The sequence below is a fragment of the Buteo buteo genome, chromosome 2, assembly GCF_964188355.1.
Source record: "Buteo buteo chromosome 2, bButBut1.hap1.1, whole genome shotgun sequence".
NCBI classification, from domain to species: Eukaryota; Metazoa; Chordata; class Aves; order Accipitriformes; family Accipitridae; genus Buteo; species Buteo buteo.
The window spans coordinates 76,666,528-76,799,443 of NC_134172.1; the positions used below are offsets into that span (position 1 = coordinate 76,666,528).

Here is a 132,916-nt window from a genome sequence, read left to right on the forward strand (position 1 = left end):
CCTCCTACCTCATCCTTTCATTTACAGGATCCTTTCCTCTTGTAATAATAAACGCAGCTCACAGTGCTGAGCAGGATGGATTCTGACGCTCCAGTTTGCAAAACCAACAGGGTCTTACAGAGGTAGGATAACACAAAGTCTGGTAAAAATCCCAGGGGGGATTTTCAGGAGTGCATTTCCCACTGCAAGCCAGCACTAGCCACCGCTCTTGAAAAATCCCACCTTTACGCGTTATTTATTATATGTTTCCTGTGAATTAATTTCTGGCTCAAATTAGAGTTATAATAAAAGTCTAAAAAAAGTCTTCTCTTAGGAAAAAAATCCAGTTCTGTACTTCCTTCCCCAAGATTTGTTGCTTGTTCTGCAACAGGAGATGTGAATCATGGCAGTATTTATAACAGCGATATTAGGAAATGATCATTCAGGCACCAGAAATCTGTATTAGACATTATGTCTTTAAATAAATTGTTTATTACTATGTTAACCTAATCTTGTAAATACATGTACACTTAACTATATTAAAAATTTAAACGTTCCCAGAACTGGACTTTACATGACGAATATACAACAACTCCCCTTCTTTCCTAGTCAGCTCTGTGGATCTTGGAAAAATGAGGATAGTTTCATTTGATGGGCATTAATAAGGTTTATGTCTGCAGAGATTTAGCCCAAAGATTGTCATGATCATCTCAGGTCCCACGTGGCTTACAGGACTGAACTTGAAGAAACATCTTTCAACAGCTGCTGGTGTCGGAGCGATTCCAGCTCTGGGAGCGCCTCCAGCCAACTAACTTCCCTTCTGTGGCACTAAATTTGCATTCATTAAAACCAGAGTTTTAATGATTTATGGAGATTTATAAAAAACGGCAGCCCAGAGCTCCTGACACTCTCAAAGCTTGTGACAGAGGTACAACACATCATAAATCCATCCCGGTGTGAAATACTGAATGAAAATCATTGCAGGTATATCTGCAGGTGTTAACATGACCCATAAAATCAGGCTTCCAGTCAAACTAAAATGCTCAGAGCCTCCCAAACCCAAGGAGATAGTAACCCATACAATAACAACAATATAATGATTATAATGTTAGTAAAAATACTACTAATACGATTACCAGTCTCCTTGTCATTGTTTATTACCGTCACAGGCCTGATAATTCTCAGCTCTAATGACAGATGGGGGCAGAGATGGCCCCATCCTTTCAGAAACAACCTTTGTGCCCACCACCAAGCCCCAGCCAAGGAAAAACCTTGTCCCCTTCGATTTTAAAAGAAAAGCCACCAGCAGCATCAGCCACTAGCAGAGCTCCATATCCAGTCTGGCTGAGCTTGACAGGCGAGGGAGCAAAAGGAGACGGTCCCAAGATTAACTCCAGCTTCTCCTATCCCTTAAAACAGCTACAAAGATCCTTAGGATAAGCCCAGTTCTGGGAAGATGCCGGGCTCTGGAAGAGCCTTCTGCCACTCATACAGCAAGGTGTGCACTGGCCCACGCAGGATGAGCCCCGGGGGTGCTTTAAAACTGAGTTTAAACCAAACTTGCCCCCGGGACAGACTCCTTTTCATTTACAAGCGAATCAGCAGAGATGGCAAGACTGATTTGCAATGCCACTGCCTAGCATCTTTTAAAGATTTTTGTAGGAGACATATCTTCCAGGTGACCTCTGTCCTTCCCTGCCACACCATCTCCCTTGGACATGTTATCGTAGTTACTGTTAGCTCATGCAAATCCATAGGACAAGCTCTGTATCTTGACATCTCCCTCACCCAAGAGGTAACATAGTTTGAGGTGCTGTACAAAAAAAAAAAATCACCAAAAATTAAGAGGACAACCTCACAAAAGGCAGGATGGACCAAAATCTATGTGGAAAAGTGAGCAGAGCTGAGGAGCAGGGATGCATCACCCTGAAGCTGGAGCCAGTGATGAATGCAGCTTGGCATGGTTGAACGGGAAACGGGGGGGGCTTCCCCAGCTCAGATGCTTTTGACGCACCACTTCACCTTCACACATCTGTCGTCCTTTCCACCCTGTTTATTTAAAGTATAAATGGTTTGAAACAGGGCCTTACACATCAGTCCTTGTACAGCACCAGCCAAAACAATGCCCTAACTTCAGCACACAGGAAACGATTCATATATAATAAACCAACATCAGCGTGTGCCCATGGAGCAAAAGCTTCCTGGTTTTCCTAACCGCAGCATGTCGCAAACGGCAGACTCTCCCGCATTTAGTTTTGCTTTAAAAGCTTATTCAACAGCTCCCAATTTAGCCCAGTAAGCGAAAGCAAAACCTGCAAGATGCCCATCCACCTCCAAGGGGCACGGCAAAGATGTCAGACCTCTGGCCAAATTTTTGCCTTCCTCGCCGCCTTGCACGGCGTTAGCTGGGGTTTTCCATTACCCAGGTTATCCCGCGCGCTCTGGATAATGGAGAACTGATTGCACTTTGAAGAGCTAAACATACAGCGCCTGAATTATTTATCTTTGAACATGCAGAAACAGGCCAAATTCCCAAGTGATGTGAAACAGCTCTCGTAAGAAACGGGGCTGCAAAAGCTGCCGTGGTAGGCACGCCAGAGCTGCGTGGTTAGACCCTCACACACGCAGGGGTCACATCTGCTGAGATTTTTTTCCCACCCAGGTGATTTATGTCCTGCAGGGTGCTGGGTGCCGGTCCGGAGACTCATCAGTGTAATGACACAAGGACCCCCCCTTTCTGCGCCTATAAACCAACTGCAGCAACAGCAAGTCCCCAAAGAGCTGAGAAAAAGGCCCGAAGAAAAGTATTAACGCCAACTGAGGGGTTTCAGCCTAATTCCACCGCTTTTCCACCCAGATCCTTCGGTTCTGGAGCCGAGCTGTTCTTCCTCCTCCAACCATTAAACCCGCCGTGCCCGGCCTGGCACTGCACCCCTAAAAATAATGCCACGACACCCGCCTTTGTGGCCCAGATTAAAACAACCCCCGTGCCCCTGCTCTCGCGCTTTTTCTGCCTTTTACGCGAGGTCAGCTCGTTGCGATGGCTGGAGGTAAAAAAAAAACATTAAATTCCCTCCCATCGCTCTCCGCCACCACAGCCACCTGCCACCACAGTTTTTCCTCATAACCCAAATTTCTCCCTGAGCATCCCGGGGGTTCAAGAAGGCTGGGATACCCCGGGGGGGGGGGGGGCGGGGGGTTAACCCCAACCCTACCTGGGGGGCTGCGAGCCCCCAGGTGCGCAGCAGGGCGGGAAATTGGGCATTTTTCACCAGATGCACCTGCCCCCCCCCCTACTCTCTCCTCACCCCGTTCCTTCTCGCTCCCCCATCCCTCTCCCCCTTTTCTCCCCCCCCCCCAAACACCGGTTCCTCCCGTCCATCCCTCTCCCCCCCGCCACCGCCCGCCTTATCTCCCCCCCCACCCACTTTCGCTTTAGCCTCACTTTTCCCCGCCATTGGCCAGCCCGCTTGCACCATCCACCGCCGATTGGACGAAACACCCGTCCGTCAGCGCCTAGGCGCCCGCCCCCTTGGCGGGGGCTGTGGAGCGGGGAGGGGGGGCGGAGGCGAGAGGGCAGCGGCGGCGCCCGGCGGCAGGTAACGGCGGCGGGACCAAGGTGGGGGGGGGGGGAAGGATGGAGGGGCGCGGGGCGGGCACCGCAGGGGAGGGGTGGGCGAACCCCGACCCCCCCCTATAACCCCCAGCGTGGTAGGACCTACCGGGCGGTGCCGCACGTGTCTGTGGGGAGCCCCGAGGAGGCGGGAATGGGCGCGGATCAGCCGGCGCTCCCCCCCCACCTCAGCGGGGTGAAAAGCCCCGAAATGGGGCTGCCGGGGGTCCCCCGGGGAGGGAACGAGGGTTTGAGGTAAAGCGTTTGGTGGCCGGTCCCAGGGCAGCGCTCCAGCCGCGGGCTTTTGTGTGGGGAGCGGTGGTTTGATGGGGAAAAACCCGGCTTGTGTCAAGGAAGGGGGGAAAAAGTTACCGAAATAGCGAAACTCGAGAGATTTTCCGTCTGCAAGCGATGGCCGGTGATGCTTCAAAACCTTGTCACTGAAATTCGTTAGAACTGATTCACTGGGGTAGGTTGGTTGGCTGGTTTTTTTCCCCTTTTATCAAAACCTTGCCTTTCTGTGGGAAGAAGATGCGGAGAAAAGGCGGAAAATAAGAAAAACTAGTAAAGTGGCAGGGCAAAACGATCCTTACGGCAAGTAAAATCTGTGTTAATGACAAAACGAGCCCTATTTCAAGAGGGTAGTAACTTAAGTTAGAGAAGGAAGTAGCAGGCGGCATGCTGAAACGAAATGGAGCGTTTTCGTCACCTGATCTATATTACTTTTACTAACCTATTTGTCCAGGTGATATAAATCAAAAGCATTGTTATAATAAAACCCTGTTTTTCGGCTCTGAGAGCTCCAAAGGCACAAGTGGGCATTAATCGCATCGGTTTGTTGCGTTATTGTTTTATTACCATTTTATAGGCTGTTTGGTTTTACCAGGCAACACGCTACAAACGTGAAGTTATCCCAGTCTGGCACCTTTTTTTTTTTTATTTCTGGGCTCCTACTTTCTATAGTGCCGCTTGGTTGTAAAAACACACGTCAAAACAGCATTTGAGGGGGAACGAACGCAAAAGAGATCTTTAGAGAAGGATGCTTTGAGCCGTTGTAAATGTGAGAAAAAGGATGAAATGTGGGGAGAGAGGGTTAGTCAAAAAATGAAAAGACCAAAAAAAAAAAAAGTTGCTATTTATATGCAAAGAGGTCTAGCCTGCAGGCTACCGAAAATGATCAGAAACTGAAGCAGCAGCCCTCTGTGCTGGGCGGGCTGTGAGGGACAGACCACAGCCACCTGCCCTGCCACGACTCGGCCGAAACCGTGCTGGCGTGCGACAAGCGTGTGCTGGCGTGCGACAAGCGTGTCCAGGCGTGACGGCGTTGTCTGAAGCCCTGTGAAATAGCCGCTCCGCTGATATTGCCTTAATTTGCCCCGCACGTGTGCATCCAACCCACAAAGTGACAGTGGCAAAAACATTAAACGTGGCCCTGGGATGACAAGCGAGGTGGGAAGGAGCAATTCCTGGGAGGGTTAGGCGTTCTTCGCCAGCAAAACCAGAACTACCTGAGCAAATACTTACTAGAAATCTTTACAAAGATTAGAGATTTGCAGGCAAGGGGGAAGATGGGATCAGCCACTAACAAAAGAAATATCCACCGGCTTAGGGAGATCAGCATCCAGCTGCTCTGTGCCTCATGATTTCCGATTGCAAACTCCTCGAGGCAGCTTTAATCTTTTTTTGTGTGTGCCTTTACAGCATGGAGCATGCTGGGGAGGATCCTGCTCGCTGATTTGGGGCTTTACACCCTGCAGTAGCACAAAAAGTGAATCATGGCTCTGCTTTACGCTGCTTGTTTTGCTCAGTCCACCCCAAAAAGCATCACTGAGCACTTGTTTTGCTTTATTTTAATTGAGTGTACCAAGCCCAGAAACCTGCCTTTGCCTACGGGCTTGGTCACAACGCACAGGTGAAGGCACTCGTTATGCCAGATTGCCAAATATTCTGCTTTACCATTTGGGTTTCTTGTCTTCCTCACCTGGTTCCTTGAGCTGCTGCCTGTAAGTTGATTATTCAGAGCCTGGGACATTTGCGTTCGGCAGAATCCCATTAATGCAACGGTGAACAGTGGAAAAGCCTTGCAAGACTCTGCAACCACTTAGCAGAGCTGATAGCTTGTTGCTAGTGGGTCAGTGAGATGCTGAGTACGATTTCAGGGGAAAGGTTCCCTGTTTGGATTTTATGCATAATAAACCGAGGTCCCTGTGTTAAAGCAGTGTGCGGGAGTTGTTAACTATGCACAGGCTGGTTGGGACGTGGGCTGTCCTGAAATGCATTGGCGTTCTGGTCTTGATTTCGGTGGCCACCCCCAAAGCATGTTGTGCTTCCCTAGTAACTTTAAAAAAATGCGTTATCTTGGCCCCATGGGGGCTGATCCTTGTGCAGAGAAGCAGAATTTGGGAGCAGTAGTAGCCCAGACCACACCACTGGCAGGATCAGGGGCTTTGCCCACGGGGTCGGTGGCAGCACGGCTCTCCCTGTGCTTTGGCAGGTTCCCTGGCTCTCCCAGCCCTCTCGATGCAAGGGCTGCTTCTATCCTGGAGTTGCTTTCCTTTCCCTTTTCAAAACTGATTTATTGCTAGACTTCCCCATGATTATAGTTATTTTTGTTCCGTCTTGGCCTTGAGCGACCTCCCAGCGTACGAGTGGTGATGCTGAACTGGGGGATTTGAGAACAAAGAGTTTCTGCAAACGCTTTCTGGGAAAAAAATGCTCTGAGAGAGGTCAAGGACTTCATCTGGTTTATGAATCCCGGACAAAAGCATCCATCCTACTTTGGGAGCTGTGATGAGTGATTGTAGACAAGCACTCAGAGAGGGCCACTAACTTTAATAGATTTTGCATCAGACGTCTCGTTAGTACAGTGGAGAGCATGAGATGAGGCAGTGAAGTGTTTAATATTAACAGAGTAATGTTATTCTAACCTTAAATCTCTCTTTAGGCAGAAGTGCCCCTGAATCTGGGGTACTACTGTGTTGCTGCTGTCAAAAATAATGTCATTCCACTTCTAGACTGTAAATGAGCTTGAGCAATGGGAATATGTTAGCGGTGGGAAATACTCTGTTTATTCTTGTTCGCCTTGTTCAGCAAAGTGCTGAGCCTTTCCAGCAGGTTTTGAAATGCCTGGAGCAGTGGAGACACTAGTCCCATTTCTTCTCTTGTGCTATTCCACTGACATATGTATAATTACACTAAAACTGAATTTGATTGCTATTGTTAATGGATAAAGTATATTGCTCTATGGCATCAATAATCTTCAGTCATTTGAATTCTCAGAGCTTGGCTTGGTGGCTTCAAAAAAGAAAATGAAATGCTGACAAGCTTTGTTTAACTGTCGTCCAGTGGTTTGAAGGAGTTAGAGAGTCATTTTCATGTTGAAAAAGCAAGGCCAAACACTTTTTTTTCCCCAAAATACTTTGACTTTGCAATGTTCTGGCTGAAAAAAATCCAAGAAAAAGTACTTTTTGGCATTTTTATAGCTATGGCTTTATATTTGTGAATTCAAGTGCTTTGGGTATGCCATGAGATAGGAGTTTATTTTTCGAGATGGCATTAGGAGTTAAAAAAATAAGTTTAGATTCTAGAGTTCTGATAAATGATACCAACCCATGACACAGAAATAGGTCTGCAAAACTTCTGAAGGACACGAGCTCTTTAGATTTTCTGTTCCCTCATAGTCTCTCCTTGGAAAACTGCACCAATCTTTTTAGCTTACCATACTCCAAAGAAATTGGATTTGAAAGTTTAATTCAAGATTTCCTTTGCTTTAAAAGCCCTGTGGAAAACAGAAGCTCAGCCCTTGTCCTGGCCGCAAGTCGGAGCAGCTGCAAGGCTGCTCTACCTTGCCTTAGCTGGAAGGACTTGCTAACGCCTTCCCTCCGATCTGATCCTGCACCGCTTCGGCATAATCAAGGACAGGGCAGATGCCATGGAGCTTTATGTTAGCATAAGAATTTCCCCAAAAAAGGGATTTCCTCACAGTGCTTTCAAAGCAACTTTACGGTCTTCTTTGTATTGCTGGAGCAGATTCAGTCTCGAGGAGGATTTAGGTCCTTCGAGCCAGATGTGAGTCTTGGTTACAACAGTATCAGCCTTTTCTGGAGTCCCCCTGTAACCTGATCAACGTGGTCCCTTTAGTGTTGAGTATTTTCTTCTTATTTGGCAGAAAACTTTGAAAAGAGTATTTTAAGATGCTGAAGAAACTGAATTAAAAGGAGTGAAAAGTAGGTATCCAGCCTGTGGTACACTGATTATCTGTCTCCAATATTCTTGTTTTAAAATAATTTAAAATTTAAAATATTGCCTTTTTTCAAGAGGCAATAAAAAGACTTCCTTGCCTACTGCCACAAACCAGCTGATTTTTATTCCCTTGAATTCCCTTTTACTTTCTGTGAGTGATGTCGGGAACCCCACTTGAATGACTTATGTGAGCAAACACTGCTCACGGGTAAACAGCAATGGCAGGATCAGGCCCATTGTTTCTTAGGGAACACTGATCAAAAATCAGTCCTCAGTGACCTCATTCAAGGTAATAACCAAGAACAAGGTTATCCTGCTGTGGCCGATTCTTGTAGCACCTTGGTGGGGGCTGTAGGATGTGAGCAGGTCCTAACCGAGGAAAATTACAAAGTTCCTGAGCCAGAAATGGAAATGCCACTATGCTGCTACGTGGAAGGCAGTTTTCAGATTTCCAAGTAAATCTGTCCTCCAACAGCTGCTGTCTAACGCTGCAATTCCTTATGTGTGAGAAAAGGGAGGGTACAAAGTAGAAGCCGTCTCCACATTGCACACGGACAGCAAACCCCTCTGAATTCCAGCAGATGTTTTGGGTTGACAATGGGAACATTATATGCCTGTTTATTCCTTTATCTCAGGAAGAAACACCATTTGGCAGTAATTTGCTCCCTGGCAGTAAGAATGAATTACTGACCTGATTGAGCGTTGTCAGATGAAAGACATGCCAGCCCGCGAGAGGGGCAGCTTGCAAACCGCGTGGTGCTTGCAGAGAGCGTGTGCTCACCTGTGTACGCATCTTTCTCTATACCTTAGTACGTATATTGATGTGTGTGTCTGTGGGATTGCTGTTTCATACTGAGCTGGGTTTCTTGGAGAGGCCTGTTAATGCAGAACAGTATTGCTCAGCATTTTTCCACCAGCATCTCTCGAAGGAATCAGTGGAGTCTCACCTCTTCCGATCAGCGGGGATTTTTATTTATTGAGATGCAGCCAGACGTGGAAGAAGCAGGCAGCCGAGGACAGCACAGCCAAGGTATACCTACCCGTTTGCAACCTGTTGTGCTTTGTGGCCATCCTTGAGATTCTCGGTGCTTTCTACATTAGACGTTTGCTGTAGCTGCTGTAGGAACCTGCAGCACGAGGACTTGCCGTTGAAACGGATCTGAGGTTTCTAAGGAAGGTGTCATTTCAGGTTGGCTGCTTCTGCCCATCCTTGGTGGCAGTGGTCAGCAGCCCTGCACGCTGCCAGCGTGCTGATCTCGTGTTTTGTCCCATTCCCCTTTGGGTCTGGGTTCCTACCCTTCAACTTGTAGTTGTTGTAGCTGTAGTTTGTGGTTATGGTACTGGTTTGGAATTTTGAGTCAGAGAATAAAGAGAAGTCATCCCTTCGGAAGTGGTCATCGTTTCCTCTCGATTACATAATAGGGATGTGCCCTTTTCAAAAAAATCCCCAAGTACACCATAGTGTGTCAAGATCTAGGGTTTTGCATGATCAAATGCAAATTAACTGCAAGCTGACATTGTGTTTATTCTAGGTGGATAAAATACGATGAAGTATGGTGCTTTTGTTTAGCTCCTCTTTGGACGGCAGGTGGGGAGTACTTGGTGTCAGGAAACTTAGAGGCTGCATGCACCAAGTCAGAAGTCCTACTGCTACATAAGCCTGCGTGCTGATCTTGTCCAAACTCCCTTGTGCCACATCAGGTTTGTGCTGAAAGGGTTAATTTTGCACCATCTGGCTTTGTGCTAGATCAAATATTGTTTGTGTTGTGGTAGCCAACATGAGGCCAGAATAAACTCGGGGTAATATGCTTGGCTAATCCAACAGAAATATGATTATGTGCCTGTTCCTGCTCCAGATCGTATCTGCAGTAATGGGTGATTTAGTAATGCACAAAATAGTGATTGTGGAGACGTGGCTTGAGGGCTGTAGATAACCTGAATGGGATCATCTCCTTGCAGTGGGCAACAGCGAGACAATAGGAATGCCTAACTCAAATTAGGTACTTAACTTTAAACAAGTAATTAAGAGAGAGAAATCCCAGTCTTAATGCAGAACAACTTCCTAGGGAGTCACCTGAGACGCAGAAATTGGGGTTATTTAACTTTGCATTTTGCATGCCGTAGTGACTTCCTAGGTGCTAATCTGAGGTTAACCAAAAATGAACAGCTGGAGTCACCCATTTCAAGCAGTGAGTTCATTTAAGTGCTGTCTGGGAGGCTGTGCTGTTCCCGTGCTTGGCAGGAATCTCAAGACTAATACCTAAGAGGATTAGAGAGCATCGCTGAATGTTAAACAAGATCCAGGCTAAGCGGTGTGCACCAGTGAGCTTGTGCTCCGGGGGCTGTTTGGGGAAGCTGTTACTTGCTGATCTGGAAAAAACGTGGGCTTGTGTGGGAAATACTTTTCCCTCAGCTGAATCCTTCCTGTAGTTTCTGTCTCTCTCGTGCTCCCACTTGACGCAGGGTTTCCACCCTCTGCCCGTCTCGTGGACTCGCGTACTCTTGCGCTCGCCGAGGATGGCGACTGTTGCAGGGGGTGCTGACGATCAGCATCAGAAAATTTCTTTTTCTGTGATGCATTGGCTCTTCTAATGTGGTCCCTTTCAGCTCTGTGTTGTCTGGTTTGAGAGAGGAACGGGTGGGCATCCAGCCCACCAACATGGGGTTGAGCTGGAGAACTTGTTGTGGAAAGCTCAAACTAAAGACTGTCATTGGCTGGTAGAGCAATATGACCTCAGGGTAGATGATTTTCCCCAGAAAGTCCACTTAACTATGGAGAAGAGGGGTTGGAAGGCCATCTTGTCTCAGGAAAAAGGGAAGTACTAGGTAATTTGGAAGTTGACCTCCAATCCCCTTTGTCCAGGGACAGCATGGAGACTGTGCCCCATGCCAGACCTTTCCCTTTTCCAGCACTGCATAACGCCCCAGCGTTTCACACAGATTTCTTCCCATGCTGCAGTGGAAATCAGGGATGTAAGATTTGTATTTCACCTCCAATTTTTGATCTATTTGATCCATTTGAAAGGAAAAAGGCGTTAAGATTCCATGAAGGAATGGTTCTTCAACAGCGAGGGTTCATGTGAAACCCACTTCTAATAGCTCCTCGCTCACAGTCCGCAGTAGCGCAGGCATGGCGGGTGTTCTGAGGAAAAAAAGCAGTTGTGGAAATGTGCAAATTTATCTAGGTTTTTTGAATAGTTGACAGTGGAAAGGAGGGTAGTGGTCTGAGTTAGGGTATAAATAGTTCTGGCCCCAAGCATGATTGTATTTCTCCTTTTGCTTTTACGATCAAGCCAAAAATAGATTCCCGATACCCTGCAAGAGGCGTGCAGCTTGGTATAATACATGAATTGATCATTCAGTGGAAAAAAAAAAGCCAGATGAAGGAGACAGCTCAATGAAAAGGCTGTTATCCAGCAGCGATGTAAGAAAAAAGCCTATGGAAAGACTTTGATACTCTAGCAATGACTGTTGCCCTCTGTTTAGGAGGAGGATGCAGTAATTCTGTACAATATTATGGTATGGCTTCCACAAAGTTTCACGGTATGATTTCCTCTGGTTTTCTCTTTTTGTTTTTGCCTTCATACTGATTAAACCAGGGGGATGAAAAAGAGTAGATGTCAGCATTATTCTATTATATTTATGCTGTACTCAGCATCCTTGCACTGCGTAATACAGGATGTTTTATTTTTTGCATTTTTATTGCAAATATTATATCTATTTTATTTTTAGAAGCAGCAAAGAATCGTGTTTCACGTTCTTCATTTGGGTTTTGCTCATTTTGTTTCAATTCTTATATCTTAAAGAGTTTGCTTGAATCTGCGTCTTCTGTATGGAAACAAAGAAGGGATACCTATGGGAACTAACTGGTAATCATTGGGAAAAGCTGACTAACGGCTCATGCAGAAACATTATCCTGAATATTGATCATCCTTAAATGGGTCGTAAGAATCCAAATGATGGAAAACAATGCCCTGCTGTGGGCAGGGCTAGATATTGGGAAAATGCTGGTGGTGTGTGTGTGTTGGAGGAGCCAGGGAGACACCCGGCTCTGTGGGCAGTGACGATGGCTGGAGAGCACAGTACTGTGCCAGCATGAAAACTTTCTCATTGTTGACTGAACTCATGGGTAGGAAAAAGATATTAAAGCAAGAGTGATATTAGGGAGAGGGAGTTAGGTATTACAGCATAAAAGAATCTTTTGTCCAGCTAATCTTTGCTATCGCAAAATATAGCGGCCCGGTTAAATGTGCTTTGTGCATTGGCACTGCAAGTTTTTAAAGATGGTCTAAGGCAGCTGCAGCCGATTGTGTTTGCACAGATAAGCTGGAACAAGTAAGTAAGGTCAGAGAATCTGGCTAGATTTATCTTCAAAGCATTTTCAAGCAGCTAATTGAAAATTATCCAAGCCACCTTCCTCGTTTCTTGCATATTATTGTATTAATTTGCCAGTGAATGGAAGGTGCTTGGAAAACATACAAAGGATTTGTGAGTGCTAAGCTTTACTATTTGGAATGTATTTAATTATAAATGTGTCCTTGCTCATGTGATAATTTAAAGCCAGTTTCTACTGCTCCCTTCCATTCTTCAGACTCCAGTGGGACTAATATGTAAAAACAAATCTCTGACATGAGGGATGGGCCAGGGTATCCCTATCGCCCTCCGCTTCTAGATTCCTCCTCCCCTGCACTTCAGCTGTCCCTGCAGCACTGACGGTGGGCACAGCGTTGGATATATGGTCAGCTGCCTGCCCTTTAGGTGTGTTTCTCATTCCTGAAATGTTTCTGGGTGTGCAGGACGATGCTGTTCCTGTAGGAATTGCTTACGAAAGGCTCCAGGCTGGTCCCAATGCCGCTCCCGGCAATAGCAGCATCCTCTGTATCGCTGAACCAAAGGGTTGCTTTTTAAAAGCGTGCTAAAAAATGCAAGGCTCACACTTTGTGTGAGCTGGGTGAAGTTCCTCAGCTGCCAGGAAAACGGTTCAGTGTTGCACATGAACAACCCGATCGCTCCATGCTTTCTTTTATCTCCTTTTAACTGAACCAGCGCTCTGAGGGCAAGCCCCGTTCACAGGACTGGGACGTGGATTTATTTCGCTTCTGGGAGGCTTCCCCGTTCCTAAACCAGTGAGTGGATTATGCTTGATCCATATGGTGTTTATCAGCCATGACAGAAGTAATACTGATAATCCTCTGAAGCCGAACTATCTGAGAAAAATTCAGTGTGTGTTACCAAGAGAAATTAAATGTACAAACCCGGATGAATTTGTCCCTTTCTGGAGCAACGTGAGCTTGGTACTTGGATGTGGACTTTCCCAAGTCAAAGTATCTGTTTAGCAAGGTCAGGCTCACTCGCACGTTGGGGAAAATAACTGAGACCGCCCGGCGCAGCCACCGAGCGTTGCCTGGGGCTGCTTCTCCCTGGTTTACAGTACATTTTCTGATCATTTTTTAATCCCCCATTCCTCTTCCTTAGCAAATATCTCCATGTATGCCATAGAATTGAAAAAATGATTAAGTCTGCTCATAAACCGTAAACTGTGCTCAGCTATGGAAAGCAGAAGTTATGAATAGATGTTATTTGCCACAATAATACCCTATAAAAGTCAAAAACCATAGAGTGAAAGGGAAGATTAACTATTATTGGGCATGCTTCAGCAAATGGGATTATTTTGCATGTCAGTTATGAGTTAATTTGTTACATTAATCTAATCGCAGTCCTCGGCAGAGACACAAAATGTTTTTAATTGGTCCTGTGACTTTTTCAATGATCACCTGATGAAAAGCTTGTAAGTTTTACTATTGATTTAATGCTAAATATTAGCAGAGGAAGTCTTTACAGATTTCATCACGAAATACAAATCATATACTTTCATTGCCTTGCTACTTTTGTTGTGTTGACTTGGTAATGTGGGCAGTCTGGAACCAGCTGTACAGCTGAAAAAAAACGAGTTAAAATCTTGCAGCAAAATGAGTAAATCTATAGCTGCGAGATAATAGCATTGGGACTGATTCAATGTAAGCAAGAAATCACCAGCTGCGTCATTAAAAACAGAGATGAATGGGAAGCAATAAATGGATGGCTGAGATGAATAAGAATGATTAGGAAGTGCGTGAAGTTGGTTGGGATTTTTTTCCCCTCAAGATTATATTTTGTCCTCTAAAGTGGCATATGGCTCCTATGAAAGCTAATATTCCCAGTGAATATGTCACTGCCAGTTTATAAATACTTTAAGGGATAAAAAGCAGCTTGGTGGACAGCACCGAGCAGGAACGGGCTTCTTGCCCACAGCACCTGGGTACAAGTCATTAGCCCAGGTCCCTCGGGAGATGGCCAGGATGGGGGCTTTGGGGGCAGAGAAGGCTTCTGGGGCAGGGGAAACATCTGCTGCTTGGAGGAAAGACTGGTTCCTTCCCTGGAAATGTTTCACCCTGTGTTTACTGTTAATTAGAACTAAGGGTAACCAGAGTTGAAGGGGAGGGTGATGTGGTCACCTGGGGCTGGTGGCCCAGACTCCTGCTACTTCAAGGAAAAGGAAACTTTAATGAAAGGCTGTAATCTCTTTCCTGACTCACGAAATATCAAAATGTCAATATATATTCATGAAGTGTCAAAGGAGATAGGCCAGTGCTGGTAGAGAGGCAGTAGGAGTGTTTTCTCCAGGATGAAGGTGTGCCAGTTTGGGAGCGCTTGGCATCAGCCGGCTAACAGAGGTGGGCTTTTTCTATGTACTGAAACCAGTGGTAGCAAAATCAAGCCCTAGCCAAACAACCTGCTTCACAAGTGCAGTCAAATGTAATGTCAGACTTATGTTTGAGATGGGAAGCGTGCAGCTGAAGTCAGCCGGCTGCAGGAGGCATGTTTGATTTACACCGGGGTAACAGGACCAGTTCTGCCCCTTAGAGCCTGATGCAGTACCCAATAATCACTTCTGGCTTTAATAAAGTTAGAGTGCTAAAGCACTCTTATTTATTGTTTCCAATATTGCATCCAAAGATGAGAAAACAGATTTAGAGCTGTAAAAGTCATAAGAACGTTGGAGGGACGAAAAGGTGAAAAAATATAGCCTTGCATCCAAGGCATTATCTTTTTGTGCCAACACATTAAAACAGTCTGTCTCTGCAGCAAAAATTTCAATGCCTGCAGTTAGTTGTTTGCATGTACACATTCCACGTCAAAGTTATCCTGCACTGCACTCAGCCAGCTAAAGTAGAAGTTACCCTGAGGAGTCTAGCGTGGACCTGAAAAGCAGTGCCCTTCTGGCTGCCAAGCTCACCCTGCCCCTGTGCTATCATCAAATTCCTACTGAAATCTGGACCCCAAAATATTCTGTGCATTCTGCTCCCCAGACAGGGTAATTAAGATGGAATTATTTGCCAATGAAAGGCGGATCTCGTTTGTTTAAGTTACCTTAAGGACCAGACCTGTTGTAGCACTACTGACCTGGATGTTTAAAATTTGGTTGCCTATGTGGTCTATCCTCTGCCCTTCTGGGGTGGGAGCAGGACCTTGATGCTGCTCCAAGCATCACACTCTGCCGAGTCCTCCTGCCCCGGTGCCTGCAAGAACTGCCAGTACAGGCAACCACATCGGTGCTCGTGCACGCCGTGATCTACCTAGCAAATGTCAGTAAGTTTTTCCAGCAACACGCAGATGAGTGTTAATTCCTTCATCAAAGTCTGCGATGTTCCCAGGTTACCGCGATCTGAACGTGGTTCATTTTATTGGGGAAACAAATGCCCTTTTTCCCTGTTCCCTGCTGATGAGGCTGATTGCCATCTCAAGAGGAACATTTTTATAGGAACCTCTCGAACACATATTGGCAAAAAATATTGGGAAATACTGGATGCTTTGAAGATTCTCTCTATGAACAAAACTGTTCTTGCCTAGCATTTGTCGAGCACTTAAGGCCAGTATTCAGGGGAGAACCTTATTGTTTTCATCATTTACAGTTCAGCCAAGGCATTTAAGAAAAAATACTCTTGGTCGCTGGCATGATCAGGTGCTGCGATGCACAGGAACCGGTTGAAAGAAGGCAGTCTGCATCGGTAATCAGGTTAGAGTCAGCTGCCTCTGCCCTCCAGCTCTCTCTGAAATGGCATGTAGTCTAATTAGTTATAGAAAGGATTTTACTGAATAGTTGTAAACAGATCTGAGGGCTTGGAATAAAATCAGTCTGACTGTGGAAACTTTTCAGGATAATTATAAACTGTTATTGGCAGAGTGTGAAAGAGAGACCAAAGGACTTTTAACAGTGGGAAACTTGTAGCTGTGCACACCGTTCTCCGCAGGGGGAAGGAGAGGGACAGAGGTTGTGAGGGTCCGGTGTCTAAGCAGGATCTTTTTGGGAGGAGGGTTAAGGGGCTTCAGCCGGTGAGAAGACTGCCTTTAAAGGTGCTTTTTTTTTTAATGCTCTTGAATGTTTTGTTCTTTTCTGTAATGTTGATGGTGCCCCGATACCTGAGGTACTAGCAAACCCCGTGGTGGAGGGCACACATCCAGCTGAACTGCCCAGTGAAACGCTAATACTTATTAAAAAAAAAAAAAAAAAAGGAACAATATTTGAGGGTTTTGAGCATGGTTTTGTATAAAGGTGTGTGTAAAAATTCTCTCTTCACAGATCAGAATGGTCTTGGCTCAGACCTTCGCCATCTCCCTACCGAAGTAAGTGCCAAAAAATTGCACCTCCCGGATAGGCAAGTCCTCGCCGCCCTGCGAAGCCACCCCGGCCACCAGGCCCACCTTGACCTGCCGCTTGATCCTGCGTTCCCATTCATGGCAATGCCCCAGAACTCGACCGGAGAAAATGGCTTTTGTTTTGCTCAGACGCTCGACTTCTCTCGCCCCTCTCCTCCTCCTGGCGAGGCCGGACGGACCTTCGATGCCCCGAGCGGGCGAGAGACGTGCGGGACCCCGCTGAGCAACGGCACGGCATCCTCCGACTCGTGCGCCGAGCCCCTCTGCTCCACCACCCCTGGAGAGGAGGACACACAATTTGGCAAAGGGATTAAATACGTGTCGGCCGACGGGGAGGAACTGGCATGCGGCTGGGGGGGGTTCACCCCCGGGTGCTTGCAGCTCTTTAACACGTCCAAGGGTGTCTTGTTCTTCCTCTGCGTGGCCTCCTTCTTGCAAGGCATGACGGTGAACGGCTTCATCAACACGGTCATCACCTCCATCGAGCGGCGCTTTGACCTCCGCAGCTACCAGAGCGGGCTGATCGCCAGCTCCTACGACATTGCGGCGTGCGTCTGCTTGACCTTCGTCAGCTATTTTGGGGGGAACGGCCACAAACCGCGATGGCTGGGTTGGGGCGTGCTGGTCATGGGCTTGGGTTCCCTGCTCTTCGCCTTGCCCCACTTCACCACGGGACGGTACGAGACGCGTTCGGCGGCCGAGGTGGGCGTCTGCGGGGGGAACCAGAGCCTGCCCTGTGCCCAGGTTGCCTCCAGCCTCTCCGGCTACAGGTTCGTCTTCATGCTGGGGCAGTTCCTGCACGGGATGGGAGCCACGCCGCTCTACACGCTTGGCGTCACCTATTTAGATGAAAACGTCAAGACTAACTACTCCCCTGTGTACATTGGTGAGTAGAGCCGGAGGAGCAGCCCAGACCCACCAGTCGGGTGATGGGAGGGAGAACCGGTCCATCAACCTTGGCACCCAACGGGCCACATTGGGCAGTTTCACAAGAGGTGCTCCCGGTCTTTTGTTCCCGATAACGGGCGAGGTGGTAATCAGAGAGAAGTGGCAGCTGATGGGGCGGGTTTGATTATTTACAGGCAGGAACTGTAAGTGCAACTGGGTATTTTTGCTCCTGCAATGCATGCCCTGCAGATCAGGAGGTGGCTCCTGCTCCCGGCACAGGGCCAGCTGGGGAGATCTTCCAGCGTGCCCCGGTGCCTGTGTGGCATTAGCATCTCTGGCAAACAACCATGGGGCCATACCCTGTCCGTGCAAGGGGACATCACCCCTTTAGTGCTGTAGGACAGCAGAGACGGTCGCTGGGCTGCTCAGATACCGCTGGTGCAAAGCAGAGCCAAGAGGCTCAGCTCGCTCTGCTCTCGATTGCTGATCACTCGGCAATTGCCAAATACTTCCAGTCCCATTTGGTGAAACTGCTAAAAGGGACGACCTTTTAGCCATTTCAAAATGTAGCAGTCTGCCTGTACTGTTGTATCAGAAGGCTGTGCAGGGAGAGAAGGAGATCACAAGGAGATCATCAGTAAGTTGGTGGTCTTTCCACGGCAGCAAACCAAATTAAGTGTCGCTGGTGCCGCATTTAGCGTAGACATTGGGTATTGTCAGTGGGGAGACAATACCACTGCTCATCACACCGTTGGGAGTTGGGATGTGGCAGGGGGTTCAACTACATCCCTACTAAATATGGTTTTCCACTGAACCAATTTTGCCTGCCCCATGCTATAAAAATTCCCAGGATGGATGCAAAAGTTGCCCTGGGACATAAGATGAAAGCGTATTAAAACTGGCTTTGTTTCTCAGTGGCTTAGGGAGAGGGGTACGAGGTGGCAGGAGGCTGAGCATTCCAGATCCCAGAGGGAATTGGGCTGCTGCGGTGGGGCAGGGGATGCTGAGCACCCCAGCATCCCTGGCTGGAATGCTGCTATTTGTCTAACACGGATTGTTTTACCTTTCAGCTGTTTTCTACACTGCTGCAATCCTTGGGCCTGCAGCGGGTTATCTGGTAGGAGGAATGTTTCTAAATATTTATACTGAAATTGGCAGAGAGTAAGTCGCTAAAAAATAATCTTGTTCCTTTTCCTTTATGCTATGTGTTTCCTTTGGGGTAAAAAAAATAATAATAATCTGGAGAAATGACCTGGTGGCTGGGTGGAAACGTGCCCATGGTGTTCAGCAGTGTTTCTGCGGGGGGGCCAAAGCTGGAGGGGTGGCTTGCATTAGTGCTGTCGCTGGAAGAAAATTGCTGACAAACCTGTCAGCTTAAATCCTTCCTCACGCTGCACTGCCTGCGCTAATGAGGCTACGAGCAGCAGGTGAATTTTTTGAATGAGTTCCCTGATGAGGCAATGCTACCAGCAGTGCTGCTCGTCCTCCTGGTCACCCAGCCAGGATGCTTACTCCCTCCTTGCTTCCCAGTATTTGTAACTTATTCTTATCTCCTTACAGGCTCTTTGGCAGATGAATAGGTTAAAAAGGGGGAACGGGTTTCTAGGGGATGGAATGGAGTATTTCCACCCGTTTTCTTGTAAAGGGTGGCTCTGGGGTGGAACAAGGATCGTAGCAACCCCCAAAGTGCAAATGAAATGGGGAGAAGCAAATATGCAAGCCAGAGAAGGAGAGAATTAAATGGTAGTTTCCAGGGCTCGTTAAGCATCGTGCTCTCCGGTAAGGCAGGCAGCACTGTGGTGTGGCAAGAGGGATGGTGGATGTGGCATCCCCAGCAGATTGCCATGGGAGAGGCCAGAGCTTGGTTTCCTTCGCTGGCGACCCCCTTGCCATGTCCCCCCGAGAGGCACGCCGAGCCGTCCCGCTCCGTTTCAAACCACCGCCTCTCTCCCTTGTGTCCTTTCGGCTTCGTTTCTTACAGGGTCGACATCACGCCAGAGAACACGCTGTGGGTAGGGGCATGGTGGATCGGCTTCCTTGGGGCCGGAGCAGCCTCTCTCCTCATCTCCATCCCCATCCTGGGGTACCCCCAGCGCCTCCCAGGTATGTGGAACCCTCCCCTCAGCTCGAGGGAATTGGGGCTGGTACTGCACAGGACTCAACGCTCACCTTGGGGCTTACATCCTTATGCATGCATGTAGTTGGGGGCACCGGGACAGAGGAAGAGCTTCCAGTGTTTAAATTGTAATTCCTACATGGATTTTGCCTTTGCAACTTTCTAGCTGCCTGTTTTCCTGCTCCTCCCTTGCAGGCGTTGGCGGAGGGAGGATGTCACATTGCATTTTCCCCCCTGCAAATCCACCGCTTCGGTAGCATCCGCATCCCATGTCTCACATGCTCCTTGTTCCCATTTGCTTCTCGTTTTCAGGATCCCAGCGGTATATCGTTATGAGGGTGTCAGAGGCTCATCAGCTAAAGGACGGCAGCCACAAAAAAGCATCGGATCCGGACTTTGGGAAAACAGTTAAAGATCTGCCTCGGTGAGAAAACTACCCCATGCCTGAGGTTCAGGGAGCCCCAGAAGCAGGAACAACGGGCCCAAACTGAGCTTGCTTTCTCCGATGCTAGCTCAAAGGTTTTGCCCATCTCCAAACGTAGCAATGACATGTTCTCGCAGAGGAAATTGCAAAGCGCCGGGTCCTGTCAGCAGCTGGGGGGTCTCAGCAAATGGGCTGAACTAGAAATTGTGCTGAGGATCACGTGGGAGAGCAGGGGACAAGCGGCTGGTCCTGTCTGTGGTTTTCAGAAGCTCATGTCCGTGTGTGAAGATCCACCTGTAGTCATATGCAACGCGCCGAGTTTCACCGAGAGTGGCTTGGTGCCAACCTTTAGGTGATGGGAGATGCACAGGCATTGCCATCTCATTCCCTCTGCCCAGCGGCATTATTTCCTCCCGTCTGCTGGTGTCTGGTCTCACCTGGCCCAATTGGGTGTCATCCGATGTCTCCTCCTCTCCATCCCCTCGGGGCTTTTCTTCCTTTCCTCTGTTTTTGCTTGTGTTAGATCCCTGTTTTTTTCCTTTTAATGAGAAAAGAGAGGAAACAAAACCCCTGACTCTTACAGCTCCATTCCAGATCCAGGGAACAAGATATCCTGTACTGTAGCTTTCAGTTCCCTTTCTCTTTTATTCTTAGTTTCCTGGGTTTTTTTTCCTTTTGCCTTTGCATCTTCCAGCCACCTTTTATGTGTTACTACTTCTTACGTCTCCCGCAAAGCAGTGACAGAGCAGCGCGCCGAATCACAGGGCTGCTGCTTGGCTCTGTGGTGTGGGCAAGCACGCTTGCACCAAAGGAGGTTTGGTAGGAAATGTTTTAAAGGGATCCTGGGTGGGAACAAGCGAGTGGCCAAAATAAAATGTGGTCTTTTAACCTGGAAACATTTGCTATGGATCTTTGAGATCTTTCAGGATTTTTTTTTTTTTTGAGCTGTATTTAAATGGAGGACAGGGGGAGAGGTGCTGCTTTTTTCACAGCTTGGCTTTAGCTGGTGTGCAGGCTCTCAATGTTGCAGAGATACCTGGGTATCAATTCCTTTCGGAGCTTGCAGTCAATAAGCAGGTTTTTCTTTTTTGTGTTTCTCCCAGGACCGTTCTTAGGGAGGAGTTTGCATCCATGTGTGACAGCTGCCCCATGCAAAGGCAAACGTTCAATGTTGCCAAACGCCGTGCCGCTGTTAGCAATTACTTCTGAACTTTAGTTGTGGTATTTGCCTTTGTGCTGGCAGAGGAGGATCGAAGCAGGTGCTCAGTACGGGAGTTTTCAGCAGCAGTCAATCTGTGTTGTGTCAACGCAACTACTTGCATAGGTCTGAAGTTCTTGGAGACTTCGTAGGAAGTTTACCAGGGGTTAAGGCAGTTTTATGAAGAATATTACATTGAACAGATTTCAATACTGTTATTAAATGGCATTCTTGACTGGGTGCCATTTTCCGAGGTCATGGCTTACTCTCTGCACGGAAATTAAATTCAAAACCTGCATTTAAATAATGATAAGGTTATGACTAAAACCAACACAAACAGGGTAGCAGAGAGGGATGAAATTCAGTGGTTGATGCTTTTCTTGCTTATCTGGAACAAAGCTCCCACTGTTTCTCAGTGAAGGCTGTCTGACAGCAGGTATGGAGGCAGTCCTCCTCCGGGAGCATCTTCTTTCACCCCTCGTTGCTGAAGAACAAATGCCCAAAGGTGGGCAACTCATATCAAACAATTCAGATCAGTCCAGACCTTAGTGTGGTTTTTGTTTGAAAACAAAAACCCAACTGACTTTTGTGTTCCCTGCTTTTGATTAATAAAAGGGAAGTGCCTTAAAGGCTTGCTATTCTGGAAACTTGCATTAAAGAGGAGATCACATCTGTACGTGCAGCTCTTGGGGACACATGGACCAGGCTGGAGAGTGAGGCCAAAGGACACTGTTGCTTTTGTTTTAGTAAGGGATCGGGTGCTACGCAGTTTCTCACAGTATGGACAGTAAGAGTCTCACAAAGATAAGCAGAAATACTGATGAAATAAAATACTATTCCATGCCATCAGGTCCTTTCTAAGCGTTAATGAATTGCTGTATTCACAGTGCTGCCTAAGAGCAGGAGCTTACAGGAATGCAGCCCGTGCAGCTTAATCCTCTGCCCTGAAGAGACTTCTGTTGTAATTCTTGGGTTGAAAAGGCCTGATAAAATAGCATTTTCCTTTCTCTGGTTCCATATGATTGCTCTCATGAAATAACCCCTGCTGTCAGCGTAGAGGGATTCAAACAGAAGACACGCAGAGCTGTGCCAGGAGAGGAGGCTTTTCCAAGTGAGCTATGGGATGGAGTTTGTGAGGATCACTCAGTGGTCTGTCAAGGCCTGATCTTCAATATGAGAAGCTACCGTCTATATTTCACTCATCCCTCTTGGACTAGTTGTCAGGGGAGTGCTTTGGTTTGTCTCATGGCTTTACTGCATCTTCTGTGCATTGTAAAGGGAGGTTGGTTTACGTTCCTGCGGGACGTACGTGCTGCCCTCTGTCCCCTCGGTGGTCATGACAGTCGGTGTCGTTTTGTGCTGGAAAAGTCCCCATTGACACGCTCTAAGATTGCATAAATATCTCTCTATCCTTAATGGCTCATTAGCTTGTGGCTGGACTCTTACAGTCTGGGGTGTCCTGGGCATGCAAGTGTTCCTCAGAGGAGCAGGTTCTGATTGTACAGGTGGTTCAGACTACTCAGCAGGACCATTACATAGGGAAAGAGTACTTATATGTGCCCATCTCAGTAAAGACTTACAGGATCAGGCTTTTATAGATGGTGGGATTCTTCTCTTGGCTGTGCTGAGCATCCTGAAATCCCCTTGGCTGCAAGAACTGAGGACAGTCGAGACTATTCAAGAGTTAGGTCGTTTCTGGGTGTGTTTAAAATCCTACTGATAGTAATGAAAAGGTCTGCGTTGAATTTGGTAAGGTTTTATATGCCGTAGCTTCTCACAACTACATCTACTGTCTACAGACAGATTAAGTTATGTGAGTAAATCCTTACTCTTAGCACTGAAAGGAGTTCCTCTGCATTTTCCTGTCTGCAAGTCTAGCCTGTAACCTTTGGCCAACAGACACGAAGTCACATTACTGCCAGGGGACAACTTCTCTCTTTTCTCTTGAATTGTAAAAAGGTGAAGGGATCATACCATTTCTACATCAGCCACAAGGTCCACAAGAAGTGTTTTCTTGCTGAGAGATTAGGCTTTGTGCTTCCAAATAAAGCACAATTGAAAAGATCATTCCTGGGAAATAGTTTAGTAAATTAAACTAATCCCAACAACTAGACAATGGTTGGTATAAAGCCCCCTGTAATCAAGGTGTAGGAATGTGTGGTATTTCTGTCTTTCAGCTTCTTTGTTCTTCTGGTATAATGAAATTCTCCACTTTATGTGGATAAAGTTGCATAAATCTGATGCTGAGCCTCAGCATGTCTCTCACTCGGTTGTACTACAGTAGGTTTTCTCTGATTTCACATTTCCTCCAGAGCAGTAGGTGGTAAGTGACTGTGCCTTTCAATTCAGTGAGCATCCCACAGTATCCCTGTCACTGCCATTGCTGTGGGATGATGGAGTTGTGCCTGTCTCGGAAAAGAGATGATCTGTGGTACTGGTCCGGGCTAGGCTTGGGGAAAGTCATGCGGCAGAATTTCAAGTGTGTTGCAAAACGCTCCCTGCAAAGCAGTGTCAACCCTCTTAGTCCAATATCCGAGATAGCGAGAGATAATTGAGACCATCCCATGTGCCTGAGGGCGTTTCTGTGTCTCCAAGATGGAATCATTGCTGGATCATCTTTCTGCATATAAATGACACGTGGCAATTTTTCAGGCATATCTATGGCTCTCTACTAAATCCCAGTGGGTTGAAAAGAAAATGTATTTGCTCAACTTATACACTAAGCTTAAAGTAAAACTGTGCTTAGATTGTGGGGGAAAGATTGCTTTCTATTTCCCAGTGGGATATAAGGTGTCTCGGAGGTGCTTCCTCCATATAGAAAGGCTTGCTTGGTATTTCCCCCGAGCTGCAAAACGTCTATGGTTATCAGAGATTGTTAATCTCATGAGGACGTGGGTGCCCATGAGTAGCATGTGCGTATGGGAGGATGTAACACAACTTTGTTCCCTGCTTTTGGTTGTTTGAGTCGGGAGTAACTGCCATCAGGGACTAATAAAACCTTGAAATGATTGACCATTGAAATGATCTCCATTTTGAACATGCACATGAGATAAATAGACCCAGCTGGTGCCCTCATGAGGTCCACAGAGAAGAGTCCCAGATTATTCCCTCCTGCTTTAGGTGTTTGGCTGATGTTCCTCAGATTTCCTTGGTGGTTGGCTGTAGCCAACGGGGCTATAAAAGATGGCCAGCTGTTAGTTCAGTTGCTTACCCAGCACATCTGTTAGGTGCCTAAAGATAGTCAGGACAACACCCAGTAGGGACAAGAGCCAGAGCAAGTTGGTGCATGAGAGACTTTATATATAAAAGCAGATTTTAAGGACAAACTGTCGATCCTCACCTGCAATGGAGACTTATCTCCCCCAGAGCACCAGTGTCTACTCTGTGCCGGTACATAGGGAGAAGCGAGGGTGTCCTCAGCATCCTTCCTTGGCTAGTAGGACTCGATAAGTGTGAGTGGAGAAACTCGCTGCTCTTTCAAACTCCAATTAGCTCCCTTTTGTTTTTTTCTTTCAAAGACATGCAGCATGGTGGGATGCTGCCTCATCTTACATGTGGTCCTTCTGACTTGAAGTTAGGGGACAGACCTAAAATCAAAATGTGCCACAGTGATTCAATTCCAGTATATTTGTCCTTCCCAGGTCAGTACTGCTGCTTCTGAAGAATCCCACCTTCATCTTCCTCTGCTTAGCAGGAGCGACCGAAGCCACCCTTATTGCTGGGATGTCCACGTTTGGACCCAAGTTCTTGGAGTCTCAGTTTAGTTTAAGTGCCTCTGAAGCTGCTACCTTTTTTGGTAAGAAAACCAGGTTTTTGCAATGTTTTCCCATTTTGCTTACAAATATAAGAGCACTGTAGCTCATTTAGAATGGAGACAAACGCTCTTTGCAGTTCATTTACAGAGCAGTTATCGTCTTCAGCTATTAGATAGGATCGTTTCCCATCAGCACATCTGTACCAAGTGCATTTTCAGAGCTCTATCTACTGACATCAGGAAGAAACGTGTCACTTCTGTAGCCATCTGTTACCCTCTAGAGGAAGGCAAAATAACTGTAGTCTGTTCCTTCTAGTGCATTACTAGAAAACATTAATTAAATGTTGCCTCTAACGAGGACTGTCTGAATTGGGGGACTTATTTTGTCAGCATTCTGAAACTGGGAAGATCCTCACTTAGCTGCCGTATCGTAGACTGAGGAAGTGATGTCCAACAAGCATCAATGCACATGGTGTGCTCCTCAAAGGGTCTGTTTTAAGATCTCTGGCCAGGAAAAGCTGCCTTACCAAGCTCATGTCACATTACCTGAGCTGTTACGGAGGACCACCTACTGTAGCGAAGTCCGCTGAACTCCCACCAAGAAGCCACACAGCAACCAAGGGGTTATTCTCATGCAGACACACTGCAGTTAATCTATTCAGACGTGAAAACTCCTGCCTGAAATTTCTAAACTTGCTTGGGTGTTGGGGTGTCCCTTTTTTTTTATTTTTCAGGTTATCTGGTTGTGCCAGCCGGAGGGGGAGGCACGTTCCTGGGAGGATTCCTTGTGAATAAATTTAAACTCCGCTGTTCAGGAATCATCAAGTTGTGTTTACTTTGCACGGTGTCAAGTCTGCTGGCTATATTCATTTTTTTTATTCACTGCCCTAACATGCCAATGGCAGGAGTAACCCAGATGTACGATGGAAGGTAATAGCAATTATCCCATCTGCCTTGTGCTGCGTGGCCCTGGTCAGAATAGAAGGATAATTCCAAATACATGGGGCTGGTGGTAGCTGTGTGTGAATGTGTTGGTGATGCAAGATGATGTCCTGTCAGTCTTGCAGGCAGATACTGAGGGTGAGACCCAGAATATAGATGTCCTAATTTTTGCATCTGGTTGGAGTTTATGGAAGAGGCTTCCTCTTTAGTGAGGGAGGGGAGATCAGCAGTGCCAGAGTGTGAGATACTCTGCTCTTCAGTTGCCTTCACAGGGCATCACATCTCTAGCCAGTGGGCTAAACTGGACTAAAAGGGGGAATCTCCTCTCCAAATGGAGGTGTCTCCCTGTAAGTGGGTCACTTAAACTCCCTTGGTAGCTGTGGGAAAGAGACAACTCCAGGGCACGATTGATTCCTGTTCGTGGTTAAAATTGGGTGAGATGAAACCCTTCCCAAGCCTGGCTTTATGCTACTTGGGGATCCACCGCATTTCCTACTGTCCCACTTTCTCCTTCTCTTGCTCTACCCATTTCCTCCTGGAAAATACTGTTCAGTGTCTCCCCACTGACTGCTCCCTTGTTTCCCTTAGTGCTTTGCCTGGTGGCCACCTAAACCTGACAGCAGCCTGCAACGCTGAGTGTGGCTGTCTACAGGAGACCTACAGCCCTGTCTGCGGGAGTGATGGCATTATGTATTACTCTCCCTGCCACGCTGGGTGCAAAAAAGTGTCTGAAAACCTCAGGAATGGCAAGAAGGTATGTCTGAAAGCGCTGTGTGTTAACAAGGTGGTGGCACATCTTTGGAGTGATTTCGCTGGCCCTGCAAAAGCGTCGACAGGTTTGAACTTCGCTGCAAATCAACATAAAAGTGCAATGAAGGATGGATGCTCTCGGGTACCACCTGGGATGAAGGCAGAAGGTACCCTGAGGCCACCCTGCTTTGCTTCCCTCAATGTGTCCAACCGTTTTTGCCTCACTCCGGGTCAAACTCACTGTAGTAAATCACCCAGGCAGGCAGGGAGATCAGTAGGCACCTAATTCCTGCCCCAATCCTTAGTTTGGGTCTTCAGTGAACATGATGCATCTCCTCATCCTTCCAGTGTGTTGGTCGTAGAGAGTGACAAAGGCTTAAGAAGGGTAATGATGACATTCAGCGTTCAAGGGCTGCCTGGCAAAGTTAATGTCTTTTATTTAATAACCTGTTTTGAAACAGAGGTGTGTCAAGAATGTAGTTTGCTTTCTGCTTCACTCTGCTTTGGGAGTGAAACCGGCTGGTTTCTGCCCTCCCTGAATGTCTTTCTTTTTAGAGGTTTGTCTATCACTGTGCTCTCCTTGGCAAAGCGCCCACCAGCCTTTCTTTCCCAGGTCTATCACGAGTGTAGCTGTGTTGAGAAAACCTTCCTGCCCAGCCCTGGCAACGCAGAGGCAGGGAAATGCACCTCCTCTTGTGCAAAAAGGCCCCTGCTCCTCCTCTTCATGTTTGTGGTGATCCTCTTCACCTTCCTGAGCAGCATTCCTGCCCTGACTGCCACTCTGCGGTAAGCACAGGATCTCCTCATCCTCCGCCAGTGCTGCAAGAAGCCCCGATATCCACCTCTCCGCTTTATCCTGCTGGCTCAAGCCGTGGGGAGGTGCCGTGCAGCCTGGCAGCGTTTTTAAACAGTCCCCTTTTGTTCCCCAGGTGTGTCTCCGACAGGCAAAGGTCATTCGCACTCGGGATCCAGTGGATTGTGGTACGAACACTAGGTATGGAACAGAGTGAATTTGGGCATCGGTGTGGTCCGTTGACTTTGTGGAGCGTGCGCCAAGCTGTTGCCTAAGAGTAAAACACGTTGGGTTGGACAAGAAGAAAGGGGGTAGGACACATGCTGTTGAAAGGAGGATGTTTTCTTTTGTTTGCTGTCATTCAGAAAAACCTAATTCCCTTTGCGTAGGGTTTGCAAACTGAATGAAGGATTCTGTAACGTATTGCAGGTGGAGTCGAAGAGCAACATTTGGGCAACATGTCCTTATTTGAAGAAAAAAGGAGCAGAGGCATTGAAGCTCCTGTGTTTGTCTCTTGTCTCTTGTGCAACGTGTAGGTTGGCATGGTCAAAGGACATGCTGGACTCTCAGATCTTAAAATTCAGTGTATTTTGGGTATCTTGTGGCTCTGGGCACAGATGTTGCAGGATGAGTTTGCTTAATCATGGTAGCAGCAGAGCCTGATGCTTTTCTGCAAGCACCTTGAGTCTTGCAAGGCTGGTGCATATGTGCTGCCCAAACTGAAGGTCCACTCTCTCTTCCCGCAGGAGGCATCCCTGGCCCCATTGCCTTTGGGTCCATGATTGATAAATCCTGCCTGCTCTGGCAGGACCAGTGCGGCGAGCAAGGTTCTTGCTACGTTTACCAGAACTCGGCCATGAGCCGGTACACCCTCATCGCTGGACTGGTCTACAAGGTGATGCTGCCTGTTAACTTCACTCTCTGATAAAGTGAGGAGGTCTTTAGCAGACAGCGTTTTGCTCTGGGAGAGAATTTTACAAAATTGGGTTGTCCTGATCTGCTTCTCACCCCAGCCCAAATTAGACCTTCACACAAGAAATGTTCTCAGGGAAGGCAAAAGCTCCATTTGCTTCTTGCCAGGTAATGGAGCTCCAGGCACCATCATTCTCTTAAATTCCCATTACTTTCTAGGCTTACAGCTTCTGTTGCGCTATTTGAAATATCTCCTTTTCTCCCAACAGTTACCAAAGTGGTTTTTTTTTCTAGAAATGGAGTAAAATATACAACTGCGGTGTGTTAGTGAGAGTGAGGGATGGCATTGTAGACAGGCTGTAAATAACCATTCCCTGATCACTGCTAGAAAATAAGAGAGCTTAGCTCTATATTTCTTATTTATTAGCTGAAAACCATCATTTTAACTGCTCCCTAACAAACACTTGCCCTAGATAGCAGTGTTTAGCAGTTGCTGTGATAAAGAGGCTTTCAAAAACCTTCCAGCAAATGGCTCAGGCGGTGTCGGTCTGCACAGCGCTGTGCTCCAAGTATCTGGGGGCAGCGGATCAGCTTTCTAAATTCTCACTGTCCCATTGCTATGGGGCTGGCTAAATTCAGATTTTTGCCCTCTCCGACTCGGTGCCGCTGGCCTGCTGCCCAGGCTGGCCTTCCGCATTATCTCTTCCCCAAAACTTAGTCAGCAAATCTCAGCCCAAATGAGGGCTAGGTGCCTGGTTTTGCAGGGGTAGCAGAGAGTAATGGAATGTCTTCATGGCTGCAGGTGCTTGGGACAACCTTCTTTATAGTCGCCTGTCTACTCTACAAACCCCCACCACCAGAGTCGGCTCCGGGCAGCTCAGATGCATCTGAAAATGGCAACTGCGACCTCCAGGAACACAAACCTTCGCTGCCAGCTGAAGAGGATATATAGTGCTGTATGCGTGCAAGTGACTTTCTCAGTCTCAAAAATATGATGAGAAGGTGTTATGCGGTCCCTAGGGGTTTTTAAATTAATAGTAGTATCACTTTTTTTAGTTCAAGATAAATAATTTAATTAACCACTGGTGTGCTTGCTATTTTCCTAACAGCAGAAGCACATTTAAAATTGTGCGCTGATGCCATATGCAGTTATTTAATTTTATTTAAGAAAGGGCTACCATAGCTTTATTCTCTGTCTGTGACAAGCAAGGACCGCATTCTCCACTCGTGGAAATAAGCACCAGTAACTCCAATGGAGCATGTGGGGTTTAAACCACCAGAGGATCTGGGCCCTAATATCTCAGTTGTAAAGCCAACTGTAGCAAAACTTCTGTTGAGACTTCCTAAGCCTGAAAAGAGCCCTGCTATCCTGCAGTCTGCATTGCAGAGAGGATGACTGGCCCTTAAACTACTGTATGCAAAGCAGATGGCCCCAACAGTGTCCTCCTCCTTCCTGTGACACACAGCATCGCTCCTTTTGTTCAGGAGCAGGTTATCTAATTATGCAAATTCATATTACTGTGCAATGGGAGATAAGTTTGAGAGGAGATTTGTCTAGCAAATTCATCAGTACACTACAGGCAGCCATCCCCGAGAGTTGCCGAGCACTGTACGTTCACTGCCTCATTTCATTGCAGAGTTTACACCATGGTGACACTTCATTTTTTTTTTTCTTGCATTGTTTAAAGCTGATGCCTTTTGTAATGTATTTTGCAAAACTTGAACTTACTTCTTGCTGTTTGTTGGGTGCGGGAAGACGTGAGATACAGATCTATGCAATGCTTCTCTTTGGTTACTCTGTAAAGACATTGAGTTTGGGTAGATGAGAAAAGTCAGAATGAATTTAATTCGTCTCTTAAGCTTAAGGGATAGCTTGCCCTAACAACAGACTGCCTTGTGGAAAGGGGATGCTGACTTGTAACTGGCCTGCTTGCAAGTAGAGAGGGCAGTGTTCCCAAAATGACCTTTGAATGTGCACTTGCAATATTGACCAGGGGAGGAAAAAGTGGAATTTGGGCGGGCGTGTGTTTGGTTTCCCTCTTAACCCAGATCAGGCGAGGTTAGTGCTTAGTCTGCCCGTATTTGCACAGTCACACGATCCAGGTACAGCTCCGGGGGAGGGCTGTGGCCGGCCCCTGGAGTCCTACACTGTATAAACCACGCTCACGGGCATGGGACCCGCATTACTGAGCTGCAACGCTGGCGCTTCTTTTGGGCCAGCTGCTACTTGGAATTACTTCGTAGATGTTTTTGTATATTTTGTGTATGCTTTCCTAAATGGGCACGGGCTGGGCCTTTGTTTCCTTCGTTAGCAAAGACTCTCAGAGCAGATGTGAAGCCGTTCCTGTTGCAGACAGGGATGGCAGCGCTGGGAGCGTTCTCGATCTTCAGGTCGACGGCGGTCAAGAAAGCAGCTTCTTCCATTCACAGATCCCCTTCCACCAAAGCCAGGTAGTGACCTTCCCGCTTCCAAAGCCCTGCTTTCCCAGCCTCTGTCAAGCACTGGGAGAGACTTGAGTATCTCCAGTAACTGCTAGAAAAACTAGAAGTGCTAAGGGTTGAGACGGAGCGTGGATTTTTGGCTGCTAAAACATGGGCAGCTGGTGCAGCTTTGATAGGGCGCAGCATGCAGGAGAGCCCTGTTTCTGCAGGGAGGCAGGATTAGACCCACTGATGCAGGAGTTAACCCCAACACCACCCAGACACCAAAGGCTTCTTCACAACCTCCACCTGGGTTTGGAGCCCCCTGCAAACAGGAGCCTGTCTCCAGGCCTTGCCCAGCGATTGCCCTTCCCAGCTTACAGACACTTTGGGTACAAGCAGGGATCTTAGATGGAGAAAATGCATGAATGTATTTTGGGAACATATTTTATGTATGATGTATTTATGAAAGGTAGAAGTTTTTCTTAATATATATATGGATATTGCAATGCAATTCTAGTGTTTATAAAATGAGCTTTATCTGAGTGTGTTGTTTCCAGAGCGAAAGAAAAGCTCGTGGGATTCTGGGCATTTATTATGTTGCTGTGGGACTGGTAAGTCATGGATTAAGTAAGCAGCAACAAGGTGTTCCTGTTCCATAAATAGGTTATGTAGGTGTACAGGTGACTTAAAATGTTTGACAGTATGTTTCCCAGTCTCATATGAAGTATTATATTGCTATAAAAGCATAGAAATATAATCAGTATTTCACATGTACTTGTGTGCGTGTTTTTCATCAGTTGTCACCCTTTTCCAGCTGCTGTTCTTGGCAGGGGTGGGCTGGATCCGTGCTGCCTGCAGAGCCCGTGCCACAGAACCTCCAGCTAACAGGGTCAGGGCCACCCCAAGGGGTCCAGGCTTCACCTCAGGTCATCGTGGTGCCTCCAAGGAGGAGAGTTTGGGTTTAGCTTTGTGCTTAAACTATAGTGGTAGGAAAGCCCCTCGCGGATACGGGGGCTGCAGGCAGCATTGTCTGACTGGTGGGACAGCAGGTGACACTGAGACCCTGTGGGATGGTGTCTCCTGCTGACTTACCCTCTCCTCTTGAGACGGAGGATAATTGCTTTTGAAGGCAAAATGAGGTTTTTCGTTGCTGGGGAAGAAGAATGAAATGGGCAAGGTAAGACTTTTGCTCCCCTCCTTCATCCACAGACCAACCCCGTTAAAGCCATGGAGTTTCTCCCAGACATACAGTATGTAAACAAGGTCCAAGTCCCAGGTCACCTATGGTTTTCTTAAGGGGTGATTCATGCTGTTAAAGAATACAAACAGTGGCTGATATCGAGGAAAAGCCATAGGGAAGTAAAACAAATGAGCACCCAGAAGGGAGTCCAAGCAGGAAGAACTGAACATTATTTATTGTAGACAAAACCCCAGGCAGTCAATGAGCCGTTTTTCTCTAGTGAAGTTTGTTTGGAAGCTTCCTGGAGGTTTTTAAAATTACAGCAAATAAAAGCTTTGAATGTGATTCAGTTTAAAGCCATTACCCCTTGCCCTATCACTATGTGCCCTTGTAAAAAGTCCCTCTCCAGCTTTCCTATAGGTCCCCTTTAGGTACTGGCAGGCTGCTGGAAGGTCTCCCCGGAGCCTTCTCTTCTCCAGGCTGAACAACCCCAACTCTCTCAGCCTGCCTTCACAGGAGAGGTGCTCCAGCCCTCTGGTCATCCTGGTGTGCCTCCTCTGGACTCGCTCCAACAGGTCCATGTCCTTCTCATGGTGGGGGCCCCAGCACTGAACGCAGTACTGCAACAAGAGTGGAGTAGAGGGGGAGAATCACCTCCCTCACCTGCTGGTCACGCTTCTCTTGATGCAGCCCAGGATACGGTTGGCTTTCTGGGCTGCAAGCGCACATTGCCGGGTCACGTTGAGCTTCTCGTCAACCAACACCCCCAAGTCCTTCTCCTCAGGGCTGCTCTCAATCCATTCTTCACCCAGCCTGTATTTGTGCCTGGGATTGCCTTGTGAGGGTGGTGAGGCGCTGGAAGAGGTTTCCCAGAGAGGCTGTGGCTGCCCCATCCCTGGAATTGTTCCAGGCCAGGCTGGATGGGGCTTTGAGCAACCTGGTCTAGTGGAAGGTGTCCCTGCCCAGGGCAGGGAAGGTGGAAGCAGATGATCTTTCAGGTCCCTTCCAACCCAAACCAGTCTACGATACGCAGATGATTTTGTGGAGGTTCCTACCCTTTTCCTGATGCTCTGGCCTCTCTTCTATGCCCCGGTGTGCAGAAGAGCCTCGATACCTCCGTGTCCCTCCCCACTTTGGCTTCCCATGCTCCCTGCCCTGCAGCCCAGCCTTCCTTCTTGCCATTAACAGGACCAAACACTGACAATTCACTTTTTATGCTTAGATTAACATAATTCAGGAAGGAGAAAAAAAAAAAAAACAACTGACTGGCACGTTTTGATCGCATCAAAAGAAAGAAAACTCTTTTTTTTTTTTTTTTTTTTTTTCCAGACCCTTTTCCTGCCGGCAGCTGTGGGTGCGGGTTTTGCGTGGGTACCACTAGATGGCGATGGAGACGGCAGGACGGCGGAGCGGGGCTGGCTCCAGCACCGGCTGCGGTTTGGCTCAGCATCATTCTGTGCTGGTCGAGAGCAAGTTCTGGTTCCTTTAGAGGAAGGAGAAAGGCAAAACCGGTGCACTGGGTCTCGGATTTGCACCAGTGAATATGTTTTGTAAGATCCAAATAAGGTCCAAGGTAAAGTTTTAGTATCTAGAAGCAGATCTTTCCAGGGAAAATGGGTATCGTTCGTCATCAGAAAGTGAGGCGGCAGGTGAGCGTCCAAACAGAGCAGCTGTGTTATTTTTATGAAAGTTGATAAATTCTTATTCGAAGCCTTCACTTCCCAAGCAGGGATGGAGAGCTCTGAACTGTCAATCAAAAGGCAGAGCAGAAGGCTTTTTATATTTTGCCTTCTTGATTTTCTTCTTCCCCCAGATGTGATCGTTGCGGTCACTATTAGCCTGAGCCTCTCGCCTCGCTCTGGGTGAGGTGAAGAGAAAATCCTCAACGCTCCCCGAAATAGCACCGTCCCTTCTCTGGGGTGCTTGGCTCCACCATCCAGACTCTCCCATTTGCATTTAACCCTAAAAGATTCCCTACCTCAGTTTGGAGGGTGACCTATGCTAATCCCCCTTTACCTTCACACACCGTTGTTGCTGTGTTGTCACTAAACTGGAAGTCAAATTAAATTGACCGAAGTCAACTAAGTGACACAGAGTGAGGAACAGAGGAGAGCAAAATATTTACGTCCCCAGGAGAGCCTTGTTTGTTTTTGTTGTGTAGAAAAAACCACCCGTGTTTTCCTGTGGTTACTAAGGAAATTTGTTTTGGAGCACAGCAATAATCCCAGGGTACTCTGGTCCAGCTGAACTCAGTAGTAAACCTTTTATTGAGTCCAGTGGGCTCTGGATCAGGCTCATAATTAATAACTTCTCTGGCTTGCTTTAAAACCAAATAGCAATAAAGAAGAGTGGCAGATTAAAGGAAATGTGTGTGTTTTACCAGCCTGGGCAGATTCAACCCAGCAAACGTGGTGGTGGCCAGGAGGTGCATGGGGTGGCTGTGGCTCCGCTGTGGGAACGGCACTGGATTTCTATCGAACGGTTCGAGGGGATTCAAAGGAGCAGAATGCACTGGCATTTTCTGTCATCAAAATAATTTCCTCTGGAACAGAATAAATGCCAAAATTTTCTCATGTTCCCTGCAAGTTTTCATATTGACCTGCACAAAGCAATTTTAGAATATGAAAATGAGACAATTCTGCTCCATCTAATGAGGCGCTGTGTTTCTTCTCCAGCCGGGGACCCTCCGTCCAATTTCCTAGAGACACATAGAAGACTAAATCTCACATGAAATTAAAATTTTCAGTTGTTTTACATCTTGCCTGCTTCATTACCAAGTAACAGTCTGTCAGTTAATAGAGGGTCCTGAGAAACCTCCTACAAGTATATAGAATGGGATGAGTCCACCAAAAACTCTCATTACAGACCTTCCCTTCTAGTAAGGGGGAAGCAGAGCTACTATAAAATTAATATTGCAGTAGTTCAGTGAAACACTAATGCACTAGTAACTATAGAAACTGTAGCTCTAGACATGAATGTTCAACATACTAATGTGCCCTGGATCAAACTAATACAAAAAATGTGATCTCTTACTGTTCTAGCAATCTGGTTTAAGGATACAAAATCTGTTCCAAGTGGAGCAATGCTTTGAAAGTGGATGAAATCACAGATAAAGCCTTCTGCCTCAGCAGAAGTAAGAATTAAAGATCATGAGGTATCTGAGCCTTTATGGCATTACAGATAAAATCTGCCCAGTAGCTGTTACCTAAGCAAAATCTATGAAAAACATTTTTAACAGGAAAAGTAAATTACCCATCATCTTTGCACGCCTTCATTCCTAAGGATGAATTGGTGGTGGATTTGCCTTGGAAAACGCAGACGCTAATTTTTGTTTTACTCTGGGGAAAAAAGAAGCAATAGGGTCGAGTTCAATGTAGCAAAAAAGGTGGATTATTAACTTAACTAGGGTGGGCAATTAACTTCCTTCACTGAGCAACGAGTCTGCAGCAGCTCAAGTGCAGGTCGTGGCACTCCCCGTGCTGAAGGCAGCAGTCAAGTGGGGCAGGTTAAATTGTGCCCCTTTGCCACTGGTAGCGGAGAGCTGGCATGGCATGGAAATGCGGTGAATTACGCTGGAACATTTAGACTTGGAGCAAAAGGTTGTTGGACACTGTTAAGCTTGTGGGTTTTTATATTGGTTAGGATCAATTCGGGGTTGTCCAGCTAACTCGCTTTTTAAAGACTTGCTGCTCCCTGTGCAGAAGAGTGGCTTCTCATGAGAAACAGCCCAAGCTGCTAAAGAAACCGAATCTGGGATTTTCTGATGCACGGTAAATTTTTCTTTAATAACACGTTAAAACTTTATTTTCCTCTTTTTTTTTTTTTTTTTAACATGATAATCCACAATTCCCAACCAGCGAGCTGGGAAGATTATTTGGTTTTGTGCAATCCTTTTAACACTTCATTTGTGTCTGCTCTAAGAATATTCTCTCGCTAAAATGTTGCAGTGTATTTCTTTCGTTTTCTCTCTACTCTGAGGAGCCAGTTACTAAGCAGTATGTTACCTGCATCTGTGTAAATCAGATAACCAGGAAGAAAACTGATGAAGCCTTGGGACAGTTTATCAGTGTTTTTCAGGGATCCCACACTTTGTAGGTCAGTATTATTCTGGACTTGTGAGCATTTCTGGCATCTTATCTGCTTCTTGTCTTGCTCTGAATCAAATGATGCTGCTCTTTTAGAGATAAGCCTTGTCTCATTCTTTTCATAGCCCTGTTATTACCGTTATCGTGGAGATCTTGGTAGCTCTGCCTGGGATGGCTCACGGGAATGCCCAGTTGGGTTTTTACATTCCTTGTGTATCCTGCGAATGCTCGAGAAGCAGGAGAGCATCTGGTCCTCACCCAGATTGACCTGAACAGGGTGCTCCAGCTCTGGGTGCTGGGGCTCGGGGGACTCCCCGCTGCAGCCCAGAACAGACTGGCGAACTGCTAAACCTCTGCCTTCAGCCTCAAAAATTTAAAAGCTGTAGGGAGACCTAGAAATCTTCCCACATCACTCCTGCAATGTTCTCCTGCCCGTCCCCAGGGTGGGCACAGGGGGCTCTGGGTACAGGCACGACCCAGCTGCTCTCCCTTGGGGGGTGCCTGGGGGAACATCTCCCTCTGGAGCATCCCGGAGCCAGATGGGTGATGTTCCTTGGGAGGCACAACCTGAAGAACTGGAAGGAAAAAAAAAAAAAAAAAGTGGCTGTACTCATGTTTTGCTAATCTAATTAGGCAAAAGAAACATCATTAATGCTCTGTGTGTCTAATTGATTTACATTCCCACTAAGCACAAGGTTGCTCTCATTAGCGGAGCTTCGTAGCTGCGAATGCCTCTTTGCCTGCAGTTGCAAATATATTGCATATCTAGAAGGTGCATCTCATTTCTGTCTTTGTAAAATACTTAGCATTTTTATGTGACTATTACTGATAGGGGAAAGGGAGGAGATAGGAGAAAAGCCCTAAGTGCAGAATAAGCAGAGGGTCTTGGAAAGTGAGGGTTTGTTATTTTTTATGCCTTATTAGCAGTGAAAAGGAGCAAGATATTTTTTTTTCCTATCCCATAACAATTGCAAAGATTTTCCATTCTGCCTGGGAAAATAATATTAATCTTTGGGGCTTCAGCGAGCTGAAAACCTGGAACTACACAACTCATTTTCACCAAAATCAATCAGATTTCTAAATTTTCATTTTGCTTTCCTTTTTTTTTTCAGTTTCATAAATATTTAAACAAAAATTTACTTCGTGCCTAGACCAGGAATTTGCAGCTCATAAAGGGATAAATGTGGGAAGATATCTGTCTCTTGCTGAAGTCTAAGACAGAGGTGCCTGCAGCGCCAGTCTGCCCTCCTCAGTGCTGGCAGAGCAGTGGGTATTCCGGGGGCATGACTCATCTCAGGCAAAGGCTGGCATCAAAATGAATTTCTACCATAGGATGAGATGACTGGTGTCCTAGGAATGCCTTTTTTTTTCCCCGCTAACTACGGAGATGACTGGTCCACATGCAGATTTCTACATTGCAGAGATCTAATTTTGATGGGAAATAACCCCAGCCATTTCACAGTGTCATCAGGTGCCTTTTCTACCTTGGAATGGAAAGGACTGATGTTATGCCATCCCATCCCATCCCATCCCATGGTTTATTTGGACTCTGTGCCAGCAGACGGCAGAAGCAGCAGCCGCAGCCATCCCCGTTTTGCACATTTTCTTGTCCCCGACCACAGCAGAGCCCCTCTACCCAGGCACACTGTTATTAGACAGCAGATTAATCAGACTGATACCACTGCTATTTGATAATAACCCCAGCTTTTCCTCCCTGATGTCTTTTCCACCACCATTTTCACGGATGCCAAATTCACAGGCGATGGAGGAATTCGCAGCCGGTTTCCCGAACGCTCCTCTCTACCACCAGCGGGCTCTGCCCTGCCTGTCCCGGGGCTCCGTTATCCCGTGAAACCTTTGCCGTACCCAGCTGCCCCTCACAGGGTCTGACACGCACCGGCCAGAGGGATTTCCCAGGCTTCAGCAGCTGCTCTTAGGGTAGGAATATAAATAAATTTATCTCATCAAATTATTCTTCTCGCAAGCGACAAAATGCAAATTCTGGTCGCGTTTTCCCTTTTCCTTGTGCTACCAGAGGGATGAAAGGGGTTATAAAAGTATTAAGAGCTCCAGACTTTCTTAGGCAGCTTACCTATAAATAAGTTTAATATGAGATGGGTCTAAACTTGCAGGTGGGCAGCTTGAGAGGCTGTTTTTTCTGACTGCTTTGCCCTGTTACCCCCAGAACTGTAGCCGTATCTACCTGGCCCAGTTTCCCCAGCAGCAGAAAAGAGCCTACAAGTTACACATGGCCCATCTGAGCCCAGTCAGGGCAAATAAAAGCCCAGGGCAAGGCCAGCGATACAAAATGCTCCATAATTGTGGCACAGGCATTGCCTTCCCAGGTTGTGTTTGGTCTCATCCCCGGGAACGGTGACAAATCCTGTGTGAATCTGGGTCACGCCGGGACAGTGACAAACGAGCGGCACGGACTGCGTGTGCTTCGGCTTTTGCTCACGGCCAGCCCCTCTTCAGGTTGTGAAAAATGGTTTTATTCTTCAGGAATGCACGTTAAAAAAAATTGCAAAGTGGATTAATGCAACCCATTGAGTTTTATGCTCACTTCCTATGTAATCATTATTGGATTTTGTTTCTATTTCTTTGAGGGGGGAAAAAAAGTTACTTCCAAGAAGCATTTGCAAATAATTGTATTTATAGAACTATTTTTGTATCCATTTGGGCTCTCAGGGGAAGCAGTGGGAAAGGCACCAGAACTGGTGTGTTGTGATCTGACTCACAGATAAACTGCTCAATAGATCCACTTCCCAGACTGCTGCTATTTTAGCTTGGCATTTGTTTATTTTTTTTTTTTCCTTTCATTTTGCACATTTCCTCTTGAACGCCTGCCTTCCTGGCATCGCCCGCATTTTTCATTTCAGCGGGACAGAGAAACCAAAGGCTCAAGAGGTCAAAGACAGATCCCATCGCAAATGTTGCCCCTTGCCGGGAGGCAGCTGCACGTTATTAAAGTTTTTTTTCTTTATTTTTTTTTTCTGGCTCCTCATTCTCAAAGTGATGGAGCTCACCGCAGTGAAACCCAGAGCTGGGAAAACAGTTTTCCTACCTGGATGGGGAGCATAGTTAGGAGATGGGGACAGACGGATTTCAAGCAGCAGTTTTGGGAGGTGCTTTATTAACACTCCTCTTCCAAGCAGCTGTCCTGGGGGTCTCTCCCATCCCCGTCCCCTCCTGCCACCTCTCCCTAGCCGCGAGGCTCAGCCTGCGATGGAGCAATCCCCAGTGCTGTATTAAAACAGTCAAATTCCCTTCATGTCTGTGCAACTCAGGAAAAAAGCACCCATCCCATACCTGGAGTCCCGGTTCTTTTAAAACGCATCTTTTTGTGTGTTTTCAGCCTAAAACAGAGCTTCTGTGGATTTGGGGCTTCCTGCCTGCATCTATGCCAGCTTTAATTTTTAAAGAAATACCATCTTAGCTTATCCCGCCGAGGATCACAGCAAATCCTCTACCTCTTGAGAGCTTTAGTTACCAGCTTTCATGGAATTCTTATACAAATCCTGTTGGTAGATTAAACCCGGGGCTGAGCAGCTTATACCCCCCAGGCTGTGGGACCAGCCCCCCTGGTCCCTGGCTATAGAGCAGCCCCCGTGTAGCCCAAGGTGGGGAACGACCCTCCCCAGGCATCTGCCCCTCTCACACCGTAAAGGAGGCCTCTAGCTCTCGCCTTCACCTTCCCGAAATCCCTGGAATAAGACAGACAGGAGGTTTTCATCAGCCCCTGGATGTGCTCAACATCAGGAATAATTGCCATGACAACGTGATTTTCTGTGTGCTCTATTAAGCCGACCTTGGGGACCCCGGTCCTCAGGAGGACTTGGGTGTCCTAAAGGTTTTCCGTCATGTCTTCCAGCCCTTCTGCGGGTCTCTCAGATACCACGGGGGGTCCAAAGTAGCAAACGTTATATGGTCAGGCACTTGAATCCTTCCTCAAATGTCAGCCTCTTTCGGAAATTTCACGCTGCAAAAATCCACCTTGCTTTCCCTCTGGCATTGGGTTTTTGCTTTATATCGCGTATTGCAAGAACCGTGAGCAGGAATATACATACACATGTCTAGAGGAAGAAAGAATCACTTTAAATGAAAGATCAAGTTATGAATTAAAGATAAAGGAAATGTAATTACTGTAGAAACCAACTGAGAGCATGCAAATGCTGAAATGGATTAAGGAGGAAGCACTCACCGAGCATTGCCACATTCGCTTCCGTAATATCCCGTTTAGAGTCATAAATCTAAACAAAATACATAGTTTCAAAAGAGCAACATTTAACCTCCCCCATACCAAGTGTTTTGATTTAGGCTTCTCTTAATGTGCCAGATGTAATTAAAAATCCTAAACAGCTGTTAGAAGTGGTGCAAATATATCCTTTCCTACCTGCAGCTGATCGAAGGGTATAACTGGAAGCAGGCAATTAATAAAACACCAGAGAGAGATCATTCATCTTAACCTTTTCTCTGTGCGCTGCTCTGACAACGCTAACGTTACGGGTTTTCCTTACCTTTCTCTGCTCTGCAGCATTCCCCATCTCACTGCCTGAAGCTAAATTTTGCCTCAATATAACATGAAGACCAGGTAGATTAATGTAAAACTCTGTATCAGACCCAAATGCTGCCAAACCTTGACAGGCTCAGTTTTGAATTCCGATCATACAATGCAAACATTTGTGCATTTGCTTAATTTTAGGAGCGTTAGGTCTGAATTAAAACACGAGGAGGGGTAGATGTTACATCTCATTGCTCAGCACCTGAGCAATCCTGCCTGCGCGTATGGGCTCTGCTGGGGCTGGGTCTCAGTGCTCAGGTCCATCTCTCACCCCTTCCTAAATTGCAGCGTCTGCACAAATCTCCTGGGAACTGAAAAGTTTTCCTCATCTTTCAAAAAGTTAACATGAGAGAGACAGAGTTAACACAAGTCATTCCTCCAGGCCAGTAACACATATTTGGAAAATGGGCTTCATTTTGCTGACTTTGTTATTTTAAGCACTATCCCTGCTGAAGAAGTTGCCAGAAACCAGAAAACACACGGTGAAACCAGTAGCTGAGAAAGAAATGCTCTTGTCTCATTCTTACTCATTCATACCCTTAGTTCCTATCAACCCGATGTTCATCAGCTGCTTTTCTCCTAATTAATCCCCTTTGGGGAGTAAACCTTCCTCCCACTGTCTTCCCTACACATGGGGTCTTCAGAGGTGCTCTGAATTCCAAGCAGCAGTTAGATAATGGCCCACAAAGAATAAAGAAACAAAGAATAACATATTTCAGGGATCCCACAGCTGCAGGCGACAGAGGAGATTCCCCAAATCCCCTTTGTTTTGTCCTCCTGGCTGTGACAGCACCTTACCGGTTCTTGGTGGCACTTGTCTCGCTGCCATCGCACCTGATCCTGCAAAGGTTTTCCCGTATGTTTGCCTACGGTGTTGTAAAATGTGTTCTCAGCTGCTAATTTGGGTAATATCATCACTGTAATTAGAAGGGGGAAAAAACCACAGAAAGAAAAGAAGTCCTGGGGTGTGCAGGGAAAATGATGAGGCTTTGTGATCTCTCATTGCTTTTTTGATCTGATCAGTGGTCGCAGTAAACAAACACACGCGTACATAAATTCGCATCGTCTAGCTTTTTCCAAAGCATACTCTCCATAGACAGAATATAAAAACCATCATCATTTGATACTATAAGTGGCATAAAACTACTTGACATTTTTCATTGTGAATATCAAGATTGTTTTCTTGCCACCGCAAATCCCGGAGGATACATTATGCCTGGTTATCTCCGTTCAACACATTTCACAAGGGGACATGTTATAAGAGAGGCAAGATTGACAAAAATAAAAATTCACTTGAATGTAGAAGGCAAATCTATTTCTTGTTTGGCAGGCTCTGGCAACTGATACTTAAACAGCTCTTCATGCATATCGGATACACACACGGCACTTCAGCTGAGAAAATAGCTGCCTTCCAGTCTGGAGGAGAAACAGGCACTTTGCATTACCCGTCTGATCATGGATCATCAGAGCTAAACTTGCACAAAAGCTGCTTAAGTGCATTTCAGTCTGGGGAATTCAGAGCTGCCTTTGTGAACCGGTTACGCAGTTTGTATCAAAGCGAATTGGTTTAAACATCCCACCCTTGCTGGGCTTGTACATTTTTGCGCCATTTCTGGGCAGATTTGCTGTCTTCCTCCACCAGGCATGGGAGCTGGAAGAGCTAAAACCCACTGTAGGACTCAAAATATTTTAAATTATCTTGCCCAGTGCTTCATTCTGGTGGAGACTTGCCTTCAGCAGAAAAGGAAAACCTAATAAACACTGGGTAAGAGGAAATAGCTGGTGGGACAGGCTGAATGCTTCCAGGGTGGCTGGTGGGCTTTCATTTTTGTATTCTCCCTGGGGACTTCATCGGTCACCCCATCCCCGGAGCTGGCTGCGATGTTCAGCGCTGCGGGAGCCGGGGCGATGGTTGGGGTCCCCTCACCCACAGCCCCGGGTAGCTCGAAGCCAGTTGAAGGGCACAGGGGTGGCAGCTACAGACACTCACCGACCAGTATCCGAATTTATGGAAGATGGGCAGCAGACCTGGCTGACTCCCCTGGGTCTGGTGAGCAGTAATCCCAATGCTTTGCACCGAGTGAATCACAGGAACAGACTGTGCTTCATTATTAGACCTCCTCATAAGTTATTAATTATTATTTAGACTCAATACCAGACAGCAAAATTTAATCAGCCAGCATTGTGAAATAGCAGTGAGGAAAAACTCTAGCGAGCAGCAACAAATTACCAGAGGCATTATGAAGTTGTCCCTGTGGCTTTAACTACTCGTTTTGCCATGTTTGTTAGTAGTCCTGCGCTACCTGTTTTATTTCTGCTCAGGAGGGGCTGTAAGCATCCCGCTTCTCCATCATCCCCCTGTTGCAGCAGGAAAGGCTCCCTGGTGACCTGCTGCGCCTCGGGCCAGCACTTCACGGATGAGACCTCATGGGTGGTGGCACATGGGGAGGAGAAGGGTAACCGAGATTTTTTTGATGAAGGATCTATGGACTACGTTGTGTTCACTCACAAAGCCAGCTCACCTGCTCCCTGAACATTTCAAAAGAGAGTGGCTTTCAAAGTGACCCCAAAACACTGTTACATGGATTATAATGCAAGAAGAATATTCCCAGTCCTTCCTCCTTTTGATCATGCCAGTTCAAACGGGCAGCAGAATCTGACTGCCGTGAAGAAGATGTAGCTTTCCTCTCTTTCCATTTTTTTTTTCTGTTTGTGTTTCAAGTCTGTTAACTTGTTCTCAAGGTTTCATTGACTTGACAATAATGTTGTTGTATTAAGACCATCACTCACAGTTCCTCAGGTTTTTTTCTTTTCCTCACTGCTGCTGTCATGGGTGAACGAGAGAGTCCTTTAAAGTGAAACGGCGATTAATTACCATCGTTGCTGAGAGATGCTGAAGTTCCCAGTCATGACTTCATGGCTAATTTGTTTTGTGAGAACAGCAGAAAGGACCACCGGGCTCCTCTCACTTGCATTTAGAAGGTGACCTTTTAATTAAAGTTAAAGGCACCAAAAGAGGATTACCCCATCCGAGATGCCTGCTCTGAGGGGTAAGCACAGCAGATGTACAGGCAAGGGGATAAAGAGAAGATCACCGCTAAGCTGGCGGCAGAGAGCAGAGAGCACCGAGGGGTCTGCAGGGAGGGAGAGACCCAACCTGCCCGGCAAGGGAAGGCTTTGCAGCCAGACATTGCTTGCTGCAATCCTAACTCAAGCAAAACTAGGAGAAATGATGGGATAACCTCAGCTTCTGGATCTCCCGTGGTGCTCACGGGGGTTGCAATTGCTTGGGCAAAGCTTGTCCTTTCTGATGCGTTCAGCAAAAGTGAAGCCCTGAGAACCGGGTTCGAACTTCCCATGCTATTAATGCAAATAGAAGTCATTGCTGGTGCGGCCGGGATGCAACTGAATCCCCGAAAAGAAGGAAAGGGAAAATGTTCTAGTAAGTTTACCAGCTTGTGGCTATTCACAGCACTTTCTGAGGCAACATGCAGTGTCTACAAGCTTTGTGATCCTTTATCTGAGTTCTCTCTTCAGTTAAAATTGGAGATATTCCTTTCTCATTTGGCTGATCTCCTGGGCAGACGGCAAAACCATATACTTTTTAATACCTGTTGGTAATCCTGATAACAGAAGTCCCAAGCCCCCCAGAAGTCTGGTATTTTCATTTGTCTTTTTAAAATGGAGGGACACCTTAATTACTCCCAGGACTCAGGAGAAGCTTCTTGCACACAGTATCAGGTTTGGTTCTCAATATCCATGTCAATCCACGTTGCAGCTCTGTGATATAAGGAAAAGGAGGGTAGTAAATCCCCCCAAGCCTGAAAGGCTAATGCGTTAGCTTATTGCCTCCCCTACCCTCACTAACACCATAATCTGATGGAATTAGGAGAGATGGTCCAAAAACCAGGAGAGTGGAATTTTTTCCTCCAAAGCCATGGATACCCATGTTCTGCTACTGCCCATCTCCATCTTTGCTGAGGATCTTGCGTGAGAACTCCTGCTACCGTATCCGAGCAGATGTATAGGAGCAGAGCCATATGTTTTAATGCGTTATGGTCCCCGGGGGGGTTACTGCAACCACTGTCCTATGGACAGCAGCTCTTGTTAGGAAAGATAATATAGAGGCTGAGGCAAAGCATGTGTCTTGACAGGAGCTGGTTTCACAGTTGTGAGAAAGGAGTGTTTCAGGTCTCTGTGACTGCCTGGAAGAGGTGCCAGGGTTTTCTCACCGGCTTGGCCCCTCTTCCTTTCTCCTATCAGCACTTGGAGGGGCTCCATCCCGCAGCTTCATCTGCTTGGCTTCCTTCGGTGAGAGCTCCACCGCGCTAGCGCTCGTTCACAGACAGCCTTCTGCTCTGCTTGCTGCTAATTAAGTAATACAGCTTCTTTGCCAGCCACCTGGTGCCTTTGTTAAAAGAGGAGTAAGCTTCAAACTGTTCTCATTTCGTTTCGAAGGGTAAAAATCGACAACTTTTCTCGTGTGTAGTCATGAATATGTAGGAAATTCAAAGACCCCATCAGAGCCTGATCCTAACTGAAACCTGACCGTCAAAGAAAGGCTCATCCGCTCAGAAATCACTTGTCCTGGGCCTTAAATATTGTGCAGTCCATGCCCTCTCCCGTGATCTTTACCGTGTACTCCAGTTCTCGCTTGAGTTCTCACTAAATGAATGAAATCGTAGCTGTTACTGCAAGCTGGGTAGGGCACCCTGTACCAAGTGGGGGAGAGATTTTGTGAATATTTCATCACATGCTGGCTGAGGCCCATCAGAGGAATAATGAAAAATCACAAAGTATGTCATGTTTCAAGCAGGAGGTGATGGAAAGCAGGCGCGAGAGGCTCTGCTGGTGGCTGGACTTGTGTTGCGGCAAGGGAGTGTTGCAGCTCTGGATACCCCAATGGGCCATCTGCGATGTGATGGTCCTTGGGGGGAAAGAAGAGGTGGAGAACCGAGCTGAATCACCCCATCCATCAGGACGCAGAGGCAGTTTATATGTACCACGAGTCTCATGCGTGCTCGTGTTTGTATCCCACATGTCTTGTATTATTCATGGCTTGAAGCTATAGCTATTTGGCTGAGGAAGAGACTGCGGATGGATCCTGATTCGCTTCACACCCTGCAGATTGTGCTTTTGCTCCGTCATCTTCACCTGAGTAAGAGAGATCTGAATGTGGCCAATGCGTTTTGCATGCTGGAGCGACAATATGCATATGCTTACGGTGACTGTCGAAGGACACATAGTGGTGGAATTGGGAAATTATACAGCCACTGGAGAAACATTAGAGGATATCATGTCTCCAGGGCCACAGGACTCTTAAAGTGCTACCCCAAGCCATGACAGTACTGATTGTGCTTTGTGATTTGTTGGCTTTTGGGGAAAATATTATATTTAAAAACCTGCAGGACCTCTTGAACCACAAGGACTTTCATTAACATATGAAGGGGTTCCAGTATTATCATACCCTTCCTCCTTCTCCATTTCAGAAGCTTTTTCAGAGTCACAGTTGATATTTGTAGGTCTTGTTGGAATCTGGAAACTAATGAATAAGGAAGAAGAAACAAAAAGGAAATTAGTTGTTAGCCACATTACATACACACACAGACTCAGGCTAGCTCCTTGTGCAAGCCATGTGGAGAAAATGGGTATGTACAGATTAATTAGATTTGATCTTCTGGTTGCCAAAGAAATATAAATTTCCCATGCCATAGATTTGCCACTTTTTCTTTTTTCTCTTGGTTTTTATTTTCATTTGCTGTTAACAGAGTTTTAAATACTGATTCCAATGTAATATGCTTCCTAAGTAGCATTAGTGCTGAGTCTAAACCAAACATTATCTGATTAAATCTTGACCCAAATGAGTTTGTCTACTTTCTGTGTTTCTAAATACATATTTACCATATGTTGCCTCATATGCTGCTTTTCTTTTTTACTGATACTTTGGTCCAAATGTTGTAGTAATCATATGTTGCTTTTAGTCATGAGTCAAACAAAGTTTCAAGTTTGTAACTCTTACAAGTCTGAAAATTAAACAGCGTCAACATCCTCATCAATCCTGATGCTGTCACATCTTCCCTTCTGCAGAAACAGCCAAACCCTTGGTGGACACGTGTCTTTCCCTGTGCCGAATCTGCCCGAGCACACAGCACCGTGCAGCCACCCCAGGACCCCTTTTTATGGTGCAATATCATGGATGGGTTAAATGCATCCAATTCTCAAATAAATCAGAGCACAAACGCATTTTTGCTTTCTCGGAGTTATCACGCACACCTGCCCCAGGCTGGGGATGATGCCTGCTCCTGCCCTGGCTATCTCGCCCTCCGGTTTCACCTCCTTTCAGCCATGGGAAGAGCAGGGAGAAAGCCGAGCAGGTCCTGGGGGCTGCAGCCCCTAGGTCAGGAGAACCCCATGGGCAGCTCTCAACACCCTCCAGCTCGGGCACTCACAACATCACAAGCCTTTTAGCAGCTCCTCTGCCTCCAGCCCCGGGGTCGCACTTGAATTCTCAAACGAATCAACACAGAAACGTGTCAGACTGGAGTGAGGGCTTTGGCCAAACAGAAACAGCCTGGCTGGTCCTGGGCTCCTCTTCTCCAGCCTCCTGCAAGGAAAAGGTGTCTTGTCTGCTGGGGAAGGCTGTGTTCTCTCACCGCTACCTCATCACAGGTTATAACCCCGGCAAATTCCCATACAGCTTCTCATCATCGCGCAGCAAACTCAACCTCTGCTTCCGAAACAGGCTGTTCTCCTCCTGCCCTTCTCTACATGTAGCAGGCAATGCCCAGTAGCAAGGGGCAGCTGAGATGGCAGTGGAGAGCTGGGAAAGCCCGGCCAGATCCTGCAACAGACCTGCAGAGTTCCCAAACACGAAGCTGCAGTAGCTGTATTTCCACCAGTGCCCGACCCCACAGTGCCCAGTCCTCCGGGCTGCTGTGGAGATGGGCTAAAGCATCCCAGCCACTGGGAGCTGCAGAAGCCAGAAGATGACCCAGGGCCATGTTCCTGGGTGCTGAGGCCGGTTCTGGCTGTGCGTTGGGTCCGGACCGGGGTGGGAAGGAGCACGGGGAGGTGTTTTGCAGGTATTCGTCAAGCCGACCCCTTCTCTTGCTCAGCCATTGTCTCTGTTCTCTTCTTCGAGGCTGATTACAAAATCTTCATGTTACCTTCAACTAAGTGTCAGTCGGCAGACACAGCAGCAAAGCAAGAGATTTTGTGAGCTTGGGGGTATTTTTGTGCATTTACGAATGGCGAGCAGAGGGACACCATCTGTTATGCAGATATTTTTTTTTTTTCCCCTTCCTACCAATTGTTTCTGTGTTCGCAGCATGGACAGTCCCATGAATCTGTCTTCCTATTGTTCATGAATTTTATAAAAAAGGCCTAATAACATTAGAAGCATCTAAGCAGGGGCTCTGGCTGCGTTATCTGCATCTTCCTGAGGTGTTAGCAGTAAGTTACAGTCATCTGTGGGTCTAGACATGGTATGTTTCTTCCCAGCTTTGTGGTTACCTATCTGAGATGCACAAAATGAGAATTTATTTCAATGTTATTGGGGGGCAATGAGTGTAAATCAACAGGCACAAACACACAGACAAGTGGTGATGTTAGAGATCATGTTTCCAGGTTAAAGAAAAATATTTCGGGGTTCCACCTCTGTTTTAATTTACACCAGATGTGTGCATCTGTGGCTGAGGCTGTATCTCCTCATTGTAAGCCTTTTTTGCTCCTATCTGAAGATTTTCAGGCTGGTTTTTATTCCCAAAGCAAAGCCCTTATCCCACAAGCAAATTCCTCACGTGGACATGGAGTTGCTTCAGCCATCCGCCCCTTCCTTGGTCAGATGTATCAGTCAGGTCAAATCCTTCCCGAGGTTCCTGAGAAACCTCTTTTTGTTCAAATTTCCAGAGCAAACATGAGAAGATTGTATGGCTCCCGTTTCTAGTCTGCTGCTTAAAAACGTCTTGCTTTTTAGGTTGGACACAAGGCTTACTAAGTTGCATAGGTATACATAATATTCGAAATTGTTCATCGACTTCAGTCAAATTTGGCAGTGCCTACAGATCTAAATCTTTTTTAATATGCTTAAGTATTTGCACTGTCAAAGTGAAAGTGAACATAAATGCAAGTTTAATATATATCCCAGTTTGTTCATGGATTTTATTTTCAGGATTCTCCCTTCTGTGAGGGTAACATGAATGTAAATTATTGGTGATAAATATTCACACTTAATTCCTCTCACACTAGCTGCTCTTGAGCTCTTCCTTTTTTCCCCTGTTTCCTAGCAAATTGTAGTTACAGGTGAAGCATTTTCTAGTTCAAGCCAATTTCTAGAATTATTCAAGCATTTAATTTAAAAAGAAGCATGTAATTATAGCAAAGTACTTCAGAAAATTTTAATCCCTATACCATGGAGCTGCCTTGGAGTTTCTGGGAATGGATACACATTACCTCACCACAGGCTGAACTGGGACCCCAAAAAAACCTGTGAGCTAACACGCTTCAGCTTCAGCTCCACGGTTGTGTCGTAGCAGACTCAGCATTGCTTTTGGCTGCTACAAAGATGGTCCCATTAAACACACCTACGGAAAAGCATCTCAAGAGAGTGGGTTTCTGTCTGAATAGCAGAAGTTACTGTGTTTAGTTTAAATATATAACATTCACTCACGCCACGCTCAGAGCTGATTATAAATGTAGGGATTTATGTCTTCTCTCTGTGGAAGAAAATCTTCAGTGGGCAAAAATGGGAAAGGAAAAGAAAGTCTACTGTTCCTCTCATGGACCCAAATTCACATGTGCTGGCCAAACCATATTACGTGTAGTATTTACATATATTACGCATACCATCCATAATTATATGCCTTATTGCACCGCTGGTGCTGAGCCCAACACCGGTAACGGCAGCTCTGAGCGGTAATAGCAGGTTACCTGCGGGTTCATTGCAAACTGAGCCGCCAGCTCTCTCCTTGCTTTATTCCAAAGCAAGAGCACTTCTTTGCGTACCGTCACACAAAATTTACTTCACTCGTCTGTGCCAGGGTAGAAATTGCACTCCAGAATGGGGGTTGCTGTTGGAGCCGTGGGAAAGCCATCATAAAATCACTTAACACCTTTTAAGGCATGTAGGACCAAATATCACTGCCCTGATGTTAGCAAACCCAAGGGCTGCAGGAACCGGACCGTTTCAAGGGAGGTTGTGTTTGAGGTGTTTGCTCAAAGCCAAAACCAAGCATGACGATTCGCTGCTATTTTCTAGGTTGGCAAAAAAACACATAAACACAAGCTGTAATAATTAGCTCAAGATAGTAAGATACGTGTACATTGAGTTAGAGGAAGGGGATGGGTTTTGGCCCTGCTATTTCTCCACTCATTTTGATTTAGGTGGTGGCATGGGAAGGTTGAACCACATTGGTGGTGACATTCAAACCCAGCCTGGGTTAGTTAGCTCCCAGTCAGCTGGGATAAAGCAAAAATCAGATACTTCTGAGTTCTGGAGCAGGTCTGGGCAGTCAGGGAGGCAGCACGGGACTCAGCTGTGGAGCCCTGCCACTGATGCTGGGTACTATGGAGACAAGGCGCTCAGGGAGGCTGCGTCTCCATCCCTTCTCCATGAACCGGCAATATTCAAATCTAATTTGCCTTGTAATGAGTTTCATGTAATGTCTTTCAGGAACAACAGCAAAATTTGTGATCTTACAAGGAGAAAAATCAAAGATGCTGACAGGGGGCTCCTGTTATTATTGGCGTGTTTTGGATTCTGCGTGATCAAATAAGATAATGAGAATGGTGATGATTATTGTCATCATTAGCAGTTCCTCTCCAGCACAATCTAATAATCATCAATACCAGTGTTTCTGGACAACTGTGCTTCTGGTGAGCCCAGGGCAGCTCATCAACTGGGACAGAAGGACAGGGCATTGCAGCAGGTCTGGATCTGCTCCTCTTTTCTCCTCCTGATGAGATGCAATAGAGGTGAAACACTGCATATTGCTGTGCATTGAGTTTTGCATTGTTGTGCATTGATTTTGTTAGAGAGTGGAGGACAGGAGCTCTGCATTCATCAGATGCTGGAGGGAAGTCCCTATTTTGGGGGAATACCCTCCTGCTCCAGCTGGAGCTGGCTAAGGCAAAAGGGGGACACTTCTACTCGTGGGGAAAACTTCATCTTCATAACCCAGAACCACCACTTCAGATCCCCCTGCATGTCCTGGACAGTGCAGTTCCAGGAATTTGGGGGCACTTTTCTTTGTTTCCAGCTTTATCCACTCCTTGGAGCCAGCAGGACCTTTCCCCATGGCTCTCTGATGTGGGAACAGTTGAAGCCCCATCCATGAGGATACCCTGGCTGCACCAAGGTCTGGAAGGGACATCTCCATCGGCAGCTGCTGTTTGCTGTGGAGCAGCTCCCTACCAGATAGGAGAGGAAGAAAAGGATTGTCACTGTGAGATAAGTGGTCCCTGGAGGAGTTATAATAGCAGGCTATCACATGGTGAAGCTGGTGGGAAGGTGGGCAGAGGCTTGTCAGTGAAGAGTGATTCACTGGATAACTGTTTTACAGGAGAACTCGCAGCACTAATCACAACTTCTCAGTTGCTAATGGCTTAGAAGATTTAAATGAAGAGTGAAAATAGCTTCTTGCCTTCTGAGTCCTCCAAGAGCATCGAACTTGTGAGGAAGTCAGCAATTAGGCAAATTAAGAATCTGTAGAGAAATCTTTCAACCTCTCTAGTTGACTTTTAGCACTAAAAGAAGAAACTCAACCCATCAGGAACTGAACATGCGACTATTGCACCTCTCCTGGCGTAGGAATATCACTTTCTCCCAAATCCTCCGTGACTGAATTCAGAAGCCAGAACAGGATTAGGATTCATCCCTCAAGCAAAAGTACCCACTTGGACTCCTCATCTTCATCTCTCTTCTTCCACCATTCTTTGAGGTTGGACAAAGCCAAGATTTGCACACCTGCTGTCTCTATCGACTGTCCAAAATCTGCTCTAAACCAGCTTTGCTTAAATATGCAAAATTGCTTCTTAACATAATCCCTTTTAAATCTTGAAGTAAGAATTCATTTGATCAAAATGATTCTTTTTATACTACCTAGAGCTCGGCCTGAGACATGTCATGCAGCTAACTCAATACCTACAAAAGCCCTTTTATTCCAGTAAAAGATGAACGGATAAAGTGGTCTCCTCATATTGCAACAGGATGTGTATTTTATTTCTCATAAGCCTGCCCTTTTTCAAACATATTCTCAAATCTCTTTATATGGCAAATTATCAATTTCTTATTCTATCATCTGGTACATTAGGCTTGTAATAAAATGTGTTTGCATTCTTATCAAGGAAAGCAGACAGCCTAGCGGAGGGCAGGGACATATTTCTAAGCTCCTTGGAGGGGCTTCTGGAAAGTGAAAACCTCTATTAAGACACAGATACAAGCAGGTGGGAACTACATAGCTTCCTAATGCATCCAAACATAAGTCCTCACAACGATCCATTTAGGTTTTGCTGCTTGCTCAGCTCATTTGCCCGTTGTTTCAGAGGCTCAGCAAATGCTGTTAGTTTGTTATTCTCCCGGTTGTGATCCACCACTGGAGTATCTCAGGTGCCTCTCTTTCTCTAGCAAGACACCCAAATGAGACACCCCTCGAGACAAGCTGTTTGGAGACAACAGATTAAGAACTCCTAAAATCTCCAAAAATAGCTCCTGACATTTATGGTCAACCCCCCCCCCCCCTTCTGTTATATGCCACATATTATTATATACCCCAAACGCTGGAGCAGCATTTCCAAGTGTTGGCCTTGCTTTACAAATTAAACTGTAGAGGTGAAAGAAAGTGTCGCATGTGTACTTCTGCCTTCTAAACTTATAACTTGTGCAAACAAAATGGGGACAGATTCTGCCACTCTGACTTCAGCTTGGCTTTTGGATTTTAATTCTTGAATTTCCTAAGTTCTGTTTCTCCTTGTTCCTCACTGGCAGAGGAACATTTATCCTTACACTGAGGTCAAGCCGCTCGTCTTGTCGGCATAGCTCCAGGAAAGACGAAGACTGTGAGTGTCTCTCTGCACCATCACCTTACACAACATCTGGGCCAAGCCGACCGGTGGCTGCAAAATTTGCTGAAGAATTGGCTGAAGGATCAGAGGAAATTCTGGAGAATCAAATCATTTAAAGAAATCTTTTTTTGTTAATTGAACTCTGTTCAGCTGTCTGCCCGTTCATCTTACAGCTACTTTTGTGGCAGTTATTGTCATTATTACTTTTGTGTTTATGACATAGGGAAATATGACTTTCTTTAATGAAATGATCATTACTGAGGAAGAAGGACTCCATCTAGTTTTTCTAACCTATTTCGCATCCTTTTCATCAGTGTGGCTTTGCCGATGTTTAGCAATTTCTTGTATGAATGCACCCTTCTACCCAAACCATTTTCTAGACTTTTTCCTCCAGCATTCAGCCTTGGATTCAAGGCTGAGTGGGCAACTTTTTCTAGTTTGCTGTAAAGTCATTGTATTGCACTAAAAGAGAACTGGTTTAAGTTTCAACATCTGTACATGGGGTTTGTGAGCAAAAGAGAAAAACCGCAGCCTATGTTCTTGCATAGATACATGAGTCAGGAATATGCCTTGTGTATACATCTATTGGGTGTCTCACTTTAATACCCACTCAAGATTTCCTTGGTTATAACCCTACTGCTCCGCTATGCTTCCCGTTAAATTTTCTCCCAGTATGTATGAGATCTCCATATTTCCATGTGTTTGAAGAAATATAAACACAGTTATTAATTACTGTTAAGGGAGTACATTTGGGGATTAAATATGTTCATGCATTTCCCTTCCTCCCCAAGTAAGCCTGTGACCTGCATTAAGCCTAAGCCATCCCTGTGGCTTTTCAGTGGTATTAAACTACATGAGACCACAGGTTGGATAAGGCTCCTCAAGAAGAGTCTGCAAAGTCTGAGCTAGAAACAAGCTGTTATTTTAAATGGCCTTTGCACCAGCGAAGGACTCTTTATTTCAAGACGAGAGGTGGATTGTCTTCTTTAGAAGGCATTCTAGAGGAACCTGAGAAAAAGCTTGTACCATATTTTTTTGCACCTGCTAGAGTCTTCCACAAGAGAAGCCTTCCCTCATCTCACACAGCAGCGTGCTCTGAGGAGCAAATTCTCAATTCTAGCAAAGATACCATAGGTTCACCCCTTTGCTTTGGCATTAGGTTTTTCAAAGATATTTGCACTTTAGACAGGACAAGAAGCAGATGGGGGAACTATCTAGAAGGAAAAAGGAGAACATGCTGCAAAAGCAGACATTGTTTTTTGTAAGATGCAAAAAATCACTTATTTTTTAACAATGAAACAGTTGGAAATACTTGTCCTTGGAATCAGAACAGTTTGTTTGTGATTTAAGAGAAAGTTTAGAAAGGTAGGTATTGTCCAGAGAGCTCCCTTCTCGGTAAACATCTTTCCACTAAATCAACCAAAGATTTATTTCACACAAGCTATGCTTTTTTCCCCCAAATTTCTTCAATACCTGCAGTTTCCCAAACAGCTCTGATCAGAACTTACACAAAAATCTTGGGCACTGAATGCAACCACAATCAAGCCCCGTTATCACACTGAAAGGCACTGAAGGAGCTCCCGCTCTAACACAGGCTGAGCTGAATTAGCCTCCCTGACCATTTCTTGTAGATTTTTTTTTTTCTTTTTTCATCTCTTGCCTCCTTTGGCTGTTTTCCTACTGTTTAATTTAGAGCAGTCCCAGGGCTGTTCTATGTTGCAGCCTGGGGTAGGGGCTGTTACCTAAGCGTGGGAGCCCTTTCCCTTGGGGTGGCTGCAACAACCACTGAGCCATAACAGAAGAAGGAAAAGAAAATCTTTCTCCAGGGTTAAAACGATTTTTCTTCTTGGCCCAAGATGTTCTAACTGAGGAATCATCTGGGTAAGTCTGGCCAAGAGGAGGAAGAAAATCAGCAAAGCTTGAGGTGTGAGACTGCGGAGCCGGTGCCTCTGCAAATCTGCTGGGGTCTGCGGGACAACCCAGCGAGTGCATTAGGAAAGAAATGTCCCCAGGTGAGCCCATGGAGACCTGTTCCCGACAGTTCCCTGGCCACAGGGATGGGAATAAACTCATCCTCTTAGGCTCACATTCGCCTTGGGAGCAGCAGGTCCTGCAGCAATGTTACAGAGGGAGCAGGAGGACAGAAATGGGATTTTTCTGTGCTGAGGTCAGGCTGTGCCCGGGCGGCTGAGCGATGCTTTTGCCTCTAACGGCAGGGATGCAGCTCAGGACCCTCTGCCGCCTTTTCTTCCTCTTCCTCCTAGTAGTAATCAGGAGGGACCTCCTCATCCCTCTCGGAGGCTGCAGACCAGTGTTAGCATCTTCTCTTTGCACAGTGAGAGGGATGCCAGCGTGGGCTGGGAAGCAGCCCAGGCTCAGGCGAAGCCAGGGTGCTGTGAAAAATGGGAGGATGTGGGCTCTTCAAGGGAAGAATAGCAGGAACGAGCCAGATTGCGGAGTACAAATAACATGTATTTACAGCAGGTCACAGTGTGCTTTGGAAGACACGAAGTGCCAAGTTTTCAAGTCCGCTGAAGCGGCACAGAGTGACTCGAAGCCAGTGTAGGGCATCCTAGGAAAATTTCCACTGGGAACGTCTCTGGGGCTGATCCTGCTGCCTCCTGCAGCCCCAGTCTCCCCAGCATAAGGAAAGGGCCCTTCTGGGTGTAAGGAACCAAGGCAGAGAGGGGTATCTGAACAAATGTCATGTTTTTTGGTGACATATGGCCAAGGAGAAAGCCCTACCAGCCCGTGCTATTTCCAGCATTTAATAAAAAGACTCACAATAGGAAAGAGCACAAAGCATGCCTGGCGTTTTTTGTGTGTTTCCTGAAATCCAAGGCATTTAATAAGGATTTGGGAGCATTTCAAACGTGTGGGAAGGTCACTGGGAAAAGGCAGTAAGGAGTGTTTGGCTGCCAGGGAGTTTTTACTGAGCTGCTTTTTCATTTGCATTTCAAAATTGCCAGGCAGGCTGAAATTGTGAAAAAAAACCCCAACAAAACAGGAATTATTTGGGGGGGTTGGGGGTGAGAAAATGAGGCTAACGTGTGCCTCCTGGGATTAGATTTCCTGAAAAATGTTGGTGGGGTGTATGGGGAGAAGGGATGGTGCTGAGCTGGGACCTGGAGCTGGAGTATTCCCCAGCACCGAGGGCTGTGCTCCGAGCCGGCACCGCTGAGCGGAGCTGTTGGAAGCGCCGCTGGCAGAGCCGCTGCGGCTCTGGAGATCCAGGGCTGCAAAAGCAGATTAAATCCTTTAGAAATAGAGTAACCGCCTGACTGAATGTGCACTGAGGGTGCCAGCACCGTGCGCGGGGCTGCGGCGGAGGCTCCCGGCTGCAGCAAGTGTAAACTCTCCCTTTGGACTCTTCAGTCCCTTTTCTTTGTATTTGTTTCTGGAATAAACCAGAGGATTTCTGAAGGGAAACCCTGTGTGCGGTGTGTGAGCACGACTGCCTATGTCTTGAACACTTACATTGCATATATGAAGATAAAAGTGTCGTTACTACCATGAGAAATCTGATTTGAGCTTGCTGCAGTAACAACTCAGGGGACCCAAAACCTACTTTTATCTCTGAACTAAATCAGTTGATATCTCCTGTGTGTGTGTCCAGTTAATATATCAGCCTGTGTCTGTTTGAGACAAATATTACAGTGTCTATCAGCCACTACAACCGTTAACTTTAAAGGAGTTTTGCCAAAGCAAAGGACAGAATTTGACCATGAAGCACACAGAAGACAGGACCTGTAAAAGGTATCTGGACACCTCATTTCACAGCTGTCCCTTCCCAGAGATTGATCCTTCTTCAGGGTGCTTCTCTTACCAACATCCTCATACACATCACGGTGTGTTCTGCATTTCATATTGCCTTTTTTTCTTTTTTTTTAAACCTGCCCAGGGACACAAATGCTGGGCTATGTGATCATTGCTCTGCTCTGGGTATGGTCTGTCCACATTGCCAACCCACACACTAACGTGCTCACGCTGTGGAGTCTCAGCAGGTTCCTCTGCTATGAAAATCAGAGGCAATAAATATGCCATGTATCAACAGTTTTGATTTAAAATACTCTCCTGGAATCAGTTCAGCCAGAGGCAGTAAATAACACGCAGCCACTGGGAATCTTTTATTGCTCATCCAAACTAGCAATACTTTATTTTGCAATATGTTGAGTGTAGGAAGGGATGCACTTCCATGCCTGTAAGTAACAATACAGTCAATATGGTCATCAACAAAGCTGATACAAGAGGTCCCTTTTTTTATCACCCCTTTCTCCTTCACTTCCTTGTTTTTCAAGCACAGCGTCCTTAAAAAAAAGCCCTGTACACCCGAGGATTTTACCTTCCTTCCCCACCTTAGACAGTCCTGACTTTTAGGGAAAGTCTGTCTATAGTGAGTCCACTGGGAACTGATTTTAAAGGCTTGAATCAACCCAGTGTCGCCTGACTTGGGAACCTGCTCTAACAGGTAATTGGGGCTGGGTGCTCAGACTTCAGTGGGAAAAAGGCTGATGCTGTCTTTTAGCACTCACCCCTTGCAGAGCTTTCCCTCTGCTGCTTTCCCTGCCATTCAGAAAAATCCCACCTGGAGAAATCAGACAGGAAGAGGATTAATATGAAAAATTCCTAGTGGTCCCCGATTGCAGCTGGAAAAAGCAAAGATGAAAACCACTTGGGTCAACATAAAAGGGAGTGAGGCAACCTGTGGGCCTCACATCTTGGTCACTGTGGGACCCTCAGCTCAAAGTCCAGGCAGTTTTAATAGATGAGGTCTTTGGGTGACATTTTCCTGCAAGATTTTAAGTAAATGCCTTGCTGTAACATTTGAGATCAGGTGCCTCTTGGTTTCCATGATTCTCTTCCTTTTTAAGCCACAGACACACACATACAAAATATATTAAAACAAGCCCAGCTTAGCTAAAAGGTCGGCTAGTTCAGAAACAAACAGCGGGGATTTAGGCTGGAGGCTTTGGCGCACAAGAAGAGAGTGATGCATCTCCGGCTCTGCTTTTGCTTGAAGGGGAATATAGATTAAAACCTTGCAGGGAGCAGAATCGAAGGCAAGAAGAGATACATTTGTCACTCATTTCATTATCCCACACCAGGAAAGGGACTTCACACATCCCCCAGGCCACGTACTAGCAGTGGGAAGAGGAAAGAGGTGCTGGATGGATGTGCTACACGGCGAGGTGGGAATGGGGTCGATCTTCCTTTGGCAGGGCTAAACCTCTGCCTGCTCTGAGACCAGGGCTGGCAGGGGCCAGGCGTGGACCAGCAGTAGGTGTCCAGCTCTGTAAAAGTGATGTGAGGACAGAAGGTAGAACCTGCCTGGACCAAAAGCTTTCTAAAAAAAAGAGGGGAGAGGTTAACCCCATTCCTTATGGAGAGAGGCAAGAATTTCTTTTACTTTCTCCTTTATAAGAAGTGACCCGCACTTCTGCATGGGGAATGGCAAGGCTGCATCCCAGGAGACAAGCTCTTTGCTCAAACCCAGGTCTAAGAGAAATGGAACAGAGCAGAGCTATCTGCCCATGACAGTGAGAATGCTTCACACGCCAAGGAATTAATGGAATTTATTAAATTAATTGGCTCATAGAAATATGCTGCTGAGGCCTTTACTGATGGGAGCACCCAGCCCATTTGTTGGGCAGTGGGTACCCTTCTAATACACTTTTACAAAAGGAGAGATTTGGCTGGTACAAACTGCACCAATCTGTTAAAGCGTTGCTTGTAAATCAACAGCCACATTGATTCCAGGTACCTGATATTTCGTTGTGTAATTAGAATTATGTTTTAACTATATCTCTTGATATTCCCTGCCAGTACTTGGCATGGATGGAAAGTGGAGGAGGCAGCACACGGAGCACTCGGGAACAGCTGCTGGGACAGAGCAGAGAGACGCAAAATTCCCCTTGTTAGCAGCCGTGCTGGTGCATTGCCTGTGTGCAGAAACATGAGGCAACAGATTCCAGCACAGAGCATTTCTAGAGACAGCTATTGATATAAACGTGCACATCCACACTGTAAAATTAGACCAGCAGATGGGTATCTTGCTTGTGGGGATAGCAATTGCTTTGCACAAGGCCAAAATGAAGTTACAGGACCAGGAAGGGACAATAACTCTTCATTATAGACAAAGATCCCAGAGGAACTCACTTGCTGCCACTGTGGGAAAAGTGCTTTAATCCAGGAGCATGGGTTCGTGCTCGGACCACGGGGCCATAAGCTTCCCGCAACTTGGAGGCTGAGGAATAGGGACACCGAGCACCCAGGAAAAGGTTTGCATCCCAGCTGCCACTCTCCTTCAGACACCAGTACAACCCACCGCTTATCTCGTGTTCCATTTTCCTTTGTTGGGATAAATATTCTTGATCCAGCCCAAGAACTCATCCAAGGACGAGGAGCAACGGGTGAGACCAGCTGGGAACACCAACCCTGACAAACTCCTCTCGGCTAATAGAAATTTGATAACAGAAGCTTTTAAATGAAAGGAACATTGGTGTTAAAAGATTATTAGTCATTCTTTAAACTAGTGTGGGATGAGTGCCGGAAAACATTTCTCTCCAAATTTGTATGAATAATATGACTAAATAAATCTGATTTTGGTTAGTCTTCCATGGTGATCCTATCAGATGGATTTAAGAGGAGGAAAGTTTGGGGGAATATTGACTCTTGGTAGATGGCTGTTGAAAGTTCACTATTTGCATGCAGAGGTCATTTGATTGACTGCAGGATTAGACATCATCTTGCATCAAATGGATAAGCAGACTGCAGGACCTCGGTGAATACAAAGCCCGCTGGCTGTTGGGAACCAGGTACCCAGCATCTGCTAATGAATAAATGGGACAAATTATGTCTGTCTTCTTTGGATAAATCAGTGATTCCCCAAAGGGGATTTTTCTAGGTGTACTTTATGCATTTGTAAAGTATTTTATCATGAAGACAGCTAAGTGGACAAACAGCTCACTAGTTTTACAGGGCAGCTGGCTGGCTTGGTGCCCCAGACCTGAAAGGGTAACCCCACCACAGACCGCTCATCCACGGGGGGCCCTTTCCTGCGGGGGATCCCCTTGTCACCTTCAACACCACCACGGCACCCCCGCAGCCCCTGCAACAGGGCAGCTCAGAGAGGACCCCCCCAAATCTGAGGATATGGGGATAAAAGGGAAAAAGTCACCGATGGGGACCAAAGCAAAGCAGCTCATTGCCATCGCTGCTGTGCCACGGCGCTGGAGGTGCCCCAGCCAGATCGGAGCAGAGGTAGATATTTTTAGGTGGTTTTTTTCCCCTCTTTTAAATGCATTTCTCCTAGCAGCAGCAGCAGATGGGTGGGTATTTGGAGCCTAGCGGGACATGTGGCTGTCCAAGGGGGATGGAGCATCCCTGGGTACCTCTCCTCTCCCCGGGGGAATGTGTCCAAGGGGGATGGAGCATCCCTGGGTACCTCTCCTCTCCCCGGGGGAATGTGTCCAAGGGGGATGGAGCATCCCTGGGTACCTCTCCTCTCCCTGGGGGAATGTGTCCAAGGGGGATGGAGCATCCCTCCCCGGGGGAAAGGAGGTGTGTGGGGGGGGTGGTAGTGCTCGGCCCCCCCCCCCACCAACCCTCAGCTTCCAGCCGTGCCTCTGTGTCTGACTTTTTACAAGGGATGGAGAAGGAGGGGGGGTCCCCAGCGGGGAGGGGCTCTGCAGCCCAGCCCGGGACCGGCTCCCTCCCTCTCTGGGCTGTACGAGGCGGGCAGGGGGTGGGTGTCTGGGGGTGGGTGGGTGGGTGGGAGTGGGTGTGAGTGTGCAGGGAGATTCCTGCCCCTACCAGGACACATCTGGGAGCCGGGGGGAGCTGCAGGGAGGAGGGAGCGGGAGCTGCGGGCTGCTCACAGCCAAGGCTGCTCCGGCGGGGGGGGGGGTGTGTGTGTCTGTGTGTCTGTGTGTCTGTGCGTGTGTTTTTCCGTCTGACACGCACACGCACGGCAACCCGGGAGCGGCAGGCGCCTCCTCCCCGCCGCATTAAAACGAGCCAAGTTTCCACGCCGCGGGGCGGGGGGTCGGGGAGTGGGGGGTGGAAAAGCGGCGGGTCCGGGCTTGGAGCCGGGTCCGGGCGGTGCAGCGGCTCCGGTGGGATCGCTCCGGTACCGGGGATGCACCTGAACGGCACGGCCCCGGCTTTACCGGGCGGCCCCCCCCGCCCGCAGCCCGGGTACGCCAACGCTTCCAACCGCTCGGACCTGCTCCCCAAAGGACCCGACGAGGAGGACCTGGACGTCAACACCGACATCTACTCCAAAGTGATGGTGACCGTCATCTACCTGGCTCTCTTCTTGGTGGGGACCGTGGGGAACTCCATCACGGCGTACACGCTGGTGCGCAAGAAGTCGCTGCAGAACCTGCAGAGCACCGTGCACTACCACCTGGCCAGCCTCGCCTTCTCCGACCTCCTCATCTTCCTCCTCTGCATGCCCATCGAGCTCTACAACTTCATCTGGGTCCACCACCCCTGGGCTTTCGGGGGGGTCGTCTGTAAGGGCTACTATTTCCTCCGGGACGCCTGCACCTACGCCACGGCGCTCAACATCGCCAGCCTCAGCGTGGAGCGCTACATGGCCATCTGCCACCCCTTCAAAGCCAAGAGCATCATGTCCCGCAGCCGCACCAAGAAGTTCATCAGCTGCATCTGGATCGCCTCCTTCCTCCTCGCCATCCCCATGATCTTCACCATGGGGGAGATCTACGGCAAAGACCGCGATCCCGATTCCCTCATCTGCACCACCATCGTGGACGCCTCCACGCTGAAGACGGTTATCCAGGTGAGAATCCCGGTGGGTAGCCCCCCCCTCCTTCCCCGGGCTCGGATGGCCAAACTTTGCGGAGACGGACGGGGCAGGAGGGGGAGGCTGGCATGGGGGTCCACCTGGGGAAGTGGGGTGTCCCGGGCAGCCCTGATGGAATGGACAGGACCAGGGTGCAGGCAGGCAAGATGTTTTTGGGGAGAGGGGGGAGTGGTGTGTCTCGGCTTTGCTCACTGTCCCCCATCCCGCACCCCTTCCAGCCCCACAGGCTGAGACCCTGCACCAGGATAAATCCGTGCAGCCCCCCCAGGAGCTCCTCTCCCAGCGTGACCGGTGCCCAGAGCCCACGCTGTCCCGGACCGGGAGCCCCATGTGCCGCAGACCCCAGGGCAGCCGGACCCCGCTCTGCTGTGCGGCCACTGTCTCGGACCAGGGATGCTCGGGTCCTCCCCAAATGTGGCAGTTTGTTGCCAGAAAACTCACAAATCTCCCCCCTTTCTCTGCATCTTCTGCGTCTCCTTTCCTGCTGCTGGAAAGCAGCCAGCAAGATCGAGGGAAAGAAAAGCATCTCCCTCTCCCAGTTCCTTGGATTGATCCAGAGCCCATCTCCTCTGTGTAGTGACAGATCCTAATTTCAGAAAGTTTGGGGAACGAGGTGTAGCAAAGGCATCCAAAAAGGAACTGCATCTTCAAAGCCAGAGGCTGGTATTTTTGCCGGTTTGGGAAAAATCCGTAGCTGGTTTAACTAGCAGACCCCTCCTGACTTCTGAAATGCTTTGCTGGGCTCCACACACGGCTTACCCTAACACGCCCATGCGTGGAAAGGATTTCAGCATCAACACTTGCTGCGCTCCGGTGCTCTGAGGGGTTGAGGCATTTGTTTACTGGAGCATTAGGCTTGAAAAATGTAAGTGACATGGAAGGCGAGACAGAAAGAGCAAGACACCAATCTCCACAGTCCCTTTGCTGCCAGGCTCGCATGTGATAGCGTCTTAATCTTTTATTTTGAACATGAATTTCAGGTGGGTTTAATCAGCAACCAATTAGAACTTCAAACGGCATGTGTACTAAAGCCTTTGAAGTGTTCCTGCACTTAAAGGGAGGGAACTTAAACGGAAACAAATCAGAACCATTTCTCCCACTAAAAGCGGATGAGGGTACATGCAGTTAGATTTAAGCCCGGGGCCTGTAGATGTTTAGACATGTCTCTCCAAGTTTCCCTCTCTACTGCTCCAGTAAACCAAAATCCAGCCCCCCCAGAAGCCGTGGGTTCCCTCTGCATTTTGTCTTGATACCTAACTTTCATCTTGAGATGGTGGGGGCTGTATTTCTCCTGCAGGTGCTTTGTAAATGTTGTCAGTGGCAGCCCAGTGTACTTAAGCCAAATTCTCTAGGGAGACGTGAGCCATCTGATTTGAGAACAATGTGGCTGAAATGCATTATTTCCAGTCATCTTCCTCTTAGGATTAAATTGATGCTCATTGTTACCATGATAGGGCTAAAACCAGAGGATTATTTCCTAGCCATGTCTTTGGAGATTACAGTTTAAACAATTCTCAACGTATTTTACAGTCTTGCTATTATTCAGGCTATACCTTATCCTGTTAGCCAAGTAAGGAGTAGGCAGGCGTGAATATGCCGTATGTGAAGTTCACCTGTGGGCTTTTCCTCATGTATTCTTTTTATTTCGCTTGTGAATTAATTTAAAAGTAAAAAGAAACAGACAGCTGTTGGGGGAAAAAAAAAACCAACACAACCCTACCATACTGTTCCTTCTCAGGGGAACTGGCTACAACAGTAGATTTGCTAAGATAGGAAGGTTTTTTAATGGCTTCGGTCCATTCCTCTGAGCACAGGGAAGCAGCAGAAAACGTGATGCAGGGCCCTGGACCGGGGGAAGCTCCAGAGCAAATAAGCAAAGCAGCTGCAAGTCAAGTTTGAAGTGCATTAATGGAAACCGTTGCACAGTGTGTGAGCAGGCACTCTCATGTCATAAGCTGTGCAGAGGTTTGAAAAAAGACAAATAATGGAAGACCTGTGAAAGAAAGGGCAGTGGTAATGTGGAGAGTGACGTGCAGAGGTCTTGCTGGTTGGAAAACTGGAGCCCTGGTCTTTCACAGTGGATTCAAGCTGCTTTAGAGCAAGTCTTTGCATCCCTTTGCATTCATTTTCTGTCTTTAAACTACGTAAAGCGACGATGCACTTGCTCAAACTGGCAAATAACTTGTAATAAATCACTCAACATATTTCACTCCTCTTCCTGTTTGGCAAACTGTCTAAAGCAAATTGGGATTTTTTTTGGAAGCCATTAGTTTTCCAAGAGGTTTTATTTGTTGACTGATTGAAAGCCAGTCCCAGAACAGAGCAATTGTAACCATTTATAGACTCAGAGCCCAGCGTGAGCTGCGGTTCTGCTGGGATCGTCGCATGACAACGCTCTTCCCTGGGCTGGAACAAGCTTCCCAGGATGAATGTTTGAGTGTATTAACTTAACATCTCTCATTTTGGAAAAGTTCCTCTGTATTTGCTTGGAATATTTAAGTTTCAGCTGGCGCTCCTGAGTGAAACTAGACTGTGTGGGAACAACCAGGTTCCCTTACACCAAGAAAAAAAAAAAGTAACTATTCAAACAACACTCCGCATATTTGATTCTCGCTCCTATTACTTAACTGGCACCACTTAAGCTCCACAACAACTGTAAGAAGTAATTACTGGTATTCTTCTAGTAATTACAGATTGCTCAGTGCAGCACAGACGGATGAGCACAAAGAGCAGTAAGTGAGATGTTCTGCGGGGTGTCACTGTGTGTCACCACCATCACTACGGCCAGGCACTGCACATCTCTCCTCGTGCCATCGAAATGTAAGCTCTGGGTGGCCTCTGACACTTAATTCTTTAGAACAGTACTGTTTCCTAACTTTGTTTATCGCTATCCTTGCAGCTGCTTAAGTCAGCCTGTGAATCTGGTTTATTATATATTCTTCATTGCCAAGCTTGCCTGTTACTTCTGTCAGTCAGGGACATCTGGTTTGAATATTGGCATCAGCATGGGATCTGGTAGCAGGAAAAAGTCCATTATAGCCACGTTATTTAGGTCTAGTTAACACTTCAACTGGCAGACATCCTCTAAAACACACTGCAGCCAATTTTTGGGGTTTTTTCCACATAAATTAAGCACCTCTTAAAGCCATCCCCATACAAGTAAATTCATGTTTTCATGCCACTTCAGCTGGAGGAGGTTTTAAAAGCTACTCATTGTGGCAGCAACAGATAAGAGAGCGCCGAGGCAGAATGAGGTGTTTCCACCGTTCCCTTGCGGGTCGGGACCTGTGGGTCTGGCTACTTCACAGCCTTGCAGCCCCGCGTGCCGTTAGTATCATACGCTCCCAGCCCTGTTTTTCAAAAAAGCCTGAATTTTAATGGCCAGGTGGCGGTGCACATCAGTTCTCCTTTATTGCTTCTTACTTTCTTACCTTCCTACCTCTTTTCTGGAGAGGTCCTCGGTGGACCTGGGGAAAGAGGGGAAGTTGAAAGAAATACCTACAGTCCTGACCATCAGTCCCAGCACACAGAGTCAGGCAACCCTTCAATCTAAAATCTCATGTGTGCGAGGGGAGGGTGGGTGTGGGCAGCTCTCTGGCACCCCATAATTCACGGGAGAGAGAAAAACGTGTTTTCCCGTTGGCATGGCACAGTCTGCGCTTGGATGGCTCTGCTGCAAAATGTCCCCTAAGCTATGGCAAGTGCCTGGGTAGATAGTGTCTGACACATGCTAATGTTTTATTTGCACGGACAGCTGGTGTGAACCCATTTATTAAAACACATGGCAGCAGGCCCTGCGCCTCCATAAACTGTCACAGCTCCATCAGCTCCAAGTTGCTCATTTGATGGGGCAACTTCTCGGGAAGCACACTGGGAACTTCTCTGGATCTCCTCACGGATGCGGGCGGACAGCTGTTTTGCTGCCGTTCGGTTCTGCATCAGCCCACCCTTGTGTGGCTGCAGCTCGCCTATCCCTCCAGATCCCTTGTTTATTATGTTTTATGAAGTCTGCTCATAGTTTAGATGATTCGTAGAGTAAATAACTCTGCACATGAAACAACCGCTTGCCCAAGGAGGTCCTCTGCTTTATTTCTTCCTACATTTCTTCTTGCAATGCCTTTGAAGGAATGTGCCTAATAGCTTCAGGTCTGAAGGGGACAGGAATGAGGGACCAGGTATTGGAGCTGGGAGACGCATGGTGCAGCCTGGCCTCTCTGCATCCAACACCACACTCTCTACACACTCTTCCGAGGCCATCTATTCAATTCCCGTTTGTCCAAAAGGCCCGCAAAGTCATTAAATCTATGCATGATGTTGCAAGCACTCTCTTCCACTTTTGTCCGGTGAGGAGCACCTCGGCAGGGTGGTGCGATGAGCTTTCTGCTGCGACGGCAGAAAATAAACATGACAAGCATCTCTCCGTAGTACGTGAAAATACCAACCCGTAAAACCAAATGGCTGAATTCTCTCCAGGTTTGCTGGCAAATCATATCCAGGATTAGTCAATGGCTTCAGTTCAGGAATCCTGCATTTATACTGATGTTAACTAGAGGAATTGAAGTTGGTTTCTTTTCCTTAGGTCACAGCCAAATTCCTAATATGGCTTTTAATAATAGTACTGTTTTAAATCACTCACTACTGCTCCATACAGTGATAATCCCACCCGTCGGGCCTGGCTGATAAAACTATTTTGGCTACACACACAAGATCTCTGCCCACCAGAGAAGTCCACGCCTGGGTGCCGCTAACCCCCCTGGCGGCACAACAAATCGGCACCTTTGTGGCAGGACTGTGTCCCACGAAAAGTTGTTCCGTCAGGTCACGGTGCTGCCAGCCCCTTGGGTAGACAAGAAAACGAAGGTGTTGGTGTTTAAATGTGCCTGGATCCGTCCCCACAGTGATGGAGAGACACCTGCCCCAGTGGGGATGCCCATCGGTGGTGTGAGCATCCCTAAAAAGCTGCCTTTTTTCCATGGACTACACCGGGAATCCAGGGCTTTAATTCAGCATACGCACGACAGCCCAGCCTGCCTAATCCCAGCCCGTTTACACTGTGGTCCGTCTTGCGGCTAGATCTAAATTAAATAAGCTCTTGTGTTCATTGCTTTACATAACCACTTGGCCTGCTGTGTTTTGCCAGTTCTTACATAATTTCTCCTCTTTTTTTCCCCCAAATGATTTTAATTCAGTTGATTCTTTTTCCCTCCCCCTTCCTGAGATGTCAGCTGGAGGGATAATAAAAGAACAAGGAAATGTGGCCGATCAATTTAGCTCTTAGGTTTTCCTATTAATAGCAGTTTGTAAAGGCAGAAGAGGCAAAGGTAATCTAGTAGTTCCTCTTCCCAGAGAAAAAAAAAACCAAACCCAAAAAACCTGCAGCTGCCTTTAATCTTCTTCCAGATCATTTAAAACAGCTATTTAATTGTCTTCTCCCTATTTCACCCCTCCTCTCCCTTAAAAGGCTTTTACTATCGTCTCTGTGCAGCATCTGCTTGAGACTCACAGATGGCACTTTTGCTTCCCGACGTTTAGAAACGCTTCTGTGTCCTGCCCGAGGCGCGCGTGATGGGCAGCATCCCACCGCGGGACACGCGGGGGTCTGGGTGGGGGACAGAGTGGCTTTTGGGCTTCGACTGTGTCACCCTCGTGTTTTCCCTACTGTGCAATTACTCCTTGCTGAGGGGCACGGGACAGCGGGTGAGCAAAGGTATTTGGAGAGGCTGGGGAGCGTGGTGGGGTCCAGGGTGGACAACGTGGGAAAGGCTGAGTGTTGTGGCCATCTAGCCCTAAAGTAGATAATGTTAGATGCCAAAACCAACAGTCCCAGTGCTGTCAACCCTCCTTTCCCTTGCATTAAGCAGATGGAGCTGGGTTATTACATTCCCAATCTGTCTGATTGCTCTCCGGTATAAGCCACTCATGCCGTGTGAAGCTGGAGATGCTTCCAGTGCCCATCCTCCCCGTATTTCCGAACCCCACGTCCCTCTCACAGGTGTCAGCACCTTCAGTCTGGCATGGTAGAGAAAAGCGGATTATAAATTCTGAGCTTTCCCAGCCTTTTCCCTACTTCTGCACACACAGAAGCACCCTGCAGTCGCTTGTCTGGGGTGACCATCTGAGACCAGTCCAGTCTCAGCTGCTGGTCCCCATCACCCTCTGAAGGATACATCTGAGCAGGGGACCTGGCCAAGCCCATCTCCTGGTTTCATGAAGAGCTGCCTTTCTCTGAGTGATAAATTTTGCTGCCTTTATTATGGAATTTGAGTTGATATTTTAAAAATTCCCTTACAAAATGGCAAGTGTCCTTGCTAGTCCCAGACCCCTTTGAAATGCAAGCCAAGAGCACTTTGCATCATAATTAATGCTGGTCTGGCATCACGATAGCTGGTGGTCCGGCAGCTCCTCTCCCCGTGGCGGAGGGAGCATGGAGCATCTCGAGCATGGGCATCGCTTCCACCTCGCTTCCCAGGGTGCAGATGGCACCAAGCACAGGGGCTGCTCTTCAGCAGTGAATTAAAAGTGAATCCTGCAAGGCTGCAGCCCAGAGGGTGGTAGGACGTGCCTTGGAGGACAAGGGACAGAAGAACCACACTTGCATGAGCCCTGCCATGGACAGGGACCTGCGTGAGACACGGGCACGGGGCAACACGCTGCTTCCCTGCCTGGCTCCGGGCACCAAGCTCTCGTGCCATCCCCTGCCCAGGCTGGGCTGACTAGCTCTGTTCTGTAATTTTGTGTAAAGCTGTGATCTCTTGGAAAGGTTTGGGGTTTTTTCCCTTAAATGAAGCTCTCAGGGAGAGGGCCAGCTAACTCATCATGCTCCAATAACATCAGCCCCCACGTTTTGCCTCCCATGGATGCCATTTCTTCTATCCAATTTCAAAGCATTTTACGTGTGGGATTAAAAAGAAAAAGCTGATGATAAATCAGTTGAGCTGATGAGTTATTCAGGAAACAAGTACTTGGGGCTGGTTTAGAAAAGGTGGTGGTGATGGAGTACTAACCCTGACTTGGTAGCAGAAATTTCTGAGCTGCCAGTTCATTCCCAATATTTTCCTGCATTCAAAGTATCGGTTGTTATGTATTCCATGTATGGGAGGGAAATAGGAGTGAGACAATTTGATATCCCTATCCCCAAGTGCCTTCCTGGTGCAGCTGGGTGTGAAGGTCCATCCTCCTCCTCCCTCCCTGGGGTATCAGAAACCTGTCATCACCCCTGCTCCTGCCAGGACAGAGGATGCTGTGGGACGGGGCTGTACCTCGCCGGGGAGCGCTGCTCTCGTCCTCATCCTTCGGAGAAGATGCATCTGGCAGGCTGGTGGAGCTGGTCACCCGCAGGTGGTTTGAGCATGTGAGATTTGTTTCTCGTCTCCCGTGGCTTTTTCACTTCAATAATTCTCAGTGCTGAGAGTGCACTGTCGGGCACGGCTTCATGGGGGCTTTTTTTCTCCTATGGAAAAAAATATAATAGAATGAACAAGGTCTTTTTAACTGAACTTTTTTTTTTGAGAGAAAGTTCACTGAGGTTTCTTTGAAGTTTTCAAGTTCTCAGGGACTAGAGGCAATTGTCAGTTGAAGACAGAAATCAGAGAGATGAGATTTTTCCTAGTGGAAATGAAAAAAAAAAAAAAAGGAAAAAATGTAAACTTTCACAAAGACTTCAGCATCTGAAAGGGGGGAAAAAAGCATTTCTTTTATGAGAAGTGCTCATAAAAAAGTTGGGAGTACTTCTAAACTATAAAGCCATGCACATAGCGAAAAGCATATTCAGTATCAGTAAATCAGAGCGGCATCAGAGTGACAGCTAAGCTGGAGGACGTGCCGTGGGTTTGGTGGCGTTGCTCGTGGCCATGTTGCCGGCTCCGGCAGAGCAGTCTCCCTGCCCGACAGCTCCTTCCATGATTTACACCAGCCTACGGATTTACGTCTCCCCAGATGCTGAACCCTGTGCAGTAAATCTCCCTTTATAAAACCTTCCAGGTGTCTCTTTGCCAAGCAAATTCCTAAATATATAAAAGAGGAACAGGCAGCCTAGACAGGACTGGGCATTAAGCCTGATTTCAGCAACATTTTCCCCTCTCTTTGCAAATACGCCCTGGTACTTGCCTGCCAATTATTACTCCCTCTAGATAATAAAGAATAAACTTTGGGCCACTGCTGGTAGAGCCAACTTGCATTCTTGAAGCGAATGGTTTACCTTGCTTCAAGAGATCTGTTCCTCCTACAGAGGAAACGAAGGAGATTAGCAAACACTCCCTTAGCACGTGGTATGCCCATCAAGAGACTCCTGGGATCCTGGAAGCTGCCTGAGGATCTTCGTTTCGGGGACTCAAGGTGGACCTGGTTTAACCTTTCCATGCCTTCCCTCTTGCTGAATGACCCCTGCAGAGATGACACTTCGGATGTGCTGACAAGCCCTGCCTCCTAGCAACAGCGGGTGTGTTTGGAACTGTCATACATTAAAATATCATAAATTGTCCAGGTACCGTTTCTCTGGGGCCAAAGAAAACCTGCTGTCCCTTTGCCTGGAGCACTTGCCTGACCTTTGGAGCCTGCGGTCATTGCAATGCCACATTCTATTAGTTGTAACATAATCTAGAACAATGCAGGTCTGCAGCGCTGAAGTGAATAAATGTGGTCTCGGTACTTGGTAGGACTGTCATATCACCTTGTTCCCTTGGAGAACTTGTTTAATAAGTCCATAACTATTTGAGTATGTTCGATACCAAATTAACCTGCTTTTCCCTCCTATTCTATGGGTTTTTTTCAAAACCATCTTATAAAACGGCAACTCGCGCAGCCACTGGGAAAGTTTAGCTCATTGCTTGCATCACTTTGTTGATTCCTCCTGCAAAGACTTTACACTTGATCCTCACAGTGGCAATTTATACATTTTAATATACTCGTTTCATTCAAAAGAGAAACTCACAGAACTGAGTTTCCCTCCCCAAAGGCCACGTTTAATTTCTTTATGACTGTCAGTCACGGGCTTATGACACTGCCATACTTACTTGTTCCTTAACTCCAACTGTGTGAAGTGTGACAAAGCACTGTAGGAGGAAGGCAAATATATATTCAGCTAATAAATAGATATTTGACCTCAAGATACAATGATGGGGTGGTGTGTATGCCCCAAACACTTAATAGACTGCAGTCGCTAACCCAAAGGACAAACCCAGCCCCAGGCTCGTTGTCCTTCACACCGCTTTGGCAGCTTCCAGGTGCTCCCTGGCCAGAGCAGGAGAGCCGTGGGATGGAAAATCCCTTGGAAGGGCAAAAAAATATGCAGGAATTTGGTCAGAAAGCATGTCACAGTGCAGCATGTCACATTGCAGCATGCCCAGCGGAGCAGGGCACATGGCCAGCCTGGCAGTCCTGGTCCAGCCCGGAGACCAAGCCATGCCAGGAAAAAAATCCTGTAATACCTGAGGCTCCAAGAGGCAGAGAGGAGCTGCGGCAGAGAAAGACACTGGGGAAAAGCAGCAATAAAGTAACCGCTAAGTTCGTTGCCCCTTTGGGATATGCTTTTTTTCTCCCCTGAGAGTCTATTTGAGTTCTCTTTGCTCCCGTTCTCAGCAGTACAAGAGAAGGTATAGGCACAGCCTCATGCCTGCACTGTTGTTGTGAAGAAAATCCATAAGCAGAGCGTGGGGAGGTGGAGAGGGAAAGCAAAGGGATGGCGGTTTGTGGTTTTGTAACAGGTTGGTTAAAAACAAGCTAGCAGGGTCTGAAAGCGGCTGAGGGGGTTAAAGATGGATTAGTGGGCTGGGCAGTCAGGAGGGCACAGAAATGTGGCGTGACATTGCATTGATCGTGTACCTTCCTGCAAATATTTGTGGTCTAACTTGTGTCCCGGGGTGGAGGGACGTTTCATATCCATGCTGCCACGCTGTTCTCTGCCATAGGTACCATGAGTATTCCCGGTGGCTATTACCAAGTCTGAAGCAAACCAGACCAACCTCAAACCCTTCTCTCCTGTACTCGGTTCACGATGGTCGTTCCCACCTTGCCCTCCTCCAGCCCGGGGTGCAAATCAGGTGATGTCCTCCCGCACCATGGAGCAAGCACAACTCCCATTTCTTAATAGTTTCCAAACTGTCTGGCTCTATAAAAATCACAGTGCTGGCAGCTGTGCTGCTGTGGCAAGTTTTGCAGGGAGCACGACGTTTCTCGGCGTGATAGGTATACGTTTCCCAGGACCAAAGCCCCAACTCCCATTGCCCAAAATCTCCTCCTGGATTTGGGGCCGCTGACTGCCGAGGGCTCAGGTGGAAAGCAGATGTATTTTGTGTCGCACGAGCCGAACCTCTGCCCCAATGCCACCGGCCGTGCTCGTGCTCTCGCTGCTCCTCTGGCAGGACGTGCCGGGGACAGGGAGGAGAGCTCAACCCCAAAGCTCTTCCCCAAAAGGCTTACACCACAGGAGTCATGGCCCTGCTGCTGAAACACCTTGTGTTTACTCCAGGGATTTTAATTTTCATCACCAAAAGCTTCAGCTCTTTGACTTTTGTGCAGTTGAACCCGTCTATCGCTTCATATACTCTGAGGCCAGGAGAAGTTTTTTTCCGTCATTTGCCTAAAATACGTGATGAATTCATCTCAGTGCAGTTTAGCACAAACTTTTTACCTTATTGCCAGAAGAGCAAGGCTGACTATGTTCCTATAATTAAGATGTTTACATATCGAAGGAAAAGACGGATGCACTTGAGGTATTTTGCTCCAGCAAACCTATATTCTGCCCAAACCAAAGTGTCCACAATACAGCCAGCACTACTAGAGCTTGGGATGAGACTACAAACCCCACTAAGGGAGTTAATTGCCCCCCAAAATGAGTTTCCTAGGGCACCAATGATGGAACTTGCCACTACCATTTCCTCCAGCGAGTCAAGCAGCCGACAAAATCCATACGGTCCGCTGTTAACAGTTCTTACGCTTCAGTCTGCAGTCAACAGTGGGACAGTGTTTGACTTAAATATAGCCTTTAATTTATTTATAACTGCATATCCAGCGCTCACTATCATATTTAATGCAAATAACATTCAAATGAAATCCCCACTGAGAGGCACATTATGAAGATTAACAGCCTGGCTTTTCTGTTACTCCGGTTTATATGGTGCTGATTTGTGCTTGGTGCTTTATAGGCAAGTGTTAAGAATACTTGAATCAAGAAATCTGTATCTAAGACTGCCATTTTGCAAAAAATCAGTGCCTGAAAGCCTGCTTGTGGCTCCACAGCCAAAGGAAAGGGCTGGAGGCATAAAAACCTCTGGGAAATGCTGAAATTCAGGTAGGCAAGAACCTCGAAATGTAATCTCCGCTGGTCACACAATAGGCCATCTGTGAGGGTTTTATTTCTTTTAATTATATAGCCCACTTTCCTTTTAAACAAGCTGTCAGGAAAATTAATCTCGCTAAGTTTAAGATGACACTGAACATATTTTCATGCCCTGCAATTATCTGGAGCTGTTTTATTCCTTTGTATCTTCATGTGATGAATTTGTCAGGTATAATGCTGTGGGCTCAGCACCTCATCATGGACTTTATTAATAGGTTTTTGTCTGATCTTCTGTGGGGGTCCTTCTCTGTCCCTCCCACCCTCTAGAGAACTGAATGCCCTGCCCAGGTCACTGCCCAAGTTCACTTTTCATGGAGGAGAAATGTGACCAACGTCACATTGTGAAATGTGGTCAAACCCTTTAGTCGCCAGGACAGGAATCAGTTACGTTTTGCTTTCTGCCATGGATCAGGTTCACACTCCAGCTCTGCTTGGGGATCCGCCACACTAAATAATGCAAAGAGCCTTTTGCAGGATGTTGGCTCTGCGACTCGTGTTAAGACTTGTTTTGGCATCTGCTCTGCAGGTTGCTGTAGAGGTACAGTTCTGAGATGCATAAAGGAAAGACAGAAAACTCGGGGTTTAACCTGCTCCTTGACTATTGCAGCTAAACAGCCGGGGCTGTGTGTATTGGGACCCTGAGCCCCCAGCTCCCCTATACTCCATCTCGCACAAACAACATTAAAGGATGATGCATGGAGGTATTAAAAGACGTGTAGATGTAGCACTTAGGGGCATGGTTTAGTGGTGGACTTTGCAGTGTTAGGTTAATGGTTGGACTTGATGATCTTAAGGGTCTTTTCCAACATAAATGATTCCATCATTCTCTGTACCGAAGAGCTCCCAGTCTAAATAATCACTGGAGTGATGCTACTCATCCCCTGTGGCATTGTACAGACACTGGCTCTGTCACTGGAGTACTTGTTGCTCGCTAAGAGAGCCTCCTGTAGCAAAGGGGAAGGGAATCCTCTCCCCCCTTTTCTCTAAGAGGGAGTCATGCAGTGGTGAGACCTCCTAAGGGCACCTATTGCTTGAAGGCAGCGTTGGGGTATCGGAAGGGAATAACCAGCCCAGCTTTAACTGGAGACAGGTCAACGCAATAGCAGCATGGCCAGAACCACTGCCTGATCTGCTGGTTGTTTTCCAAGAGCATCCTGGAGCCAAGCAAATATCATTTATCCTTTAGTGTCTAGTAAGAAAGGGGTTTTGTTTGAAGATAGAGCACTAGCAGCTACAATGGCCATTTTTCTGAGAGTCAAAGAAGATGGCAGAAACCTGTTAGACTTTCTAGCTCACTGCTGAACACGCTCTGAAGCAGCAAAAAGCTCAGAGAATTTCCAACAAGATCTCCATTATGGATGCATTTTCCCTCGGTTGGTCACCAAGCCAGAATACGAGGGTCTCACTGACAACGTGTCTCAGGGCAGTGCTTCCAGTGAAAACAAAACCACTGTTATCCAAAGAAATGGACTTTTAAAAGGGGCCAGGGCAGAGAGGTGGTAATAATAACAAAACAGAAAGAGGCTGTGGCTCCCAGCACGGAGCTCCCCAAGCTCAGTTCCCAAACACAAACCCACCCTGTCTGCCTGCACCCTCCCTGCTCCTCCCAAATCCCATCGGGTCCTATCGGTCTTGCCCTGTTTCACCACGGTTTCAGCTTCGTGCAATCCCTTAGCAACCTGCTCTTTAAATTCCCCCTGTCTAGGGTGTCTCCCCACTGCATTAGGGGAAAGCTGGGGGCTAAAGGAGATGCTGGAAGCAGGAGGAGTATTTCAGGTTACAAGCACTGGTAAGGCTTTAGGATAGAGTGGCTGAGCAGTGTCAGAGGGAGCTACTCTGCTCCTTTGTAAGAAAGAATAGGCATCCAGTTTACCAGTGGTATTAATGCTGGGGGTCCTCTAGGAAAACAGAAGGAAGATGAAGCGTGGCAGGAGCTATTTATTTTGAGAATGAGATGCCAGGTGCATTCCTGCTCGCCAGCTCTGTCTCTTCCAGCAAATGAAGTCTCCCACCCCTGTCACTCCCTGCCTAGCCTGAGTTCCTCTAAAAAGGGTTAGAGGGATGTGATCTGCAGGGAATGGCTGTATCGCAGGGAGACAATGCAGAAGGTCTTCCACTTTCATGAACGCTTCTCTTTCCCCTCTTCCACCCCCTGCCTTTTATCAATGGAGATGTTTCAGGAAAGACTGCCACATATATAGTGATGTTACAGCCAGAAATAAAGCTGGCTTGTGACTTCATTCCTTTGAAATAAGTGTGTTTGGGAAAGGGAAAATTGCAGGGCATACTTTAGAGGTTTTCTCATATTGTGTAGTGCTGTGCTGAATTCCGTCCCTTAAAGGTTGCTTTTGAGGGCACTCAGGGGCTGTGCCCTCTCGTTGCAAGCTTATGTCTCTTTGCTCTTGCACAAAACAAGTTCAAATAATGTTTCTGTTTTCTGCTTTGAAGGTTGCTGGTTTCTTCCCCGTGACATAACGGAAAACTTTGTTAAACTCATCAATTATTTAGGGAAAAATGTAATTTACTCGGTTTCAATTAAAACAAAAAACCCTAAAGCAATAAAAAACCCACCGGCAGCCTGTAAAAAGTAGAAGCAAAGAGACAAGGGCAGAAACAGGGCAAGAAATGACAGTTTTATATACCTCCTGCTGGGTAGTGATAGAAGAGGCCTTTGTGCCTGCAAAACAAAACTGGTTTTCTATTAAAGCAACTATTGACTCAAACTCTACAACTGCAGCTGTGGCTTTGCACAGAAGCCGTACGCCTGCGAACCGACTGACTTCCTTGCATCTGCTCGCCCCCGCTCAGCCGGTGCCCCTGCCTCCGAGCTGAATTCAGCTCTTTTCGGAAGAGACAGGGACCGCTCTCCTTTGGTGCTGTAAATCAGAGCTGTGCCTTCAAATTCAGCAAACCTCCCCCCGCCCCATTTCAGGTGATTTTTCAGGAGAAGGAGCTGGTTTGGGTGATTTGCATGAGTTTTCCTTTTTCCCAGGTTTATAGGGCTGGCCCAGCGTGGCTGTGACGGGTGGCTTTTGCTGGGGCTGTGCCTGGCAGGGTGCAATCCCTGATTTTCCATGCGGATTTGCACTAACGCTTTTCCTGAGCCACCCTCATGACAACAGAGAGCAGCTTGGTTTTAAGGCCATGCTTATCGATCCAGCTGTAGAGATTATTTTTGACTGGTGGCCAGTGGGTACTGTTGATACAAAATTAAAACGCAGCTGAAAATCTTCTGGGCATTAATTCCTTTTCCGCAACGGGCTTCTTTCCCCTCTGGGAGGCTGGTCCACACCCCAGTGCCTTACACTAAAGGAAAGCCTTAACAGTTAGCAGATTTCCCTCTATTTCTAGTCCTAAAAATCTCACGCAAGCACGTTTGCAAAACCTGCCCTATGCCACATGGAGCCATGGCATCGACCGATGGGCTACTCCTCTTCAGACCAGGCATCCCCTTAGGAGCGGTGCTGCTCTTCTGCCAAGAGCTAGCCCACGTCTGGGGCCTTTCAGGTCAGTGTCTCGGCAGCGGAGAAACCACTCAGGTGGAGAATGGGTCCTTCTGCCTGGCTGCTTTCACTTATAAACAGACACCAGTCCCAAAACGCAGGGTTGGTGTCACAGCGGGGCGAAGCTGGTTTCCTTCCTCGGAGCTGGGTGAGCCTGATGCTTCCAGCATCAACCCCCGTATCGGCTTGCCGAGGCTGTTTTTACCGTGCGTGTGTGTTACACCGACATATCTATCAGCATAAAGCATGGACCTGCAGTGAATCGACAGACAGATTCCTAGGGATCCCCCAGGAACGGGGTTGGCAATCAAAGACATCTTCACCAGTGGTGAAGGGCTGTGCCCAGTGTCCCGGGAGGTTGATGGGGGGAAATCCCCCCACCCTTTCTGGGAATGAACCTGATGAAAATTTTTACCAGCACACATCAAGGAAGAAGCCATGAAAATCTACTTTCCAGGCTGGGGCAGTGGTTGTGTTGCCAAAGTTTTCAAACATTCATTCGCTCTTCCATCGAAGCTTTGCTGGAGATAAACCATCTCATAGAAAACAGGGCTTTTGTGTTCAGTCACAAAGAATGAGTTGCAAAGACTGCTGAGGAAAGCAGACTTATTATCCAGGGAGACAAGAAATTCAGCTGAAAATAAGCATGGCTTTTTCATTTATAATTCTAGCTGCAACTTATCAGAAATCTGGCTCCAGCCAAGCTGATTGGGCTGGAAATGGGGCAAATCAGCGATGGAATGTGCATTGGTCACCCCTAAGAAACCAGCTTGTTCCAAGACTTACTCACAAAACGCTTCCAGCTTCTCCTTCTGCTCACAACACAGCATTCAACAAAAATGGGTTGTTTTTTAGGAGCACATGGTTAAGGCAGTAACATAGATATGAAGCGAGGCTGCTGCCCTGCCAGCTTCGCCCAGCTGTTGGTAAAGTTTTATGTTTAAATTGTTTTAAGGTGAATGAGACAAGCTTGCCTGGAGCACCAGCATCAATCCCATAGCAAAAACAGACTGATTAAATACACAGAGATTTCCCTGTTATTAGTGCTGTTTAGATAACTTTGAAATGCTTATTATTCAAAGTAAATGAATTACATAACCTTTTTCCCTATTTTTGGCTCAAGAAGGAGTCAGTGAATTTTCTTTTTCAGAGCAGAACATTTGTGTTTTTACCATGATTCAGGGAACAGTTTTGTACTTTGAAACTGGTGCGCGGATGATTCACGGTGACACATTTTGTGTTGGCAACAGGCCTCATCTTGAAAGCCTTGATATGCTGTGTGGTCCGGGCTGTGCCTCTCCAAAATTTGGGCTAGCAGCTGCAGTGACCCTGGGGCAACGGGCTACAGGGGGATTGATCCCTGGACCTCACCAGAGTGCAAGTTAGCATCAGAGCTGACTACAGTAGTCTTTCATTATTTTTTGTAGTTAGAATACATCCTTACATTTATGAAAAGTTTCATGGGTCACTTTACTTTGGTTTTCCTCTATTTTTTCTTTTTTTTCTTCTTTTATTTTTTCCCCCCCCCTGCTTCATACATGCAGTAACTCCATTCCTTAGCCCTGGGCAGTGATGAGGGTGACCATCTCCGAGCTGTAGGTGCCCGCTGCTGTTTTCTCTCTTCCTTCCCATTCCCTGGCCAGGGACACGAGCCACACTGACAATGTGACCCAGCTCCTCTTTTCATAACTTTGGCTCCATGTCAGGCCATGTTCCTATACACCCAGATTTGCATCATGGTTTACGTGCTGTCCCCCTTATTTATAATGTTTTGTGGGCATCCTCTGGTTTGGAGCTGTGGGGCTTTTTTTTCTTCTTTTTTAAGGCAAGACAGGTAACGTGGCAGGAAAGGTTTTGGCGTGGGCTAGGGCTGCTCCCCAGAAGGCTGTCCTTGCTGCACTGGAAGGAAAGTCATTTCCCACCCTGGTTGTCCCTGGTTTCTATCACTGTAAGTGAGAAGAGACAGAGTGGTGCAAAAAGCGTTGTGGAAACTGTGCTGTTTAACTCTCCCTTTAGTGTGTTATCTATCAGAGTAATTACATGTGGCTCAGGAAGTTCAGACTGCTGCAACACCATTCTCCTGTAGCTTTTCTATTTCCATCTAATTAAAATGTTATTGTTTCATTCATGTTAGTTTGCATTTTAAATAAGGAGATAGGGGCAGAGTGGCTGATTGGTAACTTACTCTCTGCATGGGTAAAGATAAGCATTAATCACCCTGTCATACTCATGCTTTCTCTTCCCTTATGCACCTCAGACATCAAATTGCAAATAAAGGGGAGAAAGAGCCTGGGTCTCGATGACACTTCATTTGCTTCCTCCGTCGGATCTCAGGGAGGGACGGTGACGTGCCCTTGCTGGCTGCTGGGGTAGTTGCTGGCTGCACATGAGCTGCATTTTGAGGAACGAGGGAACCTTCAACCCAAAGCAAAGCTCTGCTTTGGAATTTAATGGGCTTCCATCTCCCGTTGCCTTTAATTTTCATTATATGTTTTATCGCTGCCACGCGCCTGCCTCTTCGGTGTGTCAAGGCAGGGGAGGGAGGAGAGCGAGACTGAGCGTGTAAACAAACATCCCTGCTAGAAACATAATCTGAACTAATCTTCACCATAAATAACACGGCGTGGCTCAGCAGCCCCTCGGAGCCATGATTTGCTCCCGAAACGGCCGGCGTGCAGCAGGCACACATCCACACCATCCTTGGGAAGCTCCATAGCCTCAGGCTGCATCAGCCTTCCCCGCTCCCTGGACACAAAATCAGCCCCGGCGGAGATGATCGATGGAGATCTGGGCACGTTAAATGGGAGCAGAGGTGCAATACTCAGCACAGCTGGGTTTTGAGGTGGGGAGCTGGAATACAATAATTTAAAATCTCCCCTGCTCCTAGTGTTTCTGTAGCCCTGAAGCACGTGTGCTTTTGTAGGGTATTTTTAGCAAACTTAAGTTTACCGAAGGTCACAGAGAAGTAGAGCATCAGCATCTGGAAGAGCTGTCATTCTGCTTCCAGTCTAGCAGGAGTAACACATTGACTTATTTATGAGAGCAGTCAGCTCTCTTCTCTCTGTGTGTAACAATCTGCTTTACCTCTCCCAGCACAGAGAAATAATTTTATTGTCAACAATTCTGTATCCTTAATAAAACCTTAAAGCAAATGAAGCAAGATTTGAGGGAAATGGAAATGTTCCCAGGTATTTTTTTTTTTCATTCTTCAAAAAATCACATTCTTTCACTGTCTAAACCAACAGCAATCACTGCTCTGGCCAAAAGGAGGGAGGGGAAATTATTTTTCAAAGCATGAAGGCTGCTAGATAAACCCTTGGCCCCAGCAATTCCCAGTGGCTGTGCAAGCCTGTGAGTGTTAATGCCATGCTCACATTTGTTGATTTTCTCCTGTTTTGGATCGAGCTCCATCCTCCACCTTGGGAGAGGGACTGGCAGCATCTCGCCAACACCAGCAATTCACAGTTAGCTTTTGTTCCATCTTTTCTGAGCTGCACCAACAGCCCTTCCTTGCAGGAGTAAAGGAGCCTAAATTCAGAGCAAACTTCAAGCATTTCATTAAATTTTGCAAGGCAACGTCCAAATACTTTGCTCCCAGTAGGAGAAGCTTAATCTGTTAGCTGGAAAATACCCGTGTCAAGAATGACTAATCTGAGCCCAGGTGATACATGGAAAACGAAGATTATTTGATGCTCCCTGCAGAGAAAGATCCATCAAAACGGCAAAAGTTGCTCAACAAGCATGAAGAGGGAGAGTGCAAGCCATGAAAGCACTATCATCTGGCTTATTTATGTCATCATGTTATGTCATGGTGTGTTGATGCTATTGGGAGAGATCTGGGAGAGGACACGGGGAGAAGTGTCCCTGGTCAGGCTACCCTGGGTGCATCGCAGGCTCCCACCTGCATCAACCCCACAGGACCTTCCCTGGAGCTGTGATTGTAGCAGCTCCAAATATTTTAGTCCAGGCCCAAAACAGAGCTTGTGTAGCCAAGGATGAAAAATCAGAAGCAATAGGGAGGGGATGCTGAAGAAGAAGCTAAGAAGAGAAGAAATGAGAGCTGCCCATGCTGTGCCGACCTGTTCCTGGATAGGCATGTGCTGCTATAGCAGACTGCAACCGCTGGGATGGGGTGATTCCTGCCCGGTGCTGAGCTCTACCCTGGGCAGATCCTAAGTCTGTCCAGACCTCAGTGTGGCCTTGCGTAGCCAGGGAATGAGGATACACCGGGGCCTCTTGGAATCCCACATATCCTTTTCATTTTTACCTTTTCTCCTGGACATCCTTGATGAGTTTTGGCCATCAGAGTTTTTTTTCAAGATGAGACCAATATCTTTCCAATATCCTTCAGACCAATATCCTCACATCTTCAGCAGCCAGAAGGGTTGGGTTTTGTGTGACACAAATCCCAGACCCTGTGCCACGGCTGTTGTGAGCCTTGCCTTCTGCCAAAGGGAGGAGAGCCTAATCTATGCAGGACAGTGAGGTCATCAAATGATGATGAGCATCAGAGAGGCTAATGACCAAGCATTCATAAGCTTTTTCTAATAACCTTAACAATTCCCTAAGAAGTCCTCCCTGAGCTGGATGGCAAGTGGCTGTGGCCAGAGCGATGCTAAGAAAGGAGGATTGCAGCAAAATGTTGGGTTGGTGCCTCTTCCCATCTCTCACCATTAGAAGTGTGTTGAAATTTTAGGCACTGTGGCCGGGTCCTAGTTCTCTGCATGTGGCCGGTGCAGTGATTAGCATGCTCAAGGCCCACTGCCAAGATTGATTATCAGCTTGGAAAAACTGGTATTGCTCTGCTTGAGGTCAGTTCATACGCCTGCGGTGCCGCGCAGTTTGTACATGTTGGGGATCCATTCCAAATGCTCCTTGGCTCAGAAGTAATGAATTCTCCGGGCACATATCACATCCTTCCCTGCCTTACAGACCAGGGAGCTGGTCCAGATCGTTGAAGGCATTTGCTCGAGGATGCACCTGGCTCATGGCAGAGCAAGCCCAGACCAGCCTGCTCTTTCCATGTACCACAGGCCTGTGACTCGTCTTGTGGCTTTCCTTGTGACTGCTTTTTTTTGTTCGTCAGCTGGGTTTTAACTACACTGAGGCTATTTCCTGAACTTTGGGAGCCAGGCAGTCATCTGCCAGAGGTAAGTGGTGCTTTTCCAGCAGCTGGCTAGAAAGAAACCTTGTTTGCACACCAATCTTCCAGTGGCCTTTATTTTTTTGGTCTGCTGGTGAGTATCAGTAAGTCAGGAAAGAATAAAAATGCTTGAGTGAAGCTCCATTGCTGCTTCCTGACATAAAGATGAGACATAATCACCTCTGGTTTGATGAACTTGCTGTATCCTCACTTAAATAGGTCTCTCTGCTCTTTATTTCATGATTCAATGTACCCGCATGACTTGGAAATTGAGGGTTCTCTGTGCTTCTATCATTCATTGATTACAGAGTCCGCAAACAGAACAGCATGGTTTTGCCATTTATTACAATTTACGAACACTTGGTGTTAGATGAAGGGACTAAGTGGAAAGGGCAGTGAATGAGTATGTTCAGAGCTACAGGGACTGCCCATTCAGCTACAGCACAGCCCAGTCCTGAAAACTGGTTTGAACCTAGCTGGGTGTAGATGTCCCACTCTCACCCACTCATTTCTCACGTGCAGCAAATTAGATGAAATTCCCCAATAAATTATAATGTAGAAAAGATTTTGCAGTAAGCTGTAAAATGTTGATAAGTCACCAGGAAATGCTAAAGTAACATGGTATGAGATCTTTTAAAGTAGCACACAAATGATGTGGCAGCATAGTGATCCTTAGGTTAAATCTCTATAAACTATGAGGCTTAATACAGTCCAGGCTCTTCAGGGTCCCTCACCAAGACAGACTGTTTCTTCCTCTTTTGTTTCAGTCCAGATGAACTTTCTTCCTTGCAATACTAGATTTTTATTCTTTTTTTTTGTGGCCAAAATATTCTGAAGGCACTGTTGGTTCACATTTGAAAACAAGGCTGTGTTCTTGTCACAACCTCTGCACCCAAATGCTGAGCCTTACAAAAGCACTGACATTTTGGGGGAAATCTTGACCTTCTGTATGATGTTAGGAGCCTGGAGACATAGTTGGATAAGCAGGCTCCAGAATGAGACATGTTGGATAAGTGGGCTCCAGAATGCGAGCAGAGCAGGTGGGTGACCCTCAATGGCACATTGCTTAGAAAGAAGGCATGAAAAGCTTGAGGGGAGTGAATGTACTGGGCCATGAAGACTTGTGACATTCACTTGCAATGTCTGACGAAGTTCTGAGGTCTGATGGTGGGGTTTCTGCCTGAAGTGGGCACTGTATTTGTGTTTATGGGGATGCCAGCTTGATTTCATTGATCAGATTTTGACGGTACATCTCACAATGCTTGCCATGATTATGAACGGTCCAGAGCTGGTTAGTCAGGGTGTGGTAGTTAGGACTGTCAACCATCAAGACCAGCTTGGCTGAAGAGCCAGAGAGTCTAAGCTAAAATGTCCTTATGCTTCATCAATGTAATTATTTTCCTGAAAAATGCCAGTTCTTATTAAGCAATTGCCTGTCATAATTGTCTCTAGAGCTGTCATTACCAAGGAGTCAGCTGTCACTTGCATAGATGTGCTTCTGGAGATGTTTCTGCCTAATTCTAATGAAATTGCCCAGCAGAGCATTGCTACAGAACAGAGAGATTGCCCTGGGGCGCAGAGGAGGGTGATACATCTCTGCCCTGGCTGTCCCCAGATGCTGGTGTGGTCTCTCCGGGCTGCAGCGGCAGGAGAAGCTGATCCTCCTTACTGTTCTTATTCATTATTTAGTGCTTGTCACAGGAAAACTGGGATCGAAGACTGAGCAGATGCATCTGCCCATGGCAAGAGCTGCATTCCTGCTTCCAGCACTCATGGGCTGGAGCCACTATTTCTCCTTCATCCTCTCGTTCCACTGGAGACGTTCCTCCCGCACTTGGGAGAACAATGGGGTTTGTGGTTTCATAGTGAAATAATTCATTTTCAGAGGAAAAAATATGTTTGGGTCAAACCAAGAAGAGTAAATTAAGGAATTTATCAGGGATGAGATAAACAAAGCAATTAATTTGGGTTGACCTACAACACTTTGTTTGCAAATAAAACATCTAGTTTGAGCTGAGGTGAATCACCTTGCTCCGTTTTTGGCTTATAACCCATCTTCTTCTTCTTTCTTTTTTAGCTTAGGACAATTCTGAAATAAAACAGAAGTACAGCATGGAGGTTTTTTATTTAATATTTTGAAATGAAATGGGTTAGTGTTTCCAGAAAGAAAACAAGTGTTTATTTGAAAACACTGAAAAAGTTCAACATTTCCTCCCTTTTTTTTGACAATACTGTTTATTGAATTATAACATGAACCCTCAAGTAGCTTTTGGTTTCCTTCCAAAAATTCGTTTTTCATCAAATCCACCATTCTCAGAAGATGAGTTGTCTGTAACTGCTGTATACTCAAGCAGGGGCAGAATCCTGTACCTCCAGGCTTGTAACTCCCCATCCTTCTGCATCAGCCTTCACCTGGGTGCCTTGTGTGAGTTGCTGAAGCTTGAACCAGGGACCTCCAGAAGTAAAAGCACAGCGTGCTGCCACTTGCTTTAGAGGCTTCATTCTGAAGGAGGGGTCCTAAAAGACACAACTTTTGCGGAGAGGGTACGTAGAGTAGCTACTCAGAGGTGACAACACAGGTACAACAGGCTTCAAGGGGCACCAGATTTGCTCTTTCACTTAATCATGGCACTTAGGACTGCTTCAATTATTAAAAACTCGTTATAGGACAAAGACTTTTTCAGTTGTTTTTATAACTTGTATTCTTGCATCTACTTTTCACTACCTTACGACAGCGTGTAATATATCCTTAAATGCACAAAGCTTTTAAATTCTCCAAACAGATCTTTCTGGTCATATTTTTCGTACAGCTTTCTCTGTCTCACTGCGATGAGTCAAAGCATTTGGCTGAGCCAGGTTCCACTTCTTTTAAGCATTTTAATTAATGCATAATGAATAAGTAAACATATACATAAATTTTCTGCTAAAAGTTAGGTGCAATCTTCTTGGCATTCTCTCTTGATTTATTTTGTTTAAAGTATCTGTCTTCCAGTGTGTGGGTTTTTTTAGTTTGTTCTTGCTCCGTCACTGCTAGAGATCAAATGTTTTTCCTTCTCTGTGCCAGGTATATACCAGGAAGATCCTGGAGGAAGAGTATTTAATAAGGCCTCTGATAGGCTCTAAACATAATAATCCAAATAGCACTCAAATGGCTGGTGCCTCTCCTGTTTGGTTTAGGCTCTTTATTTTTGTTCTCGAGTTGTGAGACTGACTGTATCATTAAAGATCAGAAAAATCCCTTATTTTAATCTATATGATCCCTGCTTTACCAACAGCTGTGCAGCAGAGCAGAACTTCTGAATGCCTTTTTGACAAGCCCCAGTCAGGTCCTCGCCTGTGAAACATTTTGATGCACTCGAATTAGGTTTGAACTCTACCTTTAGAATTAAAGCTGGTCCTGGTATCACATGCACGTTACAAAAAAAAGCATTTCTTCATGCAAAAGGAGAAAAGATCACAGAAGGTGGTTTCAGAATTACCCTGAAAGAGCTTTTGCAGAGCCAACAGCCTTGGTGCTCACTCTGCAGCAACTGCAGCTGCAGAGACCTGGATGTGCTGCCTACGGGTTTGGGGTGAGTGAACTTCTCAGCTCCCTTGTATAAGCTGTGAACCTGATAAAGTGGTCAAAGTTGGCAGGATAAAGTGGTGAAAGTCGGCATAGCCCTGTCCTTGTAGCTATGCTTTTCCAAATTAAGCAGTGTAGGAAATAGGAGGTAAAATGAATAAGAGCTGTAAGTAATGGAGAAGAGAGGTATTTTCAAAAATACCTCTGGGTATTTTTCAGGCTGGGTACCCTCAGAGGGGGATTGCAGTGTAATTGGGGCTGGGGATGGAAAGTTGCTCTACGAACAAATGAAAAAGAGAATATCGAGTAGAGCTGGATCTGATGAGAGAGAAATGAAGGTAACCAGCAGCAAACCCTGGAAGATTCGGATGGTCAAGGAAGACAACGAGAGAAGGCAGGAGAAATGCACCTTGGCGTGGACATGTCTGGATCCGGGCGACCCAGCTGCGGTGCCGTGTCTGTTTAAGCAAGGAGAAGCAGCACGTCTGCAACATCCCCGAAGGAAAACATTCGCAGCAGTGATGAAATGATGCACGGCAAATCCTCTGGGCTGGCTGAGATCTGGTTTTGGCGATTGTCCTCTTCTCTATCACTCACATGTTGATCGTAAACAACAGCCCAGCAGGGAGTTGAGTCTTGAGAACATTTAATTTCTACCTTAAACAAAATCAAGTGATGCCTCCCTGAGCTGGTAATTCAATACAAGCTAAATGGAGGGAATGACTCACATTGGGGCTTGCCATTCCCACCAGCTTTACCTGCGGTGCTTTACCTTTACCAGCTCCATTTAACTGCATCAGACATGAAGGAAGCAGCATTTGCATCCTTGCTTACACCTATTTTTGACACCACTTAAAAGGTAAGAGACGATCAGAAGGAAAATGTGCTACCACTCTTCTTGCTTTGCCCATGATGCCACCCACCCTTGCTGAGTCTCACTTGCCCGAGACATTATGTTTCTCAAGAGAGATCAGAGTTCAGTGTAAAACAAGCACTCACTTTCGTTCTTGCGTGCCCTGCTTTAATATCCCTCCTCCTCCTCCTGCACTTTCAGCGCCAGGGGAATAATTGAGAACATGGATGTTTTAATTTCCATCACTTGGTTTCAGAGTTGGCAACACACAGCAATTAGAAGAGTTACTTCTCCAAGGTACTGCAAATTCCTTTAAGCAACCGTGAATATTGCTAGTGGGCCAAATTCTCTCTGCACTGGTGAAAAGACGTGCTTTTTCCCTGAAATCTAAATTTTGCTTTATTCATTTATAATATCCATGTACTCAGTCTGCCAGCCTGGCATTTCAGCTCCCCTGTGGATATTTTTATTGCCTTTAGTCAAAGCAATATTACATGGGAGTTAGATTGAGGTATGGAAAGTCAGACTTCCCAGGGCCACTTTAATGCTTCATTTAAAAATAAACCTTGCTAGAAAACAGAGAAAGTCATTGTGAAAATGCTTGTGAAGAAAAGGTTTAGATCAGATCTAGTTATTTCCTGCCTCTGTTTATTTACCTGAAAAACAGCAATAATAAAAACTTTCTTGTACCCAGAAGGGAATGGACAGTTTTGCTTAATGAATTACTTAATGTCTTTGTCCCTAAAATGCTGAATAATTTCAATGTACTTCCACCATTTCAGTGCTATGTATGCTATTGTCACTCCATGAAAATTCATTGCAGTACCTGAATACTGAGTGCTAATGACAATTCTCTGCACTTCAAGGGCTGAAATTAAAATACCACAATTACCAAAGTATCTTCCATTACATGGAATGATTTATGAGAACTTGTCACTTAAAAGACTCTCAGTTTTTACTGAATCAGAAATCAAGAAGTTTCAGGCTGTTGACATATTTTTTTTTCTATCAGAGTGACACAGGAGCATCTCTTCCTACATTGCAAGGAGTGATTTGGGAGAACAGAGTCCAAGATTTCTTATGTGTCTTCTCTAACCACTGTGGTTCAAGTGGAGTCTCTCAAAACAATTCAGAGCTGAAGAGTTTCATCTTCACCAGTTTGAATGATGCTCATCCTTCTCATGACTGGTCCTTCATGGAAAGTGAATCAGGAAGGACTTCCATTTATTGTCCTGGCATTCAATTTAGTCCTAGGTATTGACCATAGGAAACATCACCCCACCAAATAATGACATTTTTCACTATTTTTGGCAGAGGCAGGCTGGAACTTGGCATGCCAGATCCTTTTTCCCCTTCCTTGCAACTTTAAAACTTGGAGGATTCATTTTCTAAGGCCACACTCAGATCCAGACTGAAAAGGTCACCCCTCTAATACTTTGGGGCTTCACTGCAAGCAGTTTCTTTGCAATTGGAAGAGGTAAATAATATTAGAAGTGCATCTGTCATCCATTGTGAGGCACGATTTTGTAGGCAGACAAAATATCTTTTGTTAGAATAATGAACTGAGCTGAAAAACAAGCAAGCAAACAAAAGATTTGGTGAGTTTTTTGGCAAGCAGGTCCTTCTTTGGTCTCAGGTAGGAGCAGACCCCTCAGTTACATTTCAGAAAATCAATCTGAGTGTAACTTGCCTGTTACCAGGCTAGCAAGTGGGAGTCAGTTTGGTCCCTGCGGGGCAAAGGTGCTGACACAAGAAGATAAGGACATTAACACCCGTGGGTGCCTGGCAGCAGGAGATGTACATATAGCCCCTGGGGTGGGGGGGAACTGGGGGGTATCCTAGTGTGCCATAAAAGCAGTTTGTGTCATGGTCCGTCTTGTGTTAGTTAAAGCATTGGCAGTGGCTCGTCTCAGAAGTAGGTGCTTATGCTTAAAATACATTCCTTGGTTTAAGGGTAGGAGAGGTCACTGTGAATCCTGGGGTTTTATTAGCCTTTTGCAAAGAGAAATGTTTTTGAGAAGTGAATAGTAATACTGCTGGTTGTCCGTCCCTGCCTCATTGGTGAAGGGAGGAAAAAAAAACTGGATAAATTAAATGCATTTGAAAGGTATCAGATATAAAAAACCTGAAGAAGTCATCAGTCACTGAAATGAGGAGAATGTGTCATTAGGAAGCCAATTTACCCTTTATTGAGACTGACATGTGCAGGTACTTGCCTGGCAGTATCCGTCAGCTTTCGGCTGTGAGGCTCTGAGCAGAGCCAGCCCTCTCCTTGACGTATGGGCTGATCCTGTCCCTCTTCCCATCCCACACCGACCCATGTTCTCATGAAATCCTGGAGAAAAATGGACCATCTTTAAAACATTCTGAGACAGAAATCGACCGCCAGAGAGACCCACACAGGCAAGGGCAGGGGCTCTAGCATCTCACCTCTCCTGCTTCTCACCTGGGTTTCTGCCAGCAGCGGAACCTCTGCACGGGGAAGACGAATGGGGTTTGGCACATCACCCACGTGAAGCAACACAGCTTTCTCCTTGCTCACTGAAATGGTGCCAAAGAGACTGAATAAATGGGGTGGCAGGAGAAGAGCAGCAAGAGCACACTTTGCCGTCACTACCAGAGGGTACGGGGAACCTTTCTTAGCCCGGAGCCTGCTAGGATTAACTGGGATATTTGTGGGCAATGACACACTGTCACCCTGGGCACAAGCTGGGGGCCAGGGAAGGGTCAGTACACACAAGTGAGTTCACAGGTTAAAAGCCGGGAAGGACCAAAAAGGCAGTTTTTCACAAATCCCCAAGCACCTCTTTTTCAGCATCTCGCCCGTGCCAAGCGGGGGTTTGCGCTCGCAGGGACGGCATTCAGGGCAGGTCAAGCATCTTCTGTTTGTATAACTGTGAAAGCCTAAATGCTTTGCCTGCCCGAGAGGAGAGAGCAGACACAGCGATGCTGGTGACAGCACACGGCAGCGGTTTGTGCCGGCAGCTGCCGGCTGCCTGCAGAGCTGCTTTCGTGGTTCGTACTGACCTCTCCTCCTTTCATGCGGTAATGGACATATAACTGTCCCATAACTTCAACGTAAAAGTAGCTTGTTGCAAATAGAGGTAAGGAAAAGGATCAAAGGACGATTCCGCTGCCAAATTTTGTTCAACAGCAGCACCAAACAGAAAAGTAATGTGTCGGTTTGCTGTTGGGGTAGCAAAGCCAGATGCTCCTTGTGCTCCCAATCAAAGATGCTTCATTCCTCTGTGCTTGTTCTGAAACCAGTTTTTAGTAGTGAATTAAAAATTTAAAAAATTAAAGACTAAATACTCAATTCTTGGCTATGAATATTTATGACAATATTGGACTTGCAAATCTAAGGCAATTTAAATGTCAAAACTGGTGTAAAGTCTTTCCTTTGGAGGATAAGTCAGAGAAAATTAATCTTGATTACAAGTCATAACATAGGGAAATTAGCATCTTAGGGCATCAGTGATAAACACTTCTGTACATCCCCTTTTTAAGTCATGTATTTTACAAAGATGAGAATTAATTTTAATAAAAAAATAGCCCCTTAATTAACCAGTTAGGTAATTAACAGGGAAATCCTGGCTGCATTCACGACACTGTGATTATTTCATCTTGCTAAATCACCTCCTCTTCTGCGAGGACTCTGCCTCCATCACTGTTTGGAGAGGAACGGTCTCTACCTGAGACTCTTGTGTCTGGGAAGCCTGCCTTAGGGATAAAAGCAGCAATTTTTGCACTGAAATTCTTGTGCTTAAAAAAAGGATATTACTTTAGTTAGTGCATAGCAAAGGCCAGTGTAAGTAAGTGCCAGCAACATCAGCTGCAACGTCTCTGTAAGCAGAGGATGATGTTACCAGCAGCCACACTCAGATCTTTGAACAGGACCCTGAGTTACTGAGTACCTGCAGAGATTTAGCTCCTGATTCTTGCATTGCAGAAGTCAGGGCATTGGAAGTTGATTTCTGCTCCAGCTTCTAGGTCGATGTTATCAGCCATTCCCCTGTGGACCCTTGTGGTTTTGAGAAAGGTAAATCAGAAAAAGAACCCTACTGTTAACAGGCTGCAAATTGCTATACAGGAGTTTGAACTGCCATGAGGAAAGAGTTAGAAATTTTCTAAACCTGCAATCAGAATCTTAATTTAAGGAATAGCAATTTATATCTTTGCAGGCAGCCACGGCTCCATACAGAATCCGAAGAGTTAATTAACCCAGCACCTCAGACTTGCCTCATCCATCAGACTTTTAGCTAATCTCAAATGCTGGCTACAGCCAGATGCTTTGTGGTAAGGTCCAAAGAAATTTATAACAGAAAAGAAGCCGCCCCACAGACAAAACATCTTCCTCATGCCAGTCATCTGGTAGCTGGATTATGCCTTAAAGCAAAGTAGGTTACATAAAGACTGTATTCAGTAATGACTCCTCAGCAGCTACACCAGAAACAAATCTGACATTTGGCCTATTAGTCTCATTTGCAGTCTTATCCGATAGCATTTTGTCCCGCATGTTCAGTTTGCACTTTACTTGAAAAAAAAAAAGAAAATCAATTTTGAGAAATGGAAATGCAATCAGGACTTGTCTTTGCTATGGTTTGCAGTAGAGAGCCATGACCTTCTTGATATGTTTTGCCTTGAGATCATTTTCTGAAAGACCATGTGGATTTGGGGTTACGGTGCCCTTCCAGCTGTCCAGCCGGGCTTCGGACCTGCAGCTCATTGCGACCCGACCTGTTCAATGCAGTGGGTTTTAATTAGCCAACAGAGACATTGTCACCAGGGAAGGATGGCTTCCTTCTCTATCTATGCTAGATTTAAGATTTCTCTCTCTTCTATCACCTTTCCTCGCTCGTCACTTGAGCCAATGGGTACTTTCATACTGTCCCTATTATATGTGTGTTTACCTGCTGATTTACCTTCATGGTTCTGTGAGGCAGCAGGTCAGCAGCCTGAAACCAGGAGTTCCTCCGAGCTCCTGGACATGCCAGGTCTCTCTGCAGCCCGTCTGCTTGTCTCATCAGCCTGGCAAAATGACCTTTCTCCAAAAACATGCCCCCCCTTCCCCACCTCCTCAGGTTGACACCTGTAATTCTACAGTAAGAGCAGCAGAGTGCATAGTATTACTGTAAAAATATTAAATAGGCCCTTTAAATAGTCTGGAAGGCTTTGCATGAATAATCACGCCGGGTTCTCTTAAGGAGCTCATGGTTTCCCATCCAATAATGTTTTGAGACCCGACGTGGTGTCTCCACAGCAGCCCTGAGCGCCCATTGCATCACTAGTAGACCCACCTCAGCCAACTTTAATACCCCTTCTTGTGGAGGGTGGTATCGGCTGTGGATGGAGATGTCCAGGATGACTGTGTCCACCTGAGAACCTCTTGCAGCAGCTGCTCTTTTCCCTGAAAGTCCCACTATTGCAGCTCCGAGCTAGCCAGGCCAACGCTCATCGCCGGTCTCTCATGCCCCGCTGCGGCTCCAGATCCTGGCTGGTTCGACCCTTGCGTCCATCTTGCATGGAGAGCGACCTGTCTCAAAGCTTCAGGCATGGAAATTGCTCGCTCGAATGTAAATGCACAATTGCATCCAGTTCTCAAGGCTTCTTTGAAAAAAAAATAGCTCCGAGCATCTCCAGCTATCATGCTTTCATTTTTGTGCCTTTCTGCATTTATCTGAGCCATTTGTGTTTCATCTTTACAACAGAGAAAAGAGAAAAAAAAAAAAAGTGATACACACATTGACTGAGAGTGAATGGGCTTTTTTTTCCACCCTCTGGACAGATTTCTTCCCTTTCCTCCTCCAGCACTTCACATCCTCAGCTCTCCATCTCTCTCTTGCTGTAAATACCCTTAGCCATGCACAGACTCTGCAAATGTACTGAGGATCACGCAGTGCTGCAGAGAAAACAACAGCCACGCTCAGATCGCACAGCCTGGGCTGAGAAAGCACCTAAAAATTATGCAGATTACTAAAAGTCCTTCCCAGAACGAGAAGCTGTCCAAGATGCAGGTTGTTTCACATGCAGCCAAAAACTTTGCAGATGAGGATGCTGAGGCCAGGAGGACCAAGCAGCAGCCACCTTGCTGAGCAGGAATCCTGGGAGGCGAAGGGGACACAGGTTCCTTCTGACCCCCTGGTTTTCCCCCAGGAACAGCCCCTGGATTTGAACACGGTGACTACAACGTGCAGAAACAAATTTTCTGCTGGTCTCTATTCAGTAACAGCCACTGCAAATACCCTACAGGAAAAAGACCTTATTTCATCTGTTCCCAAAGTCAGCAAGAACAGACCTGAAAAAACAGACTGTAATATAACAATATAATGACACGTCTGGTGATTAAAGCTGCCTGACAAGGGCAGACGTACCGATGCACTCCCATTCATGCTGGGAACACGAGAGGACCAAGTCGCTCCCGATTCACACTATATTCCTATTTTTGTGCTGCTGGCATTCAGTTTATGAACTGGGGGCTGAAATATAATTAATGGGGGACTCACAGTTAGTGTGTGATAAAGGAAGAAAGACAAATCTGGGTTTGCGTTAGATTTTTGTCTCGACCACAGCAAGAGTGAAAAAAACCAAAAAGATTTGGCCAGCATAAAAGAGGTGCTCCGTGAAATACAAATGTACTTTCCTCTTTCAAAAATAGAAAACTGCAGGAGAGTGACTGAAATTTTCTCACATTTAGTAAGATCATAAAGAACCTGGGACCTTCATGAATAGTCCCATGATGATAAATCAGTAAAACAAGTCTATAAACAAAAATGTGCTTCTTGATTTGCCTTGGTCACACTGCTCAAGTGTGGCAGAGGGAGATAATTTTAGTCTTCCTCAAGACGCTACCTAGTCAACACTTTTTCTTCGTAGCTCATCCAATCATCCTGATTAAGAGATGCACAGTCAGGTCTCTCAGAGCAGCAGGAGAGAGATTCAGGAGAGGTGAGCGCACACTCAGGGCCACTTGACCTTGCTTGTTTTCGAGAGGTCAGCTACATTTCCGAAGCGGAACATCTTGAAGGAGAGATGGAGATCTCTCCAGCCCACTTCAAAGCCTGATGAGAAAAGGGACAGGTTTTGCCTACTGGGAAGGACTGCCATGGAAATAGGGACTTCAAGAGGGTCTTACAGCATTAACTTACTTGAGAGAAAGCTAAAACCTCACACTGCTAAATATCACCGCTGTACCGAGGTTTTGATGTCCATCAGATGTTCCACTAGGGTAGGTGCTGGTTGCTGCCCCTGGCTGTGGGGCACTACTTGAGGCTGCAATTAATTTGTGGAAACCGGAATAAAATAAAGACAAAAGAGCCGCACTGCTACAGCTTAATAATGCAACTTGGGGAGGAACGGCAACGTTTTCTCTGTAAATTGAGGAATGTTCCAAACTTCAGCTTTAAAGTTCAGACCCCCAGAGAGATTGTTAGATTTTAATTGCTACCTTAATCAACATTTATTAGTGCTAACCAAAGCTCCTCATGGATTTAAAATTCAACCCATTTGTCAACTACTAATTATTTTAAGCAGACAAGCTGTTATTTTACCAGCTGTATTAATGTGACTTTTCAACATATGTGAAATATTACAAATAGCTTCAGAAAATTTGATCCTGAAACAAAATTCAACAGATAAATTATTGTTTTCCATGATCTCATTTGTCTCTCAGACACCTATAGCACCTATTACCCTCGCCTACCTCCATCTCACCCGGCAGAAAGTGCAAAACCAGGATCAGGTCCAATACGTTTTTCAATACGAAAAAGATCTGTTCTTTCCATTTGTTTTTGTTTTTTTTTTAAAGTGACTCTCCTTTGAATCCTTCTGTACTGTGCGTGCCTTGCATATCAGGCTGCAGGTTTTAGCTGCTGGCTTGGTTTATAGCAAAGTCTCTATCTTAAATCTTCAGTATCGTCCTGGGGGACGGAGTTGATTTATTAATTACCTTGCACTCCCGCTCTAATGAGCGTGTGCTAGCCTGTCATCCAGCTGCTGGTTGCATCCCCCTTTTTTCCCCAGGAAAAGCAGGAGTGGGGGGGTCACTGCGGCTTTGCACACCCACGCTCTGGCCCCAGCATGGGACTCCCCCTGCCCGGAGCCAGCTTGGATGGCCGTGGTTGGCTGCGGTTTTGCCACGTGCCGAGTGTAAAACCGAAATTTGGTAGTCACCACGTGAGCAGAGCAGACCCGCATTTTTCTCTGTCATGATCCGTCTACCAAGAGAGTGTGGGAAGAAAGCAAGCAGCACCACTTGATTTAACTGCTTACTGCTCTTTGCTGTCAGAAAGCTTTGCTTGTGATACTCCCATGCTTTGCTTTTTGCTTTATTTTACTCCTAAAACACTGACTAGAAATCCCCACGCTGGCCTGCTCTCTGTAAATGACTTCATACCCACACAGGCAAAAGCCATCCATTTCCATTATCAGGGATGAAATGACTCAATATTACCAGAACAAGAAAAGTTGGGGGATAACTGACTGTCACTGTGGTTTGATTCTCTTTTTGACATTGTCTGTGAGAGACTATCCAAGTATAACATTCTCATTCATTACAACTATCCCAAGCGTGAACCAAAGAAGTATGGAATAACAAGCAGATGTTAGAGAAGCAAGGCTCCAGGTACCAGCTTGCAAAATCAGCTGCTGTGATTTATTTACGTGGCGATACATCCCTAAAACACATATGTAGACTGTGCTTTCAGTGGCAGTGGCTGCCGCTCCTGCGCCCGTCCCAGGCTGCAAAAACCCATGCAGCGGGAGCAGGAGCATCGGATGTGCTGAGCGCTTGCAGTCAAGGCTAACAGCATAAGAAAGAGGATGATTTTCTTGGTTTTGACAAGGACATCATTAGCTAACCTCAACAGAGAGCATCAGCCTGCACCAGGGGAAGCCATGGAGGCACTTTCTTTGGATGAATGTCCACCACGTGAGTCCCCACGGCTTGTGCAATGCCTGATGGACAAGAAGATAGGCAGGAGGATAGACACAAAATAACTGCAAAATCTGAATTAGGATTACTCAGCCGTCAGGAGCATTAGGCACTGTATGAACATTTATTAAATTATTTAGAGGGCTGACAAGCAGCAGAACTGGAGAAAACTGAATATATTGTGATAGGCAATGGGCAATATTTGGCGAAAACAAGTAGGAACCAATATACCAGTAGATAGTGAGAACTTAAATCCAACTGTCCTGGTAAATTATTTAAAACATATTTCCAACCTGTCATTTGAAGCTGAAGTATTATCTCCCCCTCAGTAGGGTATAGCTGCTGGGAAGGTTGCGGGGGAAATAGTAACAAAGACCTGCATGTTCAAAGGGAAAATCAAGAACGTTATGCGCTGAGTTTTTGTTCGACCAAAAATATTGCCCTAAATAGTGCTATGGATAACTAGATCTGAGGAGCAAAGCTGAGGCCAATAAACTGAAAGCATATAAATTGACTTTATTCTGGTTTGCAAGCAAAATTGAGTAAATTTAATTAATTTACCTTGTAGCTCAATGTACCCAATCACAGGAAACTAAGAAGGAAGATTTCCTGAAGGAGGAAGGGGGGAACATTTGAAGCTTCCAGGTTAATGATGACATGATGGAGGATCATCACTGTTGCTCTGTCACTTCTTCCTTCCTTCCTCCCCAGGTACGCGGAGGTAGCAACCATCCTGGGCCAAAACCCTTCCATTTTAGCTTCCACATACCCCTCTTAAATCAGTGGCAGGAGGCTCTAGATTAACTGAAGTGAGATGTACAAGACCCCCAAATCCATCTTCTTCATCAAGTATAATCCCAGTGTGGATTTGGTGGGGTTTTTTTTGTTTGGAGTTGGGGTTTTTTTGGTAACTGGTTTACTCTTTCATTTTTCTAAATAAATATTCTTTTATCTTTCAGTTTTATCAAATGATAAAGCTGAATATCCATGATGTACAACAAGGCATTCTGCAACACACAGTGGCAAACCTTAAAACCTTCCCATTTGCCCATTCCCCAGTCCATTCTTTCCAGGATTTCCTGAATTTCACAGCTTTTCTCTCTTTTGGGGAGCTGGAATCAGAAGAACCATTCAGGTTTGAGACTGGTGTCCAAAGATGAGGAAAGGAGCAAATTTTCTCTTATGAATAGTTATAATGAAGAAGGTTGTCTAGCATTTAGCAAGGTAATGAAGAGCTCTGAGGTCCCCAGGGAGTTTGATACTTCAGTATTACCCTTGCATACAATTAGGAATAATAAGCTTTATATCAAACACTTACGTATGAATCATACCTTTCTGCTATTACTTATGATAAATCAGAAAATACTTTAGGCCAGAGGATTGTAACTATGCATAGAAATGAGGTTAAATGATCTCTTCAGGTACCCAGTCAAGCTCAGGAATGCCACCATTATTCAGTGCTCTGACATCTTTGCCAACCCATCATGAGCAAGAGACCCATTTAAGTTGTTCTGCATCAGATGTTGTTTTTTATGAACAAATGTTTTCTCCATGGAGGGAGATTTATGAATGGGAAAGCTGGTGGAATGTTTTTGCCATAGAGATATGATGGATTTTTTTGTCAGTATGGAATTTATTTCCATCTGTTCTGTATCTGATTAACTCCTGCAGAGCATGTGATTAACTTAACTTCTCAAGATCATTAGCTGCTCTGCATTCCCATTATAGTTCATCAGTGTGGGACCACACACGGGCTTGAAAATGTTGCACGTTGATTATTCCTAATATCTTAATCCACACTGACGGTCATTCTCTCATGAAGGCCATGGATCTAAAGAGGGAAGGCACGTCACCAGGAAAACATCACTATTCTGGAGCAAACACAAAATGCTAATGAAAACAGAGTTTAAGCAGATCCTCCTTCTGATCTCAATGCTAGAGCTAAATTAAGCCCTTTGGAAGAGTTCATGTCTGGGGTTAGTCAGCTGGAGACGACATCGGAGGCATCCAGCCAGCCCAGAGAGAGGAGAGGACCACTAGCCTGCGAGTGGTTCCTGTGCGTTACCAGCCTGTACCGAACAAGTCCTGTTTTGCAGTACGTTCCAGGTACTTGGTCCTTGTAGATCTCAAAAGTACAGCACAGACTGCAAACAGTGCATGCTGTCACCGTCGATCTTGTAATAACACGCATTTTTTTCTGATATAAATATCTCCCAATATAAAACCTGAAACATCTTAATAGAAGCAAGCAGCCGGAGCTCATGTACAAGTCTTTTGTGTTGTCCTCTGAATTGTCTTTTGAGTGGTTTTCCCTTAGTGAATAAGGCCAGTAAATGGATGTGTCGGTAACAGATTCACATCTCCTTGCCATGCAATTAATTGAGTACCAGACTCATTGACATTAATGGCTGCAGGGCAGTAGCATCATGGGGACAGGACCTAGTCCGGTCACTCGGGAGCATTGATAGTTCATCTTCAGACTTGTGCGCTCTTTTTCTTCATCTAAGCAATTCCCAGACCCTATCCAAACCAAGAAGAAAACGGACCCCTGCAGAGGTCTAAAATGCACAGGTTTGGCCAATTCAAGCTCCTGTGGCTGATGCCAGCTGAGGTCAGCAAAACCCGCCGAGTTATTTAATCAGAGGTGGATTGGGCAAGATGCGCCTGCTTTTGAGGCTTTTCTTTTTTTTTTTTTTCCTTTTCCCCTGAATGACACGCTTTTGGTGTCCTGCTGGTCCCTGTGTTTGGGTCGGGCTCACCCCCCCATCCCTGCCCTGACTCCCAGAGGTTCAGCTGGTTTAGTTCAGAGGTTGTGACCGCCAGCCGTCCCCCGTCCCCGCATGGCTGTGTCCTAGCTTCAAGCTTCCCTTCTGTAACCCGTAGCTGACCGTAACGTTTTGACGTCGGATACCTGCGCCTGTGAGCGATGTTTCACATCCCCGTAACCTTTATTTGAAATGCCTGGGTTTGATATTTAGCACTTTTGAAAAGGCTTCGCTGGGGCAGGGTGAAGGTGGTTCTCAGTCTCTCGGGTCTACGCTTGCATCTCCCAGAGTTGAACAGGGGAGCTGTCTGGGATGAGATTAGAGCAATTCACACCATCACACTCTGTTAACTTGGGTAAGACGTATGGAATCCATACTCCCCTACAGCTGGATAGAAGAGGTACAGGGCTTACGGCGTGATAACAACCAGAGGCTTTTGTCGCTATTTCTCAGTATGGTTTAAAGAGAAAATATGGTATCTTTTCTCTGGTTATTCATTAAATTAATGACGGGATATAATGTCCCGTCACCTGGATCTCCATCAGATATTTACATATGGTTCCTGGTTAGGAGGCAAAAGGAGGGTCATTTCACCCAGCTGCTGAAGTCCCGAGGCAGCGTGTTTTGTGGTGGTGCGAGGGGACCCCGTGGGGATGCAGGATCCGACCGTACCCGCACGCGGCTGCCAAGTGAGCCTGCACAGGGCACCCAGCCCTGTACCCCTCCACGTCTCCGGACAGCCTCCGTCCGAGGGCGACGGCTGCGTCCCACCGTGTCCCGCTCTCAGGGCTGCTCGGGATAGCAGCCACCAGAAATAAAACGTGACAGCCAAACCTGCCTCAGTTAAAACTGGCAACGTGTAAAGATCAAGCTCCTGCTCAAGTACGCAGTTAGAGCTCCATGTCTACGTACCGGCTTCAGCACTTGGCCCCGTTCCTACTTATCCAGGATTTGTGTTCCTACACCAGGATGCGATTATCTGAAATAAGGACTGGCACCTGTATCCTGCAGAACAAGTCCCCGCTGGTGCTGGATACCCACTCGCACGTTTCAGATTCCTTATTCTCTCACTTCCATAGTCCTTTAAGCTTCCTCCTTGAATCTGCAGATTTAATTTAGATATTTATTAAGTGAATGATCAGAGAAAGGAAAGTTTGGAAAGATTTTCTACTAAAATCTAGTGCTAGTACACTCTGAAATTAATTAAATTCCTCAAAAATTTCTAGAAGAGCTGAATTCCCTTCCTATGCTGCAGTTTTTCAGCTTCCACATTCCTCCCTGTACCAGGTACTGGCTACAAAAGCAGTTGTTATTTTCTTCCATCACTCACAAACGCAGACCTCTCCTGCCCTGTTGTATCTAAGGAATGGCATTTAGCTGGTAACCGCTAGATACTTGGCATGGAAATTTGGAAAGCTGTGCAAAGATGGGATTTGATTAGATGGTAGTTTATTTACTGGGGGGGGAGGAAACCTTTGGATTTTTCATCAGATACATCCTGTGAACTTCAAACACGAGTGCTATTGCCAAATGGTCCTTTTGGCATGCCAGGCCATGCGCCTTTCCCTTTCCTGCTTTGTCTTCCACAGGCTGCCGTATCCAGGAATGCAGCACCATGCTTATTAAAGGCTGAAATTATCCACTGGGTGGTTAAAAAAAATGATGATTCCGGCCACTGAGTGAGATAACCGGTAATTTTGAAAAGTACATTTAGTCAAATAAGATTTTTTGGCAGCCGAATGTTGATGTAGCAGAATGTGCTTTTCTGATTGACATATGCTAACAATACTGCCTCCACAGCCAGGGGGAGGATAATTTACTTTTCATTTCCATTGGAAATGAGGTGAACCAGAATGTGGTAGATAGTTAAATCCCAGCTATGTGGTTTAATTGATTTGCTCAAAACCACGAATCAAGTGATACCCTGCATCCTCAGTCCTCCCCATCATCACTTCCAGGAAACCAGCAAAGACAAATCTCCTCCTGAGATAGTTTTCAGCTCTTGGGGTTTCTCAACCATTTCCCCAGGCATGTCCTCAAGAGGTGGCTGGACCGGAGGAGAGTCTCTGCAATGGGAAATCCTCCCCAGCAGAAAATGGGAAGGCTGGCAGCCGTTGGCCAGCATTTCCCAGCCAGCAGGCAGGCATGCTGTGGGGAAATGAAGTAGGAGAGAAGCTTAGTCAGTCCAGGTGGGGTTTTACCAGCTCACCACTGTCCACACTTCTCTCCTTTTTAATTGTCCTTCTCACATCCCTGAAGAGGAAGGAGGAAAAATTGCTCTGAGCATCCCCACTCACTGCTGGAAGGGGTCATGGCTCCGGAGACCAAGAATTTGGCTTTGCTGTCATGTCATTTAACAGGTAACGAGGGAACATCTCTGGTCTCTGCCACAAAACTGTGGTCATAACCCAGAGCTAAAATCGTCCCTAAATCTCAGCTGCACCTCACGTCCGCTCCAGGGGTCTTGCCCCTGTCGGATCCAGGGATCCTGGCTGCTGTTTCGTGGGACACACACCGGAGTGGTGCACCATGCCGTGCTGCTGCTGCGACCGGCATTTCATGCTTCATTTGCTTTGTGGGACTTTATTTACTTATTTAGAGAAAAGGCCTGAGGGAAAATACAAGACGCGTGTTCAAAAATCTTTTACGATCTCAGTAAAGGAACATTTTCTCATCAAAACTCTTTCAGTGAAAATATTATGAGTAGTTGTCGTTCTTGGCTTTTTTAATTATAAATACTTCCAGTGGAGGTATTTAACTTGCTACTGTATCTCCAGGAAAAGCCTTTAGCCCAATTTTTAACCACTTAAGTGCTCCAAGACCTCGTAAAGCATCTACCAACACTCATTAACAGTTCTGTACGCCTTCAAAGCCGTGCACTGGCGGACCGCGGGAACAGCCAGCTCTAGGTGGCTCAGGCGATTGAGTTTTGCTGGAACCAAAAGTGACCTGTAAATGTCTGTAACAGATGTAATATTTCCCCTCCTCCCCTTCAGATACATATGAGACAAAAGCCTGAGCTTGTAGGAGGGATGGAAAAACCATCTTCTTTCAAAGTGGCCTTTGAGTCTGTGTTCCTCCAGAAGTCACCTTGGAGCACAAAAGAATAAACCTTCACAAAACTTCTGATTTACAGGAGTCATATAAGCCCTCTGGGGAGTCCCTCTGTAAAGTTATATGCTCATCTTCTCCATCACCGTTGCGAGCGAGCTGATATCTGCTTTTAGTGGTAACCCAGGGAAACCACGGCAGCCAAATAATTTGAGGGACAACTTGGCAAAAGCAAATCATGTCAGCATGAAGCTCAGCAGAGCCAGGGGAGCAGTTTTCCTTACAAAAGATTTAGGAAGAGTCACAAACCCATGAACTGGCTTCTGCTTTTGTGTCACTTGATTTTTCTGGTCCCTTCCCCTGTGTCCCTCCCACAGTCCTGTTCGGAAGGAAGAAGAAAACTCACATCATGCTGAGTTCTCTAGTCTCATGCAAAGTCTGATTTTGTTGAGCTGACCAAGAGAGGCAGATAGATACATTTGTTTTCCCTTCCAGAAGTGTCACTTAATTTCCATTTGTCTTCTCATGAGCTTACAAAGCCCCAGCCCCAGATTTGCTCTGTCTTCTGTGTCCTGCAAAACCCTGCGTAATTTTAATACTTCATGTTTCGTCTGGAATTAAAATCACCTTTGGCAAGAGAGGGCTAAGAGAAAGCTGGGATGAAAAGTGCATCATCGTTCGCGGGCCAGGGAGGTTTGGTGCCTGGGCAGGCCACCACGGCCACGTCTTTGCATCCATCAGATGATCACATATCTCAGGCATGCCTTCACGGGGACAGGTCTAGGCAGAGATTTCTGCTGGGAGCTCACCCTCGGGTGGCACCCACGTTGTCACCATCCTGCACAGCGCAGCCAGAGAAGAGTGATTCGCGTCTCTGAGTGTTATTGCTCAGGCAGTGCTGGACGGGAAGGTTGTTCTGTACAAGAGAAAACATGACTTGGTCCTGAGGACTAATCCCATCCCGCAGATGCTGCCAGCCTGGTGCTTGAACAGCTTTTAGGACTGCACTAATTACAGGAGCGACAGCAGCATGGAAGTGGGTTAGTGTTTCATTTTCTCCTGCCAGTGGCAAACATTGGAGTATTGGATTTTCTTTTTTTTTCATGAGGATTTAGCACACAGTCACAGGATTTGTGGTGGTGGGGTTTTTTTACACTAGAGAGCAGCCAGTGCTAATCCTTTCCATGTGCAGCTTTGTGCTTCTGCACTGTGCTCAAGCTGCACACCACGGTCCGTCATGGTGCTGAGCAGAAACCTCAGATCTAGTGGGTTTACACTGATGCAAACACATCAGTTTTAATGGAGAGAAGGATCAGACTGAACCATGCTTGGTGGTAGCAGAGATGAGGCCAGACCACTCTGCCTGTGCATCTAACCAACCCTGAATACAGAATTAATTTAGATCCAGTATGGCGCAAGCTGTCCTTCCCATGGTGAGCCAACATAAAGCCCAAGACTTTCAGGTCAAAAATGAACCTGGATGCTGTCTAAATCTTCCTTCCCAGGGCCAGAGTGGTCTGTAAAGGTATATAAGGACACAAAGTGTCCCACAGGTGTTCACTGACAGCCATAGCCACTTTAGTCCCACTGACGTTAGGAGTTTCGGTGCTGTAAAAAATCCCATTAAACACCTATACAAGTCTTCCTGCTCCTGAAGACCTTTGAATATGTAGTCCCGGAATCCCAGACCAGGTCCTCTTGAAGCAGGTGGGAAACTTTGAAGAGGTGTTTGGGGCATCAACTCCAGCAGCGCGCAAAATCACCTGGAAATGAAGTGTTACTGCACTGATGTGCACAGTGTGAGGGGGTCCGGACTCGCACAACCCAGCAAGCAGCTTGCCAGAAAAAACACTCAACACAGAGGGTTTGCAGGAGGGGGATTAGCTTTTCTAGCCTTTATGGTCCTTGAGGGTTTGTGTTTGCAAATAATTCTTTCCACAAAGTAAAACCTTCTGCTTCTGGGGAAAATATTGATATATTTTTTTTAACTATATGAGAGTTTTTGTACAAAACAAGACATGGAAAAAATCTTTAAATATAGCCTTTCGTAGAAAGCATGCAATTTTCACACTTTTACCATAACAATTCATAAAAGGCAAAGTCAACGCTATTCTAGACAATTTCCCAAGATTTTTAAAGACTTCACAATACAATTATGGAATGAATCAAGGCTTTGAAGAAAGCTCAGAAAAGACTTTTTGAGTTCTGTGTAATTATATTAGGCAAGACGAGTTTATAGCTAGAGCAAAGTTTTTGAATAAAAGCCAATAAACTCCGAAGCTCAGGCGACAGAGTGAAGCATTTCCAGAGTTAAGCCTTTCTTTTGCTGATGTGCAAACATTGTTCAGCAGTAGGAAAGAAGGGCATTCAGCAGCTAAAACAATAGAAATAAGAGTGACCAAAAATGAGTAACTACAGGGCTCATTTCTTAGGCTGACCCAGTAAGTCTGAGCAAGTCATTTCACCCTTGCGTGCACCCGCTCAGCCCAGCTGCATCGTGAAGGTTAAATAAAAGAAGTAGGTTCTTTACAAGCATAAATGATTCTCTCAGTGAAACTGTGTTGCTTTGTACCAGCTGAGAACTTGGTCCCTACTGCTTAATGATCTTCCTTAGCGTCTGGAGGCGACTCCAAAAGATAACTCTTCTTTATATGCAGGAGGCTGTGAGGTCTGTTAGAAGCTTAGAAAACTGCTATATATTTAACAAAAGGGGCCATTAGCAGCTTGTAATGGTGGGGTATATCCAGGAATTTCCTCAGTCCACAGAGGAGCTCTATTATTATTACCAGCATAAATGAGAGATGATGTTCTCACCATGTGGGTTGCGAGAGACGAAACCCAGCTGGTACTTTTGCTAAACACATTGAGCTCTGGAGTGCAAAGCTGTATAGAGACTTGATCCATCTAAAGAAAACTTTGGCAACAACAACACTGCCTGTCTTCACCAAAAGAGAAGTTGCATCTTTCTCAAATTTATGGACAAAGAAATTTAAGTGCTTCTGATTGCCAGTGCACCTGCTCCCCATATGCTTATGTGCTCCTTATTTCTTTCTTTTGTGGATGCCCTGTAGCATCTTGGGGGTGTGGTTGAATTCTTCCTCCAACTTTCCGTTCATCTCTGGCGTTTCTGAATCCCTCCAGACCAAAGAGACCACACACCTGCACTCGGTACCGGGCGTACAGCAAATGCTTGTACACTGAGGTGATGGTCCTGCGTGGGTGGGTGGAGAGGGGATGGCTCCATCCCAGCACCCCTGGGTCGCTGAGGCTTCCCTGGTTTTGCAGGCTGCAGAGGGACGTGGGGTTGGCTCGGGGTGCGGGGTTGCTTCTGTGGTTTAGAGCACTGAGGTGCAAGATACGTGGCTCTCTGGGGAAGAAGTCAGCATGCCTTGTAACCCTACCACAGGGCAAAGTTCCCTATTGGCTTTATCTTTTTTGTCGTTTTGTCGCTTTTAATAAAATCGCTTCCGCGGTGATTTGCAGCGCGCAGTTTAATTCTTGTCAATAGTTTGAGATTTTAAAAATTGAAGGGGCTTTTGATTTGTTCCGCGCTCATCTCGGTGATGTGCTGAGCCTCCTCCTGAGCCGTACAGCGGAGAGGACGAGCCCCGCGGGCACCCAGCCCCTCCGTGCTGCAGGGAGGGCTGGCGCGGCAGCTCGCCGTCTCACCGTGCCAGCCTTGCCACAGACATGCGGGCAAGTCCTACACATGCCTCTATTTCCCTGGGCTGCCGTTCGTCAAGCTCAGCTCCAGCGGGGTTTCTAGGCAGCCTGTAAAGCCCTCCTGCATTTATTTGACACGAACAGCGACTTCCACTTGATTCAATCACTGCTTAACTTGATCCGCCATTTAATTTTATCAAAACTGTAGTAATCAAATAATTCGTACTAAAAACATTACAACTTCCACTTGTTTATTCTGATCAATTTTAATTCTTTAAGGCGCAAGGTTTATTGGATAATTTGGTTATGAGATAACAAAACGCTATCATTAGATCTACAAGGAAAGGACAGAACACAAAAAAGAAAGTTAAAAAGATCCCAAGGAGTGCTCATAATAAAGAAAAAATACAATAACATACTGTTATTTAGGAGCCGTGCTATGCACAATGAAAGCTAAGAAGCATCCTGCTGTTCGTGAGGAGAAAATATCAATGGCATGTTTCGGTTGAGACATTTCTGGCAATGAACTACACTGAAACAGGGAAGACAACAGAATTGGATGCGAGTGGATTTGCTTCTTTTGAGTGTTGACCCACGTGAATGAAGGCACGTCAGTGGTGGTTGAGTTTTCTCTCTGTGCAATAAGCCTTCAAAAACCAAAGCCAGCACAGTAAGAGGAGAGAAAAGATTTCCACTGCAGGTTGTTTCTCTGTTGCTTTGAGAAATAAAACACAATCTCCTGCTCCACCGATCCTTCTCATCCCTTGACCGTGCCACATCTCTCCCCTGCAGGTCAACACTTTCATCTCCTTCGTGTTCCCCATGGTCGTCATTTCTGTGCTCAACACCATCATCGCCAACCAGCTCATGGTCATGTTCAAGCAGGCTGCCCAGGAAAACCAGGTCTGCACCATCGGCGGGCAGCAGACGATGCTCAGCATGTCCATGGAGCCCAGCCGCGTGCAAGCCTTGAAGCACGGCGTGAGGGTCCTACGTAAGTATTCACGTATTTTGGCATGGAACTGGCTAGAGGTGTCTAAGTAAATACGATTTGAAGAGTTATAGGTTGAAATTGGTAAACCCTTTCACCCAAAACATATTTTAAATGAAAATTAGCTCTTTTTGGAAATCCAAATTGCCCCCAAATGCTTTGACATTTGCCAAAATTGTCCAATTCTTGTCTCAAAGCCCCAAACTTTGGAAAATAAGTTTATTTGTTCTCTTGGTCTCTTTCCTTCCTCATCTATTTCTTGCTGAGTCACCAAGAGTTTTCTAGGGAATTTTACCGTTTATTTGCCACTATTTTCTTTTTCTCCCAGAGTCACTTTTCTGACTCCTAATCTTCCCTTAAAGGATAAAAAAAAAAAAATCATATAGAGAAAGGAAGCTAAAGAGATACTTGAGTATTATTTACTTAATTGTGCTCAATGGGGGAGAAGCTGATAAATGAAAATTTCAAATTTAAGGGAAAAAATATATTTCATGTTCTGTGAAACAGAAACAACTTGATAACATCAAGTTTTCTTGTTTCTTTTTCTATTTCTGGCCAGCTCCAGCCTGAACACCTCTCTTTCAGCTGGTGCTGGCTTTAAGCTTTGAGTGTGACCAGGGGACTGATGTAGTTTTAAAACCAAACTTATTTCATGTGATTGTGTTTGAAGAGATCAGTTAGAGTGACACATAGCACAGGGTACGCAGCCCCACTGGCATTGCCCATGGTAAATCAGATGTGCAAATTCCTCTCAGCTGTTACAAGCAGAGACTTTGGAAACCCGGTGTGGTGGTGGTTTCCTTCCCCTGCTCCCAAGGTAAAAGCAGGAGCTGCTCTGAAGATGTTCCCTGCTTCATTAGAGGTGTACGGAAAATCAGTTTTGTCCTGAAGATACACACATAGGAAAAAAAGAGTTTCTTGCAGTCAATCAGAGCTTTAATTCAGATTTCAATTTTCTTCTCTCTCTCATTAAAAAAAATGGCCAAATGACTCAGATGATTGAAAAAAAAAAAGATTTTGGTTAATTCAGACTCTTCCTAGTGTTTCTCCTCTTCAAAACTCTGATAATAGCAAAACTGATCTGATAGCAAAACATTCCTCACGTAATGCCATACACCTGATGTTTTATATCATCCCAGAAATAACTCCACTGCACGCTTGAAAACCTGAAGCGAGAGAGCGGCAGGGGCAGTTGCTGGGTTGTCTACGGTGAAAGAATTCCCCTGTTCCTGTCTTGCACATAACATCTCCCCAGGTCAAGTGTTCAGCTCTGGGGTAAGGTGACTGTGATTATTGCCCTTCCTGGGGGCCAAATGTCTCACTATAAACTCAGCAGCGTTCCCAAGGGACACGTGTCCACCCTTCTGTGAGTTGTACTTTGCCTTCTCCCACCAGATATTGCACCCAACGTTCTGCAGACTCTGACGCAGCTAATCGCAATATCCAAACCCAGACATTTTTTGCCCTGAGCCAAATTAGTACGCAGCAGAAATGTAGAAAAAATGCTGCTTCTTACGTGATTTTTAACTACATTTTGCAGGCCTTTGAGGGCTGGCTATCTAAACATATTTCAGACAAATTCCCAAGCCGTGTTCTGGAGAATACCTTCATCTATATTTCACATGCAGTCAAGGGTTCACGTTTGCACATGCAGTGTCTCAGACAACATTGATAGCTGGGAGCACAAGTGGCCATTTATGAACTGCTCAGGTAGGTATTCATAACTTCATGGAGGAACTAGACAGAACTGTGATCTCCATGGATGAAGACAGAAAGGGATTCAATTTTCTTTTATTCCTCCAACCAACCACATTTAGGGTAATCACAAATAATCCTTTTCTTTTGCCTTTGCTTGTTGATATGTAAAGCTAAAGAACAGACCTGCTTACACACAGAGACTCTCTGAAAAAGCAAAACTAGCCCAGCATTTTAATGATTTACTCGACAGCAACTTACGCCTTGCATATATCACTTTATTCCTTTTCTTTTTCTGCAGAGCTTTGGTTCAGATAAAGGTTAAATAAAAGATCCTGCACTCAGGAATTGAGCTGTAGTGCAAAATACTGGATGGCTTAATTAAATAAGCTGAGGAAAAGACCAAAGAATCTGGTAGCTTAAACTGACAGATGATAAAGCAAAAGCTGTTCAAAAATAGTACCCCCAAAAATCTAACAAAGGATGCTGGTACTGGTTTTAAACTGCGAGAGTCCTCGTGCACATTAGATGGTGAGAGTTTGTTAGCAGAAAGCTTTCTGACCGGTGCTTTTCATGGCAAAGCTCTTAGTAGCTGAAGCGCTTTGGCCAAGGCCACATTTCCAACAAGGAAAGAAATTCCTAGAGAAGGCACCAAGAACCTCCATGAGATTTTTCCAGCTGTTTTTCATGAGGGATGCTAGTCCCACGCCATAGGCAAGCTGCCACGTGCATCCCAGCTTCGAACACCACGCTGGGAAATGCCTACTGAGACAAAGGACAGAAAAACCCAGAAGACATTAAATTCCCCATAATTATCTCGTTGGGCTGTGTTTATTGACTGTCTCTGCGCCCCGATTAACCATCATCCATGAGGGGATAAGGAGTGAGCCTTGCTTCGGCACTGAGCCTGCAAGGATGGGGCCGTGCAAGTCCCTTGGTCCCCTCTTATCTTTTTCTGTTTCTCGACGCTTCTGCCTATTGCCATTAAGTGAGAAGCTGCCTTTTCTCACTTGCGCTACAACATCTCACACCTCCCTCTCTCCTTTTAGTATTGTATATTCTTTTAACGTCAAGAAGAGAGAGAGCTCCTCATGAATAATAAGAGAGAGACCTAAATTTACACGTGCCCTTCCCTGGGCATTGCTCAGGGGTGGTGGAAAAGCACCCCTCACCAACAGGTCCACATTTCCTCCGAGGCACTGAAAGCCAGCCCTTCTTTCTCTGAACAAGAAGCTTAATTTTCTTCTTCTGCTTCCCCAGGCAAGTTTTTGCTTTTGTTATGCACTGCAAAAGCTGAGACAAGTTAGCAAAAGTGAGGGTTTCTGTCTAGAGCCTGAAATGGTGCAAAAGTGGGTCAGACGTGGCACTGTGGGCAGCGATGCACAGATATTACAGGCTTCTCTGCAGCACCACCCCAGCAGCAGGACTGAGCTCCCTTCCCTGCTGGGAAGGCAATGAGAGAGCAGCCTCTTGCTTCTTTTCTGGACTGAGGAAGATCCAGCAAATAAGAAATCCACCATCAGTTTTGTCTGTGATTCACCGCATCATGCACAAAGGCTTTTTTTATCTAGCAAGTGTGAGTGAAATCCTGCTTCATTTCATTTTTCAGATGCACTTGATTACTGGAGGTGCTTGATTCACATTTACTTTTGTCACCTGTTCCTTGCAACTTTTCTTTTTTAATAAACCAGGCCTTGGAGCTGTCTGAAAAGTAGCAAAAAATACACAGGGATGCACATGATTTATCCTCGGATTAATGGCAGCCAAAACCATGTACACCGTCCGGGCTAGTTTATGGAAGAGGATGGGAAAAGAAAACTGACACTTGTCCACGCTAATAAAACTGTTGGCTCAAAATCAGAGCTTCATGGGGGTCAAAGTATTTTCCATTTCCAAAAGTGAACTTTGGCTTCAAGTACAGAGAGCTTGGTTTTGTTTGAAGGATGAAATGTTTCAGAACTTGTAAAACTAGTGCCCAGGAAAGAAGTTTTTGCATTTAATGGTGTGCAGAGCTGTTGGGTGAGATCAGAGCAGCAAACACCTTCCTTCCTTCCTCCAGATCTACTGAGATTATGTATTTATTTACATTGAAATAGGACCTGAAAGTAGTCAGGTGAACAGCTTCATTCAAAACATCCACAACATCATTTTCCTCTTCTTTGGTAGCATTTATGTATTTTCCTGGCTCTGTCTGACTTTGGTCATGTACAAAATAGTTAGGGAGATCAGGATCAAGGAATGTGTCAGCCCTGCTGCCTGGCAGCCACCTCATTAATTCATTAAGCATGTGATTTCTGATTGTAATTCCCTCTCTGCTGTCAGCGTTCACCAGGTGTGAGGATCCAAATTCAGAGCTCGAGGCGCTGGCAGCTTCCCAGCTCTTTGGTGAGGGTAACAGGGCAAGGTCTGCACCAGCGCTGCCGCTAAAAATACCTCCCGCCAGGAGATTTCATACCCGCCTTCATCCATCTGATATTCCTTCCATTTCTCCAATTGTAAACCACCTCCGATTTTTGTTATTATTCCTTGGCTATATTGTAGTGCTGGGAAGTTGAGTCTCTTGGGTCCTGCGTGATGCTTCATGGAAGGGTGAAGCTTCTCTGATTGCATAGCCTGATAGGCCAATCATTTGATAACATCCTAAATAAATCTTAAACACACATGTACACACGTACCCTTCAGAACAAGCAGCTTTCAGCAGGTAAAACCTCACGTACACTGCCCAGACCATGGCATGCTGTTTCCAGACACAGAGAGGCAACATCAGTCTTCCCCATCTCATGAGCAACCCTCAACACCTCCCCGACTGCCTGTGGGATCCGTTCCCGCCGTGGATGGAAGGAAGGAGTTATTGAATGGCACAGCTGAGCTCTGATAACAATTTTGAGACAAATTGATGGACATCGAGGGGAGACTTTGCATGTCCCTGGGTGGATGTTGGCTAAGCCTATTAAAATGTAATCAGTTCCAGGTAGCATTTGCTCTGTTACAGAAGCTGCTTAGTGAAAGCAATTATAAAGCACTTAGAGAGGTTTAACCAATTAAAAGAATATCCTTCAGTCTCCCACAGCTGGCTGGGTGATGCCTCAGTAAGATGCTTTTTAGGAGATGAAGTCAAACCATATTTTTTTACTGAACATCTAAGAATTTTCAGATTATGATTTTGGGGTCTCTGCATTTCTTCAAGTAATACGAGACAAAGGCCAAGTATTAATGAAATATCCATGTGGTCTGCATTTCATTAATTTGTGCATTAGTAATTCCCCTTCTGAACAAACTTTTTGAAGAGTTCATTCATTTCTCTTCAGTGATGTTCCAAGTCCAAGCTGTCTGATTCAGGAGAATATTTCTATAAGATTTAGTGTAACCCTCCCACAAACAAGAATAAGAAACAGCTAATACTTTGCAGCCATAATACACAGAAGAGCACCAGTCTGAAAATCTGCTCCTTAAACAGTCATATTTCATTTCCTTCATATTCTAAGGAAGTCAGATTTGTCCATGAATCATTTCTTTTGCAAGAAAGGAACTAAATTCATGGCAGTTTGTATCCCTAATAAAAAGTCTGAGCAACTCCCAGTGGAGTTCAGCAAAACCCCTGTGACTTTAAGCATGAGTGGAAGCCGAGTTTAACAGCTGAAGCGTCATATCGAAATTCAGGAGGATAAATTAGCTATATAACAGTTGTATATGTTTCCCAGAGATGTTCGTGCATGTAGGTTTACCTTACAGCCTGCCAACCGACATACAGAGAGCGGTATCGGAGCGCTCTATAAACACCCTCTGAGGAGCAGAAAGGGATGACGGCTGCACCTCTCGGGACACCGAGGCTCTTTTTTCTCCTCTCCCAAGACGTGTCCCTTCGCTGGCACTGCAGGTCCAGCTGGCAAGACATTTCGACTGGGATTCAGGCTCTCGTGGCTGCATCTCTGAAGAGAACTCTAGGGCTGGTCATGCCCAGCAAGCAGATTTTCCTGGTGTTAAACCCTGTCAATGTGAGTGTTTAAAAAGCTAACTGATGTGTTTTTAAACATAAGGTCTGGCCAGGGCCTGAGTCACTGCAGAAGCATGCAGTAAATACAGCCCCAGGGTCCCTCTGGGGAGCAGGAACCATTCTGGGAGGAACAAAGGACACTGAGAAGCTCAAAACTGGAGGGGAAAGGAGAAAGGGGCTGCAGAGGATGCCAGTTTGGGTTATACCTGACCTTACCAAATAGAAAGAGCCTTGAACCTGGTGAGGAGAAGACAGGAGCCCTTATCTATCCTTCAAAGGGGAAATTTTCTTTCTTTCTTCTTCCTTCTCCTCCAAACATCTGGACATCCCTGGGGGGAAGGGCACGAATGAAGTTTAAATGGAATTAAGCAACTTCTCTAATTTCCAAAAAAATAATTACCTTAGAAGGAAACTGGGGAAGAGACCCAAGTTTGCACTGGGTCAGCAGTGACGTGCTGCTTTTTGGAGCCTGTTCTTGGACTAGCTTTAACCTTCATTTTCTGCCTTGCTCCTTATGGATGAAACCAGTGCCAGTGTACAATTTAATCACCAGAGTGAGCAGGGGCAGGAATTCACATCCATTTTCAAATCTGTCAGCTGAAGCCATTGAAAATCAGGACTAGAGAATACAGTCAGAGTAAAATACATTGGTTTTGCATGCCAAAAGGTTTTTCTATTCACTCTGCTGTCTCACTGCCATTAACAAAGGAGTATTTAGGGGAACATGGCTCCTTTCAAGCAAGATAGCATCTTCTACCCCTTAATCCAAAAAAGAGACACTCCTCCCGCAGTAGGAAAAAAAGAAAGAAAATGATACAGAAAGATAAAAAGCAGATCTCTGGCTGCTGGGAATGGAAATTAAGGAGTCAAATCTAATGTTTACACTGCTCAGTAATATGTGCAAGAGCACAGGGGGATTGTATCCAGCAAATGCTGCGTGTTTTCAGTGGTGTCTGAAGGAGCTGAGGGCTCCCCAGGCCCACTGCTATTCCCAGTTTCTCCTTCTTTGCTCTCCTGAGTACTACTGGTGCATACTGGTGGTCCCCCATCTCCGCTGGTTATTGACTTTTATGGAAATCCTTTCTTCTGCAACCTTGTGACCCAAATACCAGCATAAGCAGTTTTAATTTTACTAGGCTCATACCCACCCTCGCAGTGCCCGTAACCCCTAGTTTGGGGCCCACTGGTATAAATATTGCCTAGGACCTGTCATGTAGTGCCTCATGTTAATATAAACAGCACTTAGAGGTTTAACTAGGCAGTGCCAGCTACATCTACACTTGGCCCAGCTTTTACCATCTCTCATATCAAATGGCATGGTGACAAGTGCTCCTCTTTGGGAGAGATTCTCTTGTAATGCCATCAACTAAATAAGTATGTAAAACCCAGGAGTTTTGAATACACAAGGACTGTTTCTCCAGAAATCAGCGTTAATGCAAATCCCTGACACGAGCCCCATAACACTGTTATATACATTATTAGTACCCGCTGGAGCATGCGTTCCTCGGGCAGTGTTGGAGACACACGGCTGCTGATGAGCTGAAATGCAGAAAAGGCTGAGAGGTGTTGTTCAGATGGGTCAGTATGTACCCAAACAGCTCCTGCCTTTGCTCAGAAATTACAAGAAGCTCTTCCCCAGCTGTGTGTGTTTCAGCTCTCCCTGAAATACATAGAAAAAGAAATAAGTTGGCCAAAATAATCTGAACAAAACTATCAAGGAAGAATGGATTTGAGCTTCTCTGAAGGCCTTAGCAACGGAGGAGGTTAAAAGAAGGAGCAGCATCTCTTTTCTTCCTCTCCTGGAGAGAAAGGAGGAGAGGAGGAGGGATACCGAGGGCCACCCCAGAGCCACAGGGCTGTGACTCAGCATGACCCCATTGGGGATGGAGAGCTAAAGAGAGGAGGAAAACACCAGCCAAATGCTTTGTACTGCAGCAGATCCCTGGGGTCCCACAGCAGTTGCATGTTACCCATCGCTGTCCCGGTGCTCTGAGTCACGCTGAGCCTCAGATGGCCCCAGAAGAGGGATGGGGGGCTGAAAATCCCTCCCAAGTGTGTCTCCCATGCTCAGTCAAACCAGCCACCGAGCACTCGCCGTGGTCTTTTTACACAAGATGTACTGTTCCATGCTCATGCTAACCCAGCGTGAGTTTTCTGAGATGTTGGTCCCGGAGAAGGGCTGTCTCCCAGCCTCAGCCACAGGATACACACGAGGTAAAATAAAATACTCAGTGCGATCTAATATAATTTAACTTCCAGGATTGCTTCCACATCTAGTTTAGTCTGAAAATCAAGACTGGCACAGTTTAAATCTTCTTTTGCACAATGAAAAAGATGTCACTCAAAATTTATGTTTCCCTCTGCAGGACTTCCTGCACGATAAACAAACAAGGGCTTGTCCCTCGCCACTCCTCCTTCCTCTCTCCCCTTCTTCCTTGGGATGCGGTTCAAATGGGCAGAGAATAGAGCCATTATAAGACAAAATAGAAAGCCACAGGATGCAATAATTCAGGTTTTAGTATATGTTTAAATTGGGAGTTTGATTTAGAAGGGAAATGAAGACGAAGCTCGGTGGAAGGATCATTCCCTGCATCCCCAGAACACTAGCGTCGGCTTGCTCAGGTCCCCTCTCTGCTCCTCAGCCCTGGGCTAATCCGCAGGTTTGGCACCTCATTTGCTCAAATGTGGGAAATATCAGAAGTTCATGGAGCAGCCCTGCTTCTACTAAAACTGCACTGAATTCATTAGAAGTGAGGGATCGGTCTGGTTTATTTTTAGTTCAAAAAATAGAGGCAGGGAATCTCCGACCTCAGAAACACCATCCTGGAGAGTCACTTCCATCACGTTGGGTCGAATCCTTCCCCTGCAGTGCTCAGCTCCAGCAGGCTGACCTGCTCCATCTTACTCCACCAAAGAAACCCTTGTGTCAAGCCTCTGATGGTGGAGAACAAGTCCTATGAGCTGATAACAATGATAAAAAACCATTTTGGCAGCCACTCTGCCCAGCATTTGTTTTACAACTCATCCGTTTGGATAAGCATGTGCTCAGGGAGGCACAAGACAGCAGCAAAAGGCACCAGGTATCTGGGAGAACAGGACATTTTCATTCTGTATTAGACAAAAGTTAACACATTCCCGCGTTTCATATTCCTCCCTGGGGAGGGGACCCAACAGGGCAGGATTGCCACCCTAAATCTGCTTGATCCCTTGTATGATAAAATTGAAACATACGGATTAAGGGTGACAAATACAGGTCAGGGTCTCCTAATCTGTGCGGCAGAGGCTGGCGGCACAGAACCGCACAGCGTGCTACCCAGCTGGGATTTCCAAATCAGACCATAAGTGTCTCCAATGCATTTAGCTATGTGTTTAATAGAGTTTTAATTGCAGAGTGATAGCATGTGATATTACAAAATTACCACAGATTACTTAATTGACTATTCCTTTGCTCAGCTCAAGCAGATATTTCTCTGAATATGTGTTTTTGCTGCTATAGATCCCTGCTTCCATATTATTTGGCACAGCATTGTCTGAGCAACAGAAGCAGAGATCCTTTACCAGGAGAAAACCACTTTCATTTAACGTGTTGGTAAATTTAACAGGCAGATGTGCGAGACTCTTAAAATTGGCTGTAGAAGGAATCCAGATCCTGCCGTTCTTAAAGAGCTGCATGCAGGGGTGAGCAGCTGGGAAGTGCCAGTGCATGGAGGTTTCTGCAAAAATTATGATCTGCACGAATGCACTTGCGTCGGGAGCCATTTGGGAAGCTGCTTTCACAGCCTGAAAAATCCAGCTAATCCTGTACAGGCACTGGGAAAGCAGATGGACTGGAGCTGTGATGTTGGCTCATTGCTGTTGGCCCGGTGCTGATGGATGGAGGAGGAGAGGCTGGAGAGTATCGCTTCTCCTGTGGCCCCTGGGAGGCATCTCCTGAGAAGTCATGGGTGGACTGCCCCATGCAGGGCAAACCAAAGGTCCATCCAACAGAGAAATTAATTTCTGGAGATGGTCAAAAGCAGGTGCTCAGAAATGTGGAAGAGTGAGGCAGGCATCCAGCGCTCCCTCCGAGATTCCTGCTGGACCTTCCAACATCTCCTCTGCCACGTGTTGTTTAGGGGCTGTCCCCATCCAAGTCCCAGCAAAGGTCCTCAAGGCAGGATCAGAAACAAGTCAAATTCATTCACTTGATGGCGTCCGAAGAGCTGCAGGCTGTCTAGTGATGAATTACATCTGCAATCACAATGACCATATAGCAGCCAAAAACATTCAGATTGAAATCATGAAGTCACTTGGACAAGAGAATAAAAACAGAGCCTCTAGCTTTCTTTCCAAAACATGTCCCTTCAGTTGCCTAAAACTTTATTGAATAAATGGCTTTTGCAGCATTCCTGGAAGATGCTCTCATACACCATGCAGGCTGATGCTAAAAGAATATAACCGTCTCCTTTGTTAGTTATGTGTTTAATAAAAGAGATAGCACACGGAGTTGAAGTGTGGCTGTGAGTAGGGAGACGGACACCAGGAATTATTTAATTTCTGTACAAATTAGGCAGTGATCCTGCTAGTGATGACACCCACAAAAACAGGGCACAGACACTTTCCCTCCCGTTGTGTTACTGAAGTCTCCCCTGTGCCTTTTGGCCGGGTAACGGTGATGGGGAGATGCAACCGCAGCCAGACTTGCTCCTCCTGGATCGTGGTTTTCCAGGGAAACACATCTTCTGCATACCTCCTCTATGAGCTGTGGCATAGGCCCTGTGGGATGACAGCATCTGGGTTTGGGACATTTCCACATAAATATTTGCAATCCCAAGGCAGAAGGAGAAGCAGTGCCTGCCTCTGTGTGCCAAATCCGCATTGCACTGGTGGTGCGTAGCTCTGTAAGAGAGCTTTGCTGCTTCCTAGCCCTTTACAGGTCACATAAAGGACAAGAGTGATGCGGCCCTTATTCTCTGTAGAGTAAATTTGGGATGAAAAATTAACATAATTATTTTATTTAGCCTTGATTTTCTTCTTGTCTTTTATTGTGTTATGTTTTAACTGAGATTTCTTTATTTCCTGCTAGCATTCTGCCAGAATCCTGTCATTTCATACAGAGGTTGAAATGCATATTACAAAAGGAAATAAATCTTTCCCTTGATTGCCTGATATATCTACTTTTTAATCTAGATTGACAAACGCACTCTACCAACCGCACTTTTATCCTTCAGAGTTGTTGCATTTTATTTTCCATTGTTTGATGTCCCTCGGCAGGAACCTGGAAAGGAAAAAAAAAAACCATACCGTCTTTCTCTGCTTATCCTTTAATTAGTCATTTTTATTATGGCAATGTCCAGAGTCAAACATCTTGTAATCACTGTCTCAGGTATTGCACAAATATAGAGCAAAAGGACAAGCCCTGCCACCAGAAAGCAGTTCCTGAGGCTATTTAATGATCCCCAGCATCGCGGGGACTGTGGCCAGTGGCTCCGTGTAACAAACTAATGGTATTATAGTGTCCCTGGCTCCCTGTCTACCTGGATGAAAAACATACACTAACTGTCTCCGCGAGTACTTTGGACAAAATACCCAGTGCCACGAGGGCATGAAACAAAAGGACAGATGCAAATAGAGTTTTGTTTAAGCCAAGTGTCTGAACTAGGCATCAGCAGTCCTTCATCTGTATCATACCTTCTTTTGTTCATAATGTCACTGCCCCCGTGCTTATTGCTATTTTCTATTATTTCTGTTATGCCTGTTTTTACGGACATTTGCAGGCTGGTTGTCCCTCAGGGTTATTCATTCTTTGCACAACAGCAACAGAAGAACGAAGTGGGGCTTTAGGAAAACCGTTTACGGTGACAAACACCATACAGACAGGTCTCTCTCACCCCCCGAAGAAGAATTGCTCACGAAAAGTAATGAGCTCTTTTCGTACCTTGCAGGTGCTGTGGTGATCGCCTTCGTGGTCTGTTGGCTCCCTTATCACATACGGCGTCTCATGTTTTGCTACGTCCCCTCCAGCCACTGGACAGAGTGAGTCACGACACGGGGGACGAGCTCGCCGCATGCCACGACGGGGTGGGGGGGTCAGCCTGGAGCTGGGGCTGCCGGGGCCCCACCAGACTTGGGGATGGAAGCAGGAATGTGGGAGCAAAGATGTTCTCCACGCGAGGGTTGAAAGCCTCAACCTCCTAATTGTTGTTTTGCTTTTTTCTTTTGGATTTCTTACCGTGTTTGCCAGCCAAATTAAGTCCTAGTTTTATCGCCTACGTCCCCCAGACGTGGGTGAAGGAAGCATTAGCTTGAACCGAAACCCATCAGCATGCCCTTCCTTCTTCTGTGGCTGTGACCACAGAATCACCCCCCTTAACAAAAGCGATGGATGTTCAGTTGACAGTCCTTAATGAAACGACATTTGGACGGTGGGGGGGTTATACATCTGAAGTGGATTGCTGTCTCCGTGGCGGAGATATCGATCACCGGCCCTAAGACGGAGCAGCTCCCGTTAAGGCACCAATTAGCTCCACAACATCCCATTTCCTTAGTGATGGGAGAGATTACACAGGTGGGGAAACAACCGTGCTGCTTACGGAGTCTGGGGCAGGTTATTTACTGGGTTTTGCAAGGAGTGGTTCAAAATTAAATATTAGCAGTTGCCCCTGATTAGAAAATGTCCAGATTCTCAGAGAATTTAGGATAATTGCATGCCTATGCCGAATGCACGTGCGCTGTTCACAGATGTGCAAGAGCACACAAACAGCTCCGTGCAGCCTTTCTGCCACGTCAGGCCAGGTTCCTCAGCAAAGCAGCCACAGAACAGATTATTAATTTTAAATACGCAATTAAACATTAATGCTGTCTGGGGATATACACCCAGGTAGCCTGAGACACCATGAGATGTGCTCAGTGAAAAATGTGTCTTTCCTCCCATGGTGTTATGTCCCTCTTCTCTCTGGGACTGGGTCTGTTTCCTGCAATGAACAGGAAAAGAAAAAAAAAAAAATCTACAATACCAAAAAGCAGAGCAACTCTGAGACATTAAAATTTCATAAACTCCAAGCACAAAAAATAGTAATTTACGATATAGCAGTCTACTGAATGGAATTGTACATCCATCCGTAGCTAAACCCCAAACCTATCTTCAATCATGAAAACAGAGCTCTAGGCACACACTGGGACAAACTGTTGTTTCTTGTTTGCTTTCCTATATGAAAAGCACTTAAAGCAGCAATCAATTATGTAATGACTGCACTTGCTTTGAGCAAGAGGGGTAGAGAAGTCTGTCTGCAGTTAGTGTGAATTTATGCATTGTGGTTGCATTCACATATTTTTTTTCTTCTTTTAAAAGCCATGAGCCATTTTAGGAAAACACTGAATTTACAGGCATATTATGAATGGTGAACTATCAGCATGGTAGCTAATCAAGGCCTTGCAGCAGCTTGATGTGTGCGTTTATAAATGTACGTGCCTGCCCCTGAAGAAGATAAATTTTTGCTATATTAATTCTTCACAACTATATAGAGAAACTCTGCTTGCAAGAGCCGGATGGGCCATGCAGTACTTGGCAGTGCTGAAGGGGTGTGGAGGGATTGATGATGTACTCCAGCACACATCTATTTATCTTTTGTTAGACAGTGCTCAGACTAACAAAAAGGTCTGCAACTTCCACTGAGATAAACGATCCTGGGGAACATCTTCCTGAAAATGAGACCCACGCTGTTTATAAACGCTTTACCAGCTCAGTGCTGTTGGTCTCACTTGTCCCAAAGAAAGATATTTCCAAAAGAAAAAAAATAACTAAGCGTTTTCAATCCATTCTAGTTGAAAACATTATATATTGATGGTCAGGATATGTTTCAAAAGCGTGCTGTCGTCAACTTGTCCCCACAATAGAGACTGTTATCCCAGATTACAGACAACTCCCAACCCAGAGACGCACTGAAGGAGCTGATGCAGCTCTTGCTGCGGGGGGGAGGACAGAGCTGCATCTGTTACTGGATCTTGGCTCTTCTGCAGGCTTTGTAGACCAGAACTGCAGCCAGAAAAGTCAAGCTAATGTATATGCATGACACAGAAGCAAATTTCCATCTGGCGTCTCAGTTTCACACATGTCTATTTTCAAAGACAAAATGAACGCACGAGGTGAGTATCACATGGGCACCCAGGGCATACATAAGTTTCTAACTGCTAGTGACTGAGGCAAGACTTTTGTAGAGGCATTTGACCCACGTTTGGCCAGTCCCAGTTGAAAACATAGATATTTTTCTGGTGGCTTATGCACTGGCTCCCACTGGTAAGCTCACGTCCCCAGTCAAGAAAGGTTAGCTGAAAAAACAGCTCATGTTTTTCTCAGCCTCATGACTTTGAATTATTTCAGTTCTCCACATTCTATTTAGATTTTTTATCTTTTGCCTGTTCTTCCAGTTTCCTTTTCAACTTCTACCACTACTTCTACATGCTGACAAATGTCCTCTTCTACGTGAGTTCAGCAATCAACCCCATCCTCTACAACCTGGTGTCTGCAAACTTCCGACAGATCTTCCTCTCTACACTCACACTCCTGTGCCTGCCATGGAGGAAGAAGAAGAAACGACTGGCCTTCACCAGGAAATCCAACAGCATCTCCAGCAACCACACATTTTCCAGCCAGGTCACAAGGGAAACTACATACTGAAGCCAAAGGAGGAAGGGAAATGCATTTCATCATGGAGACAAAACTTGGGAGAGGCCTCTGTGACTTTCATGCATGGTCTCCAAATTCATGTAACACAAATGTGTTTAGCAAAGTCATTTTTGTTGGCAAAATAGGCTTCGTTCTGCCAGTAACTTTGAGGTTATTTTAAAGCATTGGCCTTGCCTCTTGTGAGTAATGTCTACACGTTTTGTAACTTCAGTCTGGCATAAATCCAAGTGCAGTGTTGACTGGGAAGCCAAAATATGTTAAACTTAGGCAAAATCGTACCGCATTTCATCCTTTTCTCAATGCAGAGATGCCATGTTCACATCCAAGGGTTTGAGTTCACGTCTCTCGGTGGCACCGAGCAGAAAGTCTGATGAGGAGAAAGTAGTTTTGAACAGAAAAGGATGTTTTCAGAGAGCAGACATGCTCATCTATGGGATGTTCACTGAACGAGGAGTGACAACTCAGGGAGCCAGGTGGTTATTTTTGAAATATATCTAAATTATTATTAATATGACCTAGGTGCTCGAGAGAGCCACTCTGGCTCCTTGAAATTAAATAACAACAGATGATGCCTTACCTAGATTGGGGTGGCTGTGGCCTGGGGGAGTGGGGGTCATCTTTCACTTTAGGGCACATATAGTGCCTGGCACAGTGAACCCCCTCTCTTGCCAGTATTGGTACTGCAACACCAATAAATAAAGGCTCTGGCAAAGTCAAGAATGCAGAAACTGTGCCCAGCTGGAGTGCTGAAAACAAACAGAAATGGAAAATCTTACTGTTGCCATACAGCCAAATCCTGTTTTTCATCGGGGAGAACAGTTAGCTGGCCTGCATTAAAAGGTGAGAAAACTCCAGGCTCATGAGGGCTCCAAGGCTGCTGAGATAAGAGCAACCTGCCCCAATTCTGTGGGACCTTCAGATTTTTCCCATTCTTATTCCAGTTTTACTTGTTTCCTCACCATTTTCAGAAGGCTGATGTCTCATAGGTTGTATCAGTTGCAGGCAGCAGGGCCTCTTGTTCTACCTTTTCTTATTTCTTTTTGCTACCAGACCTCTTGGCACACTGATCTACACAGACAAATCTTCAAATGGTGCAAATGAAGAACACAAGAAGGTCTAAACTGAGGAGTCTTAGCTCTAAACCAACTTTCTTTTAACAAGCCAGAGGAACAGAAACAAGACCTGAAAATTCTCTTTGAAGTTTCTCAGCTGGCCAGGATAGGTAGCGTGAGCTTTTCTCCCATAGGGTTCCACCTTTAACAGCCCACTATGTGATGCGGCAAATTGCTCCAGATCCTTTAGCACCAGAAATCACAGGTCTCTGGGACAAGCTAAAGGGCTTTCCCTGCTGCCACATCACCAGATGGTGACCTGCATGAACCTGGAACCAACCAATCGTCCTGAGCAACCTCTGCTGTGATTTTGCTGGTGGTGACCTTGCGTCCCCTTTCACACCACACTTCATTAGGAGGGCAGTGCTCGCCTCTTCATGATGACAAACTGGAAGAGTCACTTGGCCCATACCCTGTCACTCTTCAACTAACAAGCACCCTTGGTACCTAACAGAAGTCTCTGCTGGAGATGTGGGTCTGGCCCCACTGAACTGTCACACAGTGATGGAGACCAGTTACTGATCTACTGGGTGGATCTTCTCCCGCTACAAATGTGGTATCTCGTGGGTCAGTCCCTGTTGGGCTCAGGGCATAAAGAAAACACCTGTGGGGCATTTGCTGTGAGTTGTGAGTGATGGCTATGTACTTCTGAGGCATTTATAACCTGGCAGTTGTACAGAGCTAGCTACCCACCAGCCATGACCTCCAACCACACCTAGCAGGGATGGGAGATTATTTTAATGCCTAGTACAGAACCACTCCAAAAGAAAGGGCTCAAAATAGAAATCAGTGGGGCTTTAGTTTCTTCTGATTCAGCCAAACTGCAAGCTCTGTTCTGTCATGCCTTCTTTTAATTTCTTGGGCAGGTTGTACCAAACAGAGGACAGAGATTATATTTGACAAAGCACTTTCATTGCTCATGCACGGTTGACACCTCTTTGGCAAGAAAAACAGGTAATGGTACAGAAAACAAAACAAAAGAAAAAAGGAGATTGATCTCTTTGGAAGGAGATCTGGGAGAAACCAGCAAATGTTATCTGTGTGTGTGTGTGTGTTAGAAATGGCTTGGGCAGATTGGAAGAACCTCTAGAAGACCTGTACATACTGCCCTGTGGGAAAGTCCAGGTATGATAAGCAGAGGAAGAGGAGTCTTAATGTCACACACTTAATATTGGCCTTCCAGGCAAAACAATTTAAATGTTTCTGGAGAGGACCCAAATTTTTTAACTTCACCTCTAAATAGAGTCAACAGCTGGGAGGTGGTTTCTGAAACCTCCCACAGACGCTGTAACTGTGTGTCACTTTGACTTTCACTAGGAATTAACATCCTGCGTGTCTCAGTTGCTTTTGAAACGTTAAACATTATTAATATACTTGTTCAACACCAACCTGCTGAAATGTGCTTGATTATCTTAGAACACACTGTACAAAAATTGTTGTTTCACATAAAATGCTTGGCTTAGATTTTCATTACTGAGCTACACTGGCAGGTTACAGAATATTTGATCACAGCTCAGAGAAACTGGTAGGTTTATTTTTGGTTTGACAAGAAAACGGGAACAAGCTGGAGTAACAACGGTCTTATCGTAAACTCTGTCCGCAATGTTTGTTGGGCCACTTGAGTCCTGAAGAGCTGACTGTTTGGGGGGATTTATCCAGGCAGTTTGCTGGCTTCTACAGCTCTGTTCCTGCAGCTTAACATGGGAGCAGACCTGAGTCTATGGCCTTAATCTGAGATTGCAGCTCAAAGCTACCTCTTCCACTGGCCAAATCTGACTACCTTGAGCTGAGAAGTGTAAGTTGCAGCTGATTTCATCCTCTCTCCCCTCCTCACCTAGTTTTGCTATATTCGACCTGGAGATTTAGTTCCCTTGAGCTCAAAGTGAGGATAACTCACTGTAAGACCCCACAGATTTATAAAGGAAAGCATGATACTGCCCAGTGTATACCAGAAAAATAGTTCTTTCCATGCCTTTTAACAACGGTTGAACTACTAACCCAACAAGGTTTAGCTTTAAACCTAATCGAGTGTAAGTGGCTTTTGCCATTAGAAAAAATGCATATTCCCATCCTTCGTATTCCTGTCTTGTCTGAACTCTCTGCTGGGGCAGAGGGGTGAGCGTTGGTGCGGCATGCTGTTAATCTATGCAAATTTCCTCTAAGTGTTTTGAACTGTTTGTTTTGACTAAAAAAAAGATCTGTAGAACCCACAGATGTGAAGTGCTGCCAGATGGATTCTGAGAAATTCCCATCTGAAGAGAGTCTATCAAGTGACCTCTTCAAATATTATTTTGAGGTTTCCTTTCTCTTTACAGCGTGCTTGTCAGGACCATCCACTTGGCAGTGTGTGAAATCAGATTTACCAAGTCATTACACTATTTGGAAATTTCCCCCAGACAGGACTTTCTCACCAAAGGCCCAGTACACATCAGCGTTTCAACGCTCTGCTGAGCTTGTCTTCTTCGTAAAGTGCACAAGACCTCACTTCAGCGACTGAGCCCGTAAAGGAGAAAACTAAATGGAAAAGTCAGCGAGGAGGGTTAGCAGGACACGTGCTGAAAACACGACAGTTAGCGAGACCTTTGCATTTATAGCATCAAACATTTAGCGGAATAAGAACCAAGGTGTTGCTGCAGACAGCTCGTGTGGCAGGTTTGAACCCATCGCCTGCGCGGGTGCTATCGCTACCTGCTCTCGGAAGGACAGACGTCCACACGGCTGGAGCTTTGCTGTGCAACACCTTGAGTGTTAGTCCGGTATCTTCTTGGTTGTGTTGTTTGGTAGCTGTTCAAACAAAGCTGTATCTGCTAGAGTTCTGTCTGGTTCCTAACATTACAGCTCAACAAGATCTTCTGTTCTCAGTCTGGACTCATTTAGGACGAAAACAGAAATCGCTAATCTAAATTTTCATGATGCTGTGTCCTGGCTTTGTGATCAAGAGTCCTTCCCCAGCCGTGCCACCTGATAGTCCTGCACATACTGTATTTGTGGCAAATATTTTTTAAAGTGCACCTTTTTTTTTTTTTTTCTGAAATACAAAATGTTAATGTGCTTTATTTTCTGTGGCCTGTTGCGCAATGGGAAAAAAAATGAATGTTAAAAGTGTGTCAGTGTCTCCCTTGTAATATTTTCTGTGACAAAGGGAAGGAAGCGAGTGTGAACTCCTTTTGTGTAGCAATGGGAAACACTCTTTCAATGTAACATGCTATTATTGATACTGTATTTCTTGATCAAACTGTAATGAAATGGTTACTTCCTGATATAGCCTTTGTACTGTCTGGTATTTTATTTTATTTTGTCATTTATGGATCCTAAGAAATAAATATCCAAATTTAAGGCTTGGGCGGGTCATGCTTGAAATGGCAGCCGTGCCTTTATCATCCAGCCTGCTCACCAGCACAGGCTGGCTGGCTGTGGGCTAAACCGCTGAAATCCCATCGACCTTGAACTGGCCTTTGCACCTCCTCTGCAGAAGGGTCCCGAGCGTTCCTCTCCCACAGACTCTTCGGCACAAACGCAGCATCCAAGCGCCAGCTGCTGCTAGCATCTGCAAGTCGGCGAACGAACCGGGGAAAAGACTAGCTAGGTTTGAAGAAGGTTCCCATCGGTGAAGTTTGCCCCGAGAAATCCCTCCTGAGACCTGGGAAAACCAAAAGGGCTCCGTGCTGGTTTACAGTCCCGCTGTGCTGTTAGGAGCAAGCAACCGAGAGCGTCCAGCTCCCTTTGGCTGTGGCACCCACAAGCCTGCAGTGTGGGAGTGGAGATCTCCTGGGCTTCAAGAAAGACCCGTGCTGCACAGAGGGCAGCTGCTGTTTGAGATCCAGGTGACACTACAGGAGTCTGGCTGTTTTCTGAACTCCTGCCTTGCTTGTCTTGCCTGCTTGCTTTCCCCCGTTGCAGGGCAAATGTTAAAAACCTTGTATCTTGGCCATTATTTCTGCAGCAGCTTTGCCCGGAAAACTGAGCAGATCAGGGCTTTATTGCACTGGGAGCTGTAGGTACACAGGGAAGGAGACAGCCCTCACCCTGGAGAACTTGTTGTTGAAAAACAAAACAGGTTTACTGTGCCTTAACAGTGAGGTTTCCCTTCCTACCCTCCCTGCTCTTGCATGACCCGCTCCCTCCCTGGCATCCATTTTTCTAACACAGAGGTAATTTTGTGGGAACAGAGTACTTGGGTATCACCCACTATATTAAAGTGTCTTTACACTTGATGAGCAAAAATCAGTCACTTCCATTCTCCTTGCAGCTCCTGGTTAAAGTTCTGTTGTGAAATAGCTCAGTTGAGCACCAGGAAAATCCACAAGATCTTCATAGTTTTTATCCACTCAACCCTATTGTTTTGATTTCTGGCAGACAGAAAGGTTGCTTGGAAAGCAGCAACAAAATAAAATTTAAATATTTAGGATCATTCATGCCTGGAAAATTCATCTTCTAAAACCTAGCTGAAATGCACTGTGTCTCTGAAAGCATTTTGGTGCTGCTTCCAGATGAGAAGAGCAGGAGCCTCTATTGTCCCTACACCATCAATTATTAAAGAATCAAATAATTTATTTTATGGATCCTTTTATTTGGTGTTCAGCCTTGCTCTGTTAAAAGGTGTATTTTCAGCCTGCTGCCTAAGGAGCTGCAGTTCATGTCTTCAGCAGTGAAAATCCACAACACATGGCAATGTCTTTGTTTTCTGGCTGCAGGAGATTTTTGTGTAGGGCAGGATGCTCCCAGCGGAGCCTCCGTTGCTTATGCAGAAATCCAGACCACGTTCAAGCTGGAGTGAAAAACATTGCCTTCAGCTCGTGACTGCTCTAGCTCAGGGCTGACTCCTTGAAAAATAAAACTCCCGGGAACCAGAGCTCCTCGCTCCTCCCATACAACCCTCCCACCCAAAGTCACGCAATCGGGCATCACATCACACCCCACCAACGCGGAGGAAAACAAAAGGCTGTGGGGAGTCCATTAATTTCTTTTTTCTTTTAGAAAGGCACGAGGACTGTGTCTTGAGCAATGAGGGATGTTTCGATTTGGCCCGTACTCCTCATTTCAATTATAAAAGTAATTTTGATAGTTCACAAGAGGAAAATTTCAGGCGCCTTTTGAAACAAATGTTACATTTTAGTAAATGGCTTCATAAAACTTAATAAACATCCATCCAGAAGTTAATTTATTTAAAATGTCTTTAAATCCTCCTCTGCCTTATTGAATTTGGTTGAAGTAGATCAGGTTGGAGTATATCCATGAGGGTATTTAAGCAATAGGGCAGCGCATCCTGGTTATTATTACAGGTCTCCTGTGGGCTGTGCAGTAGGAAGCTGAGCGTAAAGTGACTTTGGGCACTCAAGTGCAAAACCCCTCGAGAAGTACACGAGCACAGACGTGGCCCCGAGTTCTGTGGGGTGGCTGAACCAAAGTGCTGGGGTTGGTTCCCGGGGAAAAAAATCCACGCAGGGCGAGCAGACGGCAGGCAGCCCAGGCAAAGTTCAGGACAGGTCAGCTGAGCCCACCGGGGCCGTAGCTACTAAAGAGAAAGAAACCACAATTGTTTCATCCTTGAAGACAGACTTACTGAAAGCAAAGTAAGTGGGAAGAGTCAAAAAAACTTAAATGAAATGTAAACATCTCAGAGATGGCCAGGATATCATCACAAGTGGGAGTACAACAGCCACACACTTACGTGTGCATACATGCACTATAAATTTTTGGTCTCTCCAGTGGGGAGCTCTTCCTCCTTCTTGAAAGTACTGGCTGGCTTGGCTGGTTTGTACCACCAGTGACATGATATTTACTTACACTCGGCTGCTTCTCTATGAAATTCTGAAGAAACGGGAAGCAAAATCCTTCACCCATTTAATGCAACGATGTAAAACCACCTTGTAAAGCAGTAACAGTCCACTCTGTCTGCTTTCACACCGCTGCTGCTCCGCTGTGCACTGCTGAGATGTCTCAGCTTTGTTGTAAACTGAAGTTACATAAAGGAATGATTACGAACACGCAGCCTTGAAGATCTGCTTCAAGACCTGCGAAGGTACAGAGGGAATAAAGAACTCCTCTCTTGTGAGTAATAGTAGTATCTCGGATGGACAATTTCATCCTCCCTCATCTTGATGAAATGCAGCATGAAGATGAAAGGACAGACACACCGTATTTTGCCATTGCATTAGCTTCAGTCACATTAAGGGCTGAACCAGTTAGCTTGGGATTTCTTTGTTCCTTTCTTCTGCTTCTCCTTTCTCCTGTCTTTGGAAGCTGCTCAGTAGGTATGTCCAGCACTTCTGCAGTGCAGCTTTCAGCCTCAGGCACTACTATAACACAGTATAATTAATCAGGGGGTCTGACTGATCTATTTCTCGTCACTGCTCCTTAACTATGTAATCTCAAATGAAAACATCGCATACTACTTTTTCTTTATAAATGTCTCAGGGCTGAGCAGGCATCAACACTGGGTCACACAGATCTGCGGTTTGTCTCCCTGCCGAAGACAAATATGCAAGGGAAGAGCCCCGGGGCCAGAGCTACAGGGGAGGTTTGTAAAACTCCTGTTTTTTCCAGAAATGCATGAAGGGAAAGCTGCTGCACAGCCAAGCTGGCATTAGTGTAGTAGGTACGCTGAATAACTGGAGTGTGGGTTGCACACCGTGATACTCACTCCTCTGAAATCACATTTGTTGTGGAATAGCCCCCCCGGGCTCAGCCGGGGAGCAAACCCTCGGCCACTTCTGCCATCCTGTACCTGCGTGCTGTACGCGGTCGCCTGTGGACTCGCCAGCACCCCAACATTTCGTGAACATAATCGAGATGTAATAGCCATTCTTATCAAGTTTCAATAGTGTTAGCGCACTGGTAACAACCCAGCACACTCCATACTTTCGTCACTGCAAGGGTGCTTTTGTTTTATGGTACGGATTTCAGGCACAGAGAACTTAAGGGAATCACTCAAGGACTGTAATGAAATTTTCCTATAGACCAGAGATTGAAACCCCAGTGTTTCCAGCACAGTCAACTCTGATTCATCTTTCCCTTCATTCAACATAAGCAGGTAGTCCATGAGCTATTTTAAACCTCCATTCCAAGACATGTATTAGCAAAACATGCCAACATTCAACCGTTTAAAAGCAGCTTCTCACTGGTTGTCAGCAACATCAACAACCTTGGCACAGCACTTGGCAGCTTTCAAAGTGTTCTTGATGGTGCTGTTATCCTTGGAGTCTGCTTCATACAGATTGCAGGAGAAGGTGAAGCATTGTGTTCTGAATTTTAAAAATACCTAAACAGGAACAAACTCCATTAAATGGGAATGACCTTAGCAGTGCCATGGAGAACTATAATGAAATCTCTGACACCTGACATTTTCAATGTTCTAGTTCTTCTGTCCACTTAAAAAGCAGCTACAACTGTCAACAGCATATTTAGTACAGCTCCCACACAGAGTATGCATTCTTACAAAGTTCCACATTACTGCAATAAATCATTTTCATCTTCCTTCAGACGGGCAACTGGGATAGGATTAATTTCTCTTTACCATCCTCACAAGCATGAAATTAGATTTTTCGTGACCATCCCAGAAAAACACCTTATGTAGCCAATGGTGTTTCCTGACTCAGAACTTGAGACTTACCCCTCTCCTTCCTTTGGGCTTGATCTGGCTTAGGACAAGCAAAAGGTATGGGGATTTTAAACCTGGTCACCAATGACACCAAAGCAAGGCAGCCAGACTGGTTAATTTTCTTGCCTAGAGAAGTGAGCATCATTCCCAGGGAGGGCTGATCTAGCAAGACATGTAAACGCAAGCCTATAGGCTTTTGAAATGAAAGAAAATACAAATTTGGGAAGCATTTGTGAGCCTAGATGAAGGTCCACCTGCACAACTGGTATAAATGAGTTCACATCTGCAAAGAAACCCAGCTTGTGTTTTAAAGTGACCCTGTCCAGCTTTGTTTGTTTCTCTCTTCTGAGGCTTTTTTTAAAAGCATCATTTAGCAGGGGACAAATGAAGCAGTTCATTATGTTAGCAGCTTCACAGCCAATCCCAAATGCCAGAGGTGCTGATCAGATTAAAACAGAAATCACAGTTCGTGCCTTGTGTCTGAAAGCAACAAAGACTCCGGTCCTGATTTTGATTGAATATAGAATGATATCTCTTGCTTATTGTATATATTGCAATGGCAAGAAGGGAGAGCATTTATCACAGCATGCCTCAGTGGTTTTTAATATACTGTTTATCATATGGAGCTCACTGGCATTCACAAAACAGCCTTGCAGATTTCACTTTCTATCTTAATAAGTTTTCATCGACTTTGGGAGACAGAGAAAAATACATGTTCCCATGTGTCCTGGTTTCAGCCGGGATGGAGTTAACTGTCTTCCTAGTAGCTGGTACAGTGCTATGTTTTGAGTTCAGTATGTGAAGAATGTTGATAACACTGATGTTTTCAGTTGTTGCTCAGTAGTGTTTAGACTATAGTCAGGGATTTTCAGCTTCTCATGCCCAGCCAGGGCACCTGACCCAAACTGGCCAACGGTGTATTCCATACCATGTGACGTCCCATCTAGTTTAGGAACTGGGAAGGGGGGGGAGGCAGTTTTTGTTTTTGGCCGCTCGGGGACTGGCTGGGTGTCGGTCGGCGGGTGGTGAGCAATTGCCCTGTGCATCATTTGTACATTTCAATCCTTTTATTACTTACTGTTGTCATTTTATTAGTGTTATCATTATCATTATTAGTTTCTTCTTTTCTGTTCTATTAAACCGTTCTTATCTCAACCCAGGAGTTTTACTTCTTTTCCTGATTTTCTCCCCCATCCCACTGGATGGGGGGGGAGTGAGTGAGCGGCTGCGTGGTGCTTAGTTGCTGGCTGGGGTTAAACCACGACACCATGCTGCCACTCTCACTCCATTTATATGCCATTAAAACCAGCTGCTCATCGAAGAGCAATGTCCTTGGCTTAGTAGAGCTAACTGGTAGAAATCCTTCTCCCCCCTGCCCTAGGGTGACACTATCTCTGTGAGATCAGCCACGTTGTTATAATCTGATTCCTGGGGAAGAAGCACTGTCTTCTGCTGGGAAAATATTTAATCAGTAAGCTTGAGGAAGAATAGGTGTAAGTGTGAGTGGCAGCTTTATACCTGTGGTGAACAGGAAAGCCAAAGCTACCCACAGATGAACACTAAAAATAGGAATTGTGGAGGGCTATCTTTGCTCCACTCATCAGTCTGGAAGGCAAATGCAAAATTAATGAACCTCTCTAAAGGGAGACAGAGGCAGAAAAGGTTTCTGCGGGGAAAAGATCTTGCTTTGTTTGGCCCCCTGTTGAAAGGCACGCCAACCCAAAAGCTACTGACTTTACAATGCTCAGCTTTGAGGAAGATTGTGCCATATCAGCTTAAGCTGTAGGATAAAAGGTACAAAGGACTCCAAATGTCTTCAGAAAGCGTGGGCGAAATAAGTGCACAATGATAATTCTATTTGCTTTCTGTGTTTCTATATTCATCATGTCATCAAAAGGATTTGCAGACTTTTTCCAGAGAGAAGAGAGTTGTGTTAGCAACATCAGCATGTAACAGAAAACACTGGAAAATGGAAAAGGAAAAAAGAAAACATCCTGCTCCTGTTTGATTTTCACATCTTCACAAATCAGGCAAAAACTTTTCTCTTCAACCAGAATCTCACTTCTACTTGTTTACGACAATTCATCCCCCTGTGCTATTCATTTTCCTTGCAGATTGCCTCCAGGGCTCAGGGTCTGCCTATTTTTCATATCCATCTCTCCAGGAGGCACCATAGGGTTTGAATATCGGTTGTCTTGATCAACACGAAAAGGCTGTTTTATGTAAGAAGGGGCTGTGAGTCACAGCAAGACTTTGATGAGCCCAGTAGACTTCCTTAGCTGTTGGCACTAGGGTACTAGAGAATTAGGAGCTAGAGGACTGAAATGAAATACTGAATCAGAGGATAGGATGGGAAAGATGTTTTGTGGGGTGAAAATTGATAAAGCTGAGGCTATTGCACATTTATTTGAAACTGAGCCTACTTCTTGCTAGGTACAAAATGAAGTTTCTCAGGAAGCTGTTTAATTGTGCACAGACAGAGAAATACAGAATAGGACCACGACCAAAATGAACTAGAGGGGAAAGAAGGCTGGTCAGACGATGAACCTGATGCAGTGGGATGAAGGAAGGGCATGGGTACAACCCCACTAACCTGCTCAATAAAGCATCCCCTCACCGAGCCTCAGAGTAAAGCAGAGAAGCAAAGAGTTAAGTTTGCTCACGTCTCCCAGCAAATGCCTGTTCCCACACTTGCTGTCTCTTTTTGGCCAGAGTTCTGTATTTTTTAACTGTTCTCAACTCTGTCTTACAGCAATTATTCCAAAGTGCAACTGAGGACATTTTCCCTTCTGCTCAGATGAAAATCACTTCTATTCGGTTTGGTGGTAGCTCCTTGGACCACCTAAAAGCATCTCCTTTCTTTAGTTTCTAATGTGTACATACCCAACTACAGGGAGAGCTGGTAAGACACTTGGAAAGTCAGTGGGAGAAGAGAGCAGAAGGGGGGAAAGGATCTGAGCTGATGCTGCAGAGGTTGAGGAGTGGGACACTCACCTGGCTTACAGGAGAAAGCGGGACAGCAAGGAAGGAGCTAAACATTGAAATTGGGGGATGTTTGCAGGATTACCTGCTGCTAAATACAGCTCCAGAGCATGTCAAGCTGCATCTTTACCAGTACCCCCTTCCCGTATCCATTTTTTCAATCACGGATGTTTTCACAGCCATCCCTATTCTCCAAATGTTAAATTGGGAAAAAAATGGTCAGCCCCAGACCCTGAAAATGAGTGTGTGTTTGGTTTGATTTATTTCATCTCCACTGCAAATATTCACATCTTTCCAACCAGCTCCTTTTATTTAGGATTAACAAGTAGAAGTTTCACTTGAGCAGCTGTGGTTACACCCCATGAATGTTTAAACCGAGGATAATTGGTGTTTCTGTTCATATCAAAGTATCTGCTCTATAAAATGTCTTGAGTCAATTCTACATTTTTACTGTTTGTGAGCAGAAATACTTCTGGCTTATCGGCATTGTGGACAGATTTATTCCTAGTTTTGTTTTCTTTAATAAGACTGTAATTTTAATAAGATATAAATACTGAGACTTACAGTATACAGATTTCAGAAAAATTGGTCACTGGTCAAGGCACAAAAGAGAAAATATTTCAATTAAATTGAATGTTAGCATCTGTCTACTGTTCTACCAGCAATAATGAATTGCAATATGAAACACAATTCAACTCTAACCATAAATATTCATAGCTAAAAGTCCTTATTTTCCCTTAAACTGTTCTGTGCTAGTAGAAATTCTAATGGTTTCAAAAGTCAAACACTGAGACCTCATCATAACCAGATGTACCCAGAAAAACTGTGATGCAGAAAAGTGGATTTCATCTCAAATAAATCATGAACTGTGGTGGGAGCAATGCTATATACTGAGAGTTAATGCATGAAATTTGCATAGATACATAGAAAGCACATCCGAGACAGGCAAAACTGGGGATGCACAACCAGGATTAGGTGAAGATACTGAGATATTGCAGACAGATATTCTAGCCCCATCACGGGGATCATGAGCAGCCATGTATGGATCTCATTTTTCAGCTCATCTGAAGGATAGCACTCCTTTAAGCAGAGATCAGATTCTTTTTAAGCATTATTTTGTAAGAGGCGCTCACTTTTCAGGTGAAAAAATTGCCTTGTCTAACATCTCCAACAGCCTCTAATCCTGCTTTCCCATCCAAGAGCTGACTCTGGCAGACCCCACTTAGTTTCAGAAGTGCCACAACCTCCTCCTTACAAGTAACTGTAATAGAGAATATAACGGTCATCGAAAGCCGGGAAAGACGCATCAGAGATTCCTGACAAGCAAAAGAGACGCTGGCAGTTAACGTTCACACAGCGTGTGTGAGCAGTCCAGATGTACTGTACGAAACAAGAGTTTCAGCACTGTCGATAAACAACGGCCAACCTTGCAAACATTACATTTACCACCAGCTGCTTTGCAGAAAAGGGGACTGAGCCGCAAACAGCCAGGTTTTCGGCCAGCATACCCAAGGCTGAACCAGACCTCCACCGCTGGAAACCATGAGCTATTATTGCCCGTGTTGGACGCCTGTGGCCGAGGGCAGCAGAAGCTCGCATCCCCCGCGGCATCCCGGGACCATCCC

At 46.0% G+C, this 132,916-nt stretch overlaps 2 protein-coding genes and 1 long non-coding RNA gene across 3 annotated transcripts in view; all 3 read left to right on the forward strand.

Annotated features, from left to right (window-relative positions):
- Window positions 1-1,071, forward strand: part of LOC142027023 (uncharacterized) — a 2,699-nt gene extending 1,628 nt beyond the window's left edge. Inside the window, exon 4 of the long non-coding RNA XR_012648981.1 lies at window positions 1-1,071. This exon is cut by the window's left edge and continues 694 nt beyond it. This is a non-coding gene — a long non-coding RNA (uncharacterized LOC142027023).
- Window positions 1,072-16,454: 15,383 nt separating this feature from the next.
- Window positions 16,455-31,438, forward strand: SLCO4A1 (solute carrier organic anion transporter family member 4A1). The gene is made up of 11 exons (XM_075022590.1): window positions 16,455-17,417; window positions 18,490-18,580; window positions 19,401-19,522; window positions 19,848-19,959; window positions 24,799-24,953; window positions 25,646-25,841; window positions 26,442-26,607; window positions 27,217-27,389; window positions 27,533-27,597; window positions 28,143-28,291; window positions 29,111-31,438. Exons 1-11 carry the CDS (start codon window positions 16,610-16,612, stop codon window positions 29,258-29,260), a joined length of 2,187 nt encoding a protein of 728 aa, XP_074878691.1. The 5' UTR covers window positions 16,455-16,609; the 3' UTR covers window positions 29,261-31,438.
- A 29,300-nt stretch (window positions 31,439-60,738) lies between these two features.
- Window positions 60,739-119,588, forward strand: NTSR1 (neurotensin receptor 1). Its single transcript, XM_075022591.1, has 4 exons — window positions 60,739-61,421; window positions 105,045-105,246; window positions 116,857-116,947; window positions 119,339-119,588. The coding sequence occupies exons 1-4, from the start codon at window positions 60,756-60,758 to the stop codon at window positions 119,586-119,588; spliced, it is 1,209 nt and encodes a 402-aa protein (XP_074878692.1). The 5' UTR covers window positions 60,739-60,755.
- The last annotated feature ends 13,328 nt before the right edge of the window (window positions 119,589-132,916 follow it).

What these genes read in the sequence shown, in the direction of transcription:
- SLCO4A1 (XM_075022590.1), top strand. Translation starts at nt 16,610, where the DNA reads ATGGCAATGCCCCAGAACTCGACCGGAGAAAATGGCTTTTGTTTTGCT. An exon ending in ACCTCAGGAATGGCAAGAAG is followed by an intron (nt 26,608 to 27,216) that starts GTATGTCTGAAA and finishes TTTCTTTCCCAG; the next exon opens with GTCTATCACGAGTGTAGCTG. An exon ending in GCCCTGACTGCCACTCTGCG is followed by an intron (nt 27,390 to 27,532) that starts GTAAGCACAGGA and finishes TTTGTTCCCCAG; the next exon opens with GTGTGTCTCCGACAGGCAAA.
- NTSR1 (XM_075022591.1), top strand. Translation starts at nt 60,756, where the DNA reads ATGCACCTGAACGGCACGGCCCCGGCTTTACCGGGCGGCCCCCCCCGC. An exon ending in GCACGGCGTGAGGGTCCTAC is followed by an intron (nt 105,247 to 116,856) that starts GTAAGTATTCAC and finishes CGTACCTTGCAG; the next exon opens with GTGCTGTGGTGATCGCCTTC. An exon ending in CCCTCCAGCCACTGGACAGA is followed by an intron (nt 116,948 to 119,338) that starts GTGAGTCACGAC and finishes CTGTTCTTCCAG; the next exon opens with TTTCCTTTTCAACTTCTACC.